Genomic DNA, 105,926 nt, shown 5'->3' on the forward strand with positions numbered 1-105,926 from the left:
GCATTGCAGATGATTTTGGTTCTAAAGGTGCATGCGAGGTCACAGTTACCCTTAGATGGGCCGATCAAGAGGGATTACGCTCTCTGGTAGACGGTGGTTACACTAATGACTGTCGTGTCTGTGGATAATCTGTGGAGTTTTATCCCCCAGTAGTTTAAGCACCAAAAACAAAAATTCCATCGACCTAAATTGCATCGAGATAGAGGCAGGAACTGCCAACATGGAGCCGGCTCAGCCTTCAGTTTAAACTTTGTAATAAACATTAAGGTAGAACATCTAGAAATTAAAAACAATTGTAAATCTTGAGCAGATATGACCGAAACTATGTGCATGGCCACAGTACCATTGATGTTTAATGGTTGAACTGATCCCTCGATGACGTTACGACATCCAGGTTGTCTTTGAGGAAACTGATACGAGTCCAGACTGCAGTCTAGTATGAACAGAAGAGGTTTAGTGTTGTAAATATACATGGACTCACAGACAAGCAGCGTCTCAAACGGTCGCATTAGGATGCTTGTGTCAGAGGGATGACATTTTAGAGTCCATCACGTTGTTCTAAAAGCAACAACAGACCACATTTCCTTGGCTTTCTCTCAACCGAATACATTACAGATTTTTCATGTACGGTCTCTCACAGGACTCTGGTTTACCACAACTCTTCTATGGCACAGTCAAGGTTTTTAGACGCTAACTGACAGTGAAAACCAAGGGAAGTATCTAAAGGTCAGTCCGTAGCCTTAATGTGAGTCGATGGCAGTACAAAGCAGTGCTGACATAAAGCTAAGGAATCCTTTGTGACACCCACCTGGTGCGTGGATATCCTGACCGCTTTTTTTTCCTTCTTTCATTTGTTTTGCTGCTTGGAGAGGAGGGCCTCTCGTCACAACTGATGATCCAGAATACTCAGATGAGACGATGCTTCAGGTTTTCTGAAGATTGTCATGACTGTGAATTTCTTAAAGTGTGTTATTTTTTCTTTTTGGTTTCGTGACCAGAGGATCAAGTTGATTCAGACTGGCAGCTGCTACACACAACTTTGCCTGAGGTTTGAATACATGCAGCCATGTAATGCAAGATATTAGTTCATATCTTGTGGTTTGAAGCCTTCAGGAAGTCCTAAAGTTGTTGTGATGAAGATGGGTGAAGTAGAGAAACGGTTCCCTTTTAACACATACACTGATCTTTAGACAAATGCTGCTTCAGATTCATCCTTTAAGATCCTTTAAAAGGCGAAAAAGCAGGAACAATGTGTCAAGTGCAAGGGGAAATTGCGAGTTTAGGTGGGATGAAGGAATGAGGCCTGGAAAACAAACAGAGGCTATAAAATAGCAGTTTAACATAGTGGCAAAGGGGGAAGGAGGATATGTCAGGAAGAGGAGAAGAGAGCGACCAGTGTTTACTGGTTTTGTCCCAGCTTCTGGTGGTAAGGCGGAGCCACCTCAACGACCGGAGGAGAAGTGCTGAGCGGCGGACCGCACCAGCAGGCAGAGGGTCCGTCCGGTTGGACCTCGCATCGGCCTCTAGGGATCGGAAGGTCACAGCAGAGGGAAAACACATTCAGCAACCGACCGACTCAAATCAAACGCGATGCAACGTGAGGGAAGTACACCTCGGACAACAGGAAGCCAGACAGAGGAAGAGGGAGACTACGGGAGAGGAGCAAACGCAAACATGGCCTCACTTAGAGACGCACACATGTTGTTACGCGTTATGAATCCGGGTTGACCCGCGGCCTTCATTCCATGGGAGATGTCCACGACTCCACACACTTACTAGCAGCCATTGAAGATTTAGTGCGATAGATTACGTTTTCTGATTCAAAAGGCAGGGGGTGAAGGATTTGCCAGGTGGGGTTTGTGGACGAGCGGATAGAAGCCAAACCTCAAATCCACCCTTGTTTTGGAACAAGCTCTATCTGCATGGTGTTTCGCCATATTTTTTTTTTTTGCATTTCTCTCCACAGCTCCTAGCATCCCAAAACACACAAGATGAGAACATCCAGATGCTGTGCACTTGTAATGGGCCAAGTGTTGATTAAAAGGGATTCAATCTGTAGGAGTCTACCCTACTCGTTCTGAAGCACAGCACAGAACACTGCGGTACGTTCGGTACAGGCCACGGATGGGAGCACATTGTTTTCAGGTTAATCATTTAAAAAGGGGGGTCCGTGTCCACAAGCTGAACGTAGTTAAAAAGGGACATTTTGAAACACGTGAATGACGAAACTGTGTTGATCGGTGTAGTCAGTTGATGCAATAAATCACTCGTTATTCTGACCCAGACGCCCGAGTCTGCGGTTTCAAAAAAGTCCATGTGAGTGCAGAGGACGTTATGGACAAAACGTTTTTGATGAATTGGTTGTATTGATTCGGGACAGATTTGAAAACTGAAGAAATATTGCAGACAGAGTCTGAGACTGCTGCTGAAGTGGGGATTAAACGGCCAGAACCTGAGCTGCTGAGACCAGACAGTTATCTTCTTCTTATTTCGAGAAGAGTAGGTTGAGTACGAGTGTGTGCATGATGGAGCATATAGAGGAGGGGTCCGCAACCTTTTTAAAGAATACAGTCATTTTTATATTATATAAAAAGTCAAATGACGGCCCGGCAGCCAGTGGCCCCGTGGTTGGTGACCCCTGATACAAAGGGAAGGCGGCTTTCTCTGTCAGTACAGCCCACAGCCAGGAATGAAACGCTTGAATTGAGTACATTAAGCATGAACATGGATTGGGACAACCACATACAAGGTGATACATTTCTCTTTCAGGTGATTTGACTTTGTGTAAAGAGAGGATGAGATCTTAGGTGCACTGAAAGTGAACTGATCCCAAACTTGACTCCAAGCAATCAAAAGACATATACTGTATAATCACTGTCTATATTACGAACTTAACTAATGCTAATGAGCACGACATTAAGACGAGTTGGGAAAACAATAGAAACCTTTGCTTTCACATCCTGATACCGCGGAAAAAGGGCACGGACATTCTAGTGGACAGAGGGTTGTAGGAGCCGGAGACGAAGAACACGACAGGGCCGCATGTCCTTGTGGCGTTAGCCGGAGCTGCTGTTCAGCGTAAACTACCTCAAAAGTTAATCTTTTTGCCGATTGGCGAAGCACTGTTGTGAAATGTGAAGAGGGTGAAAAAAAAAACACAATATTTTTTCAAAAACAAATGAACGTGTGTGATTATGATAAAAAAAAAGAATGTACTTATCATATTTTCACTTAAAAGAATTCAATGATAACTTTGCAAAGGTAAATGAAAATGAATTATTTATTTAAAAAAGGCACAGATCAGAGGTGTGTTTATCCACCACATGAAAAAGTTGGGCTGTCATTTGGGCCTGAAATGAATTAAAGGACACTTTGGTTTATGCATTTTATGACACTTAAAGCCAGTTATATAACTCAACCCAAGATCCAGCAAATCATGGGGGGATATCAATAGTTATAACAATAGCCATTTGATATGCTGTCAAAGGGTAATACAAGTACAAATTAACCGTTGTAGTGCATTACAATGGATCTGTAGTGAGGGTTAATAAATCAATGCAGTGCAAAAGAAAAACAGGTTTATAGTAAGTAATGAATCAAAAGAATTGTGATTGGATTAGCGTAATCATTTTAGCATGAAATTGACAAGTAGATTTGAATGTTTAACAGCAGTATTCTCAGATTAGAGTACTTCAATAAGTTTGGAGACTTATACTGTATTGCAATAACTACATTTTTCATCAGGGGTTTTAATTGTAGTATTTGCTTGTATTATCTCCATTACTACTTTGGCATCGGCCTTCTTGTGCCTATTTCGTCATGTAATTTGATTCTGTAGCAGAAACTGTAGCAAGAAAAGTTTACACGGCTTAAGGGGCCTATCAAGCTCACTATGGTGGTCAATATGCCGTGATATTATTTAACCAACGGGAGTTCCACCCGTTTGTCCACAAATGCTTTACTTCATTTTAAGTAAGAAGCCTCCAGATTTTCCCTCTGCTTTCATTTACCATGTTGCTTTGTTTGTAAAAAATTCAACACATCCACCATCTGTCTGACATCAAGTGCTTTCTGTGGTTGCCATGGCATAATCCCTTTACTTCCAGAATTCCATTAACGGTGGTCACAACGCCAAGAATCTAAAGTGCAACAGTAGAATTCACCAGAAAGTGACTCACGCTAATGCATCAGTCATCATAATCACTGTGCATGTCAAATGGAGGAGAGCACACTTGAAAGCATCCAGTCATGTAAGGAGAACACAAGTGAAAGGAGGAATGAGGCTGTGTGAGCGGTGTTTGGTCTCTACACCGGTGGAGCTCACTCATGAATCACATTCACTGCTGCGTGTGGTGTGGATCCATTACCCAGTGTCGTCCAGCACATCCTGATCCGCCTCGGCAGCGGGCGACTCCACATCTGCACTGCTGTCGCTGCCCGGAGCGGACAGGGCACGCAGCGCCTCGGGGCTCACGCCCTCGCTGCTGGGAGGGACAGAGACAGGTTTTAATTAGACTTAGTTCATACAATGCCATTTTAAAACCTATAATGACCGCCTTGCTCTGCCTAACAAGCAGCACGTGGTGTGAACCACACGTTCGTCGCTTGTTTGTACAACTCATTTTTTGGTGCAACCCCGGATTCGATTATATTCTTGTGTCGTACGTGTGTGTACTACATCCACTGACTTGATTTGCTTCTCCAGGAGCAGAATGGCCTTCTCCCTCTCCTGCAACCTCCTTTTCAGGGAGGTGATCTCTTTCTGCTTCTCGAGCAGCTCCTTTTGAAGGCGATAGTTGCTCTCCTCCAGAGTCTCACAGAACGCCTGGACAGAAGTAAAAAGACAACTGAAAATATGGACCCGCAGTAAGAACAAGGATCGGGCCAATCCGGACAAGCAATGGAGGAGAGTGGAAGAACGTTTCTCCATGCATGTTCACCTCACAAGGGCAGGGTCTACTTTCATGTAAAGCCACTTTAAATTTAAAATTGAAAGTGTTGCCTGGTGTCAGGTTGACAACACAGGTTGATGTTCACTTCATATGATATCCCTGGAAGATGTAGGTCTGGGTATCATTTGAATTGCTTAAAATCTCCATAGGGAACCTGAAGTTTGGCACTGACTTTACATTTCTTTATGTGAAAGGTATAGAATGCTTGGTATTTAATGCAACTTTAAGATACACTCAAAGGAAAAGAGAAATCAATCTCAGTGACAGAGGGATGAAGAAATTGGTGATAGGTCAGTGCTAATGGCTTAAACAATGAAAACACTGCTGACAGCAGAGATGAATATGGCAGGACATTAAAAGATTTTTGAAAAGCAAAGCACCTCTTCCAAAAAAAGGACCCGATAGTAGCATAGACACCCACGCGTATGCACACTTACTCTGCTCTCCTCCAGGCTATCAAAAGGCCCCGGAGGATCGTCCAGACACAGAAACTCTCTCACTGCCAGACTGTCAAGGGGAACAAATGAGGTGACATGAATGAGTGTGTGTCATGTTAATGAACAGACCAAGGTGCTCAGTACACAAAATAAAAATAAGAAAACAAAATATATACAGGATTATCAATTGTCAGATGATCACAGTTTAAACTAAAAGTCTCTCTGCATCGTCGGGTCACATACCAGTTGGCGATGTCCTTGTGTGCCACCAGGTTTTGCAAAAAAGTCTTTAGTCCCAACTGTCTGTCTTCGAGGAAGTTGCTGTCGTAGTTGTCTTTGAACCACCGCTTGGGAGGAAGCGAGAGGCGGAAGCCCGGGAACATCTCCTTCAGCTGTAAGACACACATGGAATGACCTCTTAGACACATAACAGATAGGCAAATAACACTTTTCAGTCAAATAGGACATGAGCCACTTGGTCCTGAGCAGAATCGATTGCCGCCCGAGGCACGTTGGTCAGATTTGCGTCTTACTTGCCGGAACAAAGAGCTGATTGGCTCTACAGTTTGACAACTCCACTTAGAAAATGCTATTTTTTGTGTAATTGTAATAGTTAACGCCGGATTTGTAATTCATTTCTTGTGCATCTTGTGTGATCGATAATGATGAAAGCTGACGAAAAAAACGAGAACAAAGGATAACATTCAATTCGAATAATGCACATTTATACATCATTATTATTGAATGCATGAGTTTAGACCAACTAATAAGATAACAAAGGACAAGGTGACAGCCTCCACCAACCAGTCTAGTCGCAATTATTTAGTCTTTTTTGTGAAATGGCCATAATTACCATATGGGTTACAACAAAAACAGGTTCTGCGAGGTCACACTGACCACCAAATTCTAACCGGCACGACCGAGCGGCAACACGCGTCAATGCTTCTGGAGAACCCTCCGCTAAACTACATTAGCAGCTGCTCGCAAAACGGTTCCCTCAGTCTGGGGGAGCCGAGAAAGAAAGACATCCATTGCCTCTTTTGATCGCCTGCTTCTTAGATACGGTCCTGGTGGGAGAAACCACACAACGTCTTAAAGTACTTCTCGGTGTGAAGGTGCGATGTTTGACGTGAACATATTGCTTCTCGGAGTTAATTCCGAGAGGCCCAGGTGCACAATTCGGTCTGGAGCCCTCGGAGTTAACCTTGCCTAATGAGAAGAGGCCCTCGTGTCAGATGGCTCGGCATGCGGTGGGTCCAAATGTGCATGTTTGTGCCTTCCCGTGGTAGCCTGAGCCATGTGCACGAATGTACGGTAAAAGAATGTTGGGTTAGGTCCAAACGACTTCACGAGCAAAGCGTGAAGGATGGGCTGCAGGTTGAAAACGTTATTGCGTGAACACCCGCCAACCCTTTAACTTCCTGCTCAAAACGACTGTGTTTCCACTCTCTTTGCCCCGTTTAATTGAAACACTGCATTTCAGTTATACAATTATTCCGAATTTGACATGCCTATAAAATATGTTTTGCTTGCTTTTTAGCGTCATCTTTTTTTCTGTTGTCGGCTAATCATTTTTTCATACAGTATTATCACATGGCTTCACATCCCATTCTACTGCCCCCCTTTTTGTATTCTGTGACAAAACGATCCATCCCGAAACCACGAGAGACTTGTTCCCTAGTTGGCTCGGGCCTTTCCGGCTATTTGGGAACAGAAGGCTTCTTTGTGAAGCTTTAATCACTTCCACACTTCACTCAAAAACAAAAGAAAGCATGCTGGAAGCAATTATTTGATGGTTTAAAAACATTGTCCACAAGCAGTTGATCACTCAATAAAGCTCCAAATAGGTCCAGTATATGGGACTGCCCTTACTTTGCATACAAAAGTGTACAAAAGAAATGCACACATCACAACACAACCAAACACACCTTGTCGTTGAGTCTGGAGAAGTCTGTGTACCTTCTAAAAACCACCCAGCTCTCATCTGGAGTCTTCTTGACCAGGACCTTGAACACCTGCAGCAGAGACGAGACAAAACTTAAAGACACAAAATAGCCCCTAGCCTTTGATCTACGTGAATATAGGCTAAATGTAACGTGCTCTTCACAACAAGCCTACTTCTGTTTTTCCTGCTTTCATACCGTGAACTTGGCCCTCTCCTCCATGACCTCATACCCCAGCACTGTGGGGGTAATGGGCCTCTCCTCACCCTGCTGGCTCCCAGCAGGATCCGAAATGGAGCGCGGGCAGCTGGAGTATTCTACGGAGGGTCCCAGAGTCCCGTTAACCGTGGCCAGCGCCCTGGGCCCGAGGAGGGGGGGCGGCGTCCTGCTCCGACTGCCTCTCGATTGCCGCCGGGATACCGAGCCTCCGCATCCCCTTCCGTGGTCCTCCCCGGCCAACGTGCCGGACACGCTGCCGAGTGACGAAGCTCGCTGAGGCCGCCTGAGCTTGCCGCTACCTGCCGACGAGGCTCTGTCCAACGGCACGGGGACAGGCACAAAAGGTGACGCCATCTTCCTGGGCTTCGTCCCTCAGCCCCGCCAGCGCAAGGCTCAACGCGGCTCTTAACAAGGCTCCTCAGGCGACCTCGCCTCGCTTCAGTGGTGCTGTGCAATGATGAAGTGAAGTGAAAGATGAATATGGCTCACTCTGGGGGGGGGGGGGCGGCCAAGCACAACTCTGAGGATGCTGTACAAAAAAGGAAGAGAATAATCCTAATTCATCAAAATTGTCTATATGCGTCCAGGCTGCAATGATGGATCTACAGATTTCCCTTAAACCTGCATCCCTGTCGCATAATAGGTCAGCAAGCAGAATCCTTAAGAAAGGGCGCCCGCCTGTAAAGGCAGATTATTAATTATTGACACGAGCCACATGCCATTCATAATTTAGGATTTGTGCAATATTTGGAAAATTCGTGATGGAGAAGGCCTTCAAAGATCCGTTGGTAGTTAAAGTGAGTCAGATCATCTCTTGAGATTGCTTTGGTGCTTGGACGAGAGACAACGGGACTCGCGTTACGCTCTTCGGTCACGTGTTTCCAAGACAAGGCTAACGATCCAAGTTAACCCCCACAGCGGTAGATGACGTCATTTTAATGTCCATGTCACGTTCGTGAGTGTAACGTCGCCCTGGTTCGTGCGTAACTGGTGACAACAATGGCCAAGACTTACAGGTTACAGTTAACCAAAGTGATGTAACGTAAGTTATTAAATACTGTATAGGAAGTAACCGCCAATTAAAACAGCTGGAACAGATGCAGCTATCGTTTGCTAGTTATAATGGCTTACCATTCACCTCGATCCAAACAAAGTAGGTTTACTACAATTTGGTCAAAATAAGAGCTGCTTGTCATATTAGTTGCATGCCGAATGTGTAGAAAAAATTCCCATTAGTTAATTAAAAAGGTTGTCTTTTTTCAAGAAGGCATTGCGACAATAACCCAGAGCAACGCTGAACCTTACATGGTTTAGGAAGCACTTGGGATCCAAGGCTATCGTGTTAGCCTCCAGTTAGCTGCTAAGCTAGGACGGGGCCGTCTAAACTAAGGTGACGCAGGATGACAACAATAGCCGCTTACCGGGAAGCCAGTCGTCTCCTTCAGGAAACCATTTATTTGTACACACAAAGCCCGACGTATGATTGTTGTGTTGCTGTTCTCCTCCCCGTGCTGCTCATGTTAGCCCGCTTGAATGCAGACCGGTAGTTGTAGTGCGTGGAGACGCCCACGTGGGGGCGCTGCAGCACAAGGCATGTGTCATGTGTGCAAAAAAGTTGCAAAAAAGTTGTCATTTTCTAGGAAAACTTCTAATGGGTGGAATTGAGTGATCACCAGGGTAGGTCAAATCCACAAATCCTACCGACTGATTTAACAAGTTATATTGATACATAATGGAGCCAAATCTAGGGCAATTTTAAAAAAACATAAACTAAAAATCTTTTCAAAATTAAATGAAGCTAATGAAAAATATGTTTCCGTGAAGTATACTTTTTATTTGTGGTTTTAAATTAAATATGTATTTTAGTTTTTCACTTTTCACTTTTCAAATATACTGTATGTATTCAATTCAAGGCCTTATGTGTTTCCGATCTCTGTCAATGATGCCAAATAATGTCCCCCTTTAGTCTGCTTCTCAGACTCAAGTGGCATTTTAGACATTTTACTTTACTTTGCCATCCACTAACCGAGAACAATTTAAATGTCATTTTTTTGAAGCCACGAAATCAGCATCTGCATTGGTAGGACGTATCTGCTCTGAACACAAATATGTTAAACATAAGCTTTATGTAAATCCATTTTGAGTTCTGCATTTCATTATTCACAGTGCAGATGATTAGAAATGAGTTAACGTTTTCTATTGTGCTGTTTCTGAAGATTATTGCTTTGTACAGCGTAGACTTCACCATGTCTATCAATGACCTTTGATGCCTGTCATCATTTCAGTCTGGTCCCTTCTCATTACATGACATTCGAAGGACAACAAGGGGGAAATTAAAAAATTAAATTTGGCACAAAATCCCCCCGTACTGAAGAAGGAACCATAGACTATAGATAAAAAGTGCAGAACTATTTACATTTTGTTGGTCAAAGGTCAATACAACTTTATGTCTGCACTATTCTTGAAAGCTCTGCATCTCTTGTTCCAGAATTCCAAATACTAACACACATATTCACACATATCACGTAGTATAAAATTAATGGAACAATGACATTTTGGACGGACTGGGACGTAAAACTGCAACATAACTGGCTTTCAATGTCAAGGTGGTCATTCTATTATGGTTAAATGGCTGTGTTGGCAGACTCTTACAAAGCACACCCATTGGGATGATGCCATCGATGGGTGTGATTCAGTGGCGGCAAGCCAATAGAGGGCAATGGGGCGTGGCCTGACGGTGTCTCGCTGAAACATTCTTGATCCTTCTTTGCCCCGAAGAAGAGTCTGTCTGTAAGTACAGGATGTGCCTTGTTGTCTGTTTATTTTTTTTCGAGTGATAGAAAAAGAAAAAACCTGCTTCAGGAATAGATCTTGATTCTTGCATATTTCACCTGGTTTCTACAGCTGTCAGTGCAGTAATAAGCAATATCTGTGATTTCTACTGGGTGTGGTGACATTGGACAGAATTATCGGTGAGTAAAAAGCATGGTAAAGGAAGAATGGGGCTTTGTGTGTCTGGTGAAGGGTTTGTGTTGTGGTGCATGCTGCTAAGTTGTAAAATAAATACCAATACAAATATTTTTAAAGGTATACAGAAGCTGTTTGCGTTTTACTCCAGTAATGCGGCACCTGAGCATCCACATGAAAAAGCGCCTGACAACAGACAAAGGCATTTAAAACAATTGACAACCCGATGAGTAACACGCTGCTCTGTTTCAGACACAATGGAGACATCCACCTCATCCAAGGCATCCAAAGCCAACACCACCTTCTCCTTGGCCTTGCTGAAGAAGCTGAGAGATGATGGCAAGACAGCGAATGTCTTCTACTCGCCCTTCAGCATCTCCTCAGCCCTGGCTATGGTGATGCTGGGGGCCAAGGGCAACACAGCCAAGCAGATGTCAGAGGTAGCGTATGTATTCACACACTCAGACACACACACACACACACAAGAACGGTTGAAAATGTTAAGTTCTCACGTTAACACACCCAGCTGGAAGCCTTTGTAAAAGTATGCATTCAAAATCCATCGCAAGTCAGCGGATCTGGTTCGTCAGAGTGTTGGAATTTCGCAACTACATTATTGCAGCAAAGGAGAAAGGTGTGGTGAGGTGTGGGTTTGGATATCGACGTTGTCATGCGAGCGCATTTTCTTTTTGTGTTACTTAATGAAAAACATCTTCCAGAATCTTCCATGACATGACATGGTTTGGGCCGAATCTTTTGATGGAAAACTTTGACCTCACTGTGTAGCACAGTGGGGTGTGGCAGGAGAAAGTGTTTGGACATGTGTGGATTAATCATTCTGTCTCCCAGCGTCAGCCGGGATCTGTTCTGCTCTGCCTCAGATTACAGGAAGAGGAGACCACTCCTTTGTGTTCGAGATCACAGACATGATCAGCAAAGTCATTTCGTTTTTTTCAACTATTAACATTAAATAGATGCTGAATGGCAGTGAGCCAATTGGGCTGATGGGATAGGTGCCTCTAAAAACCACACGATTTGTGAAATATTGTAACTTTCACTTAATTCTGCTGTAATGAGAGCGATGAAGGGATGAAATATCTCTGATGTTAGCATCCCAAAGGTTCTCGAGAGGGTTTTTATCTATTAAAATCTCTAAAGCTTGCAGTATGCGCTATCTTAGGCATCTAATCAAAAACGTATCAAGAGAAAATACTGTGACTCTGAAGTGAGATTACTGAGGGTGCAAGAAGACTGACTCAGTCTCAGGTTAAAGCCTTTGTTCTTCTACTGTGCAAACATTTATGAATGAATATGCTACTTTTACGTGGTACGATGTGAACACTTCAGGGGGATTGGACAACTCAAAGCCCTTCTCCAGACTAGTGTTTCCAGAATATGAAACATATAATCAACGGAATGACAAGTCATTGATGTTTATATTTGGAGAGGCGCAGAGGGCCTACAGGGAATTGTAGAGTCACACCCCTGTGGGAGGGAGCCAAAGTACCCGGAGAGTACCCAGAGGTTATCAGCACAGGTACGGGGAGAACATGCAAACTCCACAGAGAGATCTCGGGGCGGGTTCAAACCCTATGACCTTCATGCTGCGAGGCGTGTGTGTGCTAACCACCACACCCTAATGCCGCCCGAGGATGAAGGGATGATGGAATTTTACTCGTAAAAGGCTTCTCACTTGGTTAAAGAAAAGAGCACCATCAGTAATACCTAGGTTAAACGTGTATGCAGGATGTGAATGTTGTGGTTAAACTATGACATTTGTGCTTAAACCTCAACGCAATGCAACAATGTGTGAAGATGACATGGCTTTGGTCAGATTTTCTGTCCTCACAGTGTTGCACAGTGGGGTGTGGCAGGAGAAAGTGTTTGGACATGTGTGGATTAATCATTCTGTCTCACAGCGTCAGCCGGGATCTGTTCCACCTCACAAGTTCATTTGTGTTATAGACCACAAACATGGTCATGGTCATTAAAACTTATAACAAAGAAACAATTTTCCACTAAATAGATGCTGAATGGCAGTAAAGTAATTGGGCTCATGGGATAGAGTTTTTTTTCACTTTGAGAACTGACGTTCATTTATGTTTGCGTAATATGCGTTTACCCTCCCCTACAAACCCATGCACGCACACACACACACACACACACACACACACACACATTATACAGTCATCCTATACTGATGAGAGAAACTGCCATTTGCTCCTCCAGGTCCTTTGCTTCACTGAGGCAGAGCAACCGAAGCAGGCAGAGCAACCGAAGCAGGGGGGGGGAGAACTGACGCAAACGCAGTCGGAAACGGAGACGCAGACACCGACGCAGACACCGACGCAGACACCAATGCAGTCCCAGATGCAGTCCCAGATGCAGACGAGGAGGCAGTTGCGGACGCAGATACAGCAGAGAAGCAGACTGCCCCAGTATCTGGTCAAGGTGATCGAAAAGCCAAAATGAAAGGCGTTATTAACGATCAGGCAGATTTTGGTGTTCACATTTCATTTCTCACGGCTTCGCTCGCCAATGTTTATCATGCTGCATCTTTTGAAACATACTTTGGAAGTTGAAAGGCTACTGCGCATATTTAAAAAGCACAACAAGCCTTTATAGGAAAAGATGACGATGAATATAATGCCTTGACAAAGCAAAAGTTACTCTTCATCTTAAAATTATAATTGGTCCACTAGGAAGAGGACAGTGTAAAACAACATACAACAACAACAAATCATTTCACTACCAAAAAGCTGCTGTGGGTCTCATAGACGCTTCTGAAAACTTGGGTTTTGGGAGGATTTGTCAAAAGTTATTCAAATTACTGTAAACAACAACACCAAAATCATTCACTCTATATCCTTTTTACTGGGAAGCATCTCATACTGGCACACGTTGTTGTTCTTTTTAATTGCCAAAACAGTAGTGAGCATGTACTCCACCAGTGATGATGGTTTCTATTGTCATTATTTAGGAGGTAAGCTGACCACGAGATCAATGCGCCATATTAACATAATACCAAGTTGTCTTGCATCCATCACTGGATCAATGTGCCTTTGTAACACGCAGTTCTTCTCTGGCTGTTTACAGTGCCTGAAACCTGAGGACAATGAAGACGATGTCCACGCTAGCTTTTCCAAACTGCTGAGTGAGCTCAACAAGAAGGACACTCCATTTGCCCTCAGCCTTGCCAACAGGCTGTATGGGGAGCAGACCTACAAGTTTGTTGAGGTGTGTTTGTGAGCCTGTTTAGCTCAGTATTTATTCATTATCCATTAAATGTGCAGGTTGAATTCCTAGTTAGCTGGATCCTTGCTTCTCGTGGTTAGTAGGCGTGGCTGGCTGCTGCTAAGCCCTGGTTGGCTAGTTGGTTCTCTGGGGCGGGGCTTAGCAAAGAATCAATTCCAAAGTCATACTTAATGAGGGCTTTTTTTGTGGATTGGTTAAGGTGGGTTGCAAATGTTTGTTTTTTTGCTTCCAGGATTTTCTATCACAAACCAAAAAGCACTACAAAGCTGAGTTAGAGTCTGTGGACTTCAAATGCAAAGTAAATGACAGCAGGCTCCTCATCAATAGCTGGGTGGAGAAGCAGACGCAAGGTAGATCTCACTCAGACTGATCTGTGCACGCCCACATTGGGATCTGTAAGGCCCTTTTCCAGGCCCTCCACATCCTATAAAAAATAATGTACGAGTTGAGCGAACCAAGTCTACTATCTTTCAACTTAAATTTGAAAATGTCTCTTTCTCTCAAAGTAATTATTTTCTTCCTGATTATAAATTAAAATATAAATATAGTGTTAAAGTAGTGTTAATACATTTAAATGTTGTGGTGGAAAATTAAATAAAACTTCCCTGAAATTAGGAAGAAAACATTGCGAGTACCTGTGTCTGTTTCTCTGTCTTAATAATGACATATTTACTCACCAGGAAAAATCCAGGACTTGCTGGGTGATGGTGTAGTGAACGCCAGCACCATGCTGGTCCTGGTCAATGCCATCTACTTCAAAGGCAACTGGGACCAAAAGTTCGAAGAGGCTTCTACTGTGGATGCTGAGTTCCGAATTAACAAGGTAACCCGCAGTGTGGGGAAACTTTTTCATCCATATTTAAAAATGTGAATCTATATATATTTTAAAGAAATGATTTAGTTCTGAAAAAAACAATTGGAGTATGAATAAAGATTTTTTACCAATAAAGAGTACAACTAAGAGTTAAAGAAGAAACAATGAAATCATAAAGATACCCATTCCCACAGTTGACAGTTGTTTGCTGCTTTCCTTGAATGACAGAATGACACCAAGTCGGTGAAGATGATGTGCCAAACCAGTGAATTCCCTTTCACCTTCATTCCTGAGGCCAACGTCAAGGTATTGTCCTTGTTTTCTAACATGGTTGTGGCCACGTCTATTTATGTGCTACGCAATCTGATATGCTGATGATTGGAGAAAGGATCTCAAGAAAATATTGGGAACAGATTTACCACAGTTTGTCAATGGTTACACTCTTTCATTTGTTTAAATTGTACTGTTTATTCCTGTAACTAATCATTATATTGGAAAAACATCATTTGGACAGATCCTAGAGCTGCCTTATGAAGGGAAGGAGATAAGCATGCTCATCTTCCTGCCCGACGAGACAGAGGACGGCACAACAGGCTTGGAGACGGTAGGACACACACACACAAAAATCAATGCACAATTTTAAAAAGGGGTGATTAATAATTCATATTGCATCCATACTAGCTGGAGAAAGAGCTGACCTATGAGAAATTTGTGGAATGGACTGGTCCAGACAAGATGGCTCAACGTGATATTGAGGTGATGGTTCCTCGCTTCAAGATGGAGGAGTCGTATCATTTGAAGGATGTTCTGATCAGCATGGGCATGAAGGACGCTTTCACAAACAGTGACTTTTCCGGTGAGAAACACACCATAAATAATCTGCATCATTATTTTAACTTCATAACATATCTTCGACGAACAAAACAAAAGAGCGACGCTTAAAATGTTGTACTTGAAATAAACTACAAGTGCAACAAAAACATGCAGAACTATAATGTTGATCAAGCAGGGGTTTCTCTCTCTGCTCACAGGCATATCCCCAGAAAGCACCATGTCGCTGTCACAAGTCATCCACAAGGCGTTCGTGGAGGTCAACGAAGAGGGAACTGAGGCTGCCGCTTCCACTTTTGCTTCCACAAACCTTAGAGGAATGATTCCTGAAACATTCATCGCAGACCACCCCTTCCTCTTCTTCATCCGACACAACCGCACCGGGACCGCCCTCTTTAACGGCCGATACTGCTCCCCCGAGTGAGCGCCGCTGTGGGCCCTGCAAACATGGACAGAGTGTGAGACAAAGGGCCCCTGAACACAGACCTGTAAAGGGCTCCGACCCCATACCACTTGACGATGAGAGCCAATGGAGAATCACTACTCTGTGATGTTCTATATTACTTATATATTAACACTTAAAATTTGGAAAGAAAGCCTTTGAATGGAAATTACTGTGTGTTCAATCTATTGAATAAAAGGCATATGGAAGCTCAAATGTTATTTTTTTAAAATATATTTTGCTTGGATGTATTTTACGTGCCGATTCTGTTAGAAATCCACACTGTATCTCCACACTCCATCCATCCTCTCATTCATTCATCACAAAATGGAAAGTGTCCTGTTGGTTTTGCAGGGTTTTTTTTTGCAGGGGTGTAGCACCTTTTAGTTCTAATCAATGGTAGCATAGAGACACTAACAAATATCTAGGTTCGGGGGGGGCAGGATACCTTGAATAACTCTCAAGAGGAGTTGTCAATGAGTTCCGCCACTGACCGCACCACAATAACATGTATAGCTGTACACTAATGTTGAAAATGTAAGTAAAATAAGATAAAATACAACAGTCTAATGTCCCCACTGATTAGAGAACTTGAGAGTTTGACATTCAAGGCATTCAGTTATTTTCCTTGCTTGTGTATTGTGTGTACCAGTCATTGTGTACATCATGTAGTGTGTATATGTTATCCAGAGTCACAATGATCAAAGGAAGATTGTTAGACATTTTCTGTCGGCGGATCCTAAAATAGTACTAACCAGTACTGCTGTACTAGTGCTGTCTTTATCTCATAAATCATTGTTTTACAAAAGGCTACAAAATGTTTTTTGAATTTACAGGACACACTTCAAGACTACAACAGCTGGGTAGAACACATATGGGTCATAAGGGACAAAAGAAATCAATGAGCCCTCCCCTTGCAATCATCTCACTAAAAATCTTCAGGTGAGCTCCATCTGGTGGAATATAACAGTGTTGCTTAAGTCTCTGTCCATCTCTCCATATAAATGCTCAGCCAGGTTAAAATGATTTTAAAAAAACATTTAAAATGTTCTTGCCTGTAATTGAGTAAGAAAATATCATCATGTATCATTTACTGTCTCATCTTTTGAACGCACACATCATTACTAATATGCAGCATAATGCAATACAGTCATTTTGTAAGATAGGATTTCTTCCACTAGTGATAGGGTTAGGCTAATGCAATAGATTTTTGTTTTTAATTGAATTACCCGCAATCTCATTTTAAAAACTACTTTCTCCGAATGACTTCCGTAAAACATCCCAGGGCCTTGCAGGGTGGGACACGTCCCTGACTGTAACGCATGCGCAGTGTAGCTGGGGCAGTGACGTCAGATGGCACTAGTATTAAAAGGACGCACCATTGGACGCACTGCACCAACATCAGACCAGATTTCACTGCGCATGTGCTTGACGACGTAACTCGTCATATTTTAACTATCCTCGACGTGAAGGCGGAAGCTCGTGTGTCATTTCAGGGGCGGGTCAGTGTAAATAATAAAAGCGGCGGCTGAAACAGAAGTTTTCCTGTGACGGACACACTATTCACGTCTGAGGACTACAAGCAAAGTCGTCGGTAGTAAGTAGAGGATGACTCTCATTCAAATTCAAACAGCGGGATGTACCTTATACATGTAGTGTATTTACAGTTGGTGTACTCATAGTAAGTAGTTATACTCGTTTGTTCAAGTGAGTTCAGACGAGAATGGCCATGGTCTTCGTACAAACATTTAACCCAGCTGAATGCCATAAGAATGAAGTTATTGCAAGGATATGTTGTTATAAATATATATATAAATATCTATAATAAATGTAACGTTAGTTACTCTTTGTCATCCACGAGTGATAATAAGTGTAATGCTTTCTAGAACTCATAATGTTTTGTTTTTATATTGACTAAACACCACATATCGAAATACTTTCTAGAATACATGATGCTATTTTCTAAATATATTTACAATCTGGTGATAAATCTCTGTAGATGCCGCCGGCAATGCAAATCATTCCTAAATCCTCTTCAGTTATAAATAAACACATCACTTTTTCTTTGGTGACAAAGGAATGTTTAAACATTTTAAGAGAATCTGCTGTTAGTAAGGCAGTAATGATTGCTACTGCCTCCCTTCCTTGCAGAGACAATGGCATCACCCACTCCTCTGTCCAAGGCCAACACCACCTTCTCTCTGGCTTTGCTCAAAAAGTTTGGAGACTCCGACAAGACTGCAAATGTCTTCTACTCCCCCTTCAGCATCTCCTCAGCCCTGGCTATGGTGATGCTGGGGGCCAAGGGCAACACAGCCAAGCAGATGTCCGAGGTAGAGCACGCACACACCAACACATTGTGGGAATATGAACCGTTCCAACGGTTTCAGATCTATAATCAGATCAGAACGTAAACACATCCATCCGGATTTGTTTATTCATGCATGCATTCAAAGTTCATTGAAAGTCAGCGGATCTGGTTCATCACCGTGTTGGATTTTCACCACCACATTGTTGCATTGCAGGAAAAAGGCCTGTGTTTGGGTTACATTGTCATTGGCACATGTTTTTTTAATGTACCAGTAATGTTAAAATCACGAGACAATTCAGACACATAAATGTACATCCAGATTACAGGGTTTTCTGATAGAAAACTTTGACCTGTCTTTGCAAGACAGTGAGGTCTAACACACACACACACACACACAATCCTTGAGAAAAGTAAAACATTAACATTAACGTCTTTGAAGGGGGTTGCACCTGGCTCAGCATGATTTTGCGGGGCCTCGTTGGTTTGTCCGTTTTGTGGACATGAGGCTGCACGTTTCACACCACGAAATGCTCTCCACCAAATCACCACCACAAACTGTGTCTTCTAAAACCCACATAGAGTCAACCCGGATCCCCTCTGGGACCATTTCAAGCAATTCTGAATATAGTGGGATATGTTTTACTGGAATGAAGGGCAGAGGGCCACACTGGTTTTTAGCGTAAGCAAAGATGACAACGATCTGTTCTGTTCAGGTTTTGTGGGGGGTGGCTCTTTATTGTGTTCCTATGGCAACGTGAAACATAATAATGGATTGTAAGGGCAATAAAGATAAAAGAGTAATCCGTACACATTATCAGTTCCCATTACTATGTCATGTGCAGCAGACACACCTGTCTAGCTTTACTGGGTTTTGTACGTTGAGTCACTGGACGGATGCCAACTGGAAGAATATGTGCAGTCCCAAATGTTAATTCAAATTAATTAAATAACCAAACTATTCAGAATCTGAAAATGAATAGCCGCAACTGCTTTAACTCTTAGAATCACCCCATAAACAATGTAGGTACAGCAGCTGTTGAATGTTAAGTCTAGAGTTCCTTTGAAAAAATCCTTTAAAATATATTGTCTATTTCATGGTTCTGAGACATCAAAATAATTATGCCTGACTATATGCTTTTGGAGTACCCCAGGAGGAGATTAAAAGAACTCACACACTGTCAGCTTGTACAGCAGAGGTAACAGCAGAAGAATAAACCCACTTTTTTCTGAAGAATTACTAAAGCAGAGACACTCCCTGATGACGGGTGGAACAGTGAGTATGTGGGTGGGGCCGGGCTTCACCCAACGTCCGCCACATTCCTTCCAGTCATTTAAAATGATAATATTGTAGAAGATTGCTTGGAGATCTTCATTATTGAGGGCTTGAGTTAACGTGGTGGCACATAATTGTGACTGTTCTCAGTACTTTGTTTTTTTGGTTCTTTTGATACAATGACACTGGGGTTATTTCCGGGTTATTGACAAAGCTGGAAAAATGCCTTTTATTCAATGATCACTGTGCAATGCCAGGAGCTCTGTCCTGTTCTTTGTATAGGGGCTGACTGTTTGTGCAACTATGCTTAGTGAGTAATGGAGTAAGTGGGCGAGTGAGTGTGTGTACATAACACAAGCCGAAGTGACAGTGACATATGACTGCGCATGAGTTGAATTTAGCAATAAGTTACCATAAACTTACAGTTGTGTGAACTTGTTTCTTCCAACTTAGTCATGAGCCAGCTTGCCAACAGGTGTTCAGTTTAAAACTGCACAAAGGGTTTTACTAAACAAAAGAAAGGATTGTACTCGCTTCTCTAGATCCGTATGACGCGCCATCCTTTTTTTGGTCCATCTTCCGTTATTCCCCCACATCCACATCTACCCACACGTGCCTGCTAAGATGAAACCATAACTGAACCCCTATTGTAGGTCCTCCGCTTCACTGCGGCACAGGAGCCCCGGCATGCAGGAGCAGGGCAGATGCAGATGCAGCAGCAGGCCGCAATGAAACTGCCACCACATCTGCAGAAGAGGGTAACAGAGTCAGCAGCGGAGGAGTCATAAACTCACTGAGGGGCGTTTTACTAACAGGGTGGTGTCACCTGGTGAGGGGATCCTCGGAGACAAAGAGCTTGTGGTTCAGTATCCTGTGCTTGTTTCCACTCTGCTTTGCTTGCTGATCTCCCATTTGCTGTTCGCTTGAGCTGAATTTGGGGGAAAAAAACAAAACAAACAACAACAACAACAGTGCAAGGGAGGCACCCAGGTTTACTGAGGTTAGTTTACTGAAGGTTTAGTGGGAGTGTTCAACCACACTATTACATAATACACAGGAATGTAGCCGTGGCTTCTTTATTCCGAGTGTGCATTTATTTTATCTTAGCAAAACCACAATGTGAAAGGTCACTTCAAACAAAGGTCATGTATTTCTGAAGATAACCATGTCAATAACAGTGGTGGAGGGATGGCGTCTTTACATGGAAGTTTCCTCTCACTTCCACGGGGTCTCTTGAGTCTCTGTTAAAGGTGTTAAAGGGGTGCCCCTTTTTGCCTTCTGCCCTATTTTCAGTCTGCTGGGATGCTGTGCAATGACGGTGTTACAATACAATATTTATTGTATGTGGAGAGTACTAGAATACTGAAAGCATTCATTTTATAGGAATTAACTGTTTGACAAATATGGATCATAGCCATTAAGTGATGAGAAAGTCCTAGCAAATCCAAGTCTCCTCAGTGTGATATTTCTGTTTTTTATATTCTGTTCTAATATTTTCAAGTTTTACATTTTTTTAAATAATAATAATTTACTTGAATCGAGGTAAGCAGCTGCAACCCACAAACTCCTCACTTAACACACTGTTTATAGCACAGTCGTCTGTCACATGCTCAGTGCATCGCTGTAACACTTGTGTACTTTTTCCACAGTGCTTGAAGACCCAGGGTTGTCAGGACGATGTCCACGTTAGCTTTGCCCATCTGCTGAGCGAGCTCAACAAGGCTGGTGCTCCATACGCCCTCAGTGTTGCTAACAGACTCTACGGGGAGAAGTCCTACGAGTTTGTTAAGGTGTGTGTGTTGTTTACATATCAGGATGCAGCAAATAACAGGAACACATGAGGTCTTTAGGCTTTGAAAGAAGGAACAATGAACGCAAGGGTGGCCAGTACACCAGCGTACGTACATAATAACCACCACTAACTAAAGTTAAGCAAAGAGATTCTTTTTATTGGGTGATCAGACTTGTGTGTCGTTGATGATTCCAGGATTATTTGGGAGGCACCCAGAAGCACTACAAGGCAGAGCTGGAGCCTGTGGACTTTGTGAACAGCTCAGAAGCGGCCAGGCTCAACATCAACAAGTGGGTGCACGAGCAGACTCAAGGTGGGTCGTACATGCCGACAGACACAGAAACCTGGCTGCAGACGTGCTTTCATGTGCGTTGCATTGCTTCACCTTGGTGCCCGTTCTGGATTTTCCAGGTAAAATTAAGGACTTGCTGGCCGAGGGTCTGCTGGACGAATACACCAGACTGGTGCTGGTCAATGCCATCTACTTTAAAGGCAACTGGAACAAGAAGTTTGAAGAGAGTGCCACACAGGATGTTAAGTTTAGGATCAACAAGGTAACGCTGCTCAAACAACACATTAAAGTAACTGACACTGAAAGAAGGTGGAAAGAATCTGATTACTTAATTAAAATATAATTTGACGTTTTTCTATTGCAAATTAGTCAAGAGTTTGAGAGGGCGTTTATCACAATGACTACACGTTACTCACCGGTTGCTACACTTCAGGAGAAATGAGTGTGTGTTTTTTCCAGATCAGAGTTTGAGTCACTTGACACATCTATGTAGAGTTCAACAGAGAGATAGAATATGATGCCATAAAAGGACCCGCGTTGACCTTGTTGCGCAAGAAGTAATTTTTAAACAGAAGTTGACCGAAACTGAAGTTTGTTGCACTGTGACCACACCCAGAAGTGACGCACCCTGCAGTACTCTTCCACATCCCTGCAACCAGTGGACGAAGGCTAAACCTCCATTGGAGTTACTTTGTGTATTTTTCTGCCTGTTTTCAGAATGAGACCAAGTCAGTGAAGATGATGCACCAGAAATCCAAGTTCCCCTTCACCTACATCCCAGAAGCCAACTGCCAGGTACATCGTACTGTCTGTCACTGTAATTAAACGATTGTTAAGCTTGTTTTTGCTTTTGTTGCATGTAATCCGATAAACTCTTTGTAGAATTTTCTGTAAAATTTGAAACCTTCTGTTGCACAGATCCTAGAGATGCCTTACAAAGGAATGGAGCTCAGCATGCTCATCTTTTTGCCCAGTCAGATAGAGGACAGTACAACGGGTCTGGAGAAGGTAGAACACACAGACACACACTTGCTATCTTAAAGAGACCCACAAGACATAGTCAACAAATAGTGGGTTGTGTATCCACCCCCAGCTGGAGAAGGAGCTGACCTATGACAACTTTGTGGAGTGGACTCGTGCAGACATGATGAATGAAGTGGAGATTCGGGTGGGGCTGCCTCGTTTCAAGATGGAGGAGAACTACGACATGAAGAGCGTCCTGGTCAGCATGGGCATGGTGGATGCCTTCGACCGGGCAATGTGTGACTTCTCTGGTAGGACGTGTGCCAGGATCACATCAGATATATTCACGATATAATTAGAAGCACTTGTTAAATTCTTTAAAATGTTCTCTCCTGTGACAGGCATGGCTCCTGGCAACGACCTGGTGCTGTCCAAGGTCGTCCACAAGGCTTTTGTGGAGGTCAACGAGGAGGGAACTGAGGCTGCTGCCGCCACCGCTGCCATCATGATGATGCGCATGTCTATGCCAGCGTCCTTCATCGCGGACCACCCCTTCCTCTTCTTCATCCGACATAACCCGTCCATGAGCATTCTCTTTGCCGGCCGATACTGCTCTCCTCAGTGAGCACGTCGCTTAGAGCGGTGCTTCTCAACACTGGAGTGACTAGTGGAGTCTGTGGGGTGGAAATGACTGTGTGGCTTCTTGGTTATCGCGGTTTACACGTTTATCTTTTGCGCCTAATCTCATCCGATTTACTCAATGTCCGTAACGCACGTAAGGCTCGGTTTGCTGACCCTCAAACCTTAACCTCTATTATCTATACCATTGAAGTCAATTCACCTTACCTTAAAGCCTTAAACACATATGCCTTAATACAGATTTCTTGCAGAACATGCAATTTCCGTATTCGATATGTTCAGTCAACCAAAAAGAATAATGTAAAGAAATCTCATTGTCAGATAGAGATGTCCTTGGGGATTGGTGATTAGAAGGATAGTGCTGTTATTTGTAAATGTACCATTATCCATATGATAAACATAAACTGTAAAGCTCAGTGTATGTATCCTTATGCTTTTACAGGTAAAATAAAAGTGTGTGTTGTTAAAAAAAAAACAATTCTTTGCCACATTCAAAAGGAAATCACTTTGGTTTTTTTAGGTAAAAAGTATACATTCACACTAACATATGCCATCCAGTTTAAAAAAGCAACATCTGACAGAGGGGGACTTGGGAGAGAGTGGGATTGGAGTCAGTGAGGCTTGCTCAAAAAAAGACAAGTTCATTCACTCCGTATTCCACAAAAGTTAGTACGTTTAAAAAAAAAAATTAATCTCACTTGGAGTTTAATATGATGATAAAGGGAAAAAGTGTTGCTACGACTACTAGAGGAACCTATTGTATTTTCAAGGAATATTATTATTATTATTCTCACAAACTGCCGGCCTTTTTGGGGCGTTTATCATATTCAAAAAAGTTGTTAAATTTGGCATGGATATCTGGACTGTTAAAAAAAATTGATAACCCCCCCGGTTAATGAACTTTGCAAGGGGTGTGGCTTTAGCATGTGTAAACATTAAACCCCTGAACACACCCTAACACACCCTAATTTACACAGCCTGTTTGGCATATTTTCATAGTTGTAAAAGACCGTTGTAAAAGTGTGCTCTTGAGACCTTCGGCTCTAAAAATTTGCATTTTGCCGGAATAAATATTAATCTATGTGCGTAGGGAGCAATTAAAAAAAACACCTTTTGAAATATTTCGAAGGAAGTTGGGTCATGTATGGTATTTTGAGAGGCTTTTATTTTGGGATGGTACATCAGAATGTCCTGGTTATCACCAAGTCACACCATGGTGATGTGTACTCTCTGCCTGAAGTGGAATGGACATGAAAATATTGATTTTTTCCTCTTATATCTAATCTGTAAATGAAAAAATTTAGTCTGTTGATACATTTTTAAGGAAATTGGCTCATGTATGGTAATTTGAGAGGCTTTTATTTTGGGATGGTACACCAGAATGATCATTTGGATTCGCTTCGTTGTATTATGTGGGTCACTGCCTCTTCCTCCTCCTCCTCCCCCTCACACTGCCCTTCTGAGCATTCCTCCCCATCCTCCATCTTCTCTCCATCCCTTTTTGATCATCCAATAAGCTGGTTTTAAAAACAAACGGAGGGGCAAAAGAGTGATTGAAGAAAAAGATGTGAAGAAAAACACATTCTAAGGCGGTGCAGAAGAGGAAAAGAGGAAAATAGATCCACAACAGGAAGGGAGAGACAGAGACAAAGGAAGTAAAGAACAAACAAGATTAGGATTATAGTATGAGATCATTCTAATTCAGGGGCCTTAGTGTCAAGACACAATTAAAGCTCTTCGATCCAAAAGAGATTGAGTGGAACTGTTTGTGTGTACGTGTCTGAAAAGTTAAAATATCACATTTTCTCGTTACATTTTAACGTACAAAGTATAAATGCACAACAAAAAGGAAACACCCAGACAACATCCCTGCTACCTTTAAATCCACAGTAAGTAGCCTCCTCAACGAGAATCCTTTCCCCCGTTGGTCAGCTTTCTTAAAACAAGCTGTTCTCAGTCTGATGATACTCCTTAAAACCAACAGGGGGCGATATGACCACGTTCAAAATCATCTTACTGCAGGGACTGTGGCACCGGATTCAAAAGGCCTTTGGAAGCCATCACACCCAAAGTGTCCAACGCGTCAGGCACGTTGGCTTGATGATGGGATTGTAAAATTTTGGGCCCTGTTATCCATTTTTAAAACAGTCTTTTTTGTGGTTCCTTTTATCTTGACCGTGTGCACAGTGTCCCCTGTGTCCCCCCATCAGGGCCGGCTCTAGCCATTGGCTGCCCTAGGCGATATGAAAATCCCCCCCCCCCTAACCTAGGCCCACTTTGAACCATAACCTTTTTCAAAGTTAAATAAGAATATTGATACCAACACTACTTGTGTCAGGATGTTATTGTATGATCCCAGATCCTAGGAAGTTATTGCTAACTTGTTTTAACTTTTTCTTCAACTTATTAACCTGAATTTATTTTCACTCAAACACTGTCTTTTTATTTTAGTAGGCTCACATCCAATTTTAACATAGTGTGCAAGGTTAAAAGAAAACACCCTGGATTTTTATCATAGACAAAAATATATGCTCATATTTTTGAAGGCTGGTTGTTCCTTCTCTTTAAAGTCATTTTAGAATTCAATCACACATATACAGTATATATATATATATATATATATATATCTGTGGCCCGAGGACAACAGGTCTCAGGGGAGAGTCCAGACTAAGAGCGAGTAAAAAACCATTCAAAATATCTGTATTTCCCCCCAAAAAACACAATCATCACACAGAAAAGAAAGGTTCTTAAATGGTTCCTTAGAAGGCAGTGGGTTCTACGGATGGTTCTATGTGTTTTTTATATGGTTTGTTGGGATATTAAATGGTTCTTTGAGATATTATTTTATTTATTTTCACACTCATCCAGTGGGCCGCACTGGACCCCCCGGCGGGTCGGATGTTTGACACCCTCATAGCAAATCTTTTCTCTTTACACTCAGTCACTTCCCTTGTTAATGTAAAGCAGGTTTACTAAACCCATGTGGTACTTTAAAATGAGTAATTAGCGATTAGAATTTGTCAAGAGCATGGCACCATCGCTATGCTGGAAGGCTCCTTAAGGTATGACGCAGTTTGGCTAACAAGCGCTAGCTATGTAAAGGACAGTGTTAATCTAAAGCATCCCACGCGTGACATGAAACGACTTGTCTGAGATACAGACCTCTATGCAGGGCCTTCCTCTCCTCCTCCTCTTCGTCGTTGGTTTTACGTTTGCTTGATCTTGAGCGAGTGTGACCATTGCCTCGCAACGCACGCAAGCGCGCAACCGTAAGGTCCGCTGCGCGGGATCGTCGCCCCCCCTCCCCAAACACATAGAAAATAGAATTTCAACATATGGCAGGTGCGCCATGTTTATTTGTTTTAATGATGGTTGATGATTTATTTCACCAGGGTTTTGATTCAGTTATATTTTGTTAATCAATGTTTTTGAGAGAAAGATGTATGCTTACGGGCACACTTAGAGGGCGCTCTTCACAAATTTGGTCGCCTATATGAAGGGCCGGCCCTGGCTACAGCTATGGCTATCTCAGGCAGTGAAATTGTTCTTTAGTGACATCTGTAGGCAAAGATGGAGAAGTGCATCGCACAATGTCTTTGTCCTCGGCTCGAGCCCCAAGTTGGAGGCAAACACATGAACATCCAGGTGGAGATGAACATGTTCTGTTCGTCGGTGTCTTCACTTGGTGGAGTGGGACCACACAAAATGTTTGCATGTGTTCACCTGTCAGGGTTACCACTACTGCTTGAGGACCTTTTCATTTTAACACAAGGCAAATAAGAGAAAAGGGTTTTCAAATTTCTTAAGCTGAGAATGAACTCAATATGAGATGTAACAGAGAACATTGCCATTCTAGAGATGATCTAGAGCACATGTGTCAAACTCACAGGCCAGATGTGGACCGCCGCCGGAGTGTGCACGGCCCGCCGGGTGACAGCCGCGCCGTCAGCATAACCCCAGGAATCAGGAAACGTTTATTGCCATCATATGTCAGACATACAAAGAATTTGACTTGGCGGTTGGTGCATGACGGGAGACAGTACAATAATGACAACAGACAACGTAGTGCAGCAATAAGATAAAAATAAAAATATAATAAAATTATTAAACCAAACTGCACTGTTACATTTTCTCCAATTGAAATCAAACTAAACAAAAATATTACATGTATGTTTGTGTGTACTTGAGTATTTCCCATTGTTGCTGTACTCCACTTGTTTACACAGCCTTAGCCTTCCTTATGCTGCTGACCTTTGTTTTCTACTCAATACCCAACATGTTCTTGTGTTTCTTAACAAGTCAAAATTATTAAATTACAACATGTAATTTAATGCAATCATGTGTTGCATAGAAACTTTATTTTCACATTTGCAAGCAAATTGGCCCTGACACTGTGAGTAAGTCATTAGGTATTCATTGAAATTAAACAGATAAAATTTAAAATTAAAAACAGAAATCACATTTTTCATAATTTTTGAAGATTAGGGGGCGCTGCATTTAATCAGTCTAATCTGAAAATGACAAAAAGTAGTCTTGTGAAAGATTTTGAAGGAAATTGGCTCATATATGGTATTTTCAGAGGCTTTTATTTTGGACTGGTACAACAGAATGTCCTCGGTATCACCAAGTGACACCCTGGGGATGTGTACTATACAGCTGAAGTGGAATTACTGTGTAACTATTTTAGTTACTTTTTATTTATAACCTGAAATTGACCAAAAGTAGTCTTGTGATAGATTTTGAAGGAAACCATTTAGCTAATTTATGGTATTTTGAGATGCTTTAATTTTGGAATGGTAGATCAAAATGTCCTGGTTATATGTTGAAATGAAAGGCCAAAGACCATAATAATGTCAAAGGTAAAGTTTGCACCACTGACTTGCGACCGCTTCGCCTGACGGACGCAGGCGCCGCATTTGTAAGCGTTCGGCCAGTGCCCTGACGTGCAAGGAGTAGCGAGGACCCGTCCAATGGGGTCTGCAAAACAGAAATAAATCCTGCTTTCCAGTGTTGGGAAAGTTCACTTTCTACATGAACTAGTTTAAAGTTCAGTTCACAGTTTCAACTAGTTCAGTTCTTTTTTTTCCATACGTTGCTGCGAGCTATTATTTTTCAAAATTATTGCCACAGCCCATATAGAACCACAGACAGCAATTATTTGATCAGTTTCAACACTGAAGCTATGCATCAGATTTCATCTTCATATCCAATTTTGAATCCTTATCCAACCAGGGTTTACATTAGCATTGAGGGGACATTGTTGCTTTAATGTTGCTGTCCATTCACTCCACACTAGCAGCAGCTGCAGCGTTCACCCCTACAGTACATTCTCTAACACGTGCTGCTTGAATGGTCTTTTTTAAATAAGGAATAAAAACAGGACAGTTATCATTAAGGTGCAAATGTTTGCAAAGAAAGGTCAGATTCCTCCCATCCTCACCGACCTTGTCAGTAACTTCATAAAACTCTTTTAAATTATTATACGCCGCCTCTTTGCTACACGCAGCTGTCGCCTCCATGCATTTCTTTTTTTTGATGACGCATGCGCGGTGCGACACTGGTGGCTGGTGTTGCCAGATTGGGTGTTTTTTCCGCTACTTATTAAGGCGCGTTTACGGTGTGTTTTCTATAGAAATCTGGCACCCCATTGAACGATGTTAACCTGAAAGAACGCGCCGTTCATAAACACCAGAATGAACGAGTTCACAGTAACGTTCATGGGGCATTAACAGGGCTGGACTGGTAATCTGGCATACCGGGCAAATGCCCGATGATCCGACGCACTTGGGGGCCGGTCGATAGGCCTATACAATTTTTTTTTTTTTTGCTTTCGACCAGCCCATAAAGCAGGGACAGCGGCCCATTGGTTCATTTTTCATACTGACACTGGGCTGGCCCAATCATCTCTTAGCAGGCTTCACCCTTCCCTCTCCGTGTGTCAGTCAGATGCATTCAGTGGCTCAGAGCCAGAAAGAAATCTGTGGATTAGGATGGAGAAACAAAAACGTAAGCAAGGGTGGTGCGGAGAAATTGCGGTATGTAACCGACATGTTTAGGAATCAGGAATCAGGAATCAGGAAACGTTTATTGCCATAATATGTTGGACATACATGGAAATTGTCTTGTTGGTGGTGCATGACAGAAGACAGTACAACAATGACGACATAGTGCAGCAATAAGATAAAAATAAAAGTATAATAAAATATATACTATGGGTTAGTACGCTAAAGCTATGGGTTAGTACGTACTGCCGAAGGGAAGAAACTGTTAGTGTGGCGGGAGGTCTTAGTCCTGATGGACCTCAGCCTCCTGCCAGATGGAAGGGGCACAAACAATTCATGTCCAGGGTGGGAGGGGTCGGCTACAATCCTACTGGCCCGCTTCAAAGTCCTGGAAGCGAACAAGTCCTGGAGAGACGGCAGATTGCAGCCAATCACCCTCTCTGCAGAGTGGATGACACGCTGCAGCCTGCCCTTGTCCTTGGCTGTGGCTGCAGCGTACCACACGGTGATGGAGGAGCAGAGGATGGACTCGATGAAGGCCGTGTAGAAGTGCACCATCATCGTCTATGGCAGGTTGAATTTCTTCAGCTGCCTCAGGAAGAACATCCTCTGCTGAGCCTTTTTTATACCAATGACACATTAGTGAATTAGAATTATTTACACACAACAGAGACAAACACTCTCCCGTCCATCCAAAAAGGCCAGAAGCCAGAGAACAATAAGTTATTCCTCCCTCTACAGAATCATACACTTGTATGGGTGAAGTAACTTCTTTCTAAATGCATCTCATACTAATTCTGTCCTCTGATTCCAGTGTCTTCATTGTGTGATCTTGCTCTTCTGACATTCATTCCTTAAGGATCTATAGATGTACGAATAACCTTGTGTGACGACCCTCTCCGCCTCCGGCTGGTGTACCTGCAGGTGGGTGTGGCAGAGGGTTGTCAGGGAAGTAGGAACACCTAAGGTAATCAGCAGCACCGGCAACACATGCACTCTGATAAAGGGCCCTCTGGTCCTAGTTGCTCTCTCTCTCTGCCTTGAGACACCCAGCTTGATATTTAAAAGAGTATAGTTTGTTCTGACACAATACAACACCGCACACACAAGTCATTGACTGGTTGGAGTGTGACATGCAGTTTCCCGTGAGATTTAATGAGGGGACATTTGCTTTAAGAAAGCTGTCTTTTGTTGTCGCTGCAGCTTTGACTTAAGCAGCAAACCCTTTGGCCCTTATGTCGACCGTCTCATTTGTTGCTAATTGTAACTTGGTGAGGAACAGGTCCCCTCTCCAACTGGCAGAAGCATGGCATATATAGACCTCAGGAGAGCCACCGGGCCCAGGTGCTCTCCATTAGCCATCAGGACAATGCCCCACCCAGGCTCACCTGTAGGGAGACAGTTAGGTAGGCACCATCCACTCCTCATTATGTGTGTGGGGCATCACACTATCTAACACAGATAATCACTTCTGCAAACATTAGTGACGCAGCATTTGTTAGGGGAAAGTTTGCAAAATACTGACAAATCAAACTGAGCCTGCTTCTCCACTTTGACTGGTCACTTATGTTTTATAATGTAGTAAACCAGCTTGTCACCATGGGTTTCATGGGATTATTGTACTCACTGTGCTGGTGTTTTTATTTGGTACGCACCGCGAACAGAGTCTTAATTCAGCTGCACATAAAGAATTCATTCATCCAGCTCACAGACCGGTCTGTATTGGTAAAATAAGGGTTTTGCTGATGAGCTATTCAACCAAAAAGTCTGAATCTGTGAATTACTTCACCAAACTATGAACAAGCCTGCGCATGTATATATTAATTTTTAAAATTATATTAATTTTTGTGTGGAAATGGGCTTCATAGTTGTGGGAATGCATAACTCTCAACAGGTCAAGACATCCAGCCAATCCAAATACAGGTGTTTTTAACCAATTAGATGTAGAGATACAATGCAGACTGGGTCCGCCCCCTTTTTTAAAGAAAATATTGACGCGAGCGAGGATATTCAAGTCTTTAGCTCGCTCAAGACTGATTTTACTCGCGTATGTCTGATTTCCATGCGCTCCTGGATTTTGACATTGATTTGCCTGCATAGCCTCCAGTGGCGGCTGGTGGATTTCTCTTTTGGTAGGGCCAGCCAATCGGTTTCAACAAACATCCCAGTATGATTCAATGCAAAAAAAGGTATCAAACATGCATTGTTACTTTGCAGTTAAATATTTAACATAACAAGGACATCTTATTCAAACAATTCAGTGTTTTATATAATATATATATATATATATATATATATATATATATATATATATATATAAAACGTCTCAACAAAGATGCAGGGTAGGGCGGCGAAGGGCGAGCCCAAATCTTAATGTATTTTAAGACGCTGAAATGATAATGTCATTCATTAACTTCATCAGTAATTGGCTAACTCCTTCTTTCTTTGAAACAGAACGTGCAGGCAAAGCATATCTTTTGCGCAGGTGTCTTAATTTACAAATAATGCGGTTTGATGAATGTTTAATATATATATATATATATATATATATATATATATATATATATATATATATATATATATATGTTTTCTTTTATTTTATGGACTCAAGTTAGGGCCACGCCCCATTGCCCCCTATGGACCAGCCGCCACTGATAATTAGCACAGAAGCTGGTCCAGGAAGTGATGCGAGCCCGGCCCCTATACCGACTGATATCAAACCTTACTATTACCATTCGGCCACACAACGTCCTGTACTGCAATGTTTTTAAAATGTCCTTAAATTTTTTACGATTTACTAAATACAGTCAAGTCATGCTTGTTTCAGCACTAAAGTGAACAGGAGCTAAACACAGAGAACTCCTGCTGCACACAGAACAACGTGGTTATGGAGAAGCTGTGGTTTTACCGTTAATTAGGTTCCTTTTTTATTAAAAAAAATGTTGAAGCACATTCTGTTAGGGACCTGGGGCCTGTTTCAATAAGGAGGTTCAACCAACTCTGAGTTAAAACTTGAACTCTGAGTTGACTTACCCTGAGATGGGAAACTCTGAGTTTTCGGTTACAGAACAGCTGAAATGAGTTAGTTCAATCAACTCTGAGTTGACCTACTCTGAGTTAAGCGCGTGCACCACAACTATAAAAAGCCATTATCAATGGAGCGCAGATATTACGAGTCACCATGGCAACAGCGCCAGACAAAAAGAGGTCTTCATATTTTTCACCAGCAGAACTGGATGTGCTTATGCAAGCATATGGAGAGTACGAACATATATTTTAAAAAAAAGCAACACGGCTGCAGCGGCGAAGGACAGAGAGTTAGCTTGGGAGAAAATAGCTGCTCGAGTCAATGCGTAAGTTTACATTTGAATTACTGTTATACAGTGTTGTGTGTAATTAATTTCTATGTAATCTAAAAACTGTAATTTAATTCCGTAATTTAAAGTAAAATCTGATGTAATTGCATTAAATGCTGCATAAACTATAAAGCAATTCTGTATAAAACAATAGTGGATTTAACATCAAATTTTAAAAGATATATTTTTTCAAGAATAATTCATGCAATTGTATAATGTTTATTTGAAAGCATTAAAAGTGCAGTTTCTTGTCTCTCCTTGTATTGTTCAAGTGGTTGAAGTTGATATGGGATTTAGAAAGTAATTAGTAATAAGTAGACCAATACTTTCTAGAGATAGTCATTATTACATTAATCTAATTACACTGTTGAAGAAGCCAGTTGTAGTTAGTAATATAAGTGACTTGCCCAACTGTTATAATATCAGAAGTGAAACTGGAAGAAGAGTGTGTTATTCAACCTAATTTTAATTTTCATGTAGGTGCAATCTTGCACATTATTACTGTGGATGGACCTCCTGTTGACATAGTCCGCTTCATTTTCGGAAGGTGCAATGATGGGAATATGTGTGCCATCAATGCATCCAACCACATTCGGAAATCCTAAAAGGAATTCTATTATTAGTTTACTTCCAGGGGTCGCAGCAATATGCTCTTAACTGAACGTCATTTATCAGGTTAGCCTCATTTAAACCGATTTATACATCACTGACCTGCAATCCTGTGAAACTCCTCTTTGATGGCTTTCACGGGTTTGTGCCCAGGAAACAGCACAAAAATTTGGAGAAAGCGCTTAAGAGCGAGGCACACTTTCCATACAACTCTGCAAACAGTAGCCTTACTGATATGTTCTGCATCCCCAATGTTATACAGAAAACTACCATTTGCAAAGAAACGTAATGCAACGCAAAGCATCTGCTCGGATGTTAGAGCACGGCCGCGATGTCTGATGTTTCTGATGTAAGGATGGATGAGATTATGGATGTATCTTATTGACTGTAAAGAAAAACGGTACCGCTCAAATAAAAATGAATATGGATATGACAAAAAATCCACTCTGGGTCTCAAAATCCTCTCCCGACGTAAATGCAACTCCCTACGGATTAATGCAGCCTCTTCATCCACAGGATCGTCCATAAAAGGACATGCCATTTCATTCACTTGATTTGATGCGCTCTGCGTGACTGAAATGTGCGCAATGAATGAATACCGAAAGAATGAATGAGGTGATTAAATACCACTTCCTCTTTAAAAAAGGGGAGGAGACGAAATAAACTCTGGGTTTCCCGAAGAAAACCTGCTCCCGACCAGGTTAGGTTCACAGAGTAAGTTGCCATGGTAACTGACTCTGAGTATAAGTTACCTCTCTTTCTGAAACAGGCTTGACTTACTCTGCTTTCTCAGGTTTAACATACCTCCCATTCTGAAACAGAAAACTCAGAGTTTCCCTCATTTCAGGGTTAACATACTCAGAGTTTTCACTTAACCTCCTTTCTGAAACAGGCCCCTGATCTGCATATCTGTTGTGTTTTTTCGCCCTGTCTGTGTTTTTGTTCTGTTTTGTCAATCTAGCTTCCACCTCAGGGTCCCGCCTTCGGCCCCGCCCCTCTCTCTCAGCTCACCTGTGGCTCATTGCAGAAATCACCTGTGGCAGGTGTGAAGGCTTCAGTGCTCCCAGGGCCATCATCAGTTGATCCCAGTTCACAGGCTGGTCTCAGGTGTGGTTTCGTTTGTACGTTTTTTGATTTTTGGGTCCTGGGTCCTTCAGTGCCAGAACCACGGAGTACCAGGGAGTACATGTTTGTACGAGACATTTGATTATGGTGTCGGACGTCGAGTGTTTCAACATAGTTTCCCTGCTCTTGTTTAGAAAAGGTGATGTTCCCAATCAAAAACATCAATAGAATCACAATTTGATGACAATTGATTGGGTTGTTCATGTATTTTAGATATAAACATTTAATTAAAGCTAAACAATTACTGTTGATAATTTTGCCGCCCAGATGTGTACTACATAAAACCTTTTACTGTTTAAAAGATGTAACAAAACCCCACAAACAGCATGACATGAAATATAAAATCCATCAACTGACAAAAAGATGAACAGCAAAAACCTTGTGATGGGGCCCAACAGCCAACAGCTGAGTGGCTTCCTTTACACCAGTTAGATTTACATTTAAATACACAAATAACGCCAACGTCACCACCAGGAAACTCGCTCACAGCTACAAGCAGCACCTGTCACTCATCCTGTCATTAAAATACATTGTGTTGAGATGTTGTCTCTGGGTCATTGTTAAGTTTTCATTTGAACCTCTGAAGATCTGAAAGTAATTAGTAGAAATGTATTTGGCTACACTGAAAACCAGCAAGACATGGACCCAAAACACATGTCCAGTTTGCTTTTATTAAAGAACTTTTTCAATAAAAAGAAAATCAGATTTCAAAATAAAAAAAATTCAATGCATTCACAAGGTCCACGTAAAGTTATATCTGCATGTAATCAAGGATAGAAGATGATTTCTTTTCATTTTATTTAATCATTGGCTGAGGAATTATTGGACGTTGTGGTATTTTTTCACAGTTTTGTAGTTGTTTCAGTACAATTGTGTGAATTATTGTTTTATTTGCCATTCACAGGATTACCAGCAGTGATATATTTCGATCCACCCCCCAGTTCCTCCTCCTTCCTCTCACAGAGCATCTTGTTCAGAGACCTGTGACTTCTGCATTTAACTTGTCAGACAGCAGACTGCACTGAAGAAGAAACACTCACTCAATGTAAGTTAATGGCAGCTTAAATCTTACTAATAATTTTTGTAGCACATAGCAGGAAGACAGAATTTGCAAGATTTAAATAGTTATTAGGGATTAAGAGGAAGTAGAAACTTTGAATGAGGAAATGTTTTGGCCTTCGTGGTGATTGCTTTATTTAAAGTTTAAATTGTAATAACACAAATAGTGTGTGAGGTTCATTGGTCCTGTAATGCAGAGCAACAGAGACTCAGAGTTATTTACAGTAACTGTTGGAGCCATTCTGAATACTGCAATGGGATGGCGCTGTTTTTGCCACCAGCCTATTTAACACCAGGGCTAATTAGTACAGGTGTGGCGCACAGCGAGGCAGATAACTTTTGACCGTGAGGCACGGCGGATTGTGAACCAAATTGTTTGTTTTTCTTTTCGTTATATAAATAAATGGATTGACATATCCGACGTTAAGTTAAGAAGTTTGAAAGTAAGTTATTTTTAGTTTAAGACACAAACAGCACGCCGGAAACCACGAGTACAAAACAACTTAAATGTGCGCCAACAGTAACTAAACTCAAGTCACTGTTACATTATTATTATTGTGATGTGTGTGATACATAAAGATTACATAGACTCACAGATATGAGCAGTTAAGGGGAGAACGCTGCTAAAACAAAGAGCTGCACTTGATCTAATTGTCCCTCTGTTATGGATGTGGCTTCTTTGGTAAGAGGGAGACATTCATAGTTTGATTCTCATCCAACACTCAGAGTCGTACTCATTCCCAGACTTGTGAGCTGTGGTCTCTTCACACACAGGAGCTTGTGGTTGTACACAGCATGTTGAACGCTTCCTAGAACACTGATGTTGTGTTTGTGAATCAGGTGGTGAGTGTCATGGCAGACCAGTCTGTTAGGATGGTGACAGCCATCGTGTTGCAGAGTGTCTTCTTCCTCTCAGGTGAGCTTTATATTTCACTTCAATCATTTACTGTTTGGAAAATATAATTTCAACCTAAATTCATGTGAATGTTACAATGTGTGTTTTCCTCCTGAGCTCTTTCATCACGGAGACCAAACTGACGTAGTTATTTGGAGACAGAGACGGGTTTGGTCCCACTGGGCTCGGCCTTGTGGGGGATAGTTGTAAAACCAAAAAGATGAATCAACACAAACTGTTCAGGGAAAAAAAGAACACACAACGCTAAACATTACTGCTGAAGTAGATTTCTCTTTGTGTTCATGTCATTGTTGTGTTTTTACACATTTGAATCAACACTGTTAATCATTAGTTTGTTTCACAGGTGATTCTGCTGATTGTCCTGACTATACAGCTCTATTCTTTACTGCACCAAAAGAGATGGAAGCACTGACTGGATCTTGTTTGAAAATTCTGTGTAACTTCAGAGTTAAATCAGGGTCAGAATTCAACAGCGCAAAAGAAATCTTTGGAGTGTGGATTAAAACTGACTACACACTTTCAGATAATGTGATTTCCAACAGTAGTGGGACAGTTACCACATATCCCATGAATTTTACTGGAAACTTGAGTCAGAAAGACTGCACCACTTTATTTTCCAGTTTACAGACAACATACACAGACACATACTACTTGAGGGTTGTGAACTGGCCATATCGAGCAACAGCTATTTGTGATTCTCTTCAAATAAAAGTTAAAGGTAAGAGACTTTTTTTCCTTTTTATAAAGCGATTTCTGATGTCATTATTTAGAATTAAAACAGAAAAAACTAGAACCAAACTTTTAATGTGAACATAAATTCATAGTGACACCAACCATGGAATGAACTGTTTACACTTCCAGGATATGAATGGATTTTTTTACTTCTATTAATAATCCCACGAGAAAGCTGCCTGTACGTGACGACCTTTGCATTTAACGCTTGAAAAGGGGGAGTCTCAAATGCTCATTTTTTTCTGACTATTTACCACCAGCGTTACTAATCACTAATTAGTGAAAATGAACTCTTTTTTTTACATATCAGTTCATATTTTGGACATGGTGTTTTCTCTGTTTGCTTCATTATGAGGTTGAGGTTTTTATTTAATTAAGCAGTGTAAGAAATTCAGAAGAGAAATGTTGATGACTCTGTTAAAAATTAGGAAAATGCCCCAAACAAACACAATATTTAATGAACAAAAAATATTATTATATTAACAATAACATAATAATATATTGATCTCACATGTAGAAGAGTACTTTTATCATAGACTGTAGACTTAAGTCGTGTTGCTCTTTTTTCAGTGTACAAACTGTATTTGACTTGAAACCACAGATTCTCCTCCAAAGCCCAGCATTGAGATCCCAGGTGATCTGAAGGAGAAGGAGTCTGTCTCTATAAGCTGCTCAGCTTCCACTCCCTGTCCACACTCTCCTCCTCAACTCACCTGGAACCTCCAACCAGACTCTCACAACATGACAGAGGAAAACACTGATGGCACCTTCACAACTAAAATCCAGAGGAAGATCACTCTGTCACATGAACATGATGGATTCATCATCACCTGTTCTGCCAGATATCCTGTGAATGAAGGAAAAGGTGTGAAGACGTCAGAGGAGACAAAGACTCTCAGTGTTTCATGTGAGTGTTTGTTCTTTGATCCTGTCAGCATACCATGATTCATGTGTTGACACAATGTCAGCTGCATCAAGTTTAATGTCACATTTTCCTCAGATGCTCCCAAGGACACCTCAGCATCCATCCGTCCATCAGGTCTGGTGTCAGCAGGTAGCTGGGTGAACCTGACCTGCTCCAGCAGAGCCAAGCCTCCTGTGAGCCGCTTCACCTGGTTCAAGACCAGCAGAGATGGACCAATCAATGTATCTGAAGGAGCCTTTTACAGCTTTAATGTCACTGATGGAGGAGTTTATTACTGTGTGGCTACCAATCAGCTTGGTAATCAAACATCCTCAGAGATCCATCTGAGTATTACAGGTAACTAATAAAGGAACTTCAGCAATCAATATTGTTACATTTCCATAGTGTCTTCATTTAGTCACTTCTGTTGTTTTTTTCATCTTGTCTTGAGGTGGAGTTAATGATCTACTATTGGGATCAGTTCTTGGAGGAATCATTGGGATCATCGTGCTCATCGTCCTGGTTGTCTTTGTTTGGTCAGTAGCATAATTAAAGAATTAAATAATGTGTCTCCTATGAAATGTAGTCTTTTTTTGGTACTCTGTGTATTAGACCCAACGTTTTGTCTTGCAGCCGTTTGAAGTCACCACATCCAACTGCACATCAGAGTCAGGTGAAACACACCAGACAACTTGGTGGTTTTGTAATTATTTGGAAGCATACAGCTTTCACAATCACTTCCTTTTGGCTTCATTTATACTTTTATGCAGAATCAAACTGTTGGAGAGACAGTGACAACAGAAGAAGAAGGCGTCCACTATGGAGAGATTAACTTCTCGAGGCTCGGACCTGGACCGTCCTCTGTCCCTGAGCAGGACAGTGGACAGCAGCAGGACACGCTGTATGCGCAGGTCAAAGTGTCCCAGGCAGCAGACAACGTCACACGGACTGCTGACGTCCCCGAGGATCTCTACGCTCAAGTGAAGACAACATGAGCCTTTTTCTCTGGTTACATTTGTGTTGGATTCTTCACATGCTTTTTACAAACATAACAAAAAACGAGCTTCATCTGTTGATTTATGGAGAAAAATAACCGTGAGAAAATGTCATCTTTACTGTTCACAGTTAAAGGGGAACTTCAAACCTCCACAGCCTTTATACTTTTAACACAGTGAGGTTTGTGTTTATCAGATCAGTACAAATTAAAGTCCCATGGCTCTAAATAGAGAAGTATTCTAAAAGACAGCGCTCTTTATATGTCAACATGTACAATGATAAGATTTGACCTTTTTGATGTTTGTGGAATTTTTACTTTGTTGTATTTTCAAAGTTTCTTTATTGAGCTATTCAGTTCTTTTACATCAACCACGTTTTATTGTACTTTTTCCTCTTCAAAATCATTTACTGCATATGTATTCATTGCAATGTAATAAAAACCATATACACAACTTAATCCCACTAGCATTATATGTTCCATAATTTCACATGTCTGTAAACAGCTTTTGAAAATCTTTCTACTTAAATCACAAACATTACAGCAGTGGCAGAACGAATTATATGTAACAATTGTGTGTAAAACTGTCTGACTTTTCAAAAGATAATCTTTGGATTTCAGCCTGAAAACATTAGCATAAGGTAAACTGTGTTATCTTATGATGAACTGTGATGATTTATGTTGTGTGTTGTAATTAAGTGTACTGGTTATAAGATGAAGACAAACTATCCATGCTGTTATAATTACTTGTTGAGGCATAAAGCCAAAGGTATCTACATTGAATGTATTGGCATGTAAGGGAGATCCGTTTCCGGTTGCAGCAGCAGACTCACATGTGGATGTGAAGGGGACAAAGCAGGAGGAGACATGTTTGAAGGAGAAGCCGATAACATTCAAATGCACCCAAAAGACACACCCTGAGTTTTCAAAGAATAAAACTGGAAAAGAATTTTCCAGCAGCCACTTTGATAAGTCGCATTAGACTTTCTTCTTTTTCCTGAAATATTTCACTATTCACATTGTATTTCACTTTGTAACTGTATTGCTTATCACTTTTGTTAGTTATTAAATACTTTTAGATTTTTAAATTTGAGCCAGTTGACTCTTTTAATTCATTGATTCTGGCCGGCACTAGAAAAAAGGAGTGTGACCTCCCTCGAGGGCCCTCAGCCCCCCTGACAAGAGCTGTGGGTGTCCACGGTTCAGTGGTGTACGTAAGGAAGAAGCTTGGAAATAACATTCAGTAGAAGATGAAGCCTGTGAATGTTTTCTAGATCACAATAACATGCGACTTATTGATAATAAAGAGGACTTAGCGTGAACACCAACACTCACTAACTAAATCTCCATATAAAATGTGGATGAGAGCAGACAAAGGGAAATACATAATACATGTTGTATTGCATTCATGTTGAATCGTTTACCAAATAGAAGGAGTAAAAAGACTTATATCTTGTTTGTAGGGCAGGACTCCTGTTGTGTCCGTGGGAGCCGTCCACTCAGCACATTGCTCTACCTCACTGGTTACTTGTAGAATTCAATAAAAAACACTTGAGACATCTCATAGAACACTTTTGTTTGTGGAGATTTCTTTGGTTCGACTTCATGTCGAGTTTATGTGAAGCTTTTGAAGTGGTAAATCGGCTACAGGTGTCATAAAATCGTGGATTAAATTGCCGTAAACCCTTTGGATCTGTCACCCAGCAGGCACACCAGTCATGTGGATTACTGCTTTCACCACACATACAAGGTTGTGGTGATCATGAAACACAACAATTGGATGCATGTAGCAAATTAAACGCTATTCTTGACATTCATCCTGTAAGTGGCACCAGAGGCTCTATGTTTTTACAACAGCTTAATCTGTTTCAAACAGAATGCTGAGGGCACTCATCTGTCCACAACATTTATACAACATTTACTGTGTCACAGGTTCGGGCTGGTGCAGGTCGAAGAAGGCAGGACTCAAACGCAGGATTCAACGTTTACAGAAGGTGCTCTTTATTCACCAAACAAAACCTAGACGTGCTCCAACGACGAGTGACGTAAGACAATGACGCGACAAGGGACAACAGGCACACGGGGCTTAAATACACAAGGGAGGTGCAGGTGATTGGACACAGGTGGAAACACTCAGGCAATCACAGGACAAGGCAGGAAGTGAAGTTAACCCAAGACCACAAGGAACATGAAACTTCAAACTAAAACAGGAAGAGAGACCAAACCGTGACATACTGAAGCCAAGACATTTTATAATGCTTCTTCCTTCTTCATAAGCTTTGAGAGTAGAGCTGGATGCTTCTCTGGGCAGAACAGGTGGCCGACAGGTAGTCTCTCTCAACAAACAGGGATCGTCCAGCAGGAGCCATCGACCCTCAGAAGGCCTACGACTTCCAGAAGCAGAACACCAACAACATCAACAGTCCCTACGACTACTCCTCCATCATGCACTATGGAAGAACTGCCTTTTCTATTCTATTAGTGACTCCCATCACTCCCATCCCCAACGCCCAGATCAGCCAGAGGAAGGGCATGTCCTACTGGGAAACCAAGAGAATCAACCTGCTTGATGGGTGAATAAAGATAAAGCTTCCAATCCATTCAGATCCAATTTCCAGTAATTTTTCCAGTAATCTCTACTTCATCGAAAACAACAAGAACCTTTGATTATTAGCAACTAGATGTCACTTGCTATGACAGTATTCTGTCCCTCATGTCTACAATACCTGTAATAATGACCACAAACCTACTAAGATTAAAGTTTAATAGTAGCATTTGTCCGTCTACATTTGCTCTTGTGTTTCCTCCTCTGATTCAGCCATTTGTCCTTCTTCCTTTCCCTCCATAGCTTTTGATTAATCAAGACTTTGTGATGTCCCACCAATAATTTCATCACTGAGTTCAAAGGTCAAAATGAAGACAATTTACACAAATAGCCCATTCAGAGATCTGGTGAGTTGGTTGAGAACGAAGTTTGTAGCAAAGATTTTCATCTTAAATTCAAGGACTATGTTGGGCCCTACACAGGAATATAATTTACTTTCCTATTACATTTAGAGAAGTATCTTTCAAACAAAGAGTAAGGATTCACCTGACTAGTGTTAATGTACAAATTGAAACATAAGTCTGGAATATAAACTAAACAAGGAAGCCAAAGCATTAAGTAACATCCCCCCCCCCCTCCACCCGCAACCATCTGTAAAAATGTAATGTGTGACATATGCTTGCAATGAGATTTGTCATTTGTGAGTCCAGTTTTAAGATGTAGTGATAACGGACTTCCTCATTTACAACACTGCCTGTATTTCTGCACTATTTAGTCACAAAGGTATTGTGTAACCAAGCTGGACCGCACTTGTTTAACAGCAAGTTCACATGCCTTCGTCTGTCAGGTGGTTAGTTGGAGTCATGCTATAGTAGTAAACTAATTTCCTCATTGGTCTTTATTTTTTCTATTCCTGGGCTCATTTGGTGGGGAAACATTTGACTAAAGTCTGCGTTTTGTTGCATTCAAATTATTATACATTTTATCCCTGGTGGGCCAATGGGGTGTTGGGATGGTCCAGTAGGGGCCCACCTCCATCACCACCCCGCCCTCCCGCTGACTATATTCTGAGCTTCACAGATCACGTTAACTTTACTCTCACGGTTAAGGCAAGAAATCACTGATTGAGGTTTATACTACTTCTCACGAGCTGAAATCACATTAATGGTTTTTATCTTCTTTATTGATGGAAACTCTTCCGTCACTTTGTTGTAGGTTTCCGGCTCGCGGTAGTTATATCCGGCCTGTGAGTAAATTTCATATGTCTATCATAATGTGTGGAGGAAGGTGAATCAAAATATTAAGAAATCTTCCTTAAGGCTCTGTAGATATACGTATAACCTTCTGATACTAGCCCATAAAAAAAGCATATTTTGACTATACCTGGAGTGTTGCAAAAGCCAGTATTATTTTATTCCATGTGTCCATTCAGGCAAATGGATGTATCAAAATGTTATTAAAAACACAACATATGCAACGTAACATATGTCTTTGTAATCATCCAAATAATGTTAAGTGTAGGTATTTGTGAGGATATTTTTCCAAGTAGGCCATTGACTGGTCAGAATGTGACATGCAGTTTCCCGTGAGATTTAATGAGGGGAAATTTACTTTAAAAGACAGAGAAATCTATTTCAACACATAACCAGGACATTCTGATCTACCATTCCAAAATTAAAGCCCCTCAAAATACCATAAATGAGCTAAATGGTTTCCTTCAAAATCTTTCACAAGACTACTTGTTACGTCCGGCTGCTGTTTGTGTTTTCTCCTCCCCATGTCGTTGTTCTTCACAGGTGTGGTGAGTTGCTGCTGACGATGCGGGCGTGGCCAGGTGTTTCTCCAGCCAATCCAGCGCGGCTCTACTCTATAAAATGTTTGTTTGTGAGAGCTTGCGGAAAGGTCGTGTTGGGAGAGAAAGAGAGAGACTTTCAGAGAGACTTAGAAATATATGTTGTTTGTTAAAACTGTGGTATGTTGTACACCCAGGTCTGTGTTTCATGTACTTACCCCACGAGCGCTGTGGAGCAGGGCTAGGTAAGATATCCTGTAGTCTACATACACCCGTAGGAAAATCCTCTGTTAGACACACTAGGTCAGAAGCCAGTGGCTGTCGCCCAGTGTATTGTGATGGGTTAGATTGTGGTAGGTAGGTTTAGAGGAATAGGGAAGCTCAGGGTTCTTTTTTTGTCTCTTTGCTTTGACAGACCGCTGGCACCGCCCTACTCCACAGGCCTTGTTCCCTGTTAGCCCTCCTATCCCCTGTCTACCTATTTGTATGGTTTGTATTGTCATTTTTCATGATCATTGTGTGGAAAATAAACCCACCATTCCGTACTCTGTTGTGGCAGCGTGTGTTAATTGTGGTAGCGTCGTGGTGCATAGTGTACAGGTTACCGCATCCAACGGGCGTGGTCTTGGGTAGTTACGCCCTCCTCCTCTCCCGAGCCGGGGTGGAGGCGTAACACTGCGTTTGGTCAATTTCAGGTTATAAATAAATGTAAAAATAGTTACACAGTAATTCCACTTCAAGCAGAGAGTACACCATGACAGAATCACCATGGTGTGACTTGGTGATACCCAGGACATTCTGTTGTACCAAAATAAAAGCCTGAAAATACCATATATGAGCCCATTTCTTTCGAAATCTTTCACAAGACTACTTTTGGTCAATTTCAGGTAATAAATAAAAGGTAACAAAAAATAGTTACACAGTAATTCCACTTCAGCTTTATAGCACTCATCAGGATGTGACTTGACTATGTCATCTTTAATTTGTGAGTCATTTGTGGGGTATGATTTATTTGTGCTAATGTTGAGATATATTTGGATAAGTAAATTATTTCTAGGTATTTCAGAGAATTCTGGTTCTAGTTTAAGTTCAATTTCTCTCAATAATTCTAGAAGTGTACAAAGTCAAGATTAGTGTTTTTTGAAGATTTGGTTTTTATCCTGCATATCTACCAAATTATTTGGTATGTTCATTGATTCTGAAAAGGAGTTGGGCTGGGGCAATTAAACAAATCAAGATATCATCGGCATACAAATCTGTCCGAACTTGGACAGGGTACTGCAATATACTGTACACACTGTAAATGCATCTTACTCCAGCACAGCAGGTGGTGCTGATGAGTCGGTTTGTTTGTGCCAAGAGTAGAAAGCAAAGAAGAAGAAATCAGCACTTGCACCTCCTGATAACTTCCTAGTTGTCATGTTTGAGTTTTTTTAAACGAGTCGCTTATTAAAAACTCATCACGACTCTATTGCCATACATCGTAGCGGATAATGAAATGAGGGAAACCTATTCTTTGGCTAAAGTATTCCGGCTGAAAGACGACAAACTAGCATAGTTAGCTCCCAGAGCTAACAGGTTAAGTTACCTGCTGAGTGGTTGGTGATGGAGAGGCTAATATCCAAGCTCACCGAAAAGCATGTGCTGTTCACGGCTTCCTTCGCGATACGACTGGCCCTGGTCGCTTATGGAGACTACCAGGATAGGACCATGGTGGTGAAGTACACTGACATTGACTACCATGTTTTCACAGATGCTGCAAGATTTATCACTGAGGTACTGGCTGTCTTATATATAAATAATACGTTGTTATGTTTACTCTCTTAAATGTATTTAGGAAACTTGATATATTGTCAACATTACAGATCAAACTCCCTCACATGACACTTTAAATAAATAAGCTCCACCAACTACCACTTAAAGTACTACTTATTGCATATTAACGCCTAATAAACAATCCTTTAACACTGACTGGGGCCATTCTGCATGATGAGTACTTTTGATACTTCAAGCACACTCTGTTGCTCATTCTTCTGAGTGCTGTACTAAGTATTTTCAATGTGGGAACTTAGGGACAGTCCCCCTACAACCGATCAACGTACCGCTACACCCCTCTGCTGGCCTGGCTGCTCACCCCGAACGTCTTCCTCAGCATGGTGTTTGGCAAGGTCCTCTTCGTTGTGTGTGACGTGCTGTCGGGACTGCTCATCTACAGAATCCTCCGGCTGAGAGGTCTGAACGCTGAGGTACGTTAGTGTCCTGTGGAACAACAGTGTCAACAAACTTTCCTGGAAATTCTCATTTTGGATAAAGTGTTTTTGGTGTTTTATGTTCAGACTGCACGGCGGGTTTGTTCTCTGTGGCTGCTCAACCCACTGCCCATGGGAGTGTCCAGCCGAGGGAATGCGGAGGCAATACTGGCAGCTCTGGTGCTGGGGACATTGCTCTGTATGGAAGGTGAGAGGGAGCTTTTGAGGTTCAAAATGATATATTTTCCGCTCTGTAAAATAGTTTTTTGTGATGTTGATACCTTTTTTTTTTCCTCCGTTCTAGCCCGGCACCTGATGTGGGCAGGCGTGCTCTATGGTTTGTCAGTGCATATGAAGATCTACCCTGTTACGTATGCTTTGCCCATCGCTCTATCGCTGCGCACAGCGGAGACCACGTCCGAGAAGGGCTGGAGGCGGTTGATTAGGTTTACAGGAAGCTTCCTCAACAGGGAGCTGCTGCTCTTTACATGTGTGGCCGGAGGAGTTTTCTGCTCGCTCACAGCCCTCTTCTACTACATGTGAGAAGCTGCACACCGTGTCAAAGTATTCCTAATATGACTTACTTAATATCAGCCTTTGTGCATCATCCCATAGCTAAAGAAATGCACATAATACTCCTTTTCTGAATTGCCAGGTATGGATGGGAGTTCCTTCATGAGACCTACTTCTACCATCTGATCAGAAGGGACATCAGACACAATTTCTCTCCATACTTCTATATGCTCTACCTCACCACAGGTACTCGCCGCTCTGTCCCGTCATAGCCTCATAGTGTGTGACGTCTTGCTGCAGGCAGAGCTACAGAACCGACCAGCATCAACTTTTAGCTCATGTGCAGAAGTCAGCAGCAATTAAGTGGTTGTTTATCTAATCTGTTTAAAAAAATATATATATTTTAGAATTGTTTTCCTTGGGTCTGTTTTAAATTGGGAGCGTAAAGAGATGAAGCCGCTTCCTCAGCCCGGCCGAATTCTTTGTTGGTGCAGACAGCAGGTGGAGCCAGTGGCTTGGCCTGGCAGCATTCCTGCCTCAGCTCGTCCTGCTGCTGGTAGCTTCATGGTCCTTTCACTCTGATCTGGCCTTCTGCTGCTTCCTGCACACCGCCATCTTTGTCTCCTTCAACAAAGTCTGCACTTCACAGGTACCTCAGTCACCCCCTCCCACTTCTGAAGTTTAAACGCATTTTCAGGATTGAGAAAAATAAAATTGGGTTGTTTGTTTGGGGCTGTAGAATCCAATTACAAAGAGATCCTAGATTTCCTAAAAGTACAACAAACAAAGGAAGGCTCCATTTATAGACTTTCTCTCTTCCACTCTCTATAGTGAAAGTTATTGTACCTAATGCGGGTGGAGGGGCTCTTTTCAGACCAGAGTGTTTGTTTCATGTGACGTGTCTGAGGTGTCGTTTGTTATCCTTCCATAGTACTTCCTGTGGTACCTGTGTCTTCTCCCTCTGGTCATCCCTCACCTGAGTCTGTCGCTGAAACAGGGAGTGGGACTGCTCTTGCTCTGGTTTGCCGGACAGGTAATACAATTTAACGTATTTGGGGTTTGCAAAATGTTTGCAAAATGTAACTTGTATGAAGATCCTATTATTTTTGTTCTCTCCACCATCAGGGCATCTGGTTGGGCCCAGCCTACTTTCTGGAGTTTGAGGGCTACAACACCTTCCTGTTGATCTGGCTGGCTGGATTACTCTTCTTGATCATCAATTCCTTCATCTTGATTCAGATCATCGGCCATTACAAACCGAAGCAAACTCCACAGAGACTGAAGGCTGAGTGACATTCCAGTCCTTTTAGCTGAAGATGACGGACTATCAATGTTAGAAAATAAAGTCTATATTTTGTTTATTCCCCCGTTTCTTTGCTACTTCTTGTAACTTAAAAAATGTTAGGACTGAACAGATACATACAGTGCTATTATCTGAGCGGCTAAGTCCACTATTTCATTTCAGGCATTCAGAGTTAAAACCAACACTTACATCTTCTATGAGACACATAGGGCCAAAAACCGCTGCTGTACTGCTTCTCTTAAACTTTGAAGTATTTCCTTCCTACTGTGGCTACACCACATGATAAAAGCAGATGTTTTACATTCACTGTTTAGGGCAAAATACCAACCGTAGATCAGAGAGCATGCACAGCCCCTGCACAGTTTAACAACCACCACGTTAAACAGCTCTGCACCAAAATACTTAACACACCCGTCAGAAGTTGCTAGTTGCTGTTGTCTGTGCCATTTTGGGACTGGGATGCACTTCCAAAAAAAGAAATGGACAGATGTACAGCTAGTTTGAGCGTCTATTTCGGATCAGATTTCCTTTTACCAGTTTTGTGAAAGGAAATAATAATATCTGGACATTAGTCTACCTAATTGGGACCATGTCATAGTCAGGAGAAATTTACATTACATTACATTACATGTATACCATTTTATTTTGTTACATTGTGGGACAACCAATGACTAGACAGTGATCAGTAATTATCAATCCGTCCACACAAAGATACAGAATCACGCCGACCTGTTACAGCTGCTTACATTGTCATTTGTGCATTTCTTACACTGCTTCAAAGTTCCTGCCATGCGATGTGATTTTATAAAGACTTTAGTCCTCCTCAGTTGCAGTTTGCTGTTGTGACCAGTAGGTCGAAGCATTGACCATCATAAGAGGCGGCTTAAACGTCTATCTCCCAGTAACCCTTCCAGATTAATCAGGCAACTGGAGCATGAACAAAACCCAAAACAGACAGTGCTGGCAGTGGCTCCATAATCTCACTGTACGCTTCGCCCTAATCTCACCCGGGAATTATTAGAGCATTCCCTGGCTCTGTAGGTTCAGATCATGTTCTCTGGCCTTGCCGCGTAGGATTTAATATGGGAGTGCATAATGATAATAAAGTATGTATTTGCGATTGCATGTGAGTTACGCAGAAGACTGGTTAGTGGTGTTCCTGAGACACTCCTGCAAAGCTCTTTGTGTGTCTGTGGAAGAGAAGAAGCAGGCTTCCTTGCTTTTTGTGTATGTGATAACATTTGTCTCTGACTCACAGTCAGCTGTGGCCTGCATATCTAGTTTATGAATCACCAGGTTGCACTCGGTAACCTTTCAACTGGCAGGTCTCCCATGAACACCCTCACATTCAGCACTTTCTTTCTAAATCCCCAGGACTGGAATTGTTGAATGTTCTATCCATCATCTATGATTATTCCTCTTCGTATCTGAACCAGCCACCCACAAACAAAAATTGAGGCTACTTAAAATGTAGGTAGTGTTTTTAATTAGGAGCTAAAGGACATAAATGAAGCATCTACATTGTCAGATAGTATATGTGCTGCATAGTGGATAGGTGGTTGATAGGATAAATGAAGAGTAATGGATACATGTTTGAAATGGAGTAGTAAAGGTAAGATGAAATCACTAAAGGTAGGATAACCAATTTAAATCATTGGCTAAAATATATGTTAGTTATTTGGCTTTTCCATTAAGTTGCAACATTTCAGATTAAATATCCAAGCTAAAAGTAGAAGTACATTAAAGCGTCCAGCTTTCATCAGGAATCAGGAATCGTTTATTGCCATCATATGTCAGACATACGTGGAATTTGACTTGGCGGTTGCTGCTTGACTGCAGACAGTAAGACAATGACAACAGACAACGTAGTGCCGGAATAAGATAAGAAATATATTCTATGGGTTAGTACGCTAAAGCTATGGGTTAGTAAGTTAAGAAATAAGATACAATTCAAAATAAAGATAATGTGCACCAGCTAAACAGAAAGTGACAAGTGAAAGTAACAAAGTGTATGTACATGTATAGAGAGTGAAGAGTCAGTCAGAGGGTTCTGTTGATGAGCCGGACTGCCGAAGGGAAGAAACTGTTAGTGTGGCGGGAGGTCTTAGTCCTGATGGACCTCAGCCTCGATCCTGCCAGATGGAAGGGGCACAAACAGTTCATGTCCGGGGTGGGAGGGGTCGGCTACAATCTTTCTGGCCCGGTTCAAGGTCCTGGAAGCGAACAAGTCCTGAAGGGACGGCAGATTGCAGCCAATCACCCTCTCTGCAGAGCGGATGACACGCACACATGTGTAAGCAATGGCAGATTAAATTATTTGGAACATGACCGAGGGATTGAAAGGGTACTTGAATTCATCTGACAGGGCTGTGGAGATAGAAGAGACGATAAAGGTTTGACACCCATAAAGCTTTGAGAGAGCTAAAGGCATTGAGCATTCAGGCGAGGTGCTGCTTATTGTTCATTTTCTAATTGTAGTTAGGAAGCAGGAAGAAAGCAGACTGTGAGGGTTAGGGGCGTTGGATTGCGTGACTTCCATCCACATGCTTACTCGTATGTGTTTATGTGTGCGTGATGATGTGTGTGCATAAGTGTATGTACATGCGTGTCTGTGACATACCCCTTAAGGATTAACCTTGTAATCACAGGGGGATGTGGGGAGAGGAGATGTGGACATTGTGTCTATGTAAATGCATTAATGCATCAGCCTATGTGAGTGCGTATTGGTGTGTGTGTGTGTGACCAATTAGGGCAAACAAAGAGTGGGCTGCGAACAGTCACGCAAACTTGCATGGTATAGGGTTATAGGCCTTAGTCTTCACGCACACTCCCCCCCCCCCCCCCCCCCCCTTCTCACCTCCCCCCCTTACAGCTGTCCACAAGCATCAGACACTTTTCTTACACTACAGTTGTCGCAAGCAGTCTCTGCTCTCTCTTGATTGGACGTGCTCTCTGAATTGTTTTCTCCTTTTTGTCTCTTCAAGCTAACTTTTCTTTTCTCACCTCTAGGTTTTGTCTCTCCCACCTTTTATTCTGCCTGTCTGTACTTCTTTGCCATTCTCACCCCTTTTCCTGTACAAAAGAAGTGTCATGTGACATGATGGCAGAGGGCTGCGTGCACGCTGATGAATATTAAACGCTTAAAGTCGGCATCATCTCCCGCTCCCTCTTATTGTCATATCATCAATCTCGCTGCAGTGAGACAAAAGCAAAGACACTAACTCAGAGTGGGAATAAAATTGTGTGTATGTCGAGGCACAACTGCACGTGTAATTGACTGGATGAATCAGAAAGACTTATGTTAACATCCATTTCCATTTACTATTCCTCCTGTAGTGTATTGTTCCACTCTACCGAGTAATGAAACCATTTGATTTGCATTGAGTTGCGGTTACCTGTAAGCCCTGTAAGCCCTGACAGGTACACAAAGTCACTGTTAAGATGAAATGCATGTGAAGTTCCTGTTCCAGTAAAAGCCCCCAAAACATGAACACCATGTTCAGCACCTGTATGAGGAAGTTATATCTCAATAGGAAAGATCAAGAGGAAGTGAACAGTTCTTCTGTGCTGCTCTGTACAGTCCGGGTCTAAATGGATGTACGAAACATAGGTGCAGACACGCATATGGCCTTTGTATAACTTATTGCATAGTGAATCAATACAATACTGGTTACTGATGTAAACTTCCTGTAAGGGAAGTGTCCTTTTAAATGGAGAAATACTCGCTTCAATAGCAATTGTCTTCCAACGAACCAACACATAAACCGACAAGGACATCCATTGTAAATATCGTACACACGACTGCTGTGGTTTTTGATAATCATTCACCAGAATGATCTATACTGGAGTTTTAGCCAATGCATCAACTCCATTGTTGTTGTAAATTCATTTCCCCTCTTTCTTTTAAAATGGTTATTCACAGCACTTCAAAAATCTAAAACATATAAGACAGGTCTCTTTTTTTCAAGTTGTTTTTGTTCAGTTTCCTTCCTTAAAAAAAGCCTTATTCTTAAAAATGAGCAAACATACCATTCACACACATACATACACAACATAACAGCCACGTCCCTGCAATTCCAGCTTGCACGTCACACTCCTTTTCAGAAACAAACTATTTAATCTAACGAGAATGGGTCTCACCTCCAATCAGGCCTTTGACACTATTGTTGTTTCTAAAGCTGTACCTGCAATTCAATGACAAATATCTTTATATTTATCTTGCTTGAAATAAATAATATATTGAACTAATATTTTTATGATTTTATGATCTGTTTTTCTGGTGGTTAAGTTGCATTCAAGCAAAATAGAAAATGTCTCCTTTTCACAAAACTTGCGGCTTTAATAAGGCCACCGTGCCAAATAATGCTGCCCAAGACCACAGATTTTAGTTCTTTTTCTCACATTAATGTGTATAAACTTTTCCATGTTCCAGTGTTGTAGTTATTGATCACCCACCATTTGCTCTATTCCTAAACCTCTATTTTACAGCTGCACAAGTTTCTTTTGACCCAATTTGCATCTAATATAGGCAAACCAGGTCAGCTCGGCTTAAGTAAGGGAAAGAGTTGTATTTTAAGTTGAAACTAATTTTCGTCAGTGTTGACACGTTTTTTTTAAGGGCTTTCATAACCATTATAATGTACAATATTGAATACATTTAAAGAGTTTAAAAGCCAGATTCTTTCTATTACTGGGGCACTTAAATATTTAAAATAAAGAATTGCTCCTCTTTGCAGAGAGAGAAACCCTGAATAAAGTAGACGGTGAACGTAGGGGCCTGGTTTTAAAGCCACTGTGCCAAGTGAACACAATTAACTACCCAGAAGGATAGAGGTCCGGCTCCACTGGTATTTCCCTGGATTGGGACGTAACCCCAGCTTTTAGGTTACCGGTCTCTGTGTTCTTGCTCCCTGCTTCGGTTCCTGGCCTACACCTCTCTGTGGATGCCAACATTCCCCTGGCCGTAGCTCTCGTTCTAGACAGTGGTGAGAGACCCGTGTTGAGTTTCTCCGATCGTGTGAAGGAGCTGTCATGCCAACTTTACAGCACATTAATCATACAAGCAATGTGGCCAGAGATACTCTGTATCCTGTTCAGCTAAATAGTATTTATTATTAATAGAGACACAAATCTGAAGGATGAGACCACATTTGGGGTGCGTGAAAAATTCAAAAGCTGCTAAAAGAGACGTGGCTGTTAAGTGAGTCGTAGAATTTTTCATTCTGGAGAGCTTTAATTAGAGCAGGAAACCATCCGATTAGTAGAGTGACCGATATTGTAAATAGTTTCTCCCTGGTTTTCATTTGGCCTTGGTAAGTAAATTCGTGTATATAAGTGAACATAGTACCAAGCTTTTGCAGAGGACTGCTAACTGCACAAGGCCACGTTGTGTTCGCAGGAGAAGGAGTGTGTTCACCAACACCACTTACAGTCACAGTGAAGGGACACACAAAACCATGATTCATTATATGATTGTGCTTTTCCTACTGCAAAGTGATGGAAAAACAGGTCCAAATGTCTTCTGTGAAATGATGTGTAAACTTATTACTGCAGATTTGTTTGTCTTTTGGAGGTAGTCCAGAAAGTCGTCATGTGGCTCAGTGATGTTACTCGCCCACCAAGCAGTGATTGGTTTTGATCTGTCTAATGGCAAAATAACAACACTTTAACCATAGTTTACATACAAAGAAAAGTATTTTAATAGACAAGTCCCATTTGCAAAAACACGTAGAAACATTGGAAGACATTGCATATGTACATTGTGTTTGCTACTTTGCAGCTACCTCCTCCATGAGACAAGAATGACTTTTAAAACAATTATAGTAAGGAAAAAAAAGGCATTTTTATTTACCTCAGTGAAACAGAAAAGCCTTCATGACTGTAGTTTTTAAATTATACACTTTTGCCTCTTACAATAAATATCAATCATCAAACATTGATTGAAATGAACACACACAAAGAGAAAGAGACAAAGTCAAAACAGTGACATTGTGTAAAATTGTGCGTGTTGACTCACAACCTGGGCATGTTGAACTGAACAGCTGAACTACTCCCAGTAGTGCAATTTTGAAACTACAAAAGTAGCTCCACAGAACTGAGACTCAAACATCAAATCAATTTTGGTGCTTTTTAATTCATTTTGTGCAAAAACATTAATTGTGAGAAAAAAAGTTTTTGCACTCAGTCGACGACATGAAAAGTGTTTATTCATTTCAAATCAAATGTGTCGAATCTTCAGTGAGCCAGGTTGTATCTAGTTTAAAAAGGCTGAGCTCGCCATGGACACTAATGCAAACTGTACAACATTAGCTTTGACATAAAATGACATTAAGGAATTCATCTGTATGCTCGACAGGTTCCATGACCTAATATGACAAAAATGATTGTGCGGAGAGGAAGAATAATCATCATCAAACCTATTAACAAACACTTCTACCTCATCGAGACAAACCTTCAGCTCATTATTAATTTAGTCATTGGAGCGGTGCAAAGCTTCTTTAGGTCCAAGTTCACCTTGGTTCCTGCAACTTAAAAGGACAATTCAAGTTTGGGCCAATGAGCATATGCTTTCATGCGTCCCCTTCAGTTTCTAATTTAATAAGAAGACGTAGCGAATACACTTAGAGCCAATAGGTTTCTGTTTCTGTCAATTAACTACAAAGGGTTCATGCATTTGCAAGATGAAAACCTTTTATTTATTTATTTTTTCCTTTGTGGTTTAATAATGGATTCAGGACACAAATTTTAAATAAATTAAGTTGTAAATAAAATGTCAATTTGGTTGTGTCATACATAAAATCAGCTTTTCTGAAGCTGCATGTGCACACAAATGAGGAGGGACAAAATCTTTGTTGACTTGATTAAGTTAACAGTCTCAGAAAGGTCATTTAATACAAGCTTGATCGATAAGAAAATCTAGATTCCAATGTAACATCCCTTACGGGATTAATGCAAAAGGTAGTGGATTTATAGTAGGAGCAGTACAACATACAAGACTACCGTAGTTTGTGCTTTAAGTTGTTCTCTCTGACTTCATGCCATCTCCCTGCATAAGCCCAACATCTCCTGTGTACGCTTCAAAAAAAAGTGTCTTTTTACAGCAAAATCTGTGTTCCTCCCACGAAAGTCAGGTGTACACTACACATCAAACCAAAATAAAAACGTGTCTTCAGATGTCTCGCTGTCACTAAATTAAAAAGTGCTACAAAATGCGTCCCTCACAAACAAAACCATTCATCCATAAACTGGATTCAAAGTATTACTTTTGATTGTCAACACACAAACACTAGAACCTGAGCCTTGTTTGTGACTTCTTCGTCACCACCGAAGAAGGCGTTTAAATGTGAATATCCTGGGAATCCTTATGTAATGCTGGTGCATTTGGCGCAATATAAAGTACTCTACTGGACACCGGTTATTTGAGTGTGTGTGTGTGTGTGTGTGTGATGATCTGCTCCTATGGCATATAAATGTAGGGACTGGACTTGTGGTGCCCCGTGCTCATGACACATGGCATAATGTTCCTCGGCCCAACCATCATGGACTGGCTTACGTTCTCAGACCACGGCGGGGAGTCCATGGGCTCCCGCTTGATTGAATGGACCAGGCCGTGACCTTTGAACTCATAAGTGGCATGCTTGTTGTAGTCCGGATGCATGTAGGCCTTGTGAGGGTCCTGTGGATAGACGTGTGAGTCCATGAGGTTGACGGATGGGTTGCCGCATAGGGAGTCTGAGTGAGACAGTCTCTGAGGACTAAACTGGCTGTTGTTGTTGTTGTTGTTGTTGTTGTTGTGATTGCCCAATTCTTTGTCACATTTTAACGGACGTCCGGTCGTGTTCCCGCCGTGGTTGCCTGCATAGCTCTGATAGTTGTTGTATGGTGGGCTGATTCCCGCTTTCCCCCGATGGCAGGGCGAGAACTGAGGATCGTAATAGTCCGCCTCCGACTTGAGATGGAGGCCTGAGCCGTGGTCGTACGCCCCGTTGCCGTAGCGGCGGTCGATGGCCTCGGGGTCGTGGCGCGCCCAGGGTCGCCCGAACGCGTCGCAGCCGTTCTCGGAGTCCGAGTCGTGCTCCACCTTGATGGGCTGCACCTCGGGCATCAGGTGGCCATCGTAGCATTCCCCGTAGCCGTTTTCGTTCTTCACCGGATCCACGCAGTAGGCATCTGGGTCTGCGGGAATCTGGACGTTCCCATAGAGCTTCGAGACAAACACCTCGCTGCCTCTGCTGTGGCAGCTCGGGGAGAGGCGGTATGGCTTCGCATAGTGGCCGGCCTTGTTCATGCGGTTAGAGGGGATGTAGCCAATACCCTGGCCCGCCCTGAGGGGGCCGGAGTTCGGCCGCATGGGCCAACCACAGCCCAGACCCGGGTTAACGCTTTTAAGGGGAGCCATGGTGGACTTGCAGTAGTTGAGGGGTTCCTCCTGGTTGTAGAAACCCTCGTGGCGGTACTTGAGGTTGTCTTTAGAGAGCGGTGTCCAGGGAGTGGGATGACCCCGCTGGGTAGGGCCAGGAGTGGGACAGGAGAGGAGGACAGGGTCTGCTATGTCGCCCATTCCTCCACCAAAGGAATGCCTCCTGAGGTGTTCCCCCCGCTCACTGTGAGGGAGAGGAAAGCCGGGTTGGGGAGGGTAGAGGGATGGAAGAAGAAGATTATTAGTCACAAAGCATCGGTCTCTTGAATAATCATTGATGCGTCCAGAAATCCATATTGGAACACCTACAAACCAATTGTTTGTTATACTCAAAGCCCAAATATTTAAGCTTGGTTTGTGTAATTTCAGGGGAGAAACATTCCAAAAGTGACTTGTCTTTTCCGGGATTAATCTCGTCGGAAAATTGAGAACAGAATCAACATTCCGAAACACACAGTTCAATGAGCGAATATGCAGGGCAATGCAGTAAATCTCTATTTTCTCTAAAACTGAATATGAGGTGAATAAAACCCGAAAAACACATTATTAATCTCACACACATATATTCAGGTTTGATTAACTTTGGACATTTGTAGTGCCGCCTGCAGGTTATTGTGGAAGAATCTTTTAAAATTGTCATTTTTCCCCAATGCCTCGCAACATTTGGCTGAGATTTGATCACTACATATCTGAGATACTCTGTCATGTCACTTCCCCACTCCGACCAATATTTGCTGCTCTTTTCTCTTTTTTTTTCTTCTTCTTTTTGACATGTTGCAGCAGGGTAAACACAGGTGTAAATGATCAAGGCAATTAGGCCCTCATTCTATTTATTATGTTACGGCCGTTCCACTGAGCCGGCATTCACAGGACCAAGGCCCCGGCCCACCGAGATGGAGCAGGGCCAGCATCAATTAAAAACACCTGTGTTTACCTTGCACTTACATGTCCAAATGGCGGCTGTAAAAAAGGGCCCGATGGACAACGTAACACCATAATGATAAGATAAGAAAAGATAAAGCTATCATCTTTGGACAAGAGGAGCATTATATGTCTAAGGATGTCTTTTATATAGTAATCATGAGAAGATGCTTTTCGACCTGCTGTTTTTCCCTTCGGCACAGTGTCCAGATACTGTAGACATAATCCCCCATGAGCTTCACAGCCTCTCATTACAACTTGCTGTCCACTTATGAACAATAGTATTTTTCTCCCGGAACCTGGATTATGCTTGGAAGGAATGAACAGCAGAGGGGGTGGTAGGGCTCCTCTCTGCTTCCCAAAGTTGGTAATGACGCATGAAGAGCAGACCGCCTCATCCAAGCTGGGACACGGATTTGCTCCTAATTGGCCACAGGTAAAGGCTCTTGTCTGTCCTCCTAAAGCTGTTGCTGGGCAGTACGCTGCTAATCTCAAAAATGTCTTTTGTTTAATACAATTAAAATGTATATTACACACAAACAAATGCCATTGTTAGTGTTTATGTACCGATGCCTTAAAGATCTTTCATGAGCCAGTCACAAAGTAGAATTTGACAAGTAAACATTGTTGGCCCTGATATACACGAAGTTATGTTTAACTAAGCTATGGCACATGTGACCTCTCAGGGTTTAAAATTTTGACCTTTTTAATTCTAGCTCCCCCATCAGGCATATCCATGTAATCTGTAGTGGAGATAACAAGCTGCCAAAATGCATATAAGGATCAAATGTCCTCCTGAGACATTAAGTTTGTGTTAGAAAGCTTGACCTTTAATTACTGTATAGCACCTCCATTAAAGCATTACCGTATTTTCGCGACTATACGGCGCACTGAATTATAAGACGCACCTTCAATGAATCGCCGATTTTAGAACTATTTTCATATATAGAGCGCACTGGATTTTAAGGCGCATATAAGATACTGCAGTAAAACGTTTGACTGGGGTTGCGTTATGCATCCACTAGATCGGGCTGTGTTAAATCAAACGTTATTAAGCGTTCTGAAAACTCTTCACTCCCATGGTAACGTTGTTCAAACGTTAATGTGGATATTAACAATTTCTCTGAACCTCCAACTGTCGTTCTTGATTAATGAAAACATTCTTGGCAAATGCTTTCCTGCATCTTGCACCGAGAGGCAGCGCTGGAACAGACGGTGGCGCCTCGCGGCGGACTGTCAGCGCGATCCCGACATCCAACTACGAGCTTTAATATACTGTAGCGACTCTCGCTAATGAATCTCTGGACAATGTGCTTATCTTCTGGTTTTATTGTGGAGAAACAGGCTACTGTCGGCCGTACAAAAACACACCATCGCTCTCCAAAACAACAACAATTCCCGCGTCCCCGTAGGTGGCACTAAGATGAGTGACGTCACATTGTGCGCCCTTCACTGAACCTCCCAAAACTCTGTAAAGTGCAACGCCGCTCCAGAACATGAAAACACAGTCCGTTACAATACGCTGTTGGAGCTGGAATTACCGCGGCTGCTGGCACCAGACTTTCCCTCCAATGGATCCTCGTTAACCAGTATGGATCAACCAATTGATCCATATATATGGCGCTCCTGATTATAAGGCGCACGCGTCGTTTTTTTTAGAAAAAAAAGGATTTTAAGTGCGCCTTATAGTCTCAAAAATACGGTAAGTGGCTTGACGCTAAAACACAGTGAATCTGCACCGTCCCTCCAACTTTGGTTCAAATGACAGGGATGACACTAATGGACTGCAGGTTCTCTCACCCATGCTCCAGGGCAGAGATCATCCCTCCACCTCCCTTGTTCTTTCCCCGCATTAATATGCTCTTCATTTTCATCTCAGTGATGGAGGGCAGTAAGAGGGGTACACCTATGCAGAACAAAGCCAGCTGGGGAGGCATCACTGCCCCGGAGCCGGACTTCTTTTTCTGACCGTGGAGGAACTTCAGCCGCCCCTGGAACTGCACAGTCTGGGAGAGAAGAGGAGAACTATTTTATGGTTTGAATACATGATGTACGTCACCAGTATTTTCTCACTACTTGTCTGTAAGAGCGCCCAGAAGTAAACTGCATTGTACAATTCTCGGGCAGCGAGAGCAGACTTGAAGACAGTGAACTGATGAAATGGTCCAAACCCAGATGCTCATCATGGGCCTGAACTCTTTCACTGGTGTTGTCCAACTCTAGTCACAGCCATGAGGGAAGAACCATGCTCATTTTGCTGCTGTGTCCAGGCACCCAATTATCTTATAATAAATTGTAATAAAACTACATACACCACAATACAATTTTTTTTGTACCAAAGGTGTCATGATACTTTTTTTATAGGCCATGAAGTGAGCAACATTTAATTTAAATTCCTGATTTAATGGTACTCCTCAGTTTAAAGGGAAGTTTGATTTCAACCACTCACCAAGAAACCGGAGGTGCTGTCCAAGAGGCATCGGGCTCTGGCAATGAAACACCTGTTGAGGAAGCAGGTGAGCTCAGGAGGAATCCCCCCTGCATCCGGAGAATGGAACAGGCTGCTCACTACAAAGTCCTCACCTGAAAAATAATGCAGAAAGATGGTAAAGGAGACAAATTCAATTTCTACTAAAAACATCCAAAATGTAACAAAGAATGTTATGTGATCACCACAATATCCACATTTCAACCAAACACTACCCCCCCCCCACCAAAAGAAGGTGTTCATCGCTCCCCAGCCAGCTACCCACCGGCCCCTGCAGCTGTCTGGTTGTCCGGGTCGGCCGTGCCCTGCGGAGGACACATGGCCCAGTGGAGCTGGCGCCGGAACTCCTGGCGGTCATCTATGTGGATGTAGTCAAACACGTTCTGGTGCATCACGTCCGTCTGTCGGGGGGGGGGGGGGGGGGGGGGGCGATGGAGCAGTATTTAGTACATTTGTTGAGGAAAGGACATTTTCGTCTTTGTCTTATTGCGTCATCTCCGCGGACTGCAGCACACTGACTTTGGACTGTGATGCCTCCTGTTGCTGCCCTGATCCACTCAGCCTGCCTCAGGGTTCCCAGGGAGCATGTTAACGTCCCTCGGAGGGACCATAGTGTACAGAAACACACTGTACATGCACACTAGATCGATGTACATGCACACACGAGCATTTACTTAGTACTGTAAGGGCCACTGAGGGCAGCTGTGTTTGTCAAACATCGCGTGACACCGAACTGCAGTCCAGCCCAACTTGCCCTTCCTCATCCACACACACACACACACACACACACACACACACACACACACACACACCCAGCGAGTGAGTCGGGTTCATGCCCACTCTCGTCATGCCTCTCGCTCTTTTCCAGCAATAGCTTTGCTTTCTGTCAATCCATGACAGATTCCTTACTAAAACGCTCAACCTTCTCCTCTTCCCTCCTCCCTCCACTCTCTCTATAATTTCCACACTGGTGGCACGCGAGGCTTTTTGATCGCCTGCCTCTTAAAAACACAATCTGTTCCCACCGTCTTCGGCGGGCCCTTCGTCCTGTGGTTTGGTTCCTCACCGGCAGTCAGGCCGACACACGGATCGAGTGACTATTGTTTATGTTTCTCTTAAAAAAAAAACGCAGAGAGGAAAAAGAGAAAAGGGAGGGGGAAAAAAGCGAATAAGTGATATTTTCGCTGACCTTCAAAGGCGGACAAATGGGATCAAAGACCAGTGGAGGCTTTCTGCTCTTCTCTGGGGCTTTCTTGTGGTGCTTCTTAGTGAAGCGTTCTTTTTTTCCTGTGGTACATTAGGGATAAGTGTCCTTCTGACTACAATTGTGGCCTCACAATTACGTGACATGTTGTCGAGGCCTTAGAAGCCAACTATGTGACTTAAAAACAACCAGTATCTCGTTTACGAGGAAGGCTAAGAGATGTTTTGAGGTCATTCTCTTAAATATAACAGTGTGATCTGTGAGTACTACTTTTATGTGGCCTACTGCAAGGACAGATGGCCAACAACACATTTATTCCTATGCCTCTCACATAAAGCAGCTTGAATCTAGTCACCTGTATTGTGGCCCATAGTTCTTGATTCTTTCTTGAAACCACATTATTGTAATTTGATGTGTAATAAAAAGTGATCACAAAAACCACTTGGCTCTTTCCATTGAGCATGTAAAGTACACTTGCATTTGTCAACTCAACTCTCAAAGTAAAAATTAGCAAATGTTTGCAGACTAACACGCTGCATTAAGATGGTCGTTCTGCTACCATCTAAGTGATCTTATTAGTTCTGCTCTTTTGAGAACGGTGTGCGGATGTTAGTCACGTTTGCAAAAAGTATATTGAACAGTTTTCCCTTTCACACATGCACACACACACACACACATGCACACACACACACACACACACACCTTCTGCACTTTTACAGTTTGTCTTTGTCTACTTGCTCCCATGCCACCCTGCACACACTATTACACTCATGTGCGCAGACACACGCTGGGGCGGGATCTTTCGGACCGCTGTGGTTCACAAGTCGATTCCATGGCGCTGGGTTACTGCCCCGGTCTGCTTGTAAGCCAAGTGGGAGCACTGTAGCAGAATAATTTCCACACCAGAGTGTCAATGTGCCTGTGTGTGTGTGTGTGTGTGTGCCTGTGTTTGTGTGTGTGTGAGAGAGAGAACTCACATGAGGGCAAAGAGGTATTTTAACAGTGAAAAGCACTTTATTCATGGTTTTGAAGGGGGGAGATGGTTTTAGCATCACAGGATAGGCATGCCTGTGTTGATATCATCCATAATTAATGACTGGCTGGGCATAGCCGCCCGGAGAGAAAGGAAGCTAAACCGTAGGTGACTTATCAGTGCCCACACACCCCAGTGTGTGCACCTGGGGGTGAAATGGAGGTCTTCACCTCCCTGTGGCCTCTTAGCGGTGACTTAGTGGGTTCAGTCTTCCCCTTACTCAATGGCCATAACACGAAAACGAAAGAAAGTAGAAAGTGATGGATGGAAGGGGAAATCTCTGACACTGGGTGACTTTGAGAAGTGCGACGTGCAAGGTTTTCCAGGTGTGGGTTTATCTTATGAAATATTTACATGAATTGGTGCTGCCCCTTCTCTAATGGATCCAAGCCAACAAGAAATTGATCAACATTGACATTGTTTTGGCATTTTTCAAACTGGCCGAGTGCTGTCAGGGGCCTAAATTCCTGAAATAGTTTCATGGATTCAGGTTTCCTCAGGCTCAGGCAAGACGACATAAAACAATAGTAATGGGGCTCAGCAGGGAGGGAGGAACTAACAATGCATGATGACGCTACCTACGAGTCTGTCAATTCATGCATGTTTCATCCATGTTCGAGACGTTCAACTCACCTGATGAAATCCCAGGTAGTCCACAATGGTTGAAGAGGCGTAGAACACCATCCCATCACTGCTCACCACCAAGGCGAAGCCTGTAAGTGACTACACACACACACAGACACACACACACACACAGACACACAGGAATAAGCAGTGACTCTGGGCAACTCATGCAGCAAATAAATTCAAATACAACAAATACATAATTAACAAACACAAACAACCAGATTTAATTGGTGCCGTCTTCGCGAAGCTGGCGTTAGACGGCCTGATTGCACCCAGCAGAAGCCCAGCGCAACCAGGCAACTCTTTACGACCCAAGTGTGGTCACAGCCATTACTGTACATTCATTTTTTTGGAGCAAAGCGCAGCCAGAATTTGACTCTTGCCAGACTTTTTACAGCACATTTATATAATTCTTTCCATAACTATCAGAACAGCAACTTACTGTAAAAATGGAAAAGATATAGTGCTGACACTGGTATGAAAGACAGATGGCTGTGGAAGTGAGTGAGCCAAATAAAACTTGCTGATTTAAAATGCAAAAAAAAAAATTGAAATATTTTCTATCATTTTTTTTCTTAAAAGCAGTAAACTTCAGGATGATGTACAGAACAATTCTCCATTAAATTGAGGGATTTCATCAGACACTTTGCAATTAAGTCCATTAAACTGCTAACATGCTTTGATTTGTGACACAAAGCACGTTGAGTAAGAGCAAAGACTCTGGATACAAACCCAACCTACACCCTGGACTCCTTCTCTACACACACACAAACACAAGTATCTATGTTTTTTGCCAGGGTTGATTAAAGAGACAATTTCAAATAAAGACATAGCTGACTTCAGTAAAAACAAGGAGGGGAGCAGAGAGGGAGGTGGGGAGAAGAGCAGGAAAACAATGAGATGTGGACGAGTCTCCCAGTGTGGGCGTGGGCTGTGCACAGCTGTGATAGCGTGACAACTGCAAGGCTTCTTGACTTGCGTGACTGCCGCTGCCAGAGTCTGTCATTTCTATTTTACTGCGAGACTATGCAGGTCTTCGCCTCGTGTGTGTGTGTGTGTGTGTGTGTGTGTGTTCTCTCCCTGCGGCCTCTGGATTCACACTCACTCCCTCACTGTCTCCCAACACTGATCTGATTGCCTTAGCTAGAAAAGTAATCCTCAGCTCGCTGCACAAGCGCCATCCCGACCGCCGCACAATAGGTTGCGATGCATGTCCCTCTGCGAAGAGAGCGAGTCGCTCCACGAGGTGCTCCAGTCAAACAGTGGGAAAAAACAACAACGGGGGGACAGCAGAATATCTGGGATACGATTTGACAATATGTGGAAAACACACACAAGGAAGGGGGAGGGAGGAACACACTGATGGCTGGATGACTCAGGGTCTTCGGTGGTGTAGACGCTGATGTTGTTTGACATGTTGAACTGGCACACATTCATAACATCCAGGGGAGGGGGGATGGGGGGAGGGGGGGGGGGGGGAGCTGTTAGGAAGTCGAGCAGAAAAGAACGCCTAGCGGTAGGAACTATAATACGTGTGCTGTTAGATAGTAGAATGATTTCTGCATTAGGAATTGAACATACTGTGGATCAAGTAAGTCATTCAATACTGGGAAAAGGCTCTCAACTTTGACGTCCTTCCTGAGGCGTCTTCCTAAGCATTTTTCCCCATAAAAGGGGTTTTGTCTGTGCTTAGTAGGAGTTTTGGGTTGTTGTGCAAATTGAAGGGCTCTATGTCAACCGGTTTGGACCACATTAATTAAAAATGATGATGTAGGACAGTGGTTCCCAAACTGGTGGGGTGGGAGGGGCAAGAGAGGGGGCGGGGCTTCATCACCAATCCTAACACACAGCCACCGTAAAGAAGAAAGAAAACCCCGATGGGCAGAGAGGGAGGGAGAGAGGGAGTTATGTTGGAAAAGGGGAGGCCATTAACTGTGTCGCAAAATTCCCATCGAGCATAAATAATCCTAATTTTTCTTTTATCAAAAACAACCAAGCTGAAGAACAAAACAAGGAGGCCTTCATAGCTCTTGTTTGAAATGAGAAAGGAGTTAGTACTCGCATTAGCTGCACAGCGCTGCTTGTAAACGCTTTCACCGTTCACATTTACCTCACTTGTCCGCATACTTAAGCCTTTAGGTTATGGAAACAGGCACCTGCTCCGACACATACCTGCAACTACGATGCCACTGGCTACTGTAACCGCCCCAGGGAGACTAAATGCTTTGACTTATGAATCTTGCGAGACACTTAGCAATGCTCCTTTAAGTTACATTACTGAGGACTAAGTTTGTTAAGTAAATCTCAGTTGCATGAGGTTAGCATAATTGATTCTGGAATATTGATTGATGTCCGTAAAAACGTTGGACATCAACTAATGAGTGAGACCGCAGTCAAACACGACAAATACATTACAGCTGAGCTTTTATGAAGGCAGATTTCACAATATTTATGGTCCCCAGAAGATGATCCCTACTATCTGGTGATTTCCTCTAGACCCACCATGTTGATATTTTCAGATATGTTCTGATTTAAATATCTCGACATCAACCATTGGATGGATTGCAAGTCGTTTTTGCTCTTGTTATTTAGATATTTGACATTTATAGAGCATTGCACAGAAAAAAATCCAATATATAAAATAAAATAAATAAATAATAAATACAATATATGTGATTTCATTCAAATCCTTCCAAATGAAAACAAATAAACACGCGCAAGCTTGAAAATGTACCTCTCAAATATACCAATGCACACATTCTCTCACACACACACAAAGACATGTAATCCCACTGACCGACACGCACACTATCACATCCGCCTGATCCTCTCTCGGGATCCCTTCCCCGTAACAACTAATGCCCAGATTGCCGTGAGGCCCTGCTGCAGGTTGAGTCACGCAACAGGAGGCGGCACATCGCTACGGTCAATCTATCCCTTTGTTCACCGCTCTATTGAGACCACCGAACTCGTTAACAGAAGCATCGGTGGATCAGCTCGCCCCCCGTGCGCGCGCACACACGCTTGTTTCGACAGATACTCATCAAGGTATTGAGTGCTTAGCAATGATCTGATGCTGAAGTAGCGTGGCGCTCTGTGCATCTGATTATGACATCCTGTTTGCCCCCGAAGCCTTCAACACAATCATGTCAAATGTATTCAAAACGTGCATCATGTGCGTTATTGGTCAACTTGGTTGTCCTGGTATCATGCCCGAAAAGAAAAAACAGACATGGCGTGTCGAACCCTGAAATAAATGCACGTATGATGATCTTATTGCATCCAATTAAGGTCTGCAGCCAACTGACAAAAAGTAAATCTCCTGTTCGCTCTGATTAATGTTGACAGGCTTCCTGTGTTCTTCTTCTCACTCTCTTCTGCTCACTTTCACAGACGACTACATGCATCCAGACAGAGATGCACTCTCTCACGCAAACACACACACACATATACACCCTTGAATGGCTGCTAAAGCCGCCAGCATGTGTGTGAGTCCCCACCTCCTTCATCAGCTCTGACACTACCGCCTCACCCGTATGTCACGCAACACCACAGCTCTGCAAAGGAGGTCGGGGCCAAAGGGCGAAGGGCACATACGCATAAACACACAAAAGAAAGACCACCCTCCCTCCCACATCCCATCTCCCCTTAACTCCCAATCACCCAGTCACACCCAGACACAAATGCTCTCCTGAGCAGTGTGAGTGCAAGTATCACACCGCGGGTACAACTGAAAAGGCAGCGGTTTGAAAGCAGCACGGTGGGACGTGATATTATTAAAATACACTCCAGTGCACACATGTTCACGGAGCTATTCCACACATACACACAGCAGCCATGTGGTTTCTTACTTCCAGCAGGAGGCTGCTTTCATTGACCGGGGTCGCCAGTGGAGGGCTGTCTTTGCTGGGTTCAGGGTTTGAGGATGCTGTGCTGACACTGTGCTTCCTGGAGGGTTTCTCGTGGTTTGCTGCGTAAAAGAGAAAGACAACGGTCAATGGGCTGGAACAATCTGGGCCTCACATTACAAAAATAAGCAAAACCTTTTAAATGAAAGATACAGAAATATCAATAGTGAACACATTTTCTGAAGCTCGCCAAAACGCCTGTCTGATGCGGCAGCGATAGAGTCGGACTGGCACCCAGACATGTGGCCCATGCATTAACAGCATCAGTGTCATTCTGGGCCGAGCAATCACCAGGTACTAGTCTGCGTTGGGCCGTCTAACGAGGCTAAACAGTGGACGACTTCATGACTTTACAGGATTCTTCTCACACGATACAGCCGCACACATTGGATCACTGTCACACACAGCTTGAGGTAGAGCGAAGCATATACTATGCTATATACATGCGATTAGCCTATACACAACTGTGGCGTGCAGAAATGCCACATGTGCATCGGTGACGCATGCGTTGCGTGTTGGAGGCATGTTTGCGTGTTTCTCTTATGGGCGTGCTGTCAGTGGGCATGTGGCTCACTCCAAGAGATCAGACCTTTGCTCCGTCACTCATTGTAGCGGGCACAGATTAGTCACGCAACACATACACACACTAACACACGCACATACACACACACACTATAGCAACATTACAAAAACCTGTGTATGCATGTATGTTCCAATATCTTCTTTTAGTCCCCACCCCCCATCGATTAACTGCATTATGGCTTCCTTCCTCCCCCTGTAACCTTCTACCATCTCCTGCCCTATGTCCATCCCTCCCTCCATGAACCCTCCTCCTCCCACTGGTCTCTCCACCCTTCTTGGTTTTTGGTTTGTTAGCAACGCAGGTGACCAACAACCTATTTCGTGATGCTGAAAGAGTTCCCCTCTCTAAATTCCACTCTGTTTATTTACTTTTCCCCTTACTATAATCAGGAAATCAGGTTAAATGCTAATAACTGCATTGACAGTAATAAATGCAAGTAGTAATGTTAATTATTTTTTCATCACCTCCGCTTGGCACGAACACACAGACAAATATAACAGACCTTAGACAGCCCCACACACACGCACCATTCTCTTCCATCACCGCAATATCATCCAACCAGTGGAAACTAGCAGAGGGAAATGGATCTAATAAGCCTCTTTATTTTCCTCCTTCTACGCCTCATGTATTTTTGTTTTCTCTCTTACGGCAGCTCTTGGAGAGGATGCAGCGTCAGGAAAGACAAACACACAGGATGATTAATTAACAGCACGGGGACTTCCTCTGTCGACAATGACGGCTTTATTCGTCACCACTCGCGTATTTGAGTTTGCTTTTCTTTGCCTCTATTTTCTCCTCGGTCTATAAAGGAAAACAGAGCGGGTAATGGCGAGGCGTATGCGCTCTGTGTGAGGACGAGGTGTCAAGCAAAAAGTGACAAGTAGCCGGATGTCTGTGCTGCCAAGGGGTGAAGGCTGAGAGTGTCTCGCTCTTTTAGTCGCCCTAGTCTTTCCACTTCCATCGAGCACACAAAACGTTGAGACCACTCGCCAGATAGCAAGCTACAGAGACTCACTCTGCACAATTCAAGGCAGAATTTTCTTGGGACCTCTATTGGCTCTGGCGACATCTTTGTTGATTTGTCAAAATGAAAGACATAATGCTTGTAAAATGTCATTTAACTTATATGTGACTGCTTTAGATTGCTCGCTGACAAAACTTGATCACTCCTGGGTGAGAAGAACAGATCTTGATGATCTCGACTTGGTGATCACATCAGAACACGCAGGTGTGTGTACGTGTGAACTGAGGTCAGTGTTTCTGCACCCTCTAGGGGCCGAGGTGAGTCTGCCTGTGGGACATGTGGATGTGTCTGTTTGTTTTTCATGTATTCAGGGCTGTTCCATTTAAAGCCACGACCTCCCGCACCACCAGTAACAGCAGAAAAAATGTATAAATACAGAGGAACAGAGGAGCTAAATAAGAAACCTCGATAAGGAGAGAGAGCTTTGCAAGGAGCAGGGAAAGGGGCCTGGGGGGAAATGTCTCTATGGACACCTGGTGTCTCTGAGATGCTTTTTTCAGAGGATAATGGAGATGCAACATAGAGGAATGTCTCTCAGAATGATGAGAACTGCAGATATGAATATTGAAATGCAGCCCTGTGCATTCAAATCAACGATGCCATGGCAAGACGTTATGTTGAAGAGGGAAGTGCATGATTCAAAGGGCTTTAGAGACCGTAAGTAGGTAACTGAATGGTGAAACCCCAGCTCTGTTCTTCTGCTCACGCTCCTATCTTGAGCAGTTTGTAGCGAGGAGCAGGTAAGTGTTCATTCATGACTGCTCATAGACACAATACCAGCTGCTGCACGGTTCTAACCCGGGACCCACAACGCTGCTCCTACCCCAGTCCAACAGGTGGTTACACCTGCTCTTGGGCTGTTTTCTAGACACCTCATCACTTCAGACTCAGTTTAATGCCAGTTTAATTCATATGTAATGAGCAGGTAAATTTACTAAAGTACTGTCCAGAACATTTCTTTGACTGCTAAAGTTACTTTGATATATTATATATAACATGACAATTAATAAAAATGGTATGCACGGATGTAGAATAAACTGCCTATATAAAGTACTTTAAATAAACTGTAGTCTGTGATATTTTTTCCTACTTAGGTGACAACTTTGACGAAGCCATAAAATAATTGCTACTTTTACTCATGCAAATGATCTGATATGGCAAGAAAATCATTTCATCTGAACTCACATCCATACTACCAACAGTTGTCAAAAGCTTGGACCCACTTTCTCATTGAATTGAGTGAGAAAATGTGTTCAACCTTTTGACTGGTCCTGTACATCTGCATGCAGGCTATTTGAAGCAGCATGGGTGCCATCTCTGGGCAGCGATTCTCCGCTGGGTTTTTGCCTCGTGAAGAAGAGCTCCGGACCTGAACATGCAAACACTGCGCTGCACAGCAGTCCCTCCCCCTTACACAAGGCTCGCGTGAGTAGAGAGAGCTGTGTGTGTTTATATGTGTGTGCGTTGAGGTCGGCTTGGCTTACAGGCCACTTCCTTTGCCTATTCCCGCCCCCTTCCCTCAGCGCTCGTCTTCTCTGTCTCTCTCTCGCTCTCTCTCGCTCTCTCTTTCTGTCCGCAGGCACAGGAAATCCACAGCAGAGAGAGCAGCAGCACTCACACACACACACACACACACACACACACACACACAGAGGGAGAGAGAGGAGTTGGCCGATCAAGGGCCGGTTGTCACGCAAGCGAGCCGTCTGTCAATCTCCCCCTCCCTCCTCCCGACAGGGGGCTGGCGGCCAGCCAAGGCCTTGCGTGCAAGCCGGCGAGCCACATTAGCCCATAAAGAATTTCATAATAGCAACAGCTGTTAAATATTGATGACTGCTGGCAAGCGCTCAATGGTGCTCCGCGAAAAGGTTAAGCCTGCACTGTAATGGAAGCTAATACTTCATTATGCCACAGATCAAATGTCTGGATCTTGGCCGCTCCAAATCCAACCGTTACCATTCCAACTTTTTCTTACTCTTGTTTTTGCAATGTGCCAAAAGAAAGAAAGAAATGATTCATTGGATCAACATTTTTGGCGCTTTCATATTTTTCAGAAGATAAACAGCAGGTTTTTCCACTTGATTCCTACTGTTCCACTTGATGCATATAAACCGTATGATTTGACATTTCAATCACTCTTGATACCAACATTAATATTGGATTAAGGTCTCTAATCTTCGTGATATTGTTTTGGATGACAATGTTTTCCACTGAATATAAGATTACAGTTGGAGCCTTTTCTTGGAAGCTGGGCAGGATTTGCAAATATGCATTTTTCAGTGGAGATCATAATGTGAGTGATTGATTTTTGTGGGTAGTGCGCATTCGGAGCTGCTAGGGGAAGTCCATCTCTAGGGAAGGAAAAAAAAACGGAAAAAAAACTGATTCCTGAATAGAACAAAAACAATACCCTTGACGCTGAGGTTTAACGGGAAGTGATATCATGACACGACAAACAAGATCACACAGAGAGGAGGTTGGGACGCAAAACTCTCCCCATGTTGTATGGGACTGTTATGTCTCCGCACATGAGCCCTTGGGCCAAACTGACTCGAAGGGCAACCGTGTGTACTGCTACTGTATGTGGCATCGTACACACACTATCCACACTGACACACACCGGAGGACTGTTGCCTCTATAAATAGGGAACATGACTGATTGTGGCTCACATATTTTACGTGAGCGAGCTGTTTGTCAGCGGAGAAAACTGTTTTTCTGAAGCACTCCTTTGAAAAGAGCGACCCACGAGTGCGGAGACAGCTAAAGGGCTGTCTAAACACTGCCAAATTTGCCTTGTCAAGCTTTGGGAAAAATGTACCACAACGTAAGGCCAAAGTGGTGCAATATTTGTACACGACAATTAGCAAAAGTAACAGGATGCAAAAAGAGGGAGAACCGGAAAATGTGGCTAAGCGTGAAATAATGTGCTTGCCGCTTACACACGTGCACCCTCACAGGCCGCATTCAGCCATGTGCTGCGTGACATAAGCCAGTTATGCAGGAAAGCTTTTTATTTGACTGTACCCAAATGAATGCAACGGTGTATTTTCTAATTGAAGACAGCAGGATGCTACGGTTTGCCAGTCGGGTTCTGGCGCGTTCCATCAGCACAGACGCCTGATCAGGGGGGTGAAGTGAGGATACGGACTCCCTCGTGAGTCACACATCCGGGCAGGAACGCTGCCTGGAGACCGAATGACAACACATCACATGTACAGTTCGCGGTTGCAAACAAAACAAACAGAAGCGGTGGAAGTTTGTTCCATGTGGGTCAAGACGGGGGGAAAACTCCATTGTTGGATTTGTTCTCCGATGCGTCTATTTGTATCACCAACCTCTCTGATTGGCTCATTCTAATTATTTTGGGGGATCCTCAGTGTTCACGCATACTTTGACTTTTGTGGGAAAACTGTTGACGCACTTTCTACCAAAGCCCAAAAAGCAAAACCCTTGGTGTAAAGTACGTTGTGTTCATTTTCTTTTTGGTTAGCCAAATGTAAAATCAATAGAAAGAACCGATACATTTCTCAAGCTGAAAAGTGACGAAATGATGGAATCTTTGTAGCATGTGTGCACATGTGAGATGTGCCCTGTGTGACTTTTAAGAGACTTAACTCCTGCATGCGTGTGTGTGTGTGTGTTGGCGTGGTTACTCTACAAATAGCTTTTCTGTGGATTCCTGTTTTGATGAGCATGGCTGGGGCCTGTGGCTCTCTCAAGGAGCTGGCGGTTCAATACAATTTGTATTCATGTACCTGGCAACAATAAAGGACGAGTTTTCACGAGCAGTCTGAGATTTAAGGGCTGGGAATGAGCACATCTCGTCAAACTGTGAAGTTTATGTGAACCTTTGCTGGATTGCTGTGTTGCGCATCTCGCCGGTTTTTAGTTTAATTAGAGATACATGTGAAACAAAAACCTCTTGTGCTTCATAAGGAGGTGCTTCAACAAGGAACATGGAAACAGATGTGTCATGTGAGGGGGATTTACATTTTTTAAATAGTATTGGAATGGTAGAGGCGGTAAAAAGTGGGATGAAGAGGAAAAGGCATCAATTACTGTATATTTGGCGTTTCCCAAGTTCAAGTTATTTATGGACTTTGTCCAAAAAGACTGCATCATCAGACGCTATTGTGGCACAAACATACTGCAGAGTACTAAACAACGATAAACCATTTCACTCAATGCCAAGTAACAACAACTCAGGAAAGACTAATTCTTAGTTCTCCAGCCCTGTACATCAGTTGGAATTCCTGCGTGAGAGTGGAGGAGGGCAGAGAGCACAGTGAAGGTTACAGACTGTGGCTCTGCTGGTCCCTTGTGTTGCGTTTCGCCGACACTAGTCGCCACAAAAAGGGAGACGAAGCACAACCAAACGTTGTTGACTATTCCGCACCTATTCTCAAAAGCAACTTTAGCTTTGCGCAACATTCTCAACTTTAATGATTTCATTCTTCATCCTGTTAGCGTTTATTTTTTTTCATGCAGCTTCTCCACAACAAGAAGGTAATCTGTTAAAAAGAATATGGTGCTGTTTTGGCCCATTGAGGCAAATAATAACGGACAGATGGTCCCTCGGGCTGAATCCATATGGGAGAGAAACTACGCTAATGCTGCCGCAGCACGCAATGCTAAACGAATGCTAACCACGGAGTGCTTTTACGACATCAACAAGTTGGGCTCATTTGCTGGGCTTGTTTCGGTGGAGGGAACATGAGTACAAAGTCGCAGACATAATGTACTAATGAGAAGAGTTGGAGTTAAATAGAGACACGGAAAGAAAAGGGACTTTTATGGCACTTTCCTCAAACTTTGCCGGAGCAAAATATCCCTTTCATAGAAAAGAGCCGTTGGCTTTTAAGCTTTGCGACAATACATTCAAACTTTTACAACATGATTTGATATGCTTGATTTGGTCTTAGAGGAAGGAGAGGTTTCTCAACCCTAAAATAAACACAGAATCCTTCTGTGAAACACATTAATACCAGCACGTTTTACTGGTTTTCTTTCAACAGGAAAAATAAAATATGTTTTGACATAAACTAAAGTGTTAACAGTACGTCGCGTGCGGAACCCTAAAAAAAAACCTACTCACACACCAACAGGCAGGAAGGCCCACCGATGTGTAATTAGATTGATGTGAGGTGGTTAATGTGTGCAGGGGTCAAGTGATGCCGGCCATGCTTTATGCATGACAGGCATTAACTTGTCAGTAAGTAGACACTATCACAGGTGTTGTGTATCCGCTGTGCTTCTGTGAGTCTGTGTGTGTGTGTGTGTGTGTGTGTGTAGGACCAGTGCCAATCAATGAGGCGGGTAATCTAGAGAAATACCAAAAAGCAGTATTTAAGGTTTCTTTCTCCACATACAAACAGTCATATTTCTATATAAGGTTGTGCCTCACAGGAAAAGCATCTTTTTCAGTTAAAAAACTGGGGGGGAAAAAGCAATGACAGTATTTTCATTACGGTTTCAGCCTGATTTGATTTGCTTTACCATGAGTCACTCGTCTCCTGCGTCTCTCACCAAGAATATCCCACAACAGTTTGTTCTCTGACATTAAGCGACACGCTAACCCAACAGTAATCTGATTACCCTGCTCCTTACACCCGGTGTTGCAGGGTTTTAGACGCAGGAAGCGTCCCAAAAGCATCTCAGCTGCCCTATGCTTCCAAACACGATGTGGCCAGTCACATGTCATGTAAATAATTTAGCCAAAAAGGTGAGTACGGATTTACAATCATAACATGCGTTGGAGTTTAATATTGTCTTTTGATACTGCGTGTGAAAGCACAAGGACAAAGTGTCAGCCGCTGGCAGCTTCCCTGTGAATATTGAGCTCTGGGAGCACAGTTGAAAATAGTTAGTGAGAACAGCGAGATATCCTTTTCCAAGTCTGAACATATCGTGACTGTCCACTTGACATCCGCCCATCTGTGCCCCTTGCATGTCACCACAACACTCTAATCCGAGCCGTGTTAGCTCCGATCACTTCGTCTGGCTCAGGGAGGAAGAGGAAATACACCCCTGCGCTCTCGCCCAGCAGGCGATACACGTGTGTGTGTGTGTGTGTGTGAAGGCAGGATATAAAGGGAGGGGGGAGCGAGGCATGATGGGGGTTTATGGTGGGATCACGCAAGCTTGCTAAAAGAGGCAAAGTCAGGAGAGAGTCACGCATGGCGAGGCTTTGCCGTTAATGCCACTCAGTCGCCGCTGCACTTCCTGGCATCTGGTGTTGGCGTGATGCTACGACCGTATGTATGCACGTGTACGGTTGAGAAGTTGAGATCTTCTGTGGGTAGACAAACAGTGACTTGTCGGCCCTCTCCTAACGGCCTGTCGCTCTGAATAGGAAGATTATGTTTCTGGCACAAAGGGCTGGCGACTGAAGCACGACCCCCGGAGGGAATATTCAACCCGCCTCTCAACCTGTAAAACAGTTACTCCTGGATGAGCTTTGTCCCGTGTGAGAAGAAAACCCCGATGATGTCACAGTGATGACATCATTGGAGGGTATTCCAGCTGGGGCTTAGAACCTCAGGTTTACAAACAAAAAGACCGCGTGGAAAAACTGGTGTTGCAATTCAAACTGGCAAGAGAGTTCAGAGAGAGGTTGGGGGTCTAAGAGAAAGATGCAATTCAACTGCAAATGGTCAGCATGGTTTCGTTGGTCCATATTTGTGTCAAAGGTGGGCCAGCCTTTTATTCTGCCTGAGCTTACAAGACAGTATATGTTTGTTCGTTTTCACCCTGAGAGATGACGTGGTCAAATACATATATTGTGATATATTTTCCAACATCTTTTAATGTCTGATTGCTGAAGGATCCTTGATTTTAACTTTGTAGGTTTCAAATGGTAAAGAGCAACCCTGCAATGCTGAGGCAAGAGATAAATGTGGAAAAAGGTTTGAGGGGAAGATGCTCAGTCTAATTTAATTCATGTAAATAGTAGGTACTGTAACATCCAGTCTTCCTGTAATTTGATTTATGTTACTTATAAAGACGGCAGCTTACAACATCCAAGATGAGATCATCTGCATCTGACATTTGTTTTCAAGCAGAAATGTAATCAAACAGGAACGCATGCACTGTGCAGTGTCTGTCAACCCTTCAACACCAACTCCAAGAGTCCAGAACAGACTAATGGTAGTGCTGTGCTGCAAAATATTCAGTTAGCACCTAAAGGGATAAGGTTGAGAAAGGCTCCTAGAGACATTGCTACAGTTAAACCTCAGGCACGCTTCTCAAACTACCCAGCACAATTATCGCCTCCACACTAATGAACATCACATTTGGGCCGAGCGGCCAAGACCTGTGGGCAACATCCGCAGATCTGAGCCTCCACTTCTGTTTCCATGCTGACGCCTCATGTGGAGCGTTCCACCGTTATCAAAGAATGGCTCTCATACCTCAACGGCCCTGACATTGATTGAATATTAAAATCCTGACCATTTAATGTAATACCTTATTCATTTAGTGGTTGAGAAGTACATCTCTGACTTGTGAACAAAGTGGCGTCTACTTTTCAAACGTGTTGTTCTGAGCAGATAAGCTCATATAAAAAGAGGCTGTACTGAGGGAGAGGTGAGAGGGTGGTTTCAAACCCCAGACTCAGAAACTGTAGTAGCGGCTTTGTCCACCCACAACTCGAAAGTGAACCTCAGCACCACGGCTCGGTTTTACCGGACATTAAATAAATGGACTGCTTTGAGTGAGTTTCCAGGCCGCGTCGGAGACACCTCAAACCAAATGTTTCTGAGGTAGAAGTGCAGAACATGTGTTTCTGGAGCTGCATTGGATTCCACAGGCCTCCAAGATTTTTCTGCTTGCAGCTGAATTCTCATTTATGAGCTGGACAACAGAAATTCCTGCACAATGGCTTCAGGATGTTTCCGGAAAAACTGTAATATCTCTGATTTGGAAATATGTATGAGCCTCTCCAAAACACCGCTGTGTCACTGTGGCCGACTCACGCGAGGCGAGGCCCTCTCTTGTCTTTTCCCTCCGTTGCATGAGGACCAAACTTGTTTTATGTTGTTTTATCGGTTATTGTGAAATTCTGGTGGGATTACATTCCTGCTGAATAAACAAAATAATTGAGCAGATGTTACATGACATATCAATTATTTACACTATTAAAGACATCCTTTGAATGGATTCGGTGATTTGTGTGGATTTGAGTGTCCCGCAGCCTTTATGCACAGGAGAGAAGTTGTCGCACATCACTCCAGATCCTGACTCACTCGGGGTTAAGGATGCACGCGCGCACACGCATAGTCGAATAAGCACAGGCACTCGCGCACAAACCCAATGTAAAAACATAGACCCATATCCAATTTGTTCAGTGAGCGATGTGGATGTCTTGCCCAAGGACACTTCAACAGGACACACAGCTGCTGCCGGGTTTGGACCATCCATTTGGAAGGCCAGTCTCTCGTTGCACACACTCGCACACACACACACACACACAAAATAAACACAGCAAATTCCCACATCCTCCTCACCCGACAACAGTGCTGCAACTGTTCCTCATGTGACAGTAAGGGGGAGGGAGGGAGGGAGGGAGGGAGGGAGGGGGGGGGGTGCTGAGCTGAGGGAGTGGCGAGGAGAGGAATAGCGTGCGAAGACCTAATACAACGTTTCAACCCCAGATGGGTCACATCAGTAGCCCGCAATCAACCAATTTGGCCCTGCCAAGTTTACACGCTTTGGATGTCAAAAGGGACGCGACGGGGGAAAGAGAGAAACCTGTTTCTTCTTCTTTTCACCCCCCCCGTGCTTCTTTTTATTGTCTGCCACAGCTTATAAATATTGATTGCAGCGACTGTTTTTGCCATTGTGGAGAAGAAGATGAGAAGAGAGAAAAGGAGAGAAGAGGAAAAAGAATGTTATGGAACTACATGGAGACAATTCGGAAAATAACATAGCATGCTAGACAACAGGGCAACACAACAACACAACACAACACTACCCTCCCAATCCAGATTTTAGAGAAGCAGGAACTGCTGTGCAAAAGCAAGCCATTAGCCGACCGCCAATTGTAACCAGCACCTTAAGGGGCTGGCCAGACACCTCTGTCTCCGTCCAAGGGGGTTAGGTCGAGTCAAGAAGACACCTGGTGTGCAACTTCAGACGGGTAGCTCCGTAATGATAATATCCATCTGGAGATGTCTCCCTGGAGAAGTGGAGCTCCAGATACAAAGGCTTTGGCATCCTGTGCCAAATTATCGGTGGCAAATCGCACACACAGATGATTGCATTTCCACGAGCACACACAGTACAAGAGATACCCCCTGTATAAGATACCTGTCCCTCTCTCACACACACACACACACACACACAGACAGAGCCTTCCCACTCTCTTCCCATGGCGGTGTGTGGTCTTGTCATTCAGTCTTTGTTTCCATCGTGGCCTCACATCTTTAAATAGCCGGCTATAATCTGTCCATTCAAGCACAGCCACATCTAGTTTCAGACTGAATTTTTTAGTGCACTGTGCAGTTCGGGATCAGAGAAGAAAGCCCAGATCTGATGCGGGGTTGTGCGCATGATGATGAAGGCTTAACGTCGGTGGAAAGGGAGGTAACTGTGAAAGTATAATGTATGGTGTTGTATATAAGTGTTCAACTCCAGTTTATTGAAAAAACTTGAATGAACTGCTGTCAGAATCATAAAGGAAGGAAGCCAGGGGGAAGCTTTACACTTAAGCTTTGTTTGATTTGATAAAGAACAGAATGCTCCTAGTTGATGCTACACGCGCATAATGACTTGACGAAATTCATTCAGTCATCATTAACTTATTTTGAGAAGAATAGGTAGTTTGAACCTAAGGGCGGCTCTATATGGTGTTGCAATTCAAGCACTGATTCCCAGGCGACTAACAAAGAAGTGGAGGGAAGGAAAAAAAGAGAACGGAATCCTTGTTTTATGTAAAAAAAAAAAAAAGGCAGAAAGACAGGAAAAGATAAAGGGTGGCCAGGGTGGGAATTGTCATAAAACGGACAAAGAAAGAGATCCAAAGTTTTTCCCACCGGACAAATAAAACATGAAGAAGTAAGTGTTAGAAGGATGGAGAAATCCTTCCCTGGCTCTGCTGTGAAGGAGAGTTGGAGAGAGATCCAGATGTGTCTCAAACAGGGCTGAAGTTTCATTGTGATACTTAGTGAGTCGTAGCGAAGCCACCCTGGGTTTTGTATTAAAGTCTGACCCCACACCAGAGCCAGGTGGTTAGTACATGAGAGATAGAGAACAACAGCTTCAACATTCATTTGTACAGTTTTCTTCGAGGTGCACCACGCCCACCAAATAACTTACATTTTGGTTTATTCTATAGCTTTCAACAAGATGACACACGCCTTTGCTCTGTACCAGCATCGCTGTCTAGAGCAGTGGTGCCTAATAGGTAACTTGGTAGTACTAATTAACAATACCGATGGACACATTTAATCTAATTCAGCGGAGAAATTCTCCCTAATAATGTGCTAATTCTGTGAGGAAAAATTCACTAGTCACTGCTGATTTAAAGTCAAAATCACTTTACCTTGAGGTCTTTTCTGGGAACCCATCTTTTGAAAATAAAAAAAAACAGTAGTTTTTGCGTGAATAAGGTCTTGAATTTGAAAACCAGCCACCTAGTTATACATTTGATGAGTACAACATTGTTTTATGTGGGTCATTTTTTAAACATATACACCTATTATTACAAAATAATTATCAGAACACGAACATTGAAACTTAGTCATTTGACTCAAAATTATACTGCAGATATCAAAATAAAATCTCCTGCGACCAACCTGTGGGTCTCAACTCATTCTTTGAGAATAATCCTAAATAATCCTATAAATACTGCATTATACATTTCTTTACACCTTAGAATCCTAGTGACATTAAACTCCACTATTGGATAATTCAAAGGAGTGATAAGGAAATCCTTTTTGCTGTTCTTTATTTAGATTTACTTTGCTCATTTTTCCTCTGGTGTGTTAAATATTTGCTTTAAGACAATTAGATGGTAACACTGCTATAGCTTAACATGGCATCACATACTTTCTGATTTTCAAATTCATATTTTCTTGTCTTCAAGCCAAACAAGCGGATGGATGTGCTGCCAACTGGAACATAACAGATTATGTTTCTGGCTTCTTTCATTTGGTGTTTGTTTTGGTTTTCTTGTTTTACTCTACCTATGAGCCGAGCGTAAATGTAAACGTCACGAGCTCTAGTGCTTTTTATGGAGATCAAGGCAAAAGACAGAGGACACGAAGAGCACAGAAGCAAGCGAAACGTTGCGTCTGATAGGTGCAGATCTGTGCGTGATCTCATCTGATCACTGTCGGTTGTGGCAGCTCGGCGTCCTGAAGGCGTTCGGGGGAGCGTGTGCAGCACAAATGATGCGTTTACATGTGTGACTGCACAGCATCAGTGCTTTGTATCCAAGTACTGTGTGTGTGTGTGTGTGTCTGTGTGTGTGTGAGTATCATCTTTTTGAGTGATTCCACCTGATCAGTGTTAACTATGTCAGCTCTATATCCTAAAGGTGTGTGTGTGTGTGCGCGTGTGTGTGTGTGTGTGTGCCTAGGTGGGAGGGAAAGAGCTGGGATTCCCTAAAGCGTGTTTAGTAAATCCTCAATCGGCACGATTCCCAGGCATCGCGTGCAGCGGGGTGGGACTTCAGAGTTAAACCACGCCTCCGCACACATACACACACACCTACACACACACACACCCTACACATGTACAGAAGACAACAGCCCCTGACTGAGGACAGCATAAGGTTTGCACGTTTTAAGCTGGTGTCGTGGGAGGGTTAATGGATTTCAACCATTTATTCACCTGTCATCCCCATTAAATCCATAGCTGGTCCCTCCGTGAGCAAATGAGACCTCTTATCTCCATAACAACCCTCATCTGGTTAGCCTCGACCTGCTTACTCTCCACGCAGTGCGCGTGTCAGTGGAGATGCACATCCCTGGTATGCTGGAGGCAGCATTAGTGGAAACAAGGAATGATGCTTATCTCACGTAAATATACCTTCAGATTTAACCCCGGTATGTGCGTGCTCTTGTCAAGGGCCGCGACACCTCGGGGCGGTTGCGGTCTTGAACTTGAAGATCAGGTTTGGCTGATGGGTCTCGCATGTGGAGGAGGTTTTGGTCGCAGCGTGGGTGGTCAGTCCACAATAGATCAGAGCGCCGACAGTTGCACGGTTGTGTGCGTGTGTTGTGGTGGTGGATGTGTGTTGGGAGGGAGGGTGCAGGGGTGAGAGTGCAGACTGCTACGGTTGACTGGGTCCAAAACATGTCATTGCTGAGAAATGGCTGGCTCTTCACCGCCAAACTATTCTCAGTAAAACCATTTTTTAATTTGGAACGTCATTATAATTGTACTGTAAAAGTGCGGCGGATGTCTGCCTGCTCCTTGGTTTGCTGTAAGATTTACATGTGATGCTAGAAATTAGTGAGAGTTTACTGCGTGGCATTAAGAGAAACTATACTGTATAGAAACAAACATCGCTTTAAACGATGGATGAATGAAAACCTACAAGCTCCGTCTTTACTGGCCAAGGCGACTGATCAGTATCTCTTACGCTTCAGCGCCATAGACGACAGTTTCTCACCGATTGCTCATCGGAGTCGGACAAGTCTCAGCACAAGCCCACTTCCAAATCTAGAAGATCCTAACTAGACAAATGCATGACTTGCTGGCCTTTGCCTCAGGTTGTAAATCACAACGAACAAGGCAGCCGCTCTGGAAACAAGCCTTTAAATGTCAACATGTTTCTTCAGTCATGTATGAAATGCTGTGGTTGAGCATTTTATTTTTGGGATGGGTCACTCGGACCAACTGATGCCAGCCCTCTGAGAAACATCATGAATGGTCTCTGGTTTATAGCACTGCAATAATACCTTTATATCAGCTACACGGCAAATTTACTGATTGAAACAGCTTGTCAATTCATCATGGGAAAACCTTCAGAATAAAATACCTTCGGTTGTAAAAGCAGCTGTGTTGCAAACCAGATTGTAATCTGTGCTCTTAGAATTCGGACGTGGGATGTGGTGTACACACTGTCATATCTATCGATCTACAGAGCAGGAGGTAGGAATGATAAGGAGGACTAAGTAGTCACTAGGCTGTTCACACCCAAAGTGGATCAATAGTTCAGTTATAAAGTGAGTGTCAAAGAACTCCTGCTTGGATATCAACTAAATAAATGATTGTTTACGGCTCACAAACTTTTTGTTAACATTTGCATACAAGTGTACAGTGCATTTGGACTACTGCATGTCTATGTGTGCAGCCTTGATGCGTAAACCTGACACCATTACAACATGCAATGCACACCACCTGTGCAAACACTACTACAAAGACGCCCCTGTTTTCATGGACTGGCCCTTTAATTGGCCTTTAATTGGGCCAGAGCCTCGCACAGTTAGGACAGTGAGACATAACCAGACAGCTGTGGAATCAACAGGAGCAGAGGCGGGAGATTAGCTCTGCCTGGGAAAAGGACTTTTTCCTACATCTACATGTCAGTATTCTTTTATTTGAAATGGTATGATCAGCAGTTCTGAGAACTGCATGCATTAATGATGAAGAATCTTTTAATAATAAAGGATATTAACGTAAATATGAATGGGCTTAAACTGTTAGGTGAGGTGGCTGTCAGCACACGCACACACACACACACCTCTAAGGCCCAAAATATTTGGTGATTTACAAACCACATCTGAGAAGTTATGCAATGTTCAAACATGTGGCCAGTTCTGAAAACAAACCGTGGCACGCAACGGCAGCGAGGTCATTTCATACACTTACTGCTCTGCTCTCTCCACTCTCTCCTTCCCCTCGCTCTGGATCTCTCTCAACCACTCGCTCTTATTCCCAAAGGAGCACTTGTGAACCTAACAGGGAAAGCGGTCAGACATTATTAGCTCAGCAACATGCCACTGAGTTTTTCCTGACATAGGTTGAAGCCTTGAATAGACTTAACACTGCAGCAGGGACACGCAATGTCTTCTACTGTCACAGACCTCGATCCTTCAGTCGGAAGAGAACCAAAATGAATTAACGCAACACATTGAAATTGCACCAATCCTAATGATGGGGTGATGATCCAAGATAAGTGAACTAAAGTGTGTACTTAACAGTTGATAGGAAACATGTGAGGTCTTCTTTAAGGTACCGCATGATGTGTAATCTTCACGTAATCGTTACCACACTGGAGTGGCAGGAAGCCAGGCAGAACATTCTCTCGCAGATGTTCTAACCACTCTGACGTACGTCTCCATCATTATCTAATGGTATTTCACACCGACACAACAATCTCTTTGTCCAATGTCATCTGTGGCATTATTGACCAATACATTTTAATGCCAAAATACATCCCATGTAGGCACCAAGCACTGTTAAAAAGGCAACATGATGCAGGAAAATTAGAAACTAAATGCAATTCAGTTTGTCATTACGTCTTGTATTTGGCAAAAGGGATGGATCACAATAAATACCCAAAGGATGGGAACTGAAAGAAATAACATGTGATTTTGTGGTTTATATTTAGGTAGACCTTTCTGGACTGAAAGGAATATGTATAGAGGAAAATGTTTCTGAATGGAGGCCACTTGGAAACACAACAAATTCCAAGTACATGAAAAAAATTGGGGAAACAGTGTGAAAAGTCAAGATTCCTTTAATTTTTCATATCCTGCATTTGACTTAACCGATTCAACAGGTGAGCAGAGATCTTGAACCTGTTTGATCTTTTTTTTTTAAAGAAGATTCTGCTGTTGTAAATCCAAATAAGGCAGCATGTGTGGATCCATTGTTTCGTGTCCCTTCGTGTGTGTGTATTGCACATGTCTGTTTATGTAGGCTGCATCCTGTGAAGAAGCCGAGGGAAACCATGCCATTGTGTTGGTGTGTGTCGACGCCTCCTTCCTACCTCTGCCTCACCAACTGAACCGACGCACAGCACACAAACCTGAAGGTCTATACTTTGTAATGTGCCAAGATCTGTACTACTGTATCAACAAGGAGTACCTATATATAAAAAAAAAATGTTTTAATAACTGTTGAGATTTAGAGTGACATTTCTCTTAGACTATAATTACATCAGTCTCATTCTCCTTTCCCTTTTGGCAAATATTTCTTCTTTAAAAGTTAGAATTATTTATGGTTTAAAAAATGTTAAATGCTTTTTTAAAATCATTGTAACCAAATCCCCTCTCTGGTGACTTTCAAATGTATCCAAGGAGAAAATCGACAAAAGGTGCAACTCCGTCGGGTCTGGTCACCAGATCCACTTACTGTCGTGCAAGACATGCAACACAGGAATCCTCTTTGGAACAGCTCGAGTGGGGAATCATCCTCGAGTGTGCCCCAGGACAAGAGAGAAACGCCTTTATGTACATAACCAATGACAGGCCCTTTTAAATTCACATTTATCCACATTCCAACTGGATGCAACAGCTGTGTGCAGAATGAATTACTACGTGTAGTACTAGCACAAGGGATGGTGAGAAGGAAGGGAGGATTCACATATGGGGAGATGGATTGGCACGAGCTGCCTGTAATGTATTGCTGCCACAGGATGCCCTGCACGCTGAAACAGAAACCACAATTGGCCTCAATCACGCTCAGCCATTGAGACATGTAGTAAAAGTGACTGGCATTGGGGTGATAGCGGGAGGAAGGGAGGAGGAGATGGTAAGGCAGTGTGACAGAGTGGTTTTTCCCAGGAAGATGAACTGTAAATATTGACCCTAGAGAGGGGGACAATATGCAATAATATATATGCTGGGGAAACGATATCATGATGGCGACACACCAAGTTCCAGTTCTTCACTGGTTTGGAAAAGGCAGAGGCTGTGAATCTTATTGAAGTCAGACGTGGTTTTAGAATTGTTATAGGGGTTCACGTGGCTAGTTTGATGATTTAAAAGGTTGCAGTATAATCCTGCACACGCAACAAGGTGAGATGTGTTTATTGTTCCTCACCAGAAGATGTACCTACATTCAGGTCAGAGTTTCAAATTCTTCTCTGAAGCCCTCAATGAACAGTATTCATGTGGCAGCCCAACTGAAAAAACTTCTTTGACCCAAATCTCACAAACTCTACAAACTCAAATCAGATGACCCCTTGACCCCTTGCACCGTATAGCTAATCCCAGTAGTAGATTGGGCCTTCAGCTCAACTATCCCCCATCTTTGGAATGCACTTCCTCTCCCTCTACAAACACTACAAGACGTTTGTGGCCTTTAAAGGAGGCCTCAAAACCTTTTAGTTTAGGAAGACAAACATTTTTACTTCACCTATCAGTCATATTGTGTCAACTGCTCCCTGTTTTGTAGCGCTTTACTTTTTGATGAAAGGTATGATAAATTGAATTATAACATCTGTATCGACCATATTTAAGAAGAGAGTTATTGGCTTTTACTTTTTTATTGGCCAACCCACTCTGAGGGATTTAACGAGTAACAACTGACTTTCCACTTGACTCGGGTATTGATAATAAAGATCGTTTTTACTATTAGAAATGAACGGGGTTTGTATCCTGGAATATACATGTAGTTTGAATTTATTATAGATACGCCTAAAGGAGTTGATAAATAATGACCCCCAGAACATCGGCGTTTGACTTTCACAGACTTGCGAGCGCTCTGTGGAGCCTCGGAGTGTGGGACAGAGCGTAAGAGCAAGGATCTCACGGCAAAAGCGTGAGAGCTGGCGAACCCCGCCCCCCCCCACGACCATCCCAGAGATCACAATTGACATCACATGACACAGACTCGCCTCAACCTTCTTCCCTCCCTCTTCCTGCGTCCCTCTCCCGGGCCTTGCCCCGGCGTGCGCCCCCCCCCCCCTCCGTCATGCCGCTGTCCCCGTTGAGCGACTCATGCATGGATACAATGTGCTCCACTGTGCTCTTTGAAGGCGAGCATTACTGTTCACACGCAATCTTCCCCCCGCACACTGATACGATTCTCCCTCTTTCTCTCTTTTGCTTTTTTTCTCCCTTCCGTCTTTTATCCCTTCTTGATTTTTCCGTTTCTAGAAACAGCTGGGGGAACTTGGGAAGCGTTCGGAAATATTTATGGATGTATGGCAAATTCCTACTTACGTGCTCAGTGACGGTATTGATAAATTCCCTTAATCTAACAAATTAAGTTCATCCTGTATTATTATATTGGAGTCATATTTTCATTCTCTGGTGTATAAACCCTCCTTTATCCTGAAAACCTGCTCAACAAAATATCTGGTGAAGATTTGATCACAGGTCTACAACCTCTCCTGCTTCCTGCAGCGCCACTGGTCTGACCACAATCACATTATGCCAACATTACATTATGCTATGCTATCCTGATTTGCCTCCACAAATTATAAACAATGCGCCAGAAAAATAAAACACATTGCGTCTCACTGTGTGTAGGAGAAAAAAAAACAGAACCTTTAATAAACTTGATGTAGGTTTTTCTTTCTGCAGCAATTACACATTATTATAATTATACATTCATTTGTATGAAATGTTGATGACCAGATCTCTGTGTTTTTCATTTAAAAAATATATCAAATGAATTTTTTAACAGTCAGCTCAAATTCTTCCCCATCATCTGTTAGCCTCTGATTGTTTTCATGTGCTCGGCCTCGGGAATCTCTCCTGGACATACGGAGCATGCCACTAACAGAGAGGGAATATGATACCCTTCTTCCTCCTCCACCTCTCGCCTGTTTTTCCCCCACTGAGTCTAATATAAAAAAATATTCTCACGTACTCTCTGACTTTTTTGTCTCGTTTCTGTGGAGACTGACTTTTAGTGTCATTCCGTCATGGTTCTGCTTTAAGTACAAGACAGTGTGGGAGACGTAGTGTCTGTGCATTGAATACCTGAAGCAAAATGTGAGTGGCAGCTCTCCACTGTCATTCAGTGGTGGCGTAAGAAGTACATACACTCATTTCTGCAGGGCTGGTCTCGCTCTCTGTGTTACTACCTTTCTTGGTTCCTCTCTCTCTCTCTTTCTCGCTCTGCTCACTTTGACAGATCGTTTTCATGACCACTTTTCTGAGGTCACAGCCATGTCTGCAGTAGTCACGCAACCCTTCGCCTGCTCAGTCAGCTTTACATGAGCACCCACACACACACACACACACACCGTAAACGTACACATACACACACACACACACACACACACACACGGGCGCTACAACGTTAATACTACACTACAACAAAAGCCTGTTTTAAAGAGACAGTGTGCCGGCAGCCACAACATGTTACAGACGTCTCTGTTGAAGGGTCAGCATGTCTATTTTTGGCTCTCGCTGCTCAGAGCATTCCTCCGCTGCTGGCAACGCACATGCAACCTGTGGCTGTGGCGTGGTAATGCAACACGGGCTGAAGCTGCTTTTCAGATTAAACATCTGACATTTGGAAAATCTCCCATTTCCCATTCTAACCATGTTTTCACTGGGCAGAAAACATAAACAGGGAATTAATTGCGGTGGCGATAACTGCGGGGTTCCGCATTCCGCTTCGGGGGGGGATTCATAAGAACTCTTTATGTGGCTGCTGCATACTTAGGAAGTAATTGCTTTACCTCATTAACCATATGTGACTAAATGATCCCATCTGCGAATGCAGGTGAGAGTCAATTCTTCAGCAATAATTTCTCTTTGTTCTCGGCGGTCCACTATATGTGGAAGACTTTCTTCTGTGTGTGCCAAGACGAGACGGAACATCGCATTGTCCTGTCCTGACCCGCTCCATCCATCCGGCTGTCTCCTCCTCTCCGTCCTCTTGTTTCCATCTCGCTGCCTCTCCCAACACCTCTCTATCCTCTCATCACCTTTCCACCACAGGATAGCCCACGGAGGAAAACACAGTAACTGGGGATGACAGCGGACCAAAGACGGTGGGCACGCAGAGGGTGAGTGCCAGTGATTGGAACAGGTTTAGAGAACAAAGGGATCATTCACATTGCTGGCGGATTCCTACAAAGGTCTGGTTTGTTGGACGAAGGCTGTGCCTGAGGCCTGATACTTATATTAACAGGTATGAACCACATATTCATTGTTTCAGATCACACTTCTCTGATTTAACAACTAAAGGCGTCGTCCCACACATTTGTTAAGATGGCCCTTGTTTATCCATTAATATGTTTTTTTTACCCCTCCAATTCTGCCAAACTGCACAATGATGTTCATGCACTCTATACATACATTGTTGCACATACAATCAGCATATTTTTCTCCCAGCGGCTTCTTGACATCTGAGGCCAGTCTTCCTCACCATGTGATTAAGACGCAAATCGACAGCGGTCGACTTTCAATCCATTATTCTGCTGCCCCGCCCTCTTCCTCACTGTCACTAAGCCTGTTGAGCTTTCTGTTGCTACACAACGCGTTTAAGATGTCAGTCTCAGTTTTGCCCTAAAGGCTTAGTGCTTCTTTCAAGCATGAACAGTGCATGACTTCTCTGTAAATGTGTGAATACAAACCAGGGTGGTTAGAAATACCATTACCTGCCCTCTAACTGCATAAACAAAGTAGACAATACGTCACTACACACAATGGACAATAATTCTTTACAAACTGAAATGAGATTTTCCAGCTCATCAAATCTCAGTTTGTGTTTTTTTGTGATGACGTCACCAGCAGGGGAGGGCAGGTCACAAAACAGCCTGAATATGGCATGGAAATTGACTGAGAATTTGGCCGGGAGAGGTTGCATGAGAAGGAGAAGGTAGCAGGGAGGCGAGACCTGCCAAGAGTAAAGCCTCATGCCTGAAGGCTTTTGGCAGGTGTTTTGACTCTGCTATCCATCCAGCTGCCGACTTAAAGCATTGGAATCTATTAGCCGTACAGAAAGGCTGTAATCTCAATCCTATGTCCTGGTACTAATTTCTAAGAGTCCTGAAAATGGCAAGTCTGCCGAGTAGATGAATAGATAAGAACACACCATATGCAATCATCCAACCAAATGACAATTTTTCTGGAAAATGTGAATCGTAATTAATTGTTAACCACATCAACCTCATCAGTGAATAGTATGGTTTTGCCAATTAGGTCAAGTCTGAGAGTTTTCTCCATGACTTGGCCCATCTGACATCTCAACAAAGATGCTGATCCAAGGATGGATGGATGGATGGATGGCGAATCGGTATTGTGATGGCCCAATGAATTATGCAATAGGGTTTCTCTCCTTTTATTGCATGCCTCCCTTCTGCCATTTTACAACCCCCATCCACCTCTCTCAAACACGGCACTTTGTTAGAATCATTCGCGGTATCATCTCTAGTGACACGTTGACCTCATTGCAAAAAGTCTCTGATTTAGCAGCTGCCACGCTCATTTACAAAGACGTGGCAGTTGATTCTAAATCGGGATCAAAGTAAAAGGACAGGTGAGGGAAGTAAAACAACAAAGGAGGAAAAGTGAGTGAGTATGTGAGGCGTGCCAGAGCCCTACCAGTAGGCAGAAGGGTTGAGCTAATGCAGGCCTTCAGGCAAAGGATTGGTGGCCCCACAAGACATAGGGATCAAATGGAGTACTAACAGGCTCGGAGATGACAAAGCAAAGCTAAATACAGACAGCTGCCTTGACGTAGGAATACAATCAAGGTGAAAGTGATAGATGACGAAAATCATGTATAGTGCAATCCATTTCATAATTAAATATCATTAGTCTATTATCATAACTCAACAGGTTAGTTCAACTGTAAGTTCTTTAGACGTGTTTACCACGAGAAGCCACATAAATACTCCTTTGTTTAAGCCAACACAAAAGACAAAGGATTCAATATGAACAGATGGCGGATGATCCGTTCGCTTTTAAACCAACAACACTGATATGATGGAGATAGAAACCATTGAACACAGGACCATTCACATTGGCTTCTCCTGTGTGTGTGTGTGTGTGTGTGGGTGTGTGTGTGTGTGTGTGCACTAGAGGAGATATTCATAAAAGTATCCCCACTACGGTGTTCATTTTAGGACATCATCACATCTCCGACTCAAGTGTCAGACTCAAATGAAAAGGCGTCTGACACTTGAGTCTGAGATCTGAGGATGTCCTAAAATCAACACCGTACCCCACATTGTCATGCCCTGAAACATGTGAGCGAGGGCGGCAGCTTCATCCTTAACTGACTTAGGTCATTTCCCCCGGGTTTACACAGCATTGCGTGAGAAGGAAAGGGTATCCGGTGGATCCAATTGCCCTCTGTGAGGGCAGCAGTGCCTCCATGAATGTGGCCTTTGAGGGGCGAGAGGCCAGTAGACATGCAGACAGCCTGTACTTACTGTAACTGGGAAATAGGCCTGATGCGACTTCAAACAGCCACAATGATGTTATTATGCCCCCCCCCTATTGCAGTCCTTCCCAAGACTGTCTCTCTCTACTTTCTGAGAACTTGGTGCTCATGAGTCACAAGGAAGGAGTCTCCAGCGATGGGGTTGTTTACCCTCATATTACCCATGGCAGGACAAATCCCGATGTTTGTTGACTGAAGTTAATTCATCCAAATGCTATCATTATCTCCATTTACCCTGGAGAAAACAAAGAGAACAGAAGTGCTTTCACACATTTTCTAACTTTAATTTATTGAGCAAAACAACGACATGCAATAAACCGCGGGAGAGGAGAGAACAACAAGCAAAGGATCCTTGTGATTTAGGCCAAAGAGGATCCTAATCTGTGTTCTTTATAGCTTTAAGCTGAGGTTTGCCCTCAGAATCAAATAAGGCCTCCCAGCAACCATTTGACAGGCAGGTAATAGGCAAGAGGTAGAACAGTTGTACATCATCCAAAGCGAATCAACGATATGAAGATGTCTACAGTTGCAAAGTAAGTATACAAGTGAAAACAGCTTTTCTGAACCTTAGTCAGACAAAAAAAGAAGTTCCGGATTCACAAAGTGACGCATGTGGCAGTTACAGACGGTGAGTGAATGTCACTCAGTTTTGACTTTAGTGTTATTTTAACACATTCTCTCAATGTCGGTTGGGTGAGTCATCTTCACACGTTTGCTAAGCCTAGATAACTTTTGATGGTCAGAAACTGGGTTGGACTTCAGAATGACAACTCAATCACATTTCATTCGTCAACTCATCCTTTAAAGAAAATTGAATGTGACAAAACTTTGTTCTGAGAGTTTTTGTAAAGGCAAAGCAAATGGAGGTTGTGGTGCTTAATTCCGCTCCAAATGAACACCATCCCAATCCAATATATTGACACTTACGGTAGTTAAGCAATGAGATGCATAACAGCTCAAAATGTAAAGCATTGAAAATAAGAAATTATTGAAAAATGATGGGAGTGGTTAATAAAAAAATAAACATGCATAGAAGCAACTTCCATCTCCAAACTTGACACGTGACACTGAATGAAAACAAGGATTTTACGGTGACTCAATACATGTGGGTATATACTTTATGTGAGTGTGTCTGTGAGTGTGTGTGTGTGTGTGCGATGCATATTTAAAACATTTGCAATTTTATGATGAAAACAAACCCTGGCACATTAGCATGGAGAATTTACCAGCTCTGCACGCAAGCTTAAAGATGGGGAGGGCCCCAGAGTGTGTGTGTGTGTGTGTGTGTGTGTGTGCAGTGTGCATGTGTGTTGCTGTGGGTGAAGCCGGCAGCTGTTTAAATTCAGTCTACAGTCTTACAGTGCAACACGCCAATTTAACCACGATCCTCTGGGACAGAAACTGAGTCTGACACTTTTCTCTACAACCTCTTTCTTCCTTTCTTTCTCTCTCCCTCCCTCTCCTTCTGTCTTCTTTTGTTTTCAAATATCCGCTTCACCAGGCTGTCCATAACTCCGGCCCGTAGTGTACTCAGACCTCACTTAGAGGTCTCCTGCAAGACCTCTGATGATCCTACTTGACCCCTTTGCTCTCTGTCATGTAGCATCGTTAAGGGGTCGTGTCACCGTGCCCGATGAATAAGTCATTGGATCAGCGCTGTGTTCGCCCTGAAAGGTCCAGAGGCTTGATGCCTGTGGCTCCATTTCAAATGAGGTCACAGTCATTGGAAGAGTACAAGTTGTAACAATACACATTCAATTATAATTACAGCCTGCCAACTGCTTCACACCAAAACATATTAAACAATATTAAAAATAATATTTAATCCAAAAAACACTCTGAAAGCCTTTAAATGTGTGTGTGTGTTTGATTAGATGAGAACCTTTGACCAACTGTGGATAAATTAAGCATATCGGAATCTGCACCAATTTGCTTGATCACATGTGCTCTAATCTTTGAAAAAAAAGCGTCTACAATCGCATGCATTGCTTGTTTTGTTCTGCGTTATTTACTTTAAATCAAAATGAACGTGACAGGACATGCTTCAATATAGAATGGTTAAATTTCCTCTTTCCAAGGTGTTCCATACCTTAAACACAAACAATGTCATGAACAGAACAGACAACCTGTAATACAACTTTTAAAAAGTTGTATTATTCACTCTATTTTACCTTCTTTTTTTTAACTAATGGTCAAGGAATTTGGGCCCTTTGTGTCTGTGATGTTAGTGAAATCACCAATGGGGTCCAGTTGCATACAAACACACACAAACCATTTCTTACCAGGACAACTCAAGATTTTCAGTCAATTTTACAATTAATAAAGACTTAAAAATAAAGGAAACACTTTTATAATGCGTTTCTTGAGTCAATAGCATTTATTTTTGTAGTTAATGCGTAAGTGTGCATTTATGTATCTCAGATTACACTAAATCATCTCTTCCCATGGGAGTATCCGTCATTGGCTTGAACAGTGTGATGAAATTCCAAATGAGCTTGATAATTGATCAAATACCAGATGTAATCTCTTGTCCTGCTCACCGTTATTTTTGCTGTCCACACATGCACAAACACGGCTCTGTTTACTGTTGATATTTCCTTTTTTCTACTAGCTAACAAATAAAGCCCGGGGGCAGGAGGGCTAAGCCAAGCACAAGTCACGCAACTGCCTCTCTCGGTTTCTCTCTCTCTCTCTCTCTCAGTCATCCCTCTACACACACACACACAGACACACACTCTGGCCACCCTGACCCACACAATACCTGGCTCCGTGGGTGAGACATTTGCCCCTGCAGAGCTGTCTCTCTTAAACAATGTGCCTGGACGCTGTCAAGTCAGAGACCATCCTGCTGCCGCTAACTGATGTTTGACATCACCTTGTCCTTCTTCGAGGCGCCCCAGTGTGTGTGCATGTGTGTACCCGCTGTCCCTCCAGCTGTACCCTCTGTTCGTGTCTCTCTCTACGCTAAAAATATTTGGTCAGGCTCACTCATTCGATCCTGATTCGGCAGAAAGCAGGAGTTCATGCAGAGTTCAGGCTGCCATGGGTGTGAAAAAACTTCAACTTAAACAACATTTGTTATCTTCAAATGGCCCTTACTAAGGTTCTTTGTCAATATTTGCAATGTACAGGGTGCACAGCAATAGTGTCAGTGTCAGTTACATCTGTATTGTGGATTTACAACACACTCCATCTAAGATTTTTTAAAAAGCTACTCCCCACCAAAGCTTCTCCAAGTGACCCTAACTTTACATGACATGATCTGAAGGACTATTTTTACCCGGGCGAGTTACGTGCTGTTTTCCCATATCAGATACGGATGAAAGGGGACCTCATCTGGCTGATGGTAGTTAGCGTATAGAGCTGTACCGGGTCAGATGCCATCTTTGGTTAGTGATCTTTCCAACCACGTGGAAACATATCGATTTACATTAGGGAACAACAGCAGGGACCGGGGCACTGAAGCATGCTTCAATTAAGATAAATGGAGGTGACAGACAAAACAAACGGTCTTGTGTACAGTACGTCCGGGCAGCCAGCGTGCAGCAACACAATGTGAGGACATGTAGAACCTGTGGACGTCATGCCATGCAAGTCCTCCGAGGAGAATCCACCTGTAATTCTGCTGAAAAAAGGTTAATGCTTCAGTGGCATTCAATCAACTGCACTAAATGTATGCAGGTTTAAGCCATAATTATGTGAGGATTCAACACTCGAGGTCAACCTGATAGTGTCACTTTCCAGCATCATGATGCATTCAAGTGACCCAGAGAGGGATGGGACACAAACTAAAAAACATCGACTGAGTTTTATGATGCGGTTCAGGAAATTACCACTTTGCGGTGATTTCTTCCTCTCCCATTTTGCTGGTCTATGGTTCGTTGATGATCCCCATGTGGATCAGCATCGTGCCAGAGCCCCAGTGCCGCTGGGTTCATTCATTAGCCGCTGTGACAAGACCCTCCATCCGCTCGGTTTAGCCATCAACAGGTCGCGTTACTGACACCAGTGAGCTTTTTATGTTAACTCGGTTGTGCTGTCGCTAATAGGACTTGTGTTCCTTTGGAGGCTACAGGGGAGTGAACTATGTCGGGTCATCAATTAGTTCATTGTACACTGTCATCAATTAGTTCATTGTACACTGTCTCCAAAGCATGCGAACGAGACAACAGAGGGACACAGACAAGCTTGACAATAACGGGATCTGATTCTTGGGTTCTACTATTGATTTGGCTGCTTGTATTCTAATTCAGGCCATATGTAGGACTTTTTCTTGGGTCATATTATGCATTCAGGCATTGCCCCAAAATTGATTTATTTTTTCATATACAGTCATCTCATAAGAATTTTTTATTTATATAAGAATTTTTTCTTAGAAGAAAGCCACAACAAATACACCAACAGAGGCTTAATGAGTTATCAAATCTCTCAAAGCTCTCAAAATGTGGCTTTGGGCGGTGCTGAATCTGTTCACCATATTGCATGTTTGCATGGAGATCAACAAAGTCCATTGGTTTGCTATGTGGGGAAGGAATATAAATGGGCAATGTGTAATTAGTTAATTTAAACCAAAAGGCCTGTAGTTTTGGTTAAGCATGCTCCAAAAAACTAGGAAAGGCCACACTGCAAAACGACAGCCGAGCGAACGTTTGTGAAGAGAAACTCACAGACTGTGCACTAACTACAGTTTGCACACCTTTGAGTTTGAAACATATTCTTGTACTTGATTGCCATGCTATTACAAACCGTGTAAAGTAAACAGCTGTGATTTGTCATCCTGTTTGCAGCACCGCTGCCTGCGTAAAGTGCTTCCATAATATAATGATCAACTCAAGCTTCAGGGCCTTCGGTGCGCTTGTTGCTTCCCTCCTCGTCCCTCTGAGTTGTCCTTGCTCAGGCAGAGCAGCGCACCAGGAGGTAGCTGTGGCAGTAATTACACAAGACAGCTTCCAACAATAGTGTTGGGCCAACAAAGGCTTCTGCTCACCCTGCATGAGTCCTGTCTATTCACACTCACTCACTTCAACACACGCTCTACCCGTCTGTTTGCAAACACACACACACATACATACACCTCCCGTTGCTGCACGGCCACCACTAGCTGTGGCTAGCGTCTAACGGGGGCCCCCACCTCTGCACTGATTTCAGTAATTCACTTATGGCCTTTTGTGATCCCAGGGGGCTCTGTTGGGACCCCCCCCCCCCCCAGGACAACGGAGCCCGGCTCCACTCAAGCGAGTTCAGTGTCTGTGGCACGAGAGGCCAGGCAGGGACAAAGCCAGTGTCACGCCTTTGATTCAAACAACTAATGAGTTAGCTGTGAGGATCCTAAATGCGTAAGGCGGATTCTCCATTCATGGTATTCAACACATACGAGGGATTAGCGTGGCTGGCCTGTCGCACTAGTTAACAGCTCTTCTGTGGCTGATTACTGCAGAGGGGGGAACAAATACATGCGAGGCGGTGGGAGAGTGAGACGACATGCAACTAATGAGCAATTTAGCCCCTTTAGTACATGTTAGCCCTCAATAACGGAAATATGCATATATGAGTGTGTGTTTTTTTTTCATTTAATCACGCATTGGGTTTGACTCACAACTGTTGGTAGAACCCATCTGTAGAAAACAATTATGTTGAAATCAAACCTGATATGATGGGGGCTTTTTTGCCCATTGTTCATGGTATTTTTTATATTATATATAGTTTCCCTAATGAAAATGTCTGTCTTAATAAAAGTTTATATCTTAAAACCTTAGACGTAGAGTAGATTGAAATCATTCTCAACCACACCATGGTACCAACTCTATTTCAGTTTGGGTGAATATTGCCAACTTCAAAAAAATACTAATAATAATTCCAGGTTATAACAACCCATTCTATACGGTTTACCCCTGGTCCCAGGTAAAGTTAACCCAATGTTGTTATAATGACCCAACTACAGGTTTAACAATGTTTAAACTATACATAAAACTTTTTGCATAAAATTCTGTCTCCATTTTTTTTAAAATTATTTTTAGTTTTTTTTTAGTGTATAATGTGTAAAATGTAATATTTCTGTGATAACTTCACAACAAAGCAACAGGATGTTAAAATAAAGGCCTTGCCGCTGGTATGAAGGTAGTCATAACAGTGAGAACACATTAACATTTACACTGGAAACGTGTAAAGCAGCCATACATCTACGTTTGTATATAGAGCTTGTTGCACGGAATCACAGACATGGCATGTGGAGGAAAGAGGAAGGAGAAAAGCCTGAGCAATGGCCTTTAGCCTGATCACGCACTCTTCATCAAGCACGATTTTCTCAAACAGAGGTCTGTGAAACAAACAGAAGAGCAAAATCGCAAAAGGGAGGAAGGAGAAAAAGGAGGAGGAGAGTGACACACAGGAGTGTTGGTCATGGTCACAAAAAAAGAGGAGAAAATCAACATGTAATTAATGAAACACAGGAAACAGAAATGGGCTGACAGGGTGAATCTGCACCTCAATTGGATGACGATAATCACACAGCCCATTTTCTCTGCTTCAACAGCATACATGCACAAATGGATTAGGATGTTGCAATCTATTATCTCCCTGGATGGTCTTAATCAATACACATCACAGGCTTTATAAGGGTTTAGTGATGTGAATCGGAATGAGAAGCTACATTAAACAAACTAATGAACTGGAAAAAACAATCGTGAGAATGTGGCCTTTTAGCAACAGAACTGGTAACTCAAGAAAAAGCAAATTTCAAAGCTTGAATAGCCCTTTTTTTGTCCACGTAGCATTACCTTTCATTGGTCTTAACGTAAAAGCTGGAAATGTCTCGCCACCAACACTGGAACAGCGCTGGACAGTCTACTGGCATCTTTCATCGGGCATGTTGTGACATATGACATTTAACTGATATGATGTAGTAACCGGTTGAAATCCTTGCTGGAAGATGATCATATGTGCAATCGCCCCACGCAGCCAAGGCATCGAGGAATCTGCATTTAAGCACTGATTCACGACTTGTCAAGTTGATACCAATTACCCAAGAAGCCTAACTGATTCCTGGTCCATCTCTTAATCCCTCCATAAGAGGGTGATTGGGTCAAACAACAGCAGACAATGAAAAGGTCAATGGCTTTGACCTTCAGTGAGTTTGAGTGTTTAGTTGAAAAAAGGTATAGACAGATGTAACAAATGGGTTAATGAGCTGTGCACTTAATCCATAACTAGTTAGACTAACTAGAAAAAGGTGAAAATATGAAAATACTAAGGACACATGGGTGTATTTTCATAACATGGAAGAACTGTGAATATGTTGAGGGTAAATCTAGTCACAAAATCTGTTCAACAACGACGATCCAATTCAGGACTCTAACTCTGGCCTCTGTCCAAATAAACAATGTACTGACAAATTATTTCAAATGTGGATGTTAGATTTAAAGTGATGGATGTTTACCAACCGAAAAACTGAGAGGTCTGCTACATGCCAACGTAACAATGAGAATATGAACTCTCATTGGGGAAATAAAATGAAACGCATACTTTTGCATCACTTAATGACAGTTGACTGTCATATCTGTTGAGTACTTACACTGCAGCCATGTAGGAGTAAGCAGTCAGCTTGACTGTGTCCAAAAGTAACAAAATCGGGCTACAAGCATCACCAAAGCTCACTATTAATCGTGCATATTTGTTAATCCGTACAAATATTCAAGTGTGAATACCTCTTTGTGCTATGCTAAGCTAAGCTACATTATAGTTATAGTATGCAACCTCCTCTAACTCTCAGTGAGAAAGTCAATAACTACATTTTTCCATCATTTTTAACTACAGTATTGCTCGTAAATAACAGGCCCAAACATGAGTTAAGGGTAATAGTATGCACAGATCTGTACAGGTGGAGACCTAAGGAGGCTGAGAGAAGGTGAATAAGCTGCCAAATCTACCTCCCGGCAACATTTAGGATTGCGAGCCACTGCGGGTCAGAGTCTTCGATTCACCGGAAATTTCATGGCAAGGACATTTTCAAAGCAACAGCGAGTTAACCACATCTTGACCTTTCTAATGCTGAACCTTTTTGCTTCATTTCTAGTCCACAGAGCAGCTCGCCGAGTTGTCTTGGCCTCTTCCCGACTTCTGTGCCTTTGGGTTGCGGAAGGAAAAAGCACGGGGTCACTGAGAGTTTAGTAAACACAAAGTGCGTTCATAACGTGACCTGATACACATTTCACTACCAGAGCAAAGACTCCATTCAGAAACAGCTATCACGCTGCAGCACTTCCCCCTTTTGGGAAAGCAAATGATGCGTGCACGTATTGACTGGGAAATGACACAGATTTGATATAAAACCCATTCGCACCAAAATGAGAGACTGTACCACCATGATATTCTCTTAAAAGTGGCGGATGGATCCAGACTGATGGCCTTGGCTCGTTCCCCCCTTCCTCTATTGCGTGGATGGCAGCTTGCTTACAAAACCGTCTCCTGTCTGCTTGCTGACGTCACAGGTTGCGAGTGCCTGCCGTGAGTCTGTGGCCTCAGTGGCCTCTCTCTTCCTCTTTTATTAAAGCTCAGCCAGCACTTAGACGCAGACGTGCGCGCGTACCGGAACTGGCAAACGTCTGGAGACCTAAGCAACACAGATACACCAAACAGGGCATTGATGGGCATCCTCGAGCATCCCATCAATTTTGTTTGGCTATGTGTGTGTTTGTGTGTGTGTGTGTGTGTTTGTGTTAACACCCTGACTGGACTGACAAGATGGAAGGTGGGGCTTTAATTGTGTGGGCTTCCAGCCACACACACACACACACACACTCACTCATTAATGCACCTTGCTGCGATGTGGATGCATTTACACCACAGGCATTTATATTTGGGCACGAGATCGTTTTGATTGTGACTTCAGGGGGTTTTGAGATGTACTGCAAGACAGTAATGATGTCAGAGCGGATCCTTTACTGAAAGCAAAGCAACGCTGAAATGAAGTCATAGACGGTATCCAGGTGGTTGGTGTCTCATCAGGACACAATATAAATGGAGTAAAAACTGTCTTTTTGTCTGAATTGTGGCGAATGTTTTGGAAACATATGAGGAGTTGTAGCTATACTACAGGACATATACACATATAGAGGAAGTTACACAGAGACCGTGGCTTTCAGATACCAGTGCGGCGAGAGTTAAGAGGCGGCATGGTGACAGATGCTGTCAAAATAAACAAACAACTGAATGTGTTGCAGCTATTCTGGGGATATGAACTGCTGATTGTCTGGTCACAAGCTTTTATGCTTCACAATTCATTTTTCTCACGGATTTCTTGTCTAAAAGTGTTCTGCTTTATCACATGATCACATGAGTGCGAGCGGAAAGGAATCTGCGTACCAACCGAGGATGTGACCACATTACAAAGGAGCGCCAACATCGCATTGGATCTCATGAGATAAATATCATGCCAGCAGCTAATATTAATGCATTGGCATGGATTATATTAGCTGACCTGGAGCCAAGAGCAGCGGAATACACTAGGCTGAACATTAGGGAAGAGGGCCTGTCCTTTATTATGTGGTCTCCAGGTCCTCTGATTTATAACTGCCATCTGATTCTCATCACAAGCCCTGTTGACTTTAAATTCATATTAGTCCCGGAACACTGGAGAAAAGATGAGAGGATGGAGAAATGTCCCATTCCTTGACGCACTCTGAACTCACATCAGTTGTTTTAGAATATATTATAATTGCTATTATGCCATTGAACTACATAAAACCGCTCCCAGTCAGAGTCTGCAATATTGAAAATTTATTTAAAAAAAATAATAATTCCATTTGGTTATGCAATCTTTTCTGAATCTATGGCCGCAATCGGATAGAATATTTTAAACAAAGCAAAGTTCTAGTTTCAAATAATGACAAAAAAAGCAGTGAAACAGGATCGCACAAAACACACTGGAGGAGAATTAAAGGCGATCGGGCAGAAAGACAAAGGGGGAGGGATAGTTAATCCTTAGGGTAAATATTTAACAAGCTCAGCAATTACAGACCTAACATGGAAGAGAAGGGAACTGCAGCTTGACTGTCAACACACACACACACACACACACGCACACGCACACACACTCATTCACATGATCGCACTCGCTAGGGCATCTGCCTGGAAATGCTGGGAATAAAGAAACCCTGACCTAAAACTGAACAGAAATACATGGGACTAAGCCCGAAGGCTGTTAGATGATGATTTGGATATTTTAGAATGAGCTATTTGTTTTAAGGGGGCCCTGGACTAGTGGCCCACTTTTTCAACTGGGGACATCTGTGGTAGCTGCATCACTATTCACTAACAACAGACACATTTTTGCGTGGGCTATCCATTAAAAATCGAATTGAATAGTTCACATGCAAGAAAGTTGAAGTGTATGATTGTGAACCCCTGGAAATGGTTCTCGGCCTCTGGGATTGTGAGTTTATGGAAAATCCAGTTTTGGAAATCTTTTTCTATCCAAATAAATTTCATATGTCCTTGTGATATTTGTATTTTAACACAGGCATGCACACACGCACACACAGACAGCATCGAGGTGTATTTGCATTAATGACATAGGTACATACCATTTACTTTGCTCCACCCAGCAGTCACGCAACAAAGGGCAAACGGTAGAGTATCCTGAAACCACCCGGCACGCGATTCTCCTCTTCTTCCTCTTCTTTGTCTCTAAACCTTATACCGCCTCACAGTGAGGTGAATCAAGTCAGTGAACCTATGTTTTAGAATAAGAAAACAAATGATAAAGTCCAATCTGTTGCCACTAAATCACAATCTAAATGGAGTGGACATTAATCGTGACTAAGAAGCAACTTCCCACAGTCCCCCTGGTGGACAGAAAGTCAAACAGCATCAGTAGGGGCAGGAAACTCATCATTCCTCCTCTATGTACCAGTTCATAGATGAACACAAAGCTTGAGGTTGTTTCACAGCATGTTTACAAAGGGTGCCTGAGTGTGCAAACGAGGTTATTATCATTGGAGCTATGACTCCAGTGAGGTAGGGAGGGCAGAGCTGTACACAAAACCCAATCCACCGTGTTCCACTCTGATTAATCTCATTAGTGGAGCAGTAAACGCCAGCTGCTTTAATGCCTGTTCAAAGAGTTCAGGATGACTACATTCCCTGATAAATGCCACCTTTATAGCAAGCGGCACCGCTATCGAAGACGTTCACCAGAAGCTATTGTCACCGTCAGACGGTACGCGAGCAGCTTCCCCCCTCATTTCAACACACGTGACTCAGCCTCCTCCATCGTCTCTTGCTCGCCACTTCTGCATCGAGGCAGCGGTTGGGGTTCTCTTATCTCTGCGTGATCTCTTATCCGTGAAAGGCACTTTTGATAATTCCAATTAGCACCTACACTGCAACTTGGCGTGATGGCTAAGCTACGCAAGCATTCAGGGTAACCCAAGTAACTGTGTGTACGTGTGTGTGTGTGTATAAAGTTACATGACCGGCCAACCGGATGCCAGTTGTTTGGTGCCTTGCCAAACCAGGGCAGCAAATGATGGAGGTTAAGGGCGCTGGAAGGATCAGAGGAGCCAAAGGTGAAAGAGGAGAGCAACATGTGTCAAAGAGGTGACGGGGGAATAAAGTTTCAGCTGGTCGGAACCCTGCAAACCCTCGCCGACGTCTCCAAGAAAACAGCTTTCCATTAGGACTTTGTTTCCGGCCCAGGACGAGGAGCACAGTGAGCCTCGCGGGCCCTCTTTAACTGCCTTTCATCCTCCGTCTACTTTATCTACAGCATTTTCCCATTTTGATACGGAAGGATGACATGATTATTCTTTGCTCCTTAAATTAAAAAGCACTATGCTGTCGCATCCAGCTGTGCCAGTAACCTCTGAGTTGATATGACAGCTGCCGAGGCCACCGGCAACGAAATATGTTCTGAAAAGGCCCATGAATATTTGAAGAGGAGGTAATTTCCCCCAACAACAAGAACAGGATGGAGGGGGGGAGGGGGGGTAAGATATACCTTCTAATATCAATATACCTTTTAAATTTAAAATGTGGCTACTACGACGGTCCAAGGGTGAACTGAGAAAAATGTGTCGGTGGTGAAGCTACCGTCCTAAAATGATCAGAAATCCTCTTCACTAACCCAACACAAGAGAACGAGCCGGTCCCTGTCGGTTTGAGCATGACGTCGCATGCTTCCTAAATGACTACTGTAATGTAGAAGCCGAGGGGATTCTTGCCAATTCAGTAGAAGCATTTGACTAACATGGTCTGGGGTTTAGGAAAATTTAAAACATCTTTATTTATTATATTATCTTTAAAGGGACAATTTCAAAAATATTGCAAAAACTGTATCTATTTATTTTTTTACAGGGAATAGAATATTATTATTTCTACTGCTCCTACTTCTAATAATGTAGATATTTATGTATCATCCTGTTATATAATCACTTCACATAAGGGTCAGCCATATAATACAAATGTGTTAGAGGTGGACAGCATTGACCTTCAGGCTTATTGACATGCAGCAGAAATCCCATCATCAGCCCCACATATCAACTCACAACTCCCCCAGGACTCTGAGACAAACACACACGCACCAAACCCCCCGGCCCCTCCCTCCACTTGAATTTAGAAACGTCGGCTTTCAACCTCCTTTACCTTGGAAGAAACTTTTGACGCGGAGGTAGGAGACTGCGAGGCGCAGCACGGACAGCTTGTCCAGCTTGGAGATGACATCCGGGGGGAACGGCAGCAGGCTGGCCAGCCGGTCCAGCTCAGCATTCAGCCTGTCTCTGTGCCGCTTGGACGGGTTGGTTTTCTCATTGGCAGCGGACGGCTTCCTGATGGGGAGACGGACGGGGCGGAGAGGGGAAGATGGGGTTAAATGGGCATAGGGGCGCGTGTGGGGGGGGGGAGGTCCAGAGACTTCCACGAGTCATGTATTTAGCTGTAATTTAAGAGTAGTTTTAACTAAGTCATGTTGGGACAAACTTGAAAAGCTAAAATATGTAATAACCATTAAAGGTATACATCACACCACCATCAAAAACAACAAATGCTGATCAATAGGAAAAACACGGCACTAAAGGGAAGCATTAGCATCAATTTCTTTTTAAGAAAAAGAAAGAGACCTGGCAGAGAGTGTTTAATATTCCTTCCTCTTTATAATGATATCAATCATGTTTTGTCTGACTCTGCAAAGCCCGATGTGACGAAATTAACCACACTGCACAAATGGCCTTTTATTTCCTTCAAACAGCGCCTTCCCCAATGAACAACAATGATTTGTCATTTGTGTGTCCTCAAATGACTAGCTGTTTCTTTACAACAGCACCAAACAAGTACATTGTGTTTCCCTCCCTTCAGAATGTCTTTCCACAACATAAACCCTCTAGGTTTACTTTATATAAATACTTACCGAAATCCACTGTGACTGTTTAACTCTGTAAATAAACTCCTGATTCTAAAGGTATTGGACATATTGCTCTAAGTGCTGCATAGCATTTAAAATGCTCCTTAGGCAAGAAGGTATTTGTGTGTTTCAGAACGGGATGCCACAGCGTTACCGGCCTAACTTAAAACCACGTTTCTACAGCTGAGCATTTCTGATCAGACAGAGAGAATACTGCCTCGGCTATGTTTTATGGTGGTGGATGAGTAAATATGTCATTCCCTCCATGGAGGGTTAGGGGAAAACATACAAGGGAAAAACATCACACACGTGTACAGATTGGATTGGATTATTCAACAAAAGGGTTTACTTTACTACTCACTTCTACAATATTCACAAAGAACTGTACTACCATATTTCAATATTAAAGTCCTATAATGTGGCATGAATAGCACACTACAATTTTCGAGTTTGTTTCTATCTAGTGCACAAACACTTGATTTGAAGTGGCAAGGACTTCCTTTCAAATCAGCAGCATAAGCAGTGCGAAACATGAAAACTTTATAAATGCCACAGGCCTAGATATTCAATTACCACTTCCCTCTTCTAAAAATGATATAACCTACTCACTATTTATGAGATCAGCTGACAAGATGGCCCCAAAACATTAAAAAAACATTCTAAAAACCATGGACACCTAAAACACATGGGTGTCAACAAAACATGCACGTAAAGTTAGAGATATAAACAATATGCTAAATGTTACGCCACTGGACATAACACGGAAGCAAAACTTGCAATAACCCATCAACTAATAAAGTGCTATATATATATATATATATATATATATATATCCCCTGCTACAATTACTATATATTCCAACCAAAAGGTTTAGTTAACCTGCCGGATACTTTACAAGGAAAAAGCACCAACTAAATGTGCAACCCAGCGCGTTTTGGTTTATTTATTTGCTTATGTCACATATTCATGAGCACCCCTTAACTGTTTCTGGACGGGCTTCCTCCTCTTCCTGCCCGCGTACATGCAGTCTCCCGGAGGTATCATGATGTCGCGCTCCGTGGAGGTAACAGGTGCGCTGCGGAGGACACACAGAGGACGTTAACTTAAACTTCACACATGGAAGACAGTGGCAATTCAGAAAGTCATGGGGAAATGCATTGTACGCGTGCATATAAATACAGGACATTAAATACAATCAAGTTTAAAAAATAGAAACAAACTAGTTATATATATATTTGCGCCACAGGTTAATAGCTCACTTATATTTGGCATATAGTGCTATAGAGCAACAGACGGCTGCAAAATGTTTAATCAATGTTTACAAAAGCCGGATACCTACGACTAAAAAGCTAAAATAATAATGTTTTAAAGGAAAATAAAATAATGTTAAAAAAAAACCGTCAAAAGCACTGACCCCAAATCCCTCGGGATATCGGATAATTCCAGTATAGTGATGGCTGTGGAATCACATTCACTTGAAGTACAAAAAAAAGAGTTGCGTCTCCTGGGTGCACCGACTCGGTAATGCAAAATAATAAATCCAAGGGAATTCAAATAAATCGGAGAGGTCCAATATCAGCTCCCAGCTGATGTTTTCATCAGCTTTGCACTGCTCGGGGCAGATGTTGGCTGATGCTTTATACCCAAATGAGTCGCCTTCACTTCCTCGCGTTTCAGGTGGCGGATTCCAATGAATGACATGTCGAGCTCTTCGCACGCAACTGTGCCTCACAAACAGAGCACAAGAGCACACGCACACCCGTCCACGCACAAACACACACACGACGCTAAACCTCTGCCGCTTTCAGGTACTGTCTGCATATGTGAACTGCGATCTTCATGTGGCCTCATATATTTTGGGAAATTAATTGTATGCATAGAATCAAAACCATCAGTAATATGACGTTGTATAACGTTGCTATCTGTATGATTTTTATTTATTTTTTTCCTGTAATGGGGTTTAATGTGTGTAAAGTTTATATATTTACGAGGGGTACGTGAAGGCAGCAGCAGTGAAAGGGGAGGGGTCACACGCGAAGGGCAGCAGCCGAGGCGCCGGTCTCCAGACTCACGCCGCGGCTCACCGGGGAGAGACGGCAGCTAAACGACCGACAGTTTACCCAAAAAAACCTGCTGTACTTGAATATAATAGTACGTTTGACGGGACTGGTCTTCTTTTAACGAATAATTCATTCAGATGATCCGCGTTTGATTTGGCTGAGCTTCGGTAACGTTAGTTGTCAGGTTTACGCCGGAAATATTCCTTCAAAACAAAAGCGCACGGTGTCACCGATCTAACGGGCACCGTGTCGCGGGGGGGGGGGCACCTGTGGATCGTCACGGGGTAAAAAAACAAAAACCCTTAAAACCGCTTTAAGGGGAAAGGACTTGCCCAGTGGCGTTGCTGGGCTAATATTACTTAATTTATTACTTAAATTATTGGAACATAGGCCTACGTCTTGATTTTATTTGTAAGCTACTACCCTTTCAACAAGTCTCACTCATTAAATTCGTGTAGACGGTTTTGTTACCAACGGAAGTGCTTTTACAATCTTTTAGTGACAGCAAATCAATTTCTATTGATTTTTGATTCGGGGTTTAATTATTATTCCATCAATGAAACGATAAAACGCCAGTCTAAGATTCAAGGGAGACGTATTGTAGGCTTAATGTCTATATCTTCAAACCATTGTATTAAAATTCTTTGTACTTCATTATTTTATTCTTAAGTATTTACTTAAGTATTTTTTCTAAATCGATAAAAAAAACTTTAACAACCTGGTTGTTATAGGATGAAATATTGTTGCGCGATATGCAAAAGCCATTAAAAACTATAAATGTGATGCATTCAGTCTTAAGGTTAGTTTATTTCCCGCACTAATATCATATTATTATCAAAATATAAGCTTGAGTGATGGATTGTTCTTTGGATAAATGCAGGACACTTCTGCAGCTGCAAATGGCCGTGAATACTGGGGTAGGGTGCAAAGGATACTCAAATATTTAAATGCTGCTATGGTATCCTAGAAAAAGTTCCTGAGGCAGGATTCCTTTCCTTGTGTTCACACACTGAATATGAGCAGGTGTAAATAAAAAATGCATTACATGTAAAGTTAGAGGGTAAAAAGAACCTACGTGATCTGTATCGTGAGTTACAACAGGAATTATTTTTATCCTTTGATTTTTAAACGTTAACCAAATAAAGTATGCCACTGTCCAATGACGTGTCTGGTCACTGACACAAAAAGAGGGCTTGTGCAGTCTACTGCGCTGCATTCTAGTGTTCAAAGTCATACACAAACATTCGTCAACTGGAGCACACATTGCTTATTGAGAATTTATGAGGAGTAAATCAAGCGTTTTACTGAGATCATTTGTTTGCTTTTAAATAAGGATGACAGGTTAGAGGAGAATCCCTTTGGTGGTATTGTGACACATATGATGACACACTTCTTTAGAAGGATAGAAAAGACCCTCAAGGGCTGCGTGATGTAGGTTTATTGTTCATATATGTCTCTTCTTTCCCTGGTAGCCCAAAGAGAATCATTGCAAATACAAATGGACAATTATAGTAGCTCTTTGGAACAGAACAAACAACAAATGACAACAGTAGAGTAATTGATGATAATATATAATAAATACTAAACGGATATCTTTAAAAAATAAAATGAATGGTAATTTTCTCAAAATTACAAGTCAAGTTAACTATTTTAGCTTCATTTTAGATTACATATCCAGCCTTGAAATTTTGTCTAGTGCATATTTGGAAAATACATAGCTTGGATTTAAT

At 42.8% G+C, this 105,926-nt stretch overlaps 6 protein-coding genes across 10 annotated transcripts in view; 4 read left to right on the forward strand and 2 right to left on the reverse strand.

The window, feature by feature from the left end:
* The window catches only part of snx16 (sorting nexin 16), a 10,252-nt gene extending 1,147 nt beyond the window's left edge, over positions 1-9,105 (reverse strand). The window contains exons 1-8 of one of the 3 annotated variants that reach the window (XM_037456022.2): positions 8,973-9,105; positions 7,531-7,998; positions 7,318-7,404; positions 5,633-5,781; positions 5,390-5,459; positions 4,689-4,825; positions 4,368-4,484; positions 1-1,523 (exon numbers count right to left, since the gene is read on the reverse strand). The exon at positions 1-1,523 is cut by the window's left edge and continues 1,147 nt beyond it. In XM_037456022.2, coding sequence (XP_037311919.2) covers positions 1,400-1,523; positions 4,368-4,484; positions 4,689-4,825; positions 5,390-5,459; positions 5,633-5,781; positions 7,318-7,404; positions 7,531-7,905 — 1,059 coding nt within the window. In that variant the 5' untranslated portion in view covers positions 7,906-7,998; positions 8,973-9,105 and the 3' untranslated portion in view covers positions 1-1,399. Of the gene's footprint in view, positions 1,524-4,367; positions 4,485-4,688; positions 4,826-5,389; positions 5,460-5,632; positions 5,782-7,317; positions 7,405-7,530; positions 8,081-8,972 lie in introns of all 3 variants that reach the window. The other 2 variants (XM_037456023.2, XM_037456021.2) reach the window with 2 other exon arrangements.
* Positions 8,229-16,621, forward strand: LOC119198619 (leukocyte elastase inhibitor-like). 2 transcript variants are annotated; one of them, XM_037456004.2, is made up of 12 exons: positions 8,229-8,593; positions 10,196-10,341; positions 10,456-10,523; positions 10,771-10,958; positions 12,748-12,969; positions 13,615-13,755; positions 14,006-14,123; positions 14,454-14,596; positions 14,816-14,893; positions 15,102-15,191; positions 15,269-15,443; positions 15,619-16,621. In XM_037456004.2, the coding sequence occupies exons 4-12, from the start codon at positions 10,776-10,778 to the stop codon at positions 15,840-15,842; spliced, it is 1,374 nt and encodes a 457-aa protein (XP_037311901.2). In that variant the 5' UTR covers positions 8,229-8,593; positions 10,196-10,341; positions 10,456-10,523; positions 10,771-10,775; the 3' UTR covers positions 15,843-16,621. The 2 variants fall into 2 exon arrangements, with proteins under 2 accessions (XP_037311901.2, XP_037311899.2); XM_037456002.2 differs by lacking the exons at positions 8,229-8,593; positions 10,196-10,341 and having other exon boundaries at positions 10,348-10,523; positions 15,619-16,620.
* Positions 16,622-17,264: 643 nt separating this feature from the next.
* Positions 17,265-23,541, forward strand: serpinb1l3 (serpin peptidase inhibitor, clade B (ovalbumin), member 1, like 3). 2 transcript variants are annotated; one of them, XM_037456010.2, is made up of 10 exons: positions 17,265-17,457; positions 18,012-18,193; positions 20,098-20,202; positions 21,094-21,234; positions 21,432-21,549; positions 21,648-21,790; positions 22,246-22,323; positions 22,447-22,536; positions 22,622-22,802; positions 22,893-23,541. In XM_037456010.2, the coding sequence occupies exons 2-10, from the start codon at positions 18,017-18,019 to the stop codon at positions 23,114-23,116; spliced, it is 1,257 nt and encodes a 418-aa protein (XP_037311907.2). In that variant the 5' UTR covers positions 17,265-17,457; positions 18,012-18,016; the 3' UTR covers positions 23,117-23,541. The 2 variants fall into 2 exon arrangements, with proteins under 2 accessions (XP_037311907.2, XP_037311908.2); XM_037456011.2 differs by lacking the exon at positions 20,098-20,202 and having other exon boundaries at positions 17,267-17,457.
* An 11,698-nt stretch (positions 23,542-35,239) lies between these two features.
* Positions 35,240-39,156, forward strand: LOC119198620 (B-cell receptor CD22-like). Its single transcript, XM_037456006.2, has 7 exons — positions 35,240-35,267; positions 36,122-36,197; positions 37,531-37,836; positions 37,930-38,190; positions 38,285-38,369; positions 38,467-38,506; positions 38,604-39,156. The coding sequence occupies exons 2-7, from the start codon at positions 36,134-36,136 to the stop codon at positions 38,826-38,828; spliced, it is 981 nt and encodes a 326-aa protein (XP_037311903.2). The 5' UTR covers positions 35,240-35,267; positions 36,122-36,133; the 3' UTR covers positions 38,829-39,156.
* Positions 39,157-44,507: 5,351 nt separating this feature from the next.
* pigm (phosphatidylinositol glycan anchor biosynthesis, class M) lies at positions 44,508-47,685 on the forward strand. The gene is made up of 8 exons (XM_037456012.2): positions 44,508-44,940; positions 45,237-45,410; positions 45,501-45,621; positions 45,718-45,952; positions 46,069-46,172; positions 46,421-46,575; positions 46,858-46,959; positions 47,052-47,685. Exons 1-8 carry the CDS (start codon positions 44,770-44,772, stop codon positions 47,217-47,219), a joined length of 1,230 nt encoding a protein of 409 aa, XP_037311909.2. The 5' UTR covers positions 44,508-44,769; the 3' UTR covers positions 47,220-47,685.
* A 5,226-nt stretch (positions 47,686-52,911) lies between these two features.
* On the reverse strand, positions 52,912-103,854 carry ahrra (aryl-hydrocarbon receptor repressor a). The gene is made up of 9 exons (XM_037455983.2): positions 103,551-103,854; positions 103,119-103,211; positions 101,383-101,564; positions 65,773-65,891; positions 61,928-62,017; positions 59,323-59,458; positions 59,019-59,152; positions 58,370-58,575; positions 52,912-55,832 (listed from the first exon to the last, which is right to left on the reverse strand). The coding sequence occupies exons 2-9, from the start codon at positions 103,178-103,180 to the stop codon at positions 54,686-54,688; spliced, it is 2,076 nt and encodes a 691-aa protein (XP_037311880.2). The 5' UTR covers positions 103,181-103,211; positions 103,551-103,854; the 3' UTR covers positions 52,912-54,685.
* Between the last annotated feature and the right edge of the window lie 2,072 nt (positions 103,855-105,926).

Source organism: Pungitius pungitius, chromosome 19 (genome assembly GCF_949316345.1).
Source record: "Pungitius pungitius chromosome 19, fPunPun2.1, whole genome shotgun sequence".
NCBI classification, from domain to species: domain Eukaryota; kingdom Metazoa; phylum Chordata; class Actinopteri; order Perciformes; family Gasterosteidae; genus Pungitius; species Pungitius pungitius.

Excerpts from the sequence above, each read along its gene's own strand:
- LOC119198619 (XM_037456004.2), top strand. The coding sequence starts at position 10,776 with ATGGAGACATCCACCTCATCCAAGGCATCCAAAGCCAACACCACCTTC. Across the intron at positions 14,597-14,815 it reads CTGAGTTCCGAATTAACAAG|AATGACACCAAGTCGGTGAA; the intron begins GTAACCCGCAGT and ends CTTGAATGACAG. Across the intron at positions 14,894-15,101 it reads TTCCTGAGGCCAACGTCAAG|ATCCTAGAGCTGCCTTATGA; the intron begins GTATTGTCCTTG and ends TCATTTGGACAG.
- ahrra (XM_037455983.2), bottom strand. The coding sequence starts at position 103,180 with ATGATACCTCCGGGAGACTGCATGTACGCGGGCAGGAAGAGGAGGAAG. Across the intron at positions 101,565-103,118 it reads AGGAAGCCCGTCCAGAAACA|GAAGCCGTCCGCTGCCAATG; the intron begins GTTAAGGGGTGC and ends TCTCCCCATCAG. Across the intron at positions 62,018-65,772 it reads AAAGCAGCCTCCTGCTGGAA|TCACTTACAGGCTTCGCCTT; the intron begins GTAAGAAACCAC and ends GTGTGTGTGTAG.
- pigm (XM_037456012.2), top strand. The coding sequence starts at position 44,770 with ATGGAGAGGCTAATATCCAAGCTCACCGAAAAGCATGTGCTGTTCACG. Across the intron at positions 45,622-45,717 it reads GACATTGCTCTGTATGGAAG|CCCGGCACCTGATGTGGGCA; the intron begins GTGAGAGGGAGC and ends CCTCCGTTCTAG. Across the intron at positions 46,173-46,420 it reads TATGCTCTACCTCACCACAG|ACAGCAGGTGGAGCCAGTGG; the intron begins GTACTCGCCGCT and ends TTGTTGGTGCAG.
- serpinb1l3 (XM_037456010.2), top strand. The coding sequence starts at position 18,017 with ATGGCATCACCCACTCCTCTGTCCAAGGCCAACACCACCTTCTCTCTG. Across the intron at positions 21,235-21,431 it reads AGTCCTACGAGTTTGTTAAG|GATTATTTGGGAGGCACCCA; the intron begins GTGTGTGTGTTG and ends TGATGATTCCAG. Across the intron at positions 22,324-22,446 it reads TCCCAGAAGCCAACTGCCAG|ATCCTAGAGATGCCTTACAA; the intron begins GTACATCGTACT and ends TCTGTTGCACAG.
- LOC119198620 (XM_037456006.2), top strand. The coding sequence starts at position 36,134 with ATGGCAGACCAGTCTGTTAGGATGGTGACAGCCATCGTGTTGCAGAGT. Across the intron at positions 37,837-37,929 it reads AAAGACTCTCAGTGTTTCAT|ATGCTCCCAAGGACACCTCA; the intron begins GTGAGTGTTTGT and ends CATTTTCCTCAG. Across the intron at positions 38,507-38,603 it reads CAACTGCACATCAGAGTCAG|AATCAAACTGTTGGAGAGAC; the intron begins GTGAAACACACC and ends ACTTTTATGCAG.